Below are 141,746 nucleotides of genomic sequence, written 5' to 3' on the forward strand. Positions count from 1 at the left end.
TCCATTTGAGAACCTTATTAAGAGGTTTATAATTTATGACTAATCTTGGAACACCTCTTTCCTGTTCAGAATGTTTATTAACATAAAAAGCAGTACATGACCAAGGAGATTGAGAATGCTTTATCAATCCTTTTTCTAATAAAGAATGAATTTCATTCTTACATAATTCTAAATATTCAGAATTCATTTGACAAGGACGAGCCTTGGTAGGAATATTCTTTTCATCAAAATTCTCTTCATATGGGAGAGAGATAATATGCTTCTTTCTATTCCAAAAAGCATTTGGAAGATCATTACATATTTCTAATGAGAACTTATTATAAATAAGTTTGATTTTCTCCTGTAATTTAGGATTCTGTAATTTATCATCTATAGTTAATATATTAACTTCTTCTTTTAAAGAATTAATCTGAAAAGTTTTCATATTAATCTTCTCTTGTAATTCATTAAGAATTCTATGAACAGGTTTAGTTATGAACTTAAAGGAAATAAGATTACCTTTAAAAGTACCTATAATACATGTTTCATCAACATAAGTTAAAGGATAAATTTGATAAATAAAAGGAAGACCAAGTATAAGTTGGCTAGAAATATCTTTTGCTAATAAAAAACTGGTTTGAATACAGTTTTTATCTTTGCAAATATAAACCTTTGGTAATTTATAATTTATTTCTAATGGTTCTCCTCCTGCATGAGAGAGAGAATGAGTGGTTTTATGAAAATATTTCGTAGGAATTAATCCTTCCAGTATAACATTTAAGTCTGCACCACTATCAATCATAGCAATGAAATTCTTTTTATAAGAATTTTCAATTAATAATGTTATATTAATGTACCATTTTTGAGATATGATCATGCTCAAAACAGATAAATGTTTTTTATCTGGATCAGGAAAAGAAATATCTTGTAGATTATCAAAACTATCAGAATTATTAACTGAATTATTAATATTAGTTTCAATGATTGAAACACGATAATTTAAACTATTATTATTGTGTTGTAAAATTTTTACTTGTTCTTTAAGATTTTCTATTTCTTTAACTAAATCCTGTATAGTAACTGGATTCTGTTTACTATATTTCTGTTGAAGAAGATTTTTAACTTCTTTCATAGAGTAAGATTGTTCTTGTTTAACAAGAATATTATTATTATTATTGCTAGTTGAAGCAGTATTCTCCATTTGATCAATAATTGTGGATTTTAAAACTGGATCCTTAATCATTTTAAGAAATTCTAAAATATTATTGTTAGTTAACACATTAATATTTAAATTCTGAAATTGAGACATGAGTTTATAAAATTCATCATTTTTATCTTCTATATGATTTAAACAAGATTTTCCTTGTATACAATTATTACATTCATTTAAATCATTAGAAATATCTGATTCACTATCTATTATTTCTTCTGAAATATAATATTCTGAAGAATTCTCAGTTTCACTGTCAGAATTATTATTCGAATCCATTATTATTTTAAATAATGTTTCTTTTAGATTATCATCTATATCTAAATTATTAATTTTGTTTTTAGCCCAACATTGATTAGCATAATGACCTGGCTTTTTACATTTTCTACAAATTATTAATTTGTTTTTGTATTTTTCTTCTTTCCGTAAATCACGGCTTTCTTTTCTTTTTTTCTTTTTATCTCTTTGTCTATCAGACAAGTATCTTTTCTTTCTATAAAGTTTTTCATTTTTTTCTTTAATTTTTTTCTTACCTGTATTAGGTAAGTCCATACCAAATTGATCAATAAATTTACCTAATTGTTTTTTCTCAAGTAAATTCTGTCTTTTAATTTGATTATTTAATTTTAATTCATTACAGAGAGCTAAACCCTCTTTAATGCAAGTATTAATTAAATTTCCATAAGTATAATTATCATATGGAATATTAATCTCATCTTTTCTTAATACTTTTCTAATTCTTTCAGCAAATAGAAAAGGTAAACCATCTATAAATTTAGCTTTCCAGAAACTATTATTACAATCTGGTATCTCATAGATACGAGATAAAAAGGTATCTTTATACCATCTAAAATCAGTAAGTGTTTTACATTTTAGATTAATTAATAAAGTACGAGTCTTTTCACTATCATCTGTGAATTTTCTAGTAAAATGTTCAATCATAGTCATTATTAATGAATAAACAACATTTTCTGATTGAATATTATTCTCTATTTTAATAGAATTAATAATATCTTCCTTTTGGAATTGATTTAAATAGTTATCCCACCAACCTTTAAGTTGACCAGTAAAACCTGATATAATCATCTTAGCAATATTTTTATCAGTATTGCCTGAAGTTTTACACACAGTACTATACATAAGCATTCTGTGAGCAGTATTATAAATTTGTTTATCACTAAAACCATCAATATTCCATTCATAAATACTTTTCCCATTATAACTATTAGCAAATATATATTCTTGTTCTTCAATAAGAACGTCCATGGGAGTAGGTCTATTATAATAATATTTAGTTTGGGTAGGTCTATCTGCCCATTTAATTTTATTAATTTCTTCTTCAGAATGATCATTATCATTATCAAACTCTTCATTAAGAGTATTCAAATTCAGATTTTTAAATTTTTCTTCTAATAATTTTTCTATATCAGAAACAGAAGATTTAAATTTAAAATCATTGATATCTGGAGGGGATTGAATAGAAGCAGTAGCAATAGAAACAATATTAGTTTCTTCTTCTTTAGTTTGAATATGAACATCTGGTTTAATTTGATTAATAGCCAGAATTATTTTATCAATACGGTCCTTAAGAGAAACTATCTCTTCTCCTGTTATCGTAAGATACAAATTTGTATAATTCTGTTTTTCAATTATCTGATTAATATTTTTAACAGTTATCTGTAATATATCATTTTCAAATAATTTTGAAAAAGCAGTAAAATTTAAAATTTTATTATTCTTTTCTATAATAAAAGATTGTTGAGGAGCATAGACAGATTTTTGAATCTGTCCTGTAGAAAGTTTATAATTTCTTTCAAGAATAGAAATATAATCTATAATAAATGTTTTAAAAAACCAAGGAACAAAATGAATCAATTTATTCTGGTTTTCACAATATTTATAAAATTCCACAACAATATAATTAAACTCATCTTCAGAAAAACTTTTAAAGTACCAATTTCTGAAAGATTCCCATTTGGGTAAATAAAATTCTGCATTGATCCTTGCCCTAGCAAGAGATCCTTTAGTAAAATCAATTTTAGTTTTACTATTCATTAAATACTAAAATTCATTTCTGAAACTCTATCAGTTTCTCTAACTTTTTGAAAGTTACTTTTATGCACAATATTATTCTGATTAATAATTAATTCATCTACTGTATCTTGTACAGGAGACTCAACATCTTCTCTTATCTGAGAAGTAGAAGCTCTAGAAGTTTGAGGAATATCCACCAAATAATCTAAAGGCGAAATAAAAGAATAACTAGATCTTGATCTAGTATAGATAGAAGATGGCAATAATCTTCTTTGTTCATTATTAAACTGTATTTGAACAGATCCTTCATTATTCTGAATAACTTGTTGTAAATCCCTATTTATTATAGGATTTCTAGGAACAGCTTGTTCAATTATCCAGTTTTCTGGAAATTCAAAGGTTCCTAACTTATAGATCATTTTAGATTCTATCTTAGGAATAGTTCATTTATTCAATAAATCTAAATTATCAGGTAAATCATATTCTTCATTCAAACTATTTTGAACAGTTTCTTTAAAACCGAAAATATTCATTTGAATAAAAAGTTCTAAATTATTATCCAGACTATTTCCATGGCTCTAGTTATATAGATCAATCAATTACAATTAGAATTTGGTTCAGCATATTTGATAATTCAGTTTTTTTTAATATACAAATTAAAATATCCGTTTATTGGTTGCATTCGATTATTCTTTTTAATATTATTTTACTTTTAAAAATGTATTATTTAACACATATACTAGTTTTATTTTTTTTGTAAAAAAATAATAATAATTGTAGTTGGTTGGAAGCTAAACGTAACGATTGCATCACTAATCACACAAATTAGTCAAACTAACCCGTGTAACCAAATGATTCAGAATGTCGAATATATATATATATATATATATATTTCTATAGTTTTGATATGAAGTCCACATCTGTGGTCACCAATGAGATGTCATGGTCCAAATGAATCAGAATTAGAAGCTTCACTGGTTTCAACTTACATGAACCGTAAGTTGAAAATGGGAATTAGCTTTGTTCATACTGTCTGAGGCAAATTTCCTTTGGGGGCAAGCCACATTAAATTCACGTAATTTCTCCCCACCCGGCATTTTAAGAAAATCAAATTTCAAACTAATTTGACAAGGAACCATCACATCAGACAAGGAATAATATTGCTCAGAGAAAAGGATTTTTTAACTTTTCTCGATTTGGTGGTACCTGTACCCATCTATTTTCAGACATGTTTAACGGTAAATACCATTTAAGGTCTCCTGATTCGGACAAATATCAAGATTTACAAGCACATCTTGATGTAATACTTGCAAGAAAATATAAAAAGCAAATCTTAGCCATATGTTTGTTCTAAGATTCGATTCCCAGAAGTGTTTTTTGGGTTGAGTCTGAATCTATCAATCTACGAGATTCTTCCCACAACTTGGTCTCGATCCCCAGCTTCCTTAGCTCCATCAAACCACGCTCGACTGTGATACAAAAAGAAAGAAATAGGTTATGTTGTTTGTGAGTTATAACGAAATATAAGTCTACAATATTATTTCCCCGGCCAGGGTCCTGGATTGATACATGGCCTCTTTCAGACTTATTCGTTAAAATGACCTGAGTTTTCACACGCCACAACATGCATTTATGTTGATTGATTCATGTCAATCACTTGCAAAGTTGGCAAAAGAATGGGGGAGACGGAGAAAATGTCACAGGGAAAAACCTGGGCTGACACAGTACCCGCGGCCATAGTCACAAAGAAATACAGAAACAGAAGCATTCTCCATAGGCAGATTGAAGTTATTTCATAGGGAAAACAAACGTTGCAAAAGGGAGCATAATACCATCCACTGCATCATGTGAATTAGGTGTCACATTCTCTTGGTTGATCCAGAACTGCAGCCTTTCTTCGGCAATGTCGGGTTCCAATCCATGATTCTTCGCTCTTCTCCAAAAATATGTTATCCAAGCCTGAAAAAATAGAGGGATTTAGTAATACAGTATTAAAATCAATCCGTTGCTTTAAAAATAAACTCTTTTCCCTTGGTAGTGTGACAAAATACCTGCTTCAGAAGAACGTCTTCGGACTCCTCTTCACTTAATACTGAAACAAAGGATACGATTTGTAAATAACAAATACATAATACGAACATTAATATATTATTGAAATTATTTTGTACATAAACTTACCAAATGTTTCTGAAAAATTCTGACCTTCAATTGGCAGATTAATTTCATCTACATTCGGAAAAAGGACATGATCAAATAATTGACTTTAAAAAAGACATAGTTCAACTAGAATAGCTGGTGATAAAGTACAACAGAATGCAATCTAGAAGATGAAAAACACTCCTTTAATTTTTACCAGTTGAATTAGATTTTGCTATGCTGGGGAAACGGTTTTGAGCCATTGATAAGGTTACTGCCTCCTCTACCTTCAAAAAAAATTACACAAACTTCATCCTACTCGAGTGTAAATAAAATGATTAAGATTTCCGTTTTGTTTTCCAAATAAACGTATCAACGTTGAAACAAGGCCAGTATATAATTAACCTTAAGTGCATTAAGTTCCCTGAGACCTTTATCAACTAAAAGCATACTTTCGACGTTGTCTTTTTTCAAGACATCGTCCAGGTGGTGTAGGACTTTCTCCCTTTCTTGGAGATCATTGTTAACTGCAAAACATACAGGAGGTAAATATAATCAAGGAAGATCAGTATAGCAACATCAAGTTAATTTCAACCAAAAGAATGAAGAATTATTAAACAGAAATGGTTTGCAAAATGAAAGCCTGGCACCATATCTAGACTTGATAGTCATTTCACTCATCGTCTGTTGACGTTTTGAGGAAAATCAATGAATATAGTATGATTGTATGAGTCATTATACTTTTACATAGGCCAATCAACCAACTGCGACCCTTGTTTATCTGGCCTGCCAGGGACCAGCAAGGGAGAATAAACTTTCCACAGGCCAAGTTTTGGTATGTGATTTCATTAGCATTATTGAGCACTAAAGTGAATCCGACTACTTAGGGGAACGTACTTGATGCGCTTTCATTTTTTGCCTTCTCGCCGGCACCCAGTATCGTTTCGAATGGACGAGATGTAACAGATGACCAATATCTGTATCTCGCCCCAGCAATCTCAGAATAGATACCTGCAATGTATATAAATACTGAAAAAACTCTGTTTCAATTAATGTAACTATGGTCTGTAACATCTTTAGTCTTCCCTGTATACGATTATCAATTTTAGCCTTGTAACTATTTGCTCTCCAAGAATCAAATTTTGATTTTTTGGAAGGGCAGGGGAAACCGTCAGCTCAGCTCAAAACTGGTTACCCCTACCTGACAATGAAAAGGAAAGTAACAAAGTATTTCTGGTGAGAATGTTTATGGGTAAAAGAAAATTACCATGGCGAAGACATAAACTCCAGTACCGAGCAAGCCAACATCTTTTGAGAACAACCTCTTCCTAAAGTGAGGGACTGTCAATGACACAAGTATGAACAAAGAAAAGGGATCAAGAAAATATAGTAAGAAAAGTTTTTATTTGCTGATACCATTTCTTCTTGAGTTAATATCATTCTTTGTGCCACGATCCGAAGTGATTTAACTTCAGATTCAGCACCATTGAGCTGCTCCAAAGCTGATGTAGCTTCATTCCTAGCAGTCTTGTAAAAAAAATAATAAAAAAGAAATAATCTAATTCACATTCTGAAATACCCCTTCTGCCATTGTCAATCCTAAATTTAAGGCTAAAGAGACGCATGGCATAACCAAGCACAAACTATGGAAGAGGTGAGCATGACAGATCGCCAGATATATATTTGATTAAATTGTGCAACAGCTTAAGTGCATATCTGATTACTGTTATATAGAACGATGAAATCAATTATTGCCCACATAGGCCAAACCCATAGAAACTTGGTATTGGAACAGGAGAAATATAAGATGGAGTTGAATATTCAAACCACCTCAGCTTCCATTCGGAGGGCAGCAATCTCCTCATCACTTCCACCATAGGTTTGTGCTGAAACTTTAAGAGCTGCCTAAAAAAAATTGATTTAAAGTAAATATGAAAACATGAGTCACTAGATGACAATTCTTATTCTACATACCTCTCGTTTCTGAAGATCAGCTTCCTTCCTGCCAGGGAACAAAATTTAGAGCTGACATTCACTGTGTTTTGCAAGAGCGTTCTAAAATAATTTACCTGCTCAGAAGGCGGGCTTCTAAAGATACGCCTCCTCCAAGAGATGCAATCTAGAATAGGACCAAGAGAAATCACTAAACTCAAAGTTCAAATTCTCCTGAATTCAGAAATTAAGGCGATACGAGCATGCGTACATTGGAGATCAAGGGTGAATTAAAAATGATGCAAGGCGCTTACTTGTTATAAAGAAAAAAATGTAACATAAATTGCAGCTTTTACGTCGAGGCATTTGAATACACTTGCAGGATTACCTGTTGCTCGAGCTGCATCGTTCTTGCTTCAGACTCCTCACACCTTTTTTCCGTAATACGCAACTGAATAGAAGAGGTGAATGTGAAATGCTAGCTGATATATGATATTACAAATTCTGATCCAAATGCCAACATGTGAGACGAGACTTGCCACACAAAATAAACAAATCACGAGTTCATAAAGTTATAAGCTAGAAAAAAATCACCTTTTCCAATAAATTGTCGTTTTCTTCTTGCAGCGTGTCAAGCTGCAATTTGATGTGCCAATTAGCAATTGTAAACAGGATAAAAGAGGCTAAACGAAAGATCACAGAAACTGTAAAAATCACTCTCAAGTGCATAAATGTACCTCATCTTTCAAAGCAGCAGACTGGTGGTCGCTAGGCTCTTTGTATTTGAAAGTTCCAAAGTCCAGAGATAACCTGGAATTTGAAGGATCATATATACTAGCTCCAACGCACAAACTAATATGTATAAAGGTGAAAAGAAATAATAAAATCTAATTATGTAACGAGGAATGATTCGGTTTCAAGAAATTAGGCAGAGTGAGCTTTTGAAAACTTGCATTTGCGGTTATTGACTCAGTCGCTCAGATCTATTTTTTTAGGAAAACGATTAAGATAAGTTGAAGAACCAAATTGATATCACAAGACAATGCAAGACTCTCGTTTTTCACTTACTTAAGCGAGGTAGAGTAAGTTCTACCATGTTCATTCATACAAAGTTGAATTCAGTGATATTGAGGTACCGAAAGTTGGGTAAGATAAAAAACAATTTAGAACCTTAAAAAAATAAGACGGTGAATGGAAAGGGGATCCAAATCAAACATTTTTCCAATATGATAAAATATTATTTACAAATTTCTAGTCGATGCAAGGTGAATCAACTCAAAACACCTTTTATCCTTGAATCTATTCAGTTGCATTTCTGCTGGAATTCCTGACACCACTGACTTATGTGATATAGGTATGCTTGGTGGTACCATAGAAGCAGTCTTGACCTCTAAATTTCGACCGCCACCTGACTCAAAACGAGCTGATGGAGGCTGTTCTTCCTGACTAATATAAGAAGGTGATCTTCTAACAGCTATAGAATGAGCAGATGGTGCATTTGATTCTTCAGCATAGTCTTCTTTGGGTTGAGGGAAATGTCTTATTATAGGATCTACCAGCCTAGATTTTGATGGTCGGAGAAGAGAAGCTGAGCGAGCTGATAAAGGCTGCTCTTGCACCGAAGCAACAGTTGCAGATGGTCTGGAACCAAACGCCGAACGAACAGATGGTGGCTGTTCTAATGTGGTACGACCTGTCTAGAAAGCAATATAAAATGGATTTTATACTTGTACAGATAGGAATTATTACTAGGTACACATACTGTAACTAATGCTCAATAACACTGTCCGGAACTAATATGCAAGAGAACCCATGGGAAGTTCCTTTAACAACCCAGTTTGGCACTATCCCTTGACCTCGCCTCAAAAAGCCACCTACTCAACCACTTGAGATAGTTTTTTTACCACATATTGGTGGAGATATGGGACCAAGAGATGCAACATAATCACTCTCTGAAACTATTTCATATCAGACATATGTATGATCAAGCTTCTTACTGTTGGAGAACGATTTCGAGTTTTCTTTCCACCCGCAAGTCCAATGCCAACTGATGGAACAGCCGATTCAAAACCATACAAATCATCCTCATCATCTTCGTCATCTGCAGGTTGGTGAGCCATAACCTGAGCAAGCCTTTGAGCTGCCACTTTGGTGTTCTGTGGTCTCCTCATATTTGCAATTCCGGTCGAACCCGGGCGCGCATGGCGATGCAATGGGGACGTCATACTGCCAAAACACCTTCTTGATGTTCTAGATCTCTTTTGCTACAAATATAATGGCCTCACTGAAACGTTTCTGCAAACATAACAAATGCAAATGACAACACCTTAGTCCAACTCATAACAAGTCAATCATTATTGTTATTTTTTTATTGAAGCATACAAAACAACTTCATAATAAATTAACTTTGATGTATTTAGATATTCCACTCTGCCCAGACTCAAATTAAGCCTCCCGCATAACAATCGAACTCGGAAATGCAGAAATTTAAAACAATCAGATATCAAATTCGACCGTATTTCGGCGAACTTATACGAATCAACAAATGGATCTTGGTGCAAACGTTAAAAAAAAACTTAAATTCCCTTATCAAGAGCCACGAGAATGCCATATTCGCGTATGGTGCAATACGTCGGTGAAGAATTACAACATTCGAAAAAATAATAATTTGCGTGCATTTTAATGCTATATTACATGAAGATTCATCATACCAGATACGAGCATTTCAGCGACCAATTCGCTAGATCGATCGGTAAGGCCAATCTGTTTGAAACGAGAAACCAAAATCGAAATGTTAAAAAGTGAATCAAAATTGCGAATAAATATTCCTAAAAATATATTTGAAAGAAACAAAAAGAATTTTGGTTTTATAATTTTCTGGCAAAATGTTTCAACCAGCCCATATTATATAACCAAGCCTCTTCTATCCATTAGCATGAGGCCTGATATGGTGCAAAGTGGATTGTAGCCCAAGTAAGCCCATTTATTCCCACGAATCCACTTTTCCTGGATTTACAGCCCAATGTTGGCCGATGCACATCATTCTACGGTACTTTTTCTCGAGCAACATGTACCACTGGCTTTTAAATTTCTTGGTATTTTTACCTTTATTTGTTTCATACATTGTGAATCCAAGCCCTAGGAACAAAGCAAGCGTAAAAGCTCGTGAGACGCTATACTTACCGCACGTCTAATGGTCATCGACGGGCTAAATTACGTTCCTGCTCGACTTCACATAAAAAAAAAATATCAACAATGATCATTTAATTGATGAGTAGGTCTTTTGTGAGACGGTTTCACGAATCTTTATCAGTGGAGCAGGTATCTTGTGAGACGGTCTCACGAATCTTTATCTGTGAGACGGGTCAACCATATCGATATTCACAATAAAAAAGTAATACCCTTAGCATAAAAAGTAATAATTTTTCATGGATAACCCAAATAAGAGATATGTCTCACAAAATACGACCCATGAGACTGTCTCACACAAGTTTTTGCCTTATCCGTGAGACGGGTCAACCCTATCGATATTCACAAAAAAAAAAAATAATAATACTCTTAGCATAAAAAGTAATACTTTTTCATAGATGACTCAAATAAGAAATACGCCTCACAAAATACGACCCGTGAGACCGTCTCACACAAGCTTTTGTCTTAATTGATATGCGGTCGTTCAAATCGAACAAAGTCGAACCAAATCATAATCTAAGGTTGATGTTACATTTGTTATTTAGTAAAGCAATATACTAGATTTGGTTGACTTTTAGGTCTATTTTTTTTTTTTCCAAAAAAGAAAGCGGATAATCCGCATTTGCTAATGGGATTGCTTCTAATTTGAACACTATGAGTTTACCGAGCCCTACGGAGGGAAAAAATGTGGTGGTGAGGCGATGATCAAAGTTAGGAAACAATGAACGTGGTCACCAAAAAGACCCACCAAATCAAAATTCTTGCACCTTTTGCAAATTAGTCAATTGGCAGCATGCATGCTTAGGTAAGTGCTTACTCAAACATCGTCCCTTTTTCTTTACGGAATCATTCATTCAACCTTAAAACGAACAAATATTTGCTGAAAATATTCTAAAAAAACGAAGACTAATTCGCCGTCGTCGGTTACGTAAGACTATCGACGTCCAATCGAGGTTTTACAAGTGGGGATCATGTTATTACCGGTGGAATAAAAACTTGAAAAGAGCAACCATATATCGAAACATTAGGGAAGACTATTTTGTTATCGGTATATAGTGTTTTCCAAGTGCCTTGCAGCTTACGTAACGAGGGGAGAGAGACTTATCGATATCCTATGCAAGAATTAGTCACATTTTAACTGTGTACGTTTTGATCTTAATGCTTTTGAAAGTAAACCTTTGAAACAGCAGGAAAAAAATTTCTTAAAAATAATTATATTTGTATACTATAATATAAATTAGTACTTTATATTTTTTTACTTTTGATATATCGTGTCGGTTTTTGTGAGATGGTTTTACGGATCTTGTTTTGTAAAATATATGTCAACCATATTCATGCTTAAGTGAGACGTAATATTTTTTTTCACGAATTCGATTTGGATTAGAGATATCTCTCGAGAATTTTGGTGATTTATTTGTTGTGTTGAAGAGAATCAAACTAATTAAATTCTTACTGCCAACCAAATCAATTCGATCAAGTGGACTACGTGGAAACACTCGACCGAACATTGTAATGCGTCTGTAAGAAACACAAATAATTTAAAACCGGTCTCTTAAAAACCTTTCATGTATGTCTATATTGTGAGACGATTTCACAAATATTTATTTATGAAAATGATCAATTTCACATTTACAATAAAAAATAATATTTCTGACATAAAAAGTAATATTTTTTCATGAATGACTCAAATAAAATACACGTCTCACAAAATTGATCGTACGAGAGTTTTTGTGAAACCTTGAACCATGTTTACACGGGTCTCTTGGTTCGCTTACACCTTTCATCCCAATACTTGGAATAGATCCGAGATTCATAATTTTATCTTCGGATAAAAAAACCAAAAAAAAAAAAAACTTTAATCATTTTTATCTATTTTTATTGCGATCCAACGTCAAATTTATTATTTTTTCAGTAAATATAATTAAAAATATATAATTAAATAATCTCCAAACTAGATCTTAATTTCAAATATTTTTGTACTGGGAGCTTATAAATTTGGGGCCGCAAACCATATCGATCGTCAAAATTTAAGAAAAAAAGAAGGGCTTTAATTCAACCGCGTTAGGTCCAATCGATGTCACTTTGTAAAAGAGAAGGGCGGTGTGTTTTCTTTTGTTCACAATATTTCCGGATAAATGTTTTCCAGAAAATATAATTTCAAAAAATTAATAAAGGAATAAATTGGAGTTTTTTTTTAAAAAAAATAAAATATATAGAGAGTGTTAGCTTTTTTATGCAATAATAATTAATTATTCAATATATGGTATATGGGTATTTAAAATTTTATGCCTCAGCTCCACATTTATCGGAAATTTTATACTAAGAATTTTAATTTTCTTTTTATTAAAAAATTGTCAATTTGTTTTTGGTATTTAAGGTGCATAAAGTCTAGCAGAGCTGTTGAAGTGCATATTCTTTCTTGTTTACTTTTCCCACACACTTCCCAGAATCCCAGTTCCCAACTTCTTGTATTGTTGTACATAATACAAACATGAATAACACAGTACATATCATAGTCTGATCACATACGTATCGATAAATGTATATACATATTAAATATAGTCGGAAAAAACTAGAAATTTCGATAAAATCGATAAGATATTAAATTTTCACTCGTTTTTACCAAAACTCGAATACTTTTGTTCAAATAATTGATAGAAAACAATTTAGATTTCTAGCGAGTAAATAGAGAAGAATGGGCGAAGAAGCAAAGTTAGGCATGAGATCTTTCTTACATCGATCACATGGATAAAAAAAATTGTTGTAATAAATAAAAAAAATGATGGATCTAACATGTCAATAGCCTTTTCTTGTACAATTTGTTAATTAAGTGATGCGTCATCTAATCTATTAATTAGGTATTTAGGTAATTTTGGGATTCTAAACATTATAGGAAGATCTAATTTGGGCCGACATTATCCATTCTTACTTATCTAGAACTACATCATATCTAATATTTAATAATATCACAAGAAACAGTAGATCTTTGTGAGATGATTTCACGAATCTTTATCTGTGAGACGGTCAACCCTATCGAAATTCACAATAAAATGCAATACTTTTAGCATAAAAGTAATGCTTCTTCATGGATGACCCAAATAAGAGATCCGTCTTACAAAATACGACTCGTGATACCGTCTCACCCAAGTTTTTATCCACAAGGAATAATATCACGAGAAATTCGTTTATTTTCGGATATGTTAATTCATTGATTTTTTTTTAAAAAAAAGGAAAATTATGGCGTGTGTGTTTCTAATTCTACGACGATGATTCAAAATGGAAGTGGCTAGTTATCGTAGTCAACATGTTCTACGTGTTGGGAGAAGTCAGCTTGATCCCAATAAACGTGGGTAAAAAAAAGATTGGAAGTAGGCCCCCAGACAAAATAGTGACAAGGACAATACCTTTCGGCCCAACTCATCCCAAATAGAGCTCCGAGGGCGGTGGAATAATTTATATTTTTCATGATCTTTTTAACCTTTCCAGGTGAGTTTTTGACTGTTTGTTCGATATTACTCGTGTAGGTGTTGTTTGTACGGGTTAAGATCATGACATGTGTCATTTTTTCGACATATTTCATAATCTTACTCGGGTACACGAGTAAAAAAATGATATATGCCGTGATCTTGGCTCGTAGAGACGAAGTTTGCATGGATAGAATCAACCAAACGGCTTTTGTCTCCAATTCTTGTATTGTTGGAGTTGAGCTCCATTCTTATTGGAGAACTTACCACATTCACACGTAAAACATTACCATGTCCTGTTATGTAATTATACGGTATCATAGATCGATTTTCGTATATATTTTTTTTAAAAAAAAATATGTTGTGATTTATTTAATTTTTTTATAAAAATCTAACGCAACCAATCATCAATAAAAAAAAAATATGTTGTGATTTATTTAATTTTTTTATAAAAATCTAACGCAACCAATCATCCATAAACGATATGAGTCACCTACAAAAAATCAATGCTTGGACGCATTTAATATAAAAAGTAGCAAGGTAATAAATAAATAATAAATAAATATAAAAAGGGTATGGGTCCAAGCGGCATAGTTTCTAATTGACGGGGTCTACGCCACGACCAGTTTGTCTTGTTGCATTATTTAGCCAATTTTTTGGCTTCCTGACGTTAACTTTGACGACAAACGTGGCATCCATATGGTATATCTCCAATATGTCCAATTCTTTCGTAATTAGGATGCAAAAAACCCTGTTAATTATTTAGATCCAAGATGAAAAAAATTCGTATCTCTAAAAATTATTTAATATTTATGATATATAATATATATGTGTGTGCGCGCACGTATCCATTTATTAAATATTTTTCAAATTTTAAAATTTTATAGATTGGTGAATTTTATATAAATTTTGGAAAAAATACAAAAAAAAATTATGCTTGTGATTTCTTTAAGGCGAAAACTTGTGTGAGACGGTCTCACATGTCGTATTTTGTGAGACTGATAAATTATTTGGGTATTACTTTTTATGGTAAGAGTATTTTACTTTTTATTGTGAATATCGGTAGGATTGATCCGTCTCACAGATAAAAATTCGTTAGACCGTCTCACAAGAGACCTACTCTTTCTTTAAACTACTTCTTATTCGAGTGAGAATAATAAAGACAAAAAAAAGTAATAATCTTTCAAATGTATCACTCAATGGTAATTGAGGAAAACTAACTATAAAATTAATTTATTTCCAAACACATTTTAAAATTATAGAGCATGATTTTAGCTTTTCCCAAAATTACTTTAGACAATAGGATTCCAAAAATCTTTCAAGACTTCTCGACTTATGTCATGTCAAAATATCATTTAATTAGCTTATGGGTCCAAAACAATATACAGCATCTAACATTTAATTTGCCTTGTTATTTTTGTTTTGGACAATATTGTCTCCATTAGAAACGTTACAAAATTGCAATGAAAATTAAAGAATGGATTGAAAACGGTGTCATGGAGGGCGGTTGATCTTCTTAAATAAAAAAAGAGTAGGTTTCTTGTGAGACGGTCTCACGAATTTTTATCTGTGAGACGGATCAACCCTACCAATATTCACAATAAAAAGTAATACTCTTACAATAAAAAGTAATATTTTTTCATGGATGATTCAAATAAGAGATCCGTCTCACAAAATACGACTCATGAGACGGTTTCACACAAGTTTTTGTCTAAATAAAAAATTTTATTTTTTTATGTATCATGAAATTCAAAATCAATGTTCGATTGATTACAAGTCATCAGACATTAAGGTTGTAAATTTGAAATAAGATGTAAGATTCGAGATTAAATTATAACATATTTTTGATCGTTGATGCCATGTTCCCACCTCTTTTTGCCAAATATGAAACTGCCTCACATTTGCACGTGCAATGTTATGCTTCCATGTGCCTTCTTAGATGATAAACCTTTGGGAATGGGGCCATCTTTTGAGTGCAAAGAATATACTACAGCCATATGTTCATAAAGTTTGATTGAAGTCTTGTCATTCTTAGATTGTGGTCATTATTAATGTAGCTAGAATATGTTGTCGTCCGATCGACGATATATATACTCTTAGAACTAAATTCACAAACAAATTGTTCGATTATCATTTGAGTATGTGAGAACGACGTGAGGGCATATGCCTACCCGTAGATTATAAAACAAAAAATAAGAATTGATGAGAAAAGAGGCATATTATATTCCAATTAACCTCTGGAAAAATAATTAGGCAAAGTTGTAGTTTTAATCATGTCACTTTCAGTTTTTGGTAGTTTCAGTCTGTGTTGTTGTGGTATTGCATGTGTAAACACCATGTCGACATCATATCATAATTATATCGTGACAAAAAATACTAAAATGAAATTTGATAACGTAAAAAGATAGATTTAAATGACTAATAATGCAATTTTTTAATTGAGATAATGTTTGGTTCGAAAGATGAAATTATTGAATTATTAGTAAATGAGCGATAAAAATGATAGATAACTCCTGTCTCCTCGGAGGACTTTAGCTGCCTTTTCATCATAATTAAAAATGGAACCTTAATTAATCACCACTGTTATAAATTGATCACGATTCACCGCCGCATTTAGTTCATTTGGACCGGAAGGCAGGTGGAGTTTGGTCCTGTCCTTTTTTCAGTTAACAATGTCGGCTGTTTAATTCATTCTTTACAAAGTTCTATGTCCAATGTTGCTTCTTGTTCAAGGTCATTAATTGGTTAATTAATTAATTTATGAACAGTTTATTTTTTTAAAAAAAATAATGCACAGTTTGACCCCCTTTGTCTTTCAAATTAAATGATTACTTAAATCGTATCATGTGACCTGATATGCAAATTAGTCTCGTTTCAAAATTAATAATGCATCTTAGTGTTGCCAAAAAAGAATGGAATATTTCACGATGCATTGATACTGATATATACATATACATGTGTGGGAGATTTTGATATGTTGGTCACATGCATTGGCGGGAACCTTGTGAGCGTCGTAAGACGTTCGTGCGAACTTTTCGTGGAACACCATGTTGGACGTTGGTACGTAGCGTGTTATTATTTTTATTTAATTATATGTCTTTAAAAAATTCATATTTTATGAAAAAATCGGTTATTAGATAATTATTTAGATAATATATATAAATATGACATAAAATTTTTGGGAAGGTGACAATTGTCTGATCCCGCGATAGATAACAGAGCAAGATCTCTTATTCGATTTTCATGTATTGCAACGAGTGTAATTATTGAGAAAAAACTGTTATAATTATCATTGCTAAGAGAGTGATCCGGATATGGTTTCTGAGTTGTTACATGATTTCAAATATTTAATTTGAATTGCTATCATTATCTATAATGTTATTAAAATATTGACCTATTATGGAGCGTGCACATTTAAAAAAAACATTTATTAATATCTAATTGTTTAGCCCAAATTTTGAAAGGCCATTAACTATAAGAAGTCTGCAGAATGTGGAGAGGTCCAATAGACGAGCCCAAGAAGGTGCCAGTTGAAGACCACGATGGAGGAGTTGATCCGCGACGCATCATGGAGATCGTGGAATATGATTGGAACTACTCCACGGAGTGTAACAAAAACAGAAAGAAGAATCAGAATAGGACTGTAAGGCCTGAGATTTTATCATTTTAATCCGAGATTATTTAATTTATGAATTTTGGAATGTTGAGTCATATTCCATGGTATCACAATTCCATAGGATTGCAATTGAATTAAAAATAGTTGTGAGGACCAAATTGTAAATAGTGAAGATTTCAGGGGCTAAAGTGCAATTAATGAAAGTTGAGTGGGACACTTGTCTTGCCATGCATGGAACCATGTATATAATGTATTTCTTTCAGATTTCCAGCAAGAGAGAAGACCGAGAGTTCATAGCTAAATTCCTCAAGCTTCATTTTGGTTTCAAAATTTGATTGTGCAGTACCCGGTTATCAGAATTTTGATCTGAACATATTTCCGTGCTCCTCTTGTCAAGGGCTACACAAGGATGTATGTTTCATCGATTTCTAACATGATTTGAAATTCATGTATTAGAGGAATTATGATTTGATATATATTATATGTTCTGGGAATACTAGACTTCGTAGAATCGAAGTCAGATCGAAGAACAGATTGATTTTGGAATTGTTATGATTTTCTGATTATATTAATTGGAAATTGAACAGATTTGGATTATTGACTGATTCTGGATTGTAACGGATATTGGTTATGATTTGTAATTGATATCTGTTGATATTGTATTGACGGTGATATCGTGATTGTGCCGTTATGCCGTTGATTTTGAGTTAAATCCAGATTGATCAGATTCGGTATTGATTTGAGCAGTATATTTATATTGTACTTCTTGATATTGTCATTGCCAGATAGAGTATTGACAGACTTTGAATTCCAGACAGGAACGTCGTCAGAACTGCAATAAAAGAAAGGTACAAGTCAATGTGGTACAAGGAGAACGACTCGAGTACGATATACTTGAGTTCCCTAAATCACATACTTATTGTTATTATGTGCATTGATTTGAATTGATATGCTTGTTCTATTGATTTATAGAAAGAAGGTATTAGACGAGTATTAGACGAGTGATCTTGTGACATAAGTGCCGATAGTGATGGAATCGTCACTGGCACATTGCACCTTGTTACAAGACAGGGGTTTGGCGAGAATGCCAAAGTCTGTGACGGATAGATCAAGACACCGGATGTTTGGTTATATCGAAGTGGATAGAATTGGAGTTTCTTCTATTACTGATGTTCGATATAGAATACCAACGTCTGGAAACCGGGATCCCTAGACTAGGAATGAGTCTACTCTGAGATACGAAGTCATGAGTTGATTTACGATTTTATATTGGTTATGTTTCAGATTTTGATACATGTTACTGATATCTGTTATATGCTTTTACATTGTTTATATGATTGTATGTTTCATTGATTTATACTGGGATATATTTCTCACCAGAGTTATCCGGCTGTTGTTGTGTTTGTACGTGTGCATGGCAATAGGTGGGACATGATCGGGGTTGAGGAGATGAAGAGAGGTTGTGATTAGAGTGGAGACTACGGACCTGGTTTAGAGATAGGGTTTGGACACTTGATATTAGTTGTTAAACCTGAGTTGAATGATTGTATATAGTACAAGACTTGTACTTTAATACTGACATGTATATTAGAATGTATTCCATTACGTTCCGCATTTAATACTGTATTAAAAAAAAATTAGACCCAGATTAATTAATTGATCCATTTATCCCAATTATGATTAAGAATATGATTAGCGTTCGGGTCCCCACAACAGGTGGTATCAGAGCGATAGATCCTTTAGATTGAGATAGAAGCTAGTGAGCGGGGTAGATTGAGTTCTTCTTCCTTGCTTTTGATTGCTAGCATGATTTACTTTTTTAATACATGTTTACCTGATTATCTGACTTTGATATGGTAATGTGTATTATTGAGATTGAATCAGAACCAATTCTTGATCAGAGGTAAGATGATCAAAAGGGAACTGATATATATATATATATATATTGTTGTATTTGGTTGCTAACTCTTTTGATAATAAGATACGCCTCCTCGAAGAGTACCGGAACAAGGTAGCACTTCGAATCCTCCAATGGATGTAACAGCAACACCGATAGAGACATTGTTGAAGAGATTTCAGTCATTCCATCCACCGACTCTGAAGGGTACTGAGACTTCAGTTGATTTCCAGAGTTGGTTAGACGACATTGAGATGTTGTTTGAGTCCTTGGATTACACTGATGAGCGGAGAGTGAAACTGATTGGGCACCAGTTGCATGATGTTGCCAAGAACTGGTGGATTACAACAAAGCGGGCCTTGGAGCATCGAGGTACAGTTATCACCTGGAATGTATTTAGAACTGAATTTTATCAGAGATTCTTTCCGGTGTCGTACAGGAAGGATAAGGGAGCAGAATTTGCGAATTTGAGACAGGGTCAGCTGAACATCGAGGAATATGTGGCCAAGTTCTCTACACTGCTACGATTTGCTCCACATGTGGCCGAGAATGACGAAGCTGTTGCTGATCAGTTCATTAATGGCATGAATCCGGAAATCTTTACCCTGGTGAATATCGGGAGACCGAATAATTTTACTGATGCTTTGAAAAGAGATAAGGGAGCCGAAGCCGGTCTGATGAGACAGAGAGGAGCTTCGTTTGTGCCTCCGACACCGAGACCACAGCAACCACCTCCCCGATTTGAGAGTGGCAGCAGAAGTGGAGGAAAGAAAGACTTCCTGAAAGCTAGAGGGAAGCAGTTCAAAAGATCTGGAAGCAGTTCATCCAGTTCTAGTGGCTCGAGACAGACCGGTCAGGGCCAGAGTTATACAGGACCTTATTGCATCACTTGTGGAGGGAAGCATTCCACAGAGCAGTGCCGAGGAGTGTTTGACAGTTGTCGTATTTGTAGGCAGCAGGGACATTTTGCTAGAGTCTGTCCACAGAGAGATTCTCAGAGATCACAGGGTGCCGAATCATCTAGATCAGCGGCACAGACTGATAGACAATCATCTGCTGTTCATTCGTTCCAGTCAGCACCATCTCAGTCACAGCAACGGCCAGGAGGTAGCCAGACAGTGAGCCAGCCTCTAGACAGCAGGCCCGAGTATTTGCTTTGATAGAGGAGCAGGCTCAGGAGGCACCTGACGATGTTGTTGCAGATAACTGTTTTATTTCTGGTTATCCTGCATATGTATTGATAGATACTGGTGCATCGCATACATTCATATCTAAGCGATTTGCTTTGATGCTTTCTTTGCCTATTGAGTCATTATCTGTTGTAGTATCTGTCTCTTCTCCTTTGGAGACAGGTTTGATATCAGTGAAGTCTGTGAAACAATTTATACTACAGTATGATGGGCATGAGATTGAGTTAGACTGTATTGTGCTTGGGTTATCTGATTTTGACTGTATTATCGGTATCGATATGTTAACCAAGTACAGAGCTACTGTTGATTGTTTCCACAAGATTGTGAGATTCAGACCGGATATGGCTGATGAGTGGAAATTCTACGGTAAGGGTTCTCGATCTAGAATTCCTTTGATATCCGTTTTGTCTATGAGTCGATTATTGCAGAAGGGATCGGAAGGATTCCTTGTCTATTCAGTTGATTTACTGAAATCGAGTCCATCATTTGCGGATTTGCCAGTGGTGTGTGAGTTTGCTGATGTCTTCCCAGATGAGATTCCTGGATTGCCTCCGATTCGAGAGATAGACTTCAGTATTGAGTTGATGCCAGGTACAGTTCCGATTTCGAGGGCTCCGTACAGAATGGCACCGATTGAATTGAAAGAGTTGAAAGAACAGTTGGAGGATTTATTGGCCAAGGGGTATATCAGACCGAGTGTGTCTCCTTGAGGTGCTCCAGTACTGTTTGTGAGAAAGAAAGATGGTTCTATGAGACTCTGTATCGACTACTGGCAATTGAACAAAGCAACGGTAAAGAATAAATATCCCTTGCCTCGCATTGATGATTTTTTTGATCAGTTGCAAGGTTCTTCTGTATATTCCAAGATCGATCTGAGATCTGGATATCATCAGCTGAGAGTCAGGGAGTCTGATATCTCGAAGACATCATTCAGAACCAGGTATGGACATTATGAGTTTATTGTCATGCCGTTCGGTTTGACTAATGCTCCAGCTGTGTTTATGGGTCTGATGAACCGCATATTCCAGAGGTATCTTGATGATTTTGTTATTATATTCATTGATGATACCTTAATTTATTCGAAGAATATGATTGATCATGCCGAGCATTTGAGAACTGTATTGAAAATTCTGAGGGCTGAGAAATTATATGCTAAACTGTCGAAATGCGAGTTTTGGTTGAGACAGGTTGTATTTCTGGGTCATAATATATCCGGAGACGGTATATCAGTTGATCCCGGTAAGGTTGAGGCAGTGATTTTTTGGCCGAGACCGACATCAGTACCCGAGATTCGTAGTTTTATGGGTTTGGCAGGATATTATCGTCGATTTATTAAAGATTTCTAGAGTATTGCCAAGCCTATTACTCAGTTGACTCAGAAGAATGCTCCGTTTGTATGGTCTGAAGACTGTGAGTTCAGTTTTCTGAGCTGAAGAAAAGACTGACCAGTGCACCGATATTGACTATTCCATCAGGTACTGGTGATTTTGTAGTTTATTGTGATGCATCTCACCGAGGATTAGGTTGTATTCTGATGCAGCGAGGGTATGTTATTGCTTATGCCTCAAGACAGCTGAAGCCACATGAGACTCGTTACCCAATTCATGATCTTGAATTGGCTGCCATTGTATTTGCTTTGAAGATATGGCGACACTAACTATATGGTGAGAAGTTCGAAATCTATTCTGATTATAAAAGCTTGAAATATCTCTTTTCACAGTCAGAGTTGAATATGAGACAGCGAAGATGGCTTGATTTGCTTAAAGACTTCGATTGTGAAATCAAGTACTATCCGGGGAAATCTAATGCAGCAGCAGATGCACTGAGTCGAAAGGTATGTTTTTTATCCTTATCGACGATTGGTGTTTCGAATTTGATAGAAGATTGTTGTTTGTCTGGATTGGTATTTGAGACAGATTACAGACCGATGAGATTATATGCTGTTCAAGCCGAACCAGAGCTGATTTTGAAAATTAAAGCGGCTCAGAAAGTGGATCAGAATGTACATAATTCGATTGCTATGATCAGAGCTGGACATCAATCGAAATATCAGGTTCATGACAGTGTTTTGTATGTGAATAATCGTATTGTTGTGCCGAATGTTTCAGATGTGAGACATCGGATACTTGCAGAAGCGCACAGCAGTCGTTTTAGCATCCATCCTGGTGGCAGAAAAATGTATAATGATTTGAAGACACAGTATTGGTGGAAACAGATAAAATCTGATGTTACTGAATTTGTAGCCAAGTGTCTGAATTGCCAACAGGTGAAAGCAGAAAGAAAGAAACCAGGAGGATTGTTACAGAGTTTTTCTACTCCTGAATGAAAATGGGATCTTATTTCCATGGATTTCGTGATGCAGTTACCACGTTCCTCCAGAGGTTGTGATGCTATTTGGGTTGTGATTGACAGACTGACCAAATCTGCATGCTTTATTCCATACAAGATGACATACAGACATGACCAGATGGCCAATATTTATGTCAGAGAAGTGGTCAGATTGCACGGAGTGCCGAAGTCGATTGTTTCAGACCGTGATCCTCGGTTTACTTCGCACTTCTGGCAGAGTTTGCAGCAGGCTCTAGGTACGAAGTTACATCTGAGTACCGCATATCATCCACAGATCGACGGACAGTCAGAGCGGACTATCCAAACACTGGAAGATATGCTGAGAGCTGTAGTGCTTGATTTTAGCACTAGTTGGCAACATGCATTGCCACTTTGTGAGTTTTCATACAATAACAGCTATAAGACGAGTATTGAGATGGCTCCGTTTGAAGCATTGTACCGTAAGAAGTGCAGATCCCCTCTGTATTGGGATGATATATCTGAGGTACCTGAGTTTGGACCTGATATGATTAGAGATATGACAGAAAAAGTGAAGCTGATTCAGAAGAGAATGAAGACAGCTCAAGACAGACAAGCCAAATATGCCAATGTTCGATGTAGACCGTTGGTATTTGAGGCAGGAGACCGAGTATTTTAAAGATTTCACCTTTCAGAGAATTTGTCAGATTTGGCAAGAAAGGGAAGCTGTCTCCATGATATATTGGGCCGTACGAGATTCTCGAGAAGATAGGAGATCGTGCCTATCGACTCGCATTACCGCCTTCTCTATCTGGAATACATGATGTCTTTCATGTATCTATGCTGCGGAAGTATCTCCCTGATGATTCTCATATTATTCAGCCAGACGAGGCAGAACTTGATGAATCTCTGAGTTACATTGAGAAACCAATCCAGATTATTGATCGTAAAGAAAAACAACTCAGAACGAAGATTATTCCTCTTGTGAAAGTCCAGTGGACTCGTCATGGCATTGAGGAAGCTACTTGGGAGACTGAATCAGATATGAGACAGGAATTCCCAGAGTTATTTCACTGATGTGAGTCTTTATTTTAGCTTCTGTTATATCTTCTTATCTAATATGATTTGACTGGCTACGATTTCGATGACGAAATCATGTCTCAGAGGTGGAGAATTGTAAGGCCTGAGATTTTATCATTTTAATTCGAGATTATTTAATTTATGAATTTTGGAATGTTGAGTCATATTTCATGGTTTCACAATTACATAGGATTAAAATTGAATTAAAAAGAGTTGTGAGGACCAAATTGCAAATAGTGAAGATTTCAGGGGCTAAAGTGCAATTAATGAAAGTTGAGTGGGACACTTGTCTTGCCATGCATGGAACCATGTATATAATGTATTTCCTTCAGATTTCCAGCAAGAGAGAAGACCGAGAGTTCATAGCTAAATTCCTCAAGCTTCATTTTGGTTTCAAAATTTGATTGTGCAGTACCCGGTTATCGGAATTTTGATTTGAACATATTTCTGTGCTCCTCTTGTCAAGGGCTACACAAGGATGTAAGTTTCATCGATTTCTAACATGATTTGAAATTCATGTATTAGAGGAATTATGATTTGATATATATTATGTGTTCTGGGAATACTAGACTTCGTAGAATCGAAATCAGATCGAAGAACAGATTGATTTTGGAATTGTCATGATTTTCTGATTATATTAATTGGAAATTGAACAGATTTGGATTATTGACTGATTCTGGATTGTAACGGATATTGGTTATGATTTGTAATTGATATCTGTTGATATTGTATTGACGGGGATATCGTGATTGTGCTGTTATGCCGTTGATTTTGAGTTAAATCCAGATTGTTCAGATTCGGTATTGATTTGAGCAGTATATTGATATTGTACTTCTTGATATTGTCATTGCCAGATAGAGTATTGACAAACTTGGAATTCCAGACAGGAACGTCGTCAGAACTGCAATAAAAGAAAGGTATAAGTCAATGTGGTACCGGGAGAACGACTCGAGTACGATATACTTGAGTTCCCTAAATCACATACTTATTGTTATTATGTGCATTGATTTGAATTGATATGCTTGTTCTATTGATTTATAGAAAGAAGGTATTAGACGAGTATTAGACGAGTGATCTTGTGACATAAGTGTCGATAATGATGGAATCGTCACTGGCACATTGCACCTTGTTACAAGACAGGGGTTTGGCGAGAATGCCAAAGTCTGTGACGGATAGGTCAAGACACCGGATGTTTGGTTATATCGAAGTGGATAGAATTGGAGTTTCTTCTATTACTGATGTTCGATATAGAATACCAACGTCTGAAACCGGGATCCCTAGACTAGGAATGAGTCTAGTCTGAGATACGAAGTCATGAGTTGATTTACGATTTTATATTGGTTATGTTTCAGATTTTGATACATGTTACTGATATCTGTTACATGCTTTTACATTGTTTATATGATTGTATGTTTCATTGATTTATACTGAGATATATTTCTCACCGGAGTTATCCGACTATTGTTGTGTTTGTATGTGTGCATGGAAACAGGTGGGACAGGATCGGGGTCGAGGAGATGAAGAGAGGTCGTGATTAGAATGGAGACTACAGACCTGGTTTAGAGATATGGTTTGGACAGTTGATATTAGTTGTTAAACCTGAGTTGAATAATTGTATATAGTACAAGACTTGTACTTTAATACTGACATGTATATTAGAATGTATTTCATTACATTCCGCATTTAATACTGTATTTTAAAAAAAAATTAGACCCAGATTAATTAATTGATCCATTTATCTCAATGATGATTAAGAATATGATTAGCGTCCGGGTTCCCACAAGGACACAACAAACACATCTAACAAAAGCAGGAGCAAACCTTTATAAAATTTCTCTCAATAGTTCATCTGTATTTTTTTTTTCCCAATTTCTAGTATTTTAGTTTCTTCAGATTTCTCATATTCCTCCAACTTTCTTGTGATAATGTTGTTTATGTACATAACAACGTAATTAAATTTGAAGTTATTCACGAATTTTCTCTATAATTTCATCATATTCCCCAGTTTATACTTTTTTGCTTTGAAGCCATACCGAGGAAATTAGTATTAACGATCGAATCGAGACACACAACGCTTGATAAAGAGGTCGGATCATTTCACATTGATAAAGAGGTCGGATCATTTCACATTTGGCACGATCACGTTTTTGGCACGCCTCGCAATTTTCGTGAAAAATACTAACCAGAATATATTTATGGGGAAACACCATTTAAATTAATTTAAAGTTTCCACAATTATGTTTGACCAAAGAATTGGAGATCATGTTTTGGTTAGAATTTATTGATGGTTAGGCATGTGTAACATGCTTAGCATGGAGAACATGGGTGATCTTTAAGGAACTAGTTGGGGGCTTGTCTTTCCCAATCACGAGCAAACAATTTTGTCATCAGATTTCATGTTGGTATATGGCCTTCTCGTTGATTGAATAATAAGTAATAAAAACAGTTTGATGTATTTAATATATATATATATATATATATATATGGAAAAAAAATTATGTCGTTATGGTTCAATAATAACTCATCGTGCTATAACGTCCTTCCCCAACCCATAAATTTTTAAATTAAACGAATAAAATCATCGAATGCACTAAAATTACATTTGGACGGCTGAATTTGGAGTAAAAATATTTCAAATCCATAATAACTAGGGGTGGTATATCGTACCGTACCGAAAATTACGGTATAAGAAAATTCATACCGATACCGTACCGAAAATTTTGGTACATATAACTAGCATACCGATTATACCAGAATTGTACAGCATACCGAAATTTTGGTACAGTATCGGTATATACCGTTTTATACCGAAAAAACTTACATTTTAAAATTTTTATAAATTTTTTGTTTTAAAATATTATATTTTTTTCGGCATTTCGGTATTCCGGTATATATACCGAAATTTTCAAATTGCATACCGTTATCGTACCGAAAAATTCAGTATTATTACCATACCGTACCGAAATCTTCGGTATACCGAAAATTCGGTATTTTTTCCCACCCCTAACAATAACAAGTCAATCGTTTTATTTGCATATATTTACTTGAAAATGAATTTCAAATATCAACTAGTTATTTTTTATTAAATCATTCTGTTGAACTTAATACATCCAAAATGGAATTATTTCAAACTATTCCTTCAAATATTCTCTCAATGCAAATATATGAACCCGAACACAACCTTAATTCGTTGCCAACTAATTAAACATATTATACTAAAGATATATAAACCACACAAATAATTATGGTGATAATCATGTTGAGAACTTTTCCCCACAGTATTCACAGCTCAATTAAACATACGTCAAAATTTGTGGGAATTTAATTGCGTAATCTAATAATAATGAACACATTATCTCCTACGTGCCGTATTGCGTGATACATAAGGTGGAATTAATTTTTTTTAAAAAATTAATTGGTAATTAAATTAATTAAGAAATTAATTGATAAGAATTCGACACGCAAATCCGTTTTCAAAGGGAACACGTAGACATGTAAAGAATGTCTAGGTTTTATGATTTTGAACGTGGGATGTGACACTTTATATATCAAAATTAATCGTATCATTGCTGGATCTTAAATGTCAGGGCTGGAAATTTTTGAAATATTAGGCATGAGTTTGAATATGTAGCCTATTAGCATATGGTTTTTTAAATTATGACAAAAATTAGTGTGAAATGGTCTTACGGGTCGTGTTTTGTGAGACAGATATCTTATTTGGGTCATCCATTAAAAAATATTACTTTTTAGTGCTAAGAGTATTACTTTTTATTGTAAATATCGGTCGGATTGACTCATCTCACAGATAAAGATTCGTAAGACCGTCTCACAAGAGACCTACTCTTAAATTATATTTGATGAGAAAAAAATATGGAATAGTTTTATGCTTATACAAATAATATATAATAATTAGTTTTATTTATTTTTAAAAGCTGTTAACGTAGACAGAGGAAAATCTCTATTTTCAAAAAGTTTTTTTGCTCTATTTTCATGTAATTTTTTAGTTTCTTAAAAAAAAAATTTATTACAATCTAACCAAACATCTTTATAAATGATGATCGTTCAACGTAGCACTATGAAAACAGTCGAGTGGGGTAGGTTCACATGCAGCCCGTTGTTTTGGTGAATGGCAAAATATTTACTAATCCAATTCCAATTTGGGTATTCTAAGTGTTTGGACAAGTCTATCTAATTTTGAGTTGAATTTGAGAGATCGGGATATTGTCGATACAACTCATTTATTTTAAATTGGGGAACAAATTGGCGAATAAGTTTAATTTTTTTTTGACAACTCTGTCGAAATATAAGTGTTTTTTTAGGAATAATAAAATAAAAAACTCATATTTTGACACTCAATCTATACAAATAAACAACATACACAGACAGACACACACATACCTAATTGAAATTACACTATAGACAAAAGTTCACAATAATTTATAATATTAGGTTCAAAAGTTTTTAAAAAAGGTCTTAAATTATTATTATTATTATTATTTCAATCAACTTTTTGTTCAAAATTTAATATACTTTCAATTTATTATCTTCGTTATAATATTATATATTATTTATAGTCTCATTAAAAAAAATCGAGTCTCTCGGTATATATTCAATAAAAAAACACGAAAAACATAAATTTTTTTGAGCAGGTGTCTTGTGAGATGGTATATGTGAAACATGACAACCCTATCAATGTTCACAATAAAAAGTAATATTTTTTCATGGAAGACTCAAATAAGATATTTGTCTCACAAAATACGATTCGTGAAACCGTCTCACACAATTTTTTGTCAAATTTTTTATTAGATTGTATTACGTTTCGACTTCAATTTTATGAAATGAATTTATTATTCGATTTGATTTATATCAATTATTTATTTTATTTTTTTACTTTACAATATGAACAAGGTATATACGGAGAGAGAGGAATATGTATATTGGCGGGGACAAACAAGCGTGTTGGACATTTGACTTGACATAGATTTTAGCTCAAGACTTCAAAACAAACCCGACACGTGTTAAGCAAGTCACTCTCCTTATTTGTAGAGGCTTCCACGCGGGTTTAGACCACCTATGTTATTCAAATTAAACCTTATCTTTATATGTTTTATAACGGTCTCACGAGTCGTATTTTGTGATACGGATATCTTATTTAGGGTCATCCATGAAAAAATATTATTTTTTATGCTAAGAGTATAACTTTTTATTGTGAATATCGGTAGGGTTGACTCGTCTCACAGATAAAGATTCGTGAGACAGTCTCACAAGATACCTACTCTTATATTAACAGCAACAGACTTTTATATATAGAAAACTGTTTTGTGTGATTATACTAAAAATATAATGTAAAAGCTATAAAATTTTGTCGCAAAAGGTCAACAAAAATAAAGGAATAAATAAATGTCTAGGCAAATATGATTCTTGAAATCACATTATTCAAGTATAGCACAGCAAAATCAAGCCCGTTCAATTCACATGCATATAACTTGAATCGAACCAAATCAAATCAAATCGACACGAACATAACTAATGTTACATTAGATATGACTGATGTTTCTTTCTGTACGTTATTTTTTTTTTTTGCACATTTTTTCCTCGAATGGTTCAAGATTCCCTCCCAATCCTCTATCAAATTAACTTCCACACGAAACACCTCCATATATATATATAAAATAAAATGACATTAGACTTGATCTAGATGCAAAAAAAATCCTAAATCCATCACAAATATCAAGAATTATGGGTTGGGGCGAAGAAGACAAAGATAGTCATGTCAAAGTTCGAAGAAGCTATATATGCATATGGTCCACTCCGACAACCTCATTCATTCACAATTAATTGGATATTCAAATCCATTATATTATTATTTCCTGAATCGTAAAATATACACACAATTTGTTTGAGACAGAGTGTACGAACGTTTTAATAAAAGTTATATTTATTGGTAATGGTACAAATTTAATATTTTAAAGTTTACAACAATTAAACATCATGTTTCAATTGCTCTGCCAAGCAGAGAGTGTCAAGCCCAAGGCTCGGGTCCGTGCATGCGCCTGTGTGGCTGCATAATAGACCCCTATAACAACTACTTCATATTCGTTCTTGCTTTACGAAAATGATTAGCTCAAGTTGCTATAGAAGTCATTGTAAACACATTATAAACTCATTTTAAATCTTTAATTTTTAAGATGTGGGACAAGGGTTTCATAATCACCCCTCCTTCAGAACGCGACGTCCTTGTCGCGGCCTGACCCCTCGATCCACCAGTGCCGAGAATCTAGAAGTGGCTCCTATGTAGCACTTTGCCCCGCAGGTTCAAGATGTGGCTCTCATGCACGTAACACTTTGCCTCACATAGCACTTATTTTTCGGTGTTCCTTGCTGGTGACGGCTCTGATACCATTATGTCACGCCCCAGGCCCGCGCATGCGTGACTGCACAATAGGCCCCTATAGCAACTACTTCATATTCGTCATCGCTTTACGAAAATGATTAACCCAAGTTGCTATAGAAGTCCATTGTAAGCCCATTATAAACTCATTTTAAATCTTTAATTTTTAAGATTTGGGACCATGGTATCAATGAGACAATTATTGATCTCCAACAATATTTCTCAATAATTGGATTCGTTGCAATAAATTCGAGAATCGTAATCGTGATCGTAGTTTCGATATCAATTGTAAGATCGAACTTTTGTCCATTGACCAAAAATTATAACCAATGATAACGATATAAATCATATATTTGTAATTGTAAACCTTAAAATAGGTCAAACACACCAAACATCTGTTTTTTTGTTTACAGGACATATTTAAAATAAAGTTTTCTGAATATATATTTCTCAAAAAATAACCAAAATTGTAATATTTACCAACAAAAAAGAGTGAAATCAATTGTATTTCCAAATAACTTACACGTGGGCTCTCTGACATTCATGACTCTTGGCTGTATATATACCCCTCCCTCTCCTACCACTCAACGCACACAAACAGAAATCACTCATTTTCCATTCTATCTTTTGATTAAAACCCGAAAACTTTCACTTAGACCACTTTGAACAGTTGTGAAATAAGGAGCTTTAATGGCTAATCCAAACGCTTACGCTGCCACAAGTTCTTGGATTAAACCTAAATCGCGCGCGCCATTAATACCCGAGTTGGGCTCCTGCAAAAGATCTTTGTCCGTCAGCCAGCACATTCTTTTGCCGCACAGAAAAGGCAAATTCGACATAAAATCCTCCCTCCAAGCTCCGCCGATCCGTCTCCCGAACCAAACCCAAATCCAGACGGCTAGAAAACCAGCTACTATCGAAAAGCGGAAGTCGCCTTCTCCAATGAAGCCACAATGGAGTTTGCTTCAGAAAGCTGCGGCAATAGCTCTGGATGCAGTGGAGAGTGCACTGACTGCTCAAGAGCTGGAGCACCCTTTTCCTAAAACAGCAGACCCTGTCGTCCAAATCGCCGGAAACTTCTCCCCTGTACCGGAACGGCCAGTGAAGCGCAAACTTCCGGTCACTGGGAAAATCCCGGACTCCATTCAAGGTGTGTACGTGAGAAATGGGGCTAATCCGCTCTTCGAGCCGCTCGCAGGACACCACCTCTTCGATGGCGATGGCATGATTCACAGTGTGAAAATTTCTGATGGCTCTGCTAGCTATGCCTGTCGGTTTACGGAGACACAAAGATTTATCCAGGAACGGGATTTGGGCCGCCCTGTTTTTCCAAAAGCTATTGGAGAGCTACACGGCCATTCAGGCATAGCTAGGTTGCTGCTTTTTTATGCTCGCGGGGTGTTTAAGCTGGTTGATCATGACCATGGAACCGGAGTTGCGAACGCTGGATTGGTGTACTTCAACAACCGTTTATTGGCCATGTCCGAAGATGATTTTCCTTATAATGTACGCGTGGATCCGGATGGGGACCTCGAAACAGTGGGAAGGTACAGTTTCAATGGTCAGTTAAAGTCCCCCATGATTGCTCACCCGAAGCTCGACCCAGTCTCTGGCGAGCTCTTTGCTCTGAGCTACGACGTGATTCAGAATCCTTACTTGAAGTACTTTTGGTTTTCAAGAAACGGCGAGAAATCGGAGGACATCGAGATCCCGGTTTCTGAACCGACAATGATGCATGATTTCGCTATTACAGAAAATTTCGTGATCGTGCCGGATCAGCAGGTGGTGTTCAAGTTGTCGGAAATGATCAGAGGCGGCTCTCCGGTTGTGTACGATAAGGAAAAAGTCGCCAGGTTCGGTGTGTTGGACAAGTATGCAAAGAACTCTTCTGGGATCAAGTGGGTGGAGGTGCCTGATTGCTTCTGTTTCCATCTTTGGAATGCATGGGAGGAGCCTGAAACAGATGAAATAGTTGTCATTGGTTCATGTATGACTCCCGCGGACTCCATTTTCAACGAATGCGAAGAAGGATTAAAGAGTGTTCTGTCCGAAATAAGGCTAAATTTGAAGACCGGAAAATCGACACGAAGGCCCATCCTGTCATATGAACATCAGGTAAATTTAGAAGCAGGAATGGTGAACAGAAATAGGCTTGGAAGAAAAACCCAATACGCATATCTGGCCATTGCAGAGCCATGGCCAAAAGTCTCCGGGTTCGCAAAGGTAAACCTTTTCACAGGCGAAATCAAGAAATTCATTTACGGGGATGAGAGATTCGGGGGAGAACCCATGTTCCTTCCTGCAAGCCCGGATTCAAAATCCGAAGACGATGGCTATATCCTGACCTTCGTCCATGATGAAAAGGCTTGGAAATCCGAACTCCAGATTATCAATGCCATGACAATGAAATTGGAGGCCTCAGTTAAGCTCCCATCAAGAGTTCCCTATGGTTTTCACGGTACATTCATCAATGAAAAAGACTTGGCAAACCAGGCCTGAATCCTGATCCCAATTCAACTCATTTTTTACTATTTTCCATGGAGAATTTCCAGTGGGATGGTTAGATATACTTCTCCCCGGAATCTCTCTCCTGGAGTCCTGTATAATATTATTCATTCTTTCTTTCTTTTTTGCAAAAAAAATATACTGAATATGTTTTCACGTGGTAAGTTTCCAGGGCCAGCATGGTAGCTTTCGGATGTAAGGAAGGCTCGGCTGGTTTCTTACGATTCTGTCACGTAGTATGTAAAAATCAGATAGAATAGGCAAATAGTTTCCGTAGAACAGTTTGATAATGTTTGTATATTAAAAAAACAGGCCTTTTTTCTCTGTTTTCTTGTACATGCGTATAAATGACATGAGATTGCTTTTTTTTTTCCTACTATCATATCTATCTTCATGATACTTGGCTTTTTCTTTTCTCTGGTAGAATTTTGGAGTAGCCCAATTCATTAAATCATCTGAGAATATAGTATATGTACGCAAAATAATCATTTGGAATCGAACCGGAAAAAGGTTTTTGTTATATTCGAGCTCAATAAATCAGCTGATCAACATTTTTTGATACAAATTGGAAGAGAATGCAGTTGATGCCAGAACAACTTTACAACTTAAACTCGCATGTTATCAAAACTGAAGAAACTATTTTTCATTTATTGGATAAAATAGTAAAATTCAACTCATGATAAAAAAAAAATTATAATTGAGTTGATCAATTTTTTATAAAAAATATTAATAAATTTTATTAAGAGGCATGCTTCAATCTCTTGTTCTTGGAGTATCCCCTATTCTTGGTGTTGAAAAACAAGTGAGAAGTTCCTTGAATGAAGCACATTTGTCACAATATATCAAATAAAAGTCAATAATAGGCAAATATTCCCTTGACTGATCAACCTCCTTAAATCACTGTCGCATTGTTTGCCCATTTCAGCTAGATTCCTATATTATTTTCTACTTTTAAAATTAGCATGATTGAACTATTTATGATTATACCATGATAATTAATGTCACATATAATTACATAATTCTAAATAAACTATTTAATTAACTAGGTTTATTTATTTATTTTTTTTAAAAAAAAAGTTGAATGATTTGTGCATTGTAGTAATTTGAGTAATAAAACGGCGCATTTAGTAATGTAATATGTAAATGAGTGTATGTTTACGGATGGTATAAAACGATGCAATCCACAAATAGAGAAGGATTTTTTCGCTTTTACGTGCGCATCTCCGTCGAAAGGGAAATGTTCTTGCTGCTGGCACGAACCCTAATTTTCTTGAGAAACTAATTTACGGAATCATGAGGTGCTTTGGATTTGTAAAGTTATACTCGTGATCGTACGTAATTAACGTGAGTTTTTCTTAAAAAATTTATCAAGATTCATGATCTTTTAATTAATGGAAAGTTTGTTTTTGTGATATATATTTTATATAATATTTCAATTTTCGTGGTCATATATGCACCATATATTAAAAAAAATCTTATAGGATTTATTACTAAAGTTAGCATATTAAAACCAAAATTTGAAAACTTACTTGACCAAAACCCAAAATTGAACAGTAAAATTGGACAAAGGAAATTTTGTTACACAAGATCATGTTCAAATTTAAATTGGATTAATTGCCAGTGTTTGTGAAAAGATTGTTCGTAAGGTATGGATAATATAATATTTGAAACGTTAATTAGGATGAAGAACTATATATAATATAAAGACGATAAATTCGAATGGTATGAATAATATATATTTTATAACAATAATCATTTGTAGAGCTTGAGTCAAACGACGCGTTAACTAGGAAATTAGGCGTTGAAAATTGAGAAGAGGGCGTTAATATGGACCGTAAGGTGTGAGTAAATGTGGCACGGGATGGGCAAATCCAGCATGCATATTGGGAAGAAAGGGAAACCTGGTATCATTATTTCCGTAACCAATGGGTTTAATTTCTTTAGCTGCAGGAGGATCGCTTTTCTTACCACTGCTCGCGGCCATGTATAGGTTCTCCGAGCATTGTCCGAACTGGAACCATAGGAGCGTTACGCGGCTCGATCTCCCGATCTTCTCCAAAAGTCTCATTGGATCGCCTACTCCAGATATCTCCACAACACCATTTTGATCCATTTTGAAGCGTGCCCCTATGTTCATGAATTAATAATGTTCAGTTTCAACCACATTTTGTTAGTAAATTATACAAAGGAAAAATAACGTACAAGTTTTTCTATATAAAAAAAAAAAATTTAATAAACAATGTCCGGTTGAGTTTTTATTTTTGAAAAATGTTTAGAATAAAACATGACTTTCAGGGCTTCTTCTTCTTCGTTTTATATTCGAGTGTAAAATTATTATAATTTTATTTTATACATGCTATTAATGATAGTCACAAAAACTCTTGTGCGGGTCAATTTTGTTTGACAGATCACTCATAAAAAAATATTACTTTTATTATCGATATAGTTTACTCGTTTCAAAAATAAGAATCCATGAGACCGTGTCATAATACCTTTGCAATTCTTCAGTGCTACTAATACTCCTTTTTGCCATCCCAGTCTGCTAGAATCCACCTTAATAATAATTGTCTGAAAAGACAACAAGGTATAAATCATAAAATCATTTTGAAAAAAAAAAGAAAAAAAAGAAAGAAGAATATACTCTATATATCTATGTAAATCACCATGAAAGCGCCGAAGTTGAGATTGTGAAGGTCTGTTAAAGGTTTTTGCAGGCAGGTCGCCACGACGACTTGCGACGTCGCTCGGACTATGGGTCTCAACAATCTTTTGAACATGATCTTGCCAACTTTAACCGTACTCATGGCCGTTTTTTTGTATACATTCTCCAAAAAATCCATTGTTGAGGGAGAACTGATGAACTGCTTCTCAAAATATAATAGAGATCAGTATTCTTATCAACTGAGATGCATAAAACATGATTATATATATACTTCACAATCGTTATCACAAAAAACCTAAAAACGATATTACCCGATTAGAAAAGATCCGGTATGGAAGGAAGATCTTGAAGAAATATGAAAGAAACTTTTGAAAGCTTCAAAATTTTTAATAACAGGTGATAAAATATGTGTGTGTGTGTAATTAGTTTATGAAATGATGGTAGTATTTTCACTTGAAAATTAATTTATTTGATTAATGAGATAAAAGTAGTATTCTAATTTAGAAAATAGACACGCCAAGAGACAAAATAAATTCTTTATATAATTAAAAAAATATTTTTATTGTTTTCTAAATATTATGGATTTTATTTCACCGCCGTTTTGAAACAAAAACAATTTAGGAGCTTTACAATTGACTGGAATATAATTTGGATCTTGCCAAGATAGCAATATATTGATCTTTTTTTTCTTTATTGACATGGAATATATATGTTGTTATTAATTAGGTAAGCAAATTAAATTCCAATTAGATTAGGAATTTAACCGATTAATTAATTCATGAATAGAAATTGTGGAGCAATATTCAATCTCTAGCCACCAAAATAAATGTCAAAAACCATATATTTTTTAAAGTTTTTTCTATGAGTACACACAAACAAAAAAATCAATAGAAAAAATTATTTATCAAATATCTTTATATATTGATCAATATAAAATCTTATTATATAATATCAAAATCTCACGATATAATAACAAAATCTCATAATATAAATATTATAAATATCGCTAGTGGATCCAAATGCAATATTTGCATATATACCAAGAATAAATGACAATATAATCCAAATTTACAACAAAATGATCACTAAACATAAAAATTTTCCTTCAAAAACTCTGAAATACGTATTGATGATACCCACGTATATTAATATCTCATCCAATAACAAAATCCATGGAAGTTCAAACTCGAAAAATTATTGAATATAGGAAGAAAATTACCAAGATTCTGATTCAAAGTGAAAAAGCTGAAACTTGTTTTTGAGTTGAACTCACCCCTACTGCTTACTGACAGAGCTGTTCCACTGCAGTTACAATCTGTGCCGGTTGAACCACTGTCCATTCCTCCAAAGTCCCGGCATAAGGAGTAGGCACGTCCTGTGATGAAAGGCAGATGATTGGAGCATCTAAATAATCATGGAAATTCTCATTTATCGCTGCTGTAAGACTTGCTCCGATGCCACCAGTTCTCATGCACTCCTCAACAATAAGCACTCTGTGTGTTTTCTTGACCGAATTTCCAATAGTATAGAGATCAAACGGCTTCAAGGACCGGATATCAATCACCTCGGGATCATAACCTTTGTTGACTAGAGTCTTGGCGGCTTGCATCACATGGTATCTCATCCGAGAGTAGGTCAAGATTGTAACATGCTGGCCAGGCCTCACCATTTCTGCCTCTTCGAGAGACAACACATACTCTTCATCGGGAATTCTCTCCTTGAGGTTGTAAAGAAGCACATGCTCAAAAAGAACTACTGGGTTCTCACTACGGATTGCAGCTTTCATGAGACCTTTGGCATTATATGGAGTCGAACAAGCAACCATCTGTATACCGGGAATTGACTGAAAATAGGATTCGAGCCTCTGTGAATGCTCAGCCCCGAGTTGGCGCCCAACCCCTCCTGGTCCACGAATCACAGTTGGAATTGTGAACTGCCCGCCTGAGGTATAGTGTAGCATGCCACAGTTGTCTGATATTTGGTTGAAGGCCAATAGAAGAAATCCCATATTCATGCCTTCAATTACAGGCCTTAGCCCTGTCATGGCAGCCCCTACAGCCATGCCTGTAAAAGAATTTTCGGCAATGGGTGTATCAAGCACTCGAAGATCTCCAAATTTCTTAGCAAGGTCTTTTGTGACTTTGTATGACCCTCCATAATGGCCCACATCTTCACCCATGACGCAAACTCGAGGATCGCGCTCCATTTCTTCCTCTAATCCTTCTCTAAGAGCTTCAAACAGCAAAAGTTCGTGCCTGAAAGAAGCAAAACATTAATTTGGCACTTCTCAAGTTTCCATAAGTACACATAAAACTATTGGAAAAGAATTATACGATTTAAAACTTAAATGGCATGCCACAACATATTTCTGGGCTGACGAAGTAGGGCAGAGAAGTAAACGTGATTTTTAATGCTTATATGTAGATAAAGATGCACCCATACTCCAATGCACAAGACATGATGTATTTTAAGTTACTATGCATTTTTCATTAAATAAAAACTAAGATCCTCCGAGCCAAGTAATATCAAAAGTCCAATTCGCCTCAAGATTTAAAATGGTTGTTTTCTAATGACAACCTAGACTACCACTTTGGTATACCAAAAACAAGTCACGATGGGATCTCTCTCTTTAGTCGTTCCTTCAAACGTGGTATAAGTGGCTTGTCCTTTATGGACGTCAACTCGCAATTGAAACCTTGAGTTGCACAAAATGTGGACCCTTAGGGATGAAAAGGTTTACCCGCAACTAAGAAAGCTTACGCTCACGTGGTCTCTGATACAAATCTAGACTAGTTTGTAATCAAATTGAGTATGTTTCGTATTGTCCGTCCGAACTCCGTCAGCTCATTATCTAAGACGTAATTTTTTCTCACATTCCAACTGAGACAATCCAAAATTGGAACATTAAGTGGAAGTACATGCATGAGCACAAGAAGATTTTCAGAGTTGGGAAGGGAATTTCAGAACTTCACCCAGTTTTTGAAGCCGCCAAGGTAGGATTTTCAGCCTGCGCCTGAAAATTCAACAAGCGATACAAAAGCCAACTTCAGATAAGAGAATCCATTGGTTAAACTATCAAAATCACAGGAAAACAAAAACAAAACAAAAAAAATCAAAGAGTTCATAATCATCACGCTAACCACAACTGCTTTAGCAATCATTTTTCCCGTCTTGCGAGTTCCGTGAATCCAACCATTAACAAACCTTACATCAAATCGGGTAGCTGATGGAAACAAAGCGGAAAACAAACACAAAATGAACACTAGGCTCTGTCAATTTATTGTACACACTGAAAAAGAGAGGGAAAGCACATAATTATGAAATTCAAAGATCATGAACAAACCCATGATTCTTTAGAAAGCACAAAGCAACTAATTCATTAAACAAGTTCAATAAAACCACGTAGAGTTTCATATTGTTATCAAGCAAAAAGTAAAATAAAATCATTTTTCATTATCTCGACAGTTCTTGGATTGAACCTTCTTCAGGGAAAATCACATTTGGATCCTTTGTAAATACTCCAGTCTTTTGGGATTAAATGAAGCAAAATGCCCAACAAACTAGGATAGTGTAGTTACTATTCGTTTCAAAATCCTTGAGAAAAGCCGAACGAGAATTGACCACGATCTCGGTCCAGACCAAAACGCTTTCAGTAAATTACAAAGATCCCCAACCAGAATGGGGGTTCAGTCTCCCATCTCTGGGTTGAAACCAAAGATTGAATCTTTTGTAATTAACACACGGGTTTTTAGCCAACATTTTCTCTGAGGAGTTCTCAGCTCATTTGATGTCTCACAGGGTTCTAAAATCAAATCCCATCACGACTGAAATTGTGCAAAACAAATCCAATGAAACAGAAACACAAAAGAAAAAGCAAGATACCCGGAAGAGAATAAACAGAGAATCTATTAGAAAGATCCGACATAGTAAATGAAGCTGGAGATGCCATTCCAACAGATTGCAACATTGCAGCCATGATGAATAAGGCACGGCGAGTGAAAGAACAGGGAATGAGAAATGGTGAAATGCAGGAAAAAAAATGCTCATATAAAAGGGATTGCAGAGGGAAGAGGGCGGATGAATCGATGTGAAAATGGGGCAAATTTCAAGGGAAGGAGAAATTGGAATGACGACGGAACCGAAGGATCCATCCCTTTTTTCTTGCTTGATTGTGTTGTGTGCATCAGCATGTGTCGCCAACTTTACCAATTCTCATCAAACCTTATTTTATCCCTCAAGAAATCTATAATTTTGTAACATAATACTTCAATTTATTTGTATTTAAAATAATAAATGTCAATTATATAAAAAAAGTAAAAATTTTAGTTCATATATCTAAAATTATATTTGGATTGTGTTAAAGAAACTAAAATTTGAACTAAAAAAATATTTGGATTCACTAATAATATGAAAATATTATAATTATAAACTAAAAATTTATAACATATTTAATATATAGTAAATACTATATATACATGCATGTGTGTGTATGTATATATAAGTATGTTCACATACATACATGCTTACATAAACACTCATCAACCATAACATTGACATCTCGATTACACTAACTTATTTTTAACTATATATTGATAAAAGATTTTAATTTATTAACCTTTTTCTTGTCACAAGGAAGACTCGACCAAACCCCTTTTTTGCTTGACAATCACTTGTGCTTTCTTCAAAAATTCTCTCTCATAAAACTAACCAAATCTGTCTATTGCGTAAAATAATAAGAAATCATTTCATCTTAAAAACGTTCGCATCTCTAATCTACATATAGACCAAAACAAACTATGAAAATCTTCCTGCTACACTGGCAAACAAAGATGAAACTTCTCCCGAATCTTAGCCATCGTACACAGCATATTTATCTTCCCTGTGTCCACACTAACTCGATGAATGTGTCCGACTTGCCGCTAGACTTTCTTGATGAAAATTTTTTAATGCCTGCATAAAGAGATTGAAAATCATGCGAGTTTCGCTTGATAGCTACAATCATTAGGAAGAGGAGTTAGTAGGGAAGACCATTTACCTGCAAGAATCAAGCAATGGTAAGTTGCTCAGTCCTCTTCCATAGGTACATCCGGAATATCAAACCTATCTTCTTGAATTGGTTTGGTAACTGTGGAAATAGGTGTCAGTGATAGGGAGTCAAGGAATGCGTGTAATCAATAAAGAAACGGAGCAAGGGGCATACAGCACAAAGATAGAGATCATATAACTCTACAAGTTAAAAAGTTTCAACGCTATCCAAATCTAAATTCCAGTATCATATTGAGAAACTAAAAATTCAAGGGTATTTATGGTTAGGAAACTGTAAGCAGGATTAAAAACAGTGATAACCAAGCAAGCATAGTATGGCATAGACGAACAGGATATTGAAAATATTCTTTTATGGGGCGTATATTCATTCGTGCATAAGGACGAAAGTTGCATCGCGATGCAAGCAGCCTAGCACTGATTTTGTTTCCAAAACAGATAAACAAAATATAATGATAAACTCATTTCAATAGAGAAAAAAAGGATATATATTGACATAAGATCATCCTCTTTGTCCCCGCGGTTTCGACTGTTGTTTAATTCCCTTAATATTTCCGGAGTAACCTGTATGTGAAGAGAAAAATGAGTCGATAAATCATTTAAAAACTTCCATCAAATAGTAAGAGCTCTGGTCATCTTACTAATTTATGTCTTTGCCTATCAACTAGAGTGTTGAGATTAGCTTTATCTTCCTTTGTCAACTCATTCTTGTACCTGCATCAACACAGCAATCAAACCCAGTCTTTTTCGTATGGAATGTGCACACAGACGAGCAGTTTTGTGAAGAATTTAGGCTTCACTGTTAGAAGAGAAAATTCGTAAATTCTAACTAATAATTGACAATTAGAGGAATCAACATCGAAATAATATATTTTACTGGCATCGGGGGGAGACATGTATAGATGCTAAGGGCAGAGAAAAAAATAAAAGGAGAAGCAAGAAAAAATAACCAAAAGAACTAACCTCTGAGCAAATGCAAGAAGTGACTGGTGCCAGATCACAGGCATTGCTCTGGAGTCTTCATGGAATTTCATAAAATGAGCAACTAAAGCATCAAGTACACGATATGGCAATGCATATTTCTTCTCAATTAATAACTTTATGAAATAACTGCAACAAACATAAAATCTAAAATCGTCAACATATACTTTCTGATAAGCTCTTGTGAAACATTGTGGCAAGTAAAAAATATCAAGAGCATAATGCAAAACAGAATGAGTCATCAATAATATCAAGATCTATATGAAGTAGTCCATGTGGGATAATGAAACTCAGGAGTCACTGCACAAGTATAAATACCTTGTTGTTCCACAGTACTCCAGCTCTGCTAGTTTCAACAATGCGACACTGTTACATGCAACAAATATTAAACATGATACATCACAATTCGCAAGTAAGCAAAATGATATGAATTAATAACACGATGAAAACAATACCATAAAAACCAAAAATCCCCCTCCCCCTTCCCCACACACCCCCCCAAAAAAAAAAAAAAACAAATGTGTTTTTCAACAATTAACATGTTTGTATGTCAAGCTCCGTCAAATATCTGAGACATTTAAAAGTGGCAATCAAGCATTTCAAACTTTTCAAGTTGTTTGAATCAAATGTAATCAAAGAACACCGAGCAACCATGGTGAAGAGCTCATATTAATAAAACAGAGGCTGACAACCTCAAAATGAAATGTAAAAGGGATTCCGAAAGGTAATATGAATTTAGCATCAAAGTAAGCAGCTCTGCATTCAATAAAACCTCCAATGATGTAGCGAAATTATTCGAGGAATAATGGAAACAAAATGACAGAATTTTCCCGTAAGATTTTTTTCCCATTGTTGACAGATATTTGATTCTTGGTCAGTGTATGATTATATCAGATCAATAAACATTTAAAATTTTGCCTAATCATGTGGAATAGCTATTATAACACTAAGAGCATTGATGCAACTGCTTTTAGTGCGGTATATGTGTGATCTAAAAGTAAAAAGTAGAGCGATTTAGATTAAGGTCACAAGCATACCTAGAATGAAGTGGAGGGATTGAATTTTTCTCAATAATGCTCCCAACAATGACAGCCTCCCTTAAAGAGCATGTATTTGACTGGAAAATAAAAGGTTTCTCTTAAAAATCAACCGATGTTCATATGAAGAAAACTGTGGTATGCATTCATGCGCAAAATATTTCAATAGTAACACCAAGAAATTGCAACACAGAAAAAGGTGAAAAAGTTCTAGAAAATGTAGGCAAATGGCTCACTTCTATCTTCAAAATTCATCCTGAAACAGAAAAATCAGCAACCTATTATCCATGGAAAAGAATGGCAAACGCTTCAATTGAAGCCCTAATTGACACTTGGTAAGTATCCATTATACGAACCTTTGCAACCTGGAGCATGAAATCAGTAAGTCGGCTCACTTACATTGAAATGAACGTCATGACACCAGTGACATTTTATTAAAGGTGCGGTTGTTATCACTGATATATAAAAGGCCATTACTTGCTTTTTTGGCTGACTTAGCCAGATTGTCGAACTAAATGCACAAAGAACATGCTGAACAACCAGAGGTTAAGGTTTTACTTATCTAGTAAAATCATATGCCAGTAAAGAACTTTGCACGTTTAACAGGCACACTGGCACAAGAGGAAACTCAAGTGTGCTTGAGGATAAATTGGGCCGTCAATCCAGTCATCACAATCAAGAACCAATTATAATGAACAATGAATCAAATTGGCGATGTATTAGATACCTCACATAATGGAAGTAAGATTCCTTTATTAAAAGCAGCTGGTTTATAGAGAGCCTTTTTTAAAGATTGATACAAAGCAAAGTGCAGCCTCTTATTCTTTCGAATGTCTTCTCTCACACGTGGCAGCAAGACAAACTTGTAGAACCGTTCCACTTTCTTGACACCCAAATTAGAAGCAAATATTCTAGTGGTTTGATACATTGCATTAGGAGACCATTTCTCTGGTTCAGTCAAGTACAGGACTTCTTCCCAGAGTTGCATAGAAGGTATATGCTTGAAGGCTTTTGGCACCTTACCAGAGGTGTATTTACTGAGTAGCTTGCCCACCCTGCACAGAACACATATTACCGATCACTGTGGCACCAAAAAAGGAAAATAATAATAATAATGGAAAAGAGAAGGACGAGACATCCAACAGTTTAACATTAAAAGAATAAGACAAATGGCATACCCCTTGTATAGTTCCACAATGGAATCATCTAATTTAGGCATTGCCTGCGCTCCTACAACCAAACAAGTGAAACCGAAAATAGTAAAAAGTTGTCACGACTCTTTTCATTATACGATAAGCATCCCAACAATGTAACACCGGTAAAGTGTGTGTCAAGGTCAGTTGAAAGAACATCTTCACCTTCTACATAAAACAAACTGAAAAAAGAAAAAGTCCGTTTGTCTATGTTTTCAATATTTCTGAAAATATTTATTGGAAAATATATTTTCAGATGTTGAACTGAGAATGTGACACACGTTTGACTATGTTTTCTTAATAACATTTTTTGTTGTAAATATCATGTTTATTTAAAATTCACTGGGGTATTTATATCTTAATCAATAATAAGAGGATTATATTGATTCCCTATTTCAGGGAAAATCATTCAGTTACGTTTCGGAATGAGACATTTTTTATTTTAGATTAGATGTCATGTTTTGATGCGTAGAGCGTTTCGTTTTTCCTATAATTATTTCATACTAATAAATATGGAGTATTGATTCAATACAGTACAATAATAGAATTAGTTTTGAGAGATATCAATAGCAATATAAAATATTAATTGTATTTGGGAGAGTGAAAATGTGTTTTTCAGAAAGAACAATAAATTTTTACAAGGATATGTTTATTATTTGTGTTTATAGGAAATGTCAACATTGCCAAAACACTCCCAGAAAAGATAAACAGATATGGCCAAAGGTTCCGAAATTTTACCACAGTATATTAAAAATTAAAAATCAATAAAAAGAGAGGCTAAAAATTACAGTAAGATATACAGGGGTAATTATATAAAGATCAGGAAAGTATTCGTGAGGATACTTGAATCAGACCTGAAGAAACTTGGGCATCTTTTTCTTTGATCTTCTCGACAATGATGTCGGCCAATGTGTGATGAGGACGATCATCTTTAGAAAAGAAGGCCTCGAGCAGCTTTTCATCTTCTTCATCAATCTTATCCTATTTGATCAAACAAATAGGATAATAATAAAAGCAAATGTAACAATTTACTAAAAGTGATTTCAAGGATAAGCAAAAAAGGAATATGACATAAATTTATTCTATAATCGATCAAAGATTCAAAAGACAGCTAAGTTTGATGAACGAATATCCTATGGCAAATAGACTGACTGGCGTCCCTTATCAAAATATGAAGGATTGGGAAATATATCAAATCTGCAATGAAGTGCTGAAACACATATACATACTGTGCAACAGAGATATCCATCGAGTCTTTGAATTTCAAATGAACAAAGGCCTTCAAAAATAATTGGAGGTCAAGAAAAACAATTGTTCATCTCTCAGAAAGAAAATCAAGAAATAAATCGAGCATTGAGTTCAAATTTTAGCTGAAATGAAGCTTCACTCCTAGTTTAAGTATAACCAGACAGAATTAGGAAACGTGCATTTCGGATATTATGAACACCTTCCTCCAACAAGATTCAAATGACAACACTCAATTCAGTGACTAAAAATTATAATGAACCGCATACGAAAGCAAAAAAAGAAACCAAAAAGTAACGACTAAAGACATGATTAATTTGCTCACTGAAATAGATGAAGAACAACAAAGTGACAGATTACAAAATCAAAATTCACGGGTAATTTCAGCAAAAGAATTTTAACCATGGCTCCACTAAATCCGTGCCCCGCGGCTACAGATATGTGAAATAAAACGAAGAGCAAACCTCAAAATCATGTTGCCCAGACTGGATCTCTGACTCGGAAAACCCTTTAAAATAATCCAAATCTTCTTCTTCGTCTCTGATACTGTTTTTAGGGTCGTCCACTTGAGAAAACACAATGCCATTATTCAGGGCATCATTGTTATCTTCTTCCAGTTGAATTTCCTTCTGCTGAATAAGAGCTTCATTGAGAATCTTTGAGCTGACAGCCGACGGCACAAGCCTTTGCTGGAGCTGGTGGTGTTTTGGTGGTTTAGAACGTCGCTTGTAAGAGACGGAATCGGAGGTAAACGGTGAGAAGGGCTCCGGATTCGCGATTCGAGAACGCTTTTTCGACATCGCAGCGGATGGTGGCGGCGGAGCTGAGCAAAAAACCTAGTCTATTGATATTGTTTTGTAACGACGAGTCGAAGAGTGGCTTTTAGCAAAGCCAGTTAATTTGAGTTCGGCCTATTCCTCCAATATTTAAAAACAAAAAAAAAAAAAAAAAAAGGCACGGGTTTACAACAATTTAATCAAGGCGAGACTTTTAATCTGTGAGACGGGTCAACTCTATTTATATTCACGATAAAAAGTAATACTTTTACCATAAAAATTAATATTTTTTCATGGATGACCCAAATAAGAGATCCGTCTCACAAATACGACTCGTGAGACCGTCTCACATAAGTTTTTACCTTTAATCAATCAGATCGATTATATCACACGATCCAACCATAACACTTTTATATTATATATTTTAAAAAATTAATAGGCTTTAATGCTATTATAACGTTATTTTTAACAAATTTCAAAATCTAAATAATATCGTGTATATCTATATATATATATAACTGAAAATAAAATAAAAAAATTGAACTAATCCAACTATTTTTTAATCAGTTCACCGGTTCAATACTTATATGACCGACATATAATGGTTTTTTAAAGTTGTTGGGACATGATCTATAGCCAGCATTCAACTAGTTGGTGTCATCCGATTCTGAAAACACTAGTCAAAATAACTTACAGATTTCGTTGACTATTTAAAAATTTTAAAAAAGTTTAAAACTTTTATCACGTGATTTGATAGTAATTTCATTTAAAAATTATAGAATATTTTTTTACTTAGTAGATTAATTGTTTATTATGATTTTAATTTTTCACTATTCGTTGATTGATCAAATATTTTGGTAATTATTGATGAGAAAGAGTTAATAGATGATATAATTATGTTTGTTTTTTGAGTATGTCTCTTGTAATACAGTCTCATGAATCTTTATCTGTGAGACAGGTCAATCCTATCGATATTCACAATAAAATGTAATACTTTTAACATAAAAAGTAATATTTTTTAATAGATAAACCAAATAAAAGATCTGTCTCACAAAATACGAATCGTAACATCGTTTCACCCAAATTTTTGTCTACTTGTTTAAAACAAAAAATGGTGGGACATTACACGCAGCTGGCAATCCAACCAAAGTTGGTTGGGTCGATATTTGTTCGGACCGTCAAATTGTTGACCAACTTAACGGCAGGTGATATTATAAAATTCACCAACTTATCATTTTTCTTTTTTATTTCTATTTAAAAAATTGATACTATCTCAATTTTTTTTAAAAGATTATACTATATAACGTTATTATGAATTTGTATATCCATGTTATATCAATAAAAAAGTTAATATTTTATTTATTGTGTCATTGTTATAATATCATTACAATTTATTATTAAATAATTTACATTAATTACGTGATTTAATATATACACATGCATATAATATAAATATGCTGATCTCGCTCGGAAAAATTAGGTGAGTTGAGTGGATAATTTTTTGGACGGAGATATGTTTTTTTTTTGCACATGCTTGCGATCGAGCAAGATGAATCCGAGCTGGATAATATGTTTACTTGATAACATGGAATGTTATGTGGCCACACTGACATTCAACTATGCACTTAAGTTAAAGAAAATGTATTTAAGTAAATATGCGAAGATTGCTTCTGAGAATGAAAAGGTGATGCCTTGATTTTACCATAGTTTAAGGTATGTATAGGATAATCGATGACTGCTCCGAGACGCTCGGGTGATAGCTACGATGTACAGATATGGTTCATGTTTCGACTTCTGCACGATTTGTGAACCGGTAAGGGAGAACAAATCTCTTAATTATCGATGGACATAATCTATGATCATTTAACTTGATTCTCTTGTATTTAGGGGTGTTCATCGGTCGGTTCGATTCGGTTTTCGGTTTTTTATTTCGGTTTTTTCGGTTTTCGGTTTTGGAAATATATAATCCGATATCAGAACCATTTTTCTTCGATTCGGTTCGATTTTCTACCAAAACGGTTCGGTTATTTCGGTCGGTTAATTCGGTTTGGGTATAATTATTTAAATTAATAATATAAATATATTATAAAATATAATATGTTAACTTTTCCTTAGTAAAATATTTAAACATAAGATCTAAATTAGTTAAACAAACATCAATCAACTAAAAATTGTTCAAAATGATTTTTCACTCACTAAATATCATAACAAAATATATAATATAAATAAAAATATAAAAAATTATAAATTTAATGAAATTTCGGTTTTTTCGGTTTTGACATATATAATCCGAAATCGAACCAAATAAACTTCGGTTTTAACATTTATATCCGAATTACAAAATTCGGATTTCGGTTCGGTTTGGTGTTCGGATTTTTCGGTTTGGATTTTCGATTTTTTCGGTTTTATCCGAAGTTTGAACACCGTGATTGTATTACCCGACGAATGTTTTCCCGGGATCGGTTCTGGACTGACACCCTGGTCCTTCCTTCATTCGGGTTCCAAAATCCCCGGTACTTTTGACTGGACCCGCTTGATTGTCCTTTCCCCGCCCGGGTTCAAGGACCCAGACCCACACACACATATATATATATACACACTAAACACCCTAAAGCTGAATCTGGAAGCAATTTCTTGTTTGTTTTCTGTTTCTAAAATCCCCTTCAGGTCAAAATCATGTCCGCTGTTCTCCCCTCGAAACTACGATTCTTCTCACACACTTCTCGCTGAATATTTCTGGGTCTGTGGGAGTTTCCGGTGCTGCAATGGCGGATCGGAGTAGAAAATGGGTGAGAGAAGAGTTCGTCACATATGCTTACATTCTCATATACATTGCTCTATCCAGCGGGCAGATCTTCTTCAACAAGGTTATTTCATCTCTACTGTATTTCTCCTTTTTTCACTTCCTACAAGGTACCTTTATGTGAAATAGTCGAATCGATGATCGCGTACTTCTAATTGGCACATTGTCAAACAAGTGATGAGATTTGTGGGTTGTGGATGATGATTTGAATGTGATGGGAAGGATTATATCCGAGGAAATTGTGTTAGGAAGAGCAAAGGGTCGACAATTTAAGCTCCAATTTGGCTAGGATTTCATGGATTTGTTAATTGAATTTGCTTTGAGTTAGAGGAGTAAATGGAAAGCATGTTTCTTGATATGAAATTCGTTTTATAGCTTGGGCATTCAGTTGTCGCAACTTTAAAGCTTGAGTATGGTTGAAGTCAGGAGTAGTTTACTGTGTTAGATCAGCCTTATTTTCACGGGTGATGACAACTCCACAACCGAAAGCCATTGCTATGGTTGATAGAGTTTCTGATAATTTCGTGAGACTTTTTCTCTCAAAATTTGTTTAGGTAAAATATGTTGATGTGTCCTTGTTTTATTGGTTTAGGGAGCTGGTATTGAACCATATAATTATATTTTGGTTGGCGATGTCACATGAAATTATATGAAGTATTTTAAATTCGTCACTAGAGTTTATTGAAATATAGTATATAATAGAGTATTTTTTTTGGAATGATATTTAATCAAAGATATGATTATGTTGGGGACATGTTGATGTGTTGGGAATAAAAGTGTAATGTTTTGGTTTTCATCCAAAAATAAAAAAAGGGGTTTGGAAAATGAATCCCGACATCCAAAATTTCTTTAGGTGATAGAATGATGCCACATAATCACTTGCATAGTAGATTTTAGGTGCAAAATGTTCCCGCCACTTGAGATCGAAACCACAATGGTCCATAATGTGAACACTGATCGCTTTAGTTATTTCCATTTTCTTAGTCTGCATCCATTTTCTTTAAGAACATTAACATTAGGAGATGATCTTTGCAGGAGAGTCCTATATAAATACTAGCGAATTAAGTTGGACAATATCTCGGATAAACTAAACACCGCATTTGTTCCATCAAAGTACAATTAACGTTAAATTAGTGTAAATATCTATGAAAGAAAACTTCTACTGCCTGCTTTTCACCTCACAGATGCAAGATTGATGGAGCTTTAGTTTTTGGCTCTTTTCTGTTAACAAAAGTGAGATCACTGCTAGATATTTAATTCAGTTTTTGAGAACTGTCGCTCGCATAGGTTTGGTTTTGATGGCAAGTGAGATTTTTCTATGAGAATGTTTTATACGTCCATACGCTAAAAGGAGTAAACTTGTTGCCCTATGTGCACTGTAAGATACATCTTTGTGCATCTGTGATGAAAATGGTGCTACATGCGATTGTTTGTAGGAGATCTGTGATGAAAATGGTGCTACGTGCTATTGTTTGGGCTTTCTTTTTCTTTTTCGTGCTACTCTGTGAAGAAAAATATCCTAGATGTCATTTCTATTATCCCATGTAAACACTATATTTTCTGCATTCTGATTTCAATTGAGACAAATGATAATCATTATTATTTTATTGTATAAATTATGAACTTAAATAGGTATGATAGTTATAGACTCCTAATAGTTGATGTATATTTCCATTGAATATATGAGTTCTTGTTTTTTTTTAGCAAAGTTCCATGGAGTTTTTATTTTCTTTTCATGTGCTATTTTGAGGATTTGAGAAATCAATTCTTGCACCTATTTATTGGAGTTCTCGTGGTGAAGTTTCACTACATACATGAATCATATGACTAGAATGAGGCATTGCTAAGTTGCATACTTTTATCAATTGCATAGAGTGCCTACTTATTGGCTATGTAAGTGAAATGTCATATATGCACTTTCTATAAGCATTTGGAAGTACATTTCAGAAGTCACGAAATTGTTCTGCCAAATTTACCTTGTCAAAATATTCTTGAATGCAGTGGGTGTTGTCGTCAAAGGAAATAAACTTCCCATATCCTCTTGGATTGACGATGCTTCATATGATCTTCTCCTCTGTCTTATGTTTCGTTCTTACGAAAGTTCTCAAGGTAATATACGCACAGATAATACCCATGATCAGGATTTGTCGATTATTGTGTTTTAACACAGATTTCCCCCTTTTTGCAGATTATTAAAGTTGAGGAAGGAATGACTTTGGATATGTGAGCTAGCCCTACCTTTATAGTTATTGTCCTCAAATTTTTTCATGTTTCACCCTTTAATTGCATTTATCTTGATCTCACTCGATTTTTTATTCTAGCATCATGGTTTCATTATTGCTAACAACTCTAGTTTTCTCCAGATATATGTCGTCAGTTATACCTATTGGTGCTATGTTTGCAATGACTCTCTGGCTAGGGAATACTGCTTACCTCTACATATCTGTTGCATTTGCTCAAATGTTGAAAGCAATCAGTAGGTGTTTACTAGTTGTTTCATTGGTGGAACTGTTTTTTAGTCAATGCAACTTTAGTGGCTAAAATTGATTATGATTTGGCCCTCGTAACATTGTTTTGATTTCTGCAACATCTACAGTGCCAGTTGCTGTTTTCATTCTTGGTGTATTCGCTGGACTTGAGGTTATGAGTGTCAAAATGCTTCTTATAATGTCGGTGATCAGTTTTGGTGTTTTGGTGGCTTCTTATGGCGAAATAGATATCAACTGGATCGGTGTTGTTTACCAAATGGGAGGTGTAGTTGGGGAAGCTTTAAGGCTAGTATTTATGGAAATTTTTGTGAAGCGGAAGGGGCTGAAACTGAATCCTATATCTATGATGTACTATGTTAGCCCCTGCAGGCATGTACTTTCATTCTTTAGAATTCCGAGATATGTTCCGATATTATTGCTGTCTTTGAATTGAAATTGGGTCCATAATGCAGTGCTCTTTGTCTCTTAATTCCGTGGATCTTCCTAGAGAAGCCAAGGATGGATGAACAAGGGACTTGGAGCTTCAAACCGCTCATTCTTATTCTAAACTCTCTTTGTACTTTCGCCCTCAATCTTTCAGTTTTCCTTGTCATCTCGCATACAAGTGCTTTGACCATTCGTGTAGCTGGGGTCGTGAAGGACTGGGTAGTAGTTCTACTGTCAGCCCTTCTTTTTGCGGACACAAAATTGACACTGATAAATCTATTTGGTTATGCTGTTGGTAAGTATATCGTTTGCATTCATGCTTCCCCGCTTCCAACTGTTGCAAGGGAGCCTGAAAACGTGATAATGAGTCTATTTTCACTTATTATACTTGATTCTGGATCTTCGACTGATTTTGTTAACTTCACCTTCAGAATTGCTTAATAATTCATTTGAACTTCAACAGTAGCCTTGCATTTTGATAAAATGATGAGAGAAACCTGGACGTTTGCAGCTATTGCAGGGGTAGCTGCATACAATAACCACAAGTTGAAAAAGGAAGCTACTCGTGTTAACACAGAGGAGCCCAGTCAATCAGTTCCGCTCGTTTCATCCTTGTCCTCAAACGAATGAACAAGAATGTCTGCTGCGTCTCGACCATGCTGCTTTAGGTTTGTTGGCAATTTCTGGTGCCTCGCTGCCTAAAGATGGAAAGGGATAACACAAGATTTACTTATGCGGAGAAGCTGCAGCTGACTGGTTTGATTCTTGTTCAGTATAGTGATCTTTGTAGTCTGTCTTCATTGTGTCCTATAGTTTCCAAGATTGATAGTCATCGGGTCAGGACCTGTACGTAAAATTGAGATGGATGACCGTTGTTTTTTTCAGTTTTAACACGAAAAAGGTTGTACACATTTACGATATCAGCCTTCATATGTATTGAACAAACTTTTATAAACGAAGTACGTACTCTTTCTTCATTCTGGGTGTTCCAGTTAGCTTGTTAGATAATTTAACAAATCCAACGAAAATAATCATATAAATCTCTCTAACTACTATCTAACAAAACAAAAATTTTGTCAAACAAGGGGGAAAATTAACTAACTCTGTTTTCTGACATGACGTCTACCAAAAGATTGTCGGTCGTGATTTATTTGAGAAAACTAAATATTATAATTTTTTCGTCGAAAAACTAATCTTCTCGTTTTTAGTCATTAGCCTGTTCGTTTCACAGCTTAATTTCATATCAGTTACAGAACCACTTGCTCTCCCCACGTAACTTCTAGTGTCCGTTTGGCTTCGCCTCGTAGTTGCATGCTTCAATCTCCTATAAAGCTCTGCATTACTCCAATCCAGTAATACGACGATTCAAAAACTTCCCAAGAAATTAACAATTTGTTAGTCATGGATTCCAATTCAAATCTCCTCCTTGTAATCTTCGTTTTATATCTCTTGGCATCATCTACAGCCGCCTCTGCTCGTAATCTTAGCTTAAAAACGTCCCTTCCGACCCGTCTAAAGTTAGCTGAAGATGGGTCCTCCCCGTGCTGGGATTCGTTGCTAGAGCTGCATTCTTGCAGCGGCGAAGTGGTGCTGTTCTTTCTCAATGGAGAGACACATCTTGGACCCAGCTGCTGCAATGCCATAAGAATCATTCAGCACCAGTGTTGGCCTTCCATGCTGGGCTCGCTCGGGATCAGTACGGAGGAAAGTGATATATTACGTGGTTATTGCGATGCTACTGCTGCCAAAGGCGATGGTGGTGGCTCCGCCAACCCGCCGCCGCCGAGTTCTGGAAGTGCTGCCACCTCCCACGTTTAGTCTCCTACTGATATCTACATTCTGTAATGTGAACTGCCCGTGTTTAGTGCACTTTCGCTAATGATGGGTAAAAATAATTATTTTGCATGTCTCAAGTTATTATGGTTTTAATCGATAACTTCATACTTTAAACAAACGGAATGAAATAATATTATGAGAAAAAATGAAATATAATATTAAATAATATGATACCAATTAATTTTTACGAAAATACATTATTCATTTAGATAAATAATATTTTCATATAATTTGCTCAAAACTACGATATATCTCAACTCACCTCGAACTCGAGCTACTGATGATCATAATCTTGATTCATATGCATAATAATCATTATTTTACAAATGAATCGTGTGGTGGTTCGTAAGCTAGTTTATATAAATTTCGATCACCCTAAAACACACTTTATCAATATCCTATTATTTTCCTAAAATTTCATTTCTCCGTACAATGTAATCCATGTTTTATTTTCCCAATTTTTAGTAATTATTCAACGGCCCACGTTATATTATTTTTAAAGAAACGTAATCTTTCACTCCTAATTTAAATAAATATAAAATTTAAATCTTTTTAACTATAATTTTGGCAATTAGCAGTTGGATTCTTGGTAGAACAATGCTTTAATATGATCTGAAGAATATATGATAAACTGGCACGAGACAAAAAAAAACTCATGTAGCAACTTGTGGAATCATTTGATTTTATTAAAATTAATTTCATAATATCGATTAAAAATTCTAATATCTAAGTGGTCGGTTGGTGCGGATGAAGTGGTAGATGAGAAGAGAGCTTTCCCTAAAAAGTCTAAATTTTATTTTACATCAGATTTCAATTAATCAATTAAATAAGCTAGTTATAATTTTTTTTTAGAAAAATGACCATATTAATTACAACAAAATGGTAATTCGAAAGGGATATAATTTTGATATATTATATAAAATAGGTGTGCGATATATCAAAACTATATATATATAAAAGATGTTAGACAAAAATTTGTGTGAGACGGTCTCACGTGTCGTATTTTGTGAGACAAATATATTATTTGGGTCATTCATAAAAAAATACTACTTTCTATTGTGAATATCGGTAAGATTGACCCGTCTCACAGATAAAGATTCGTGAGACCATCTCACAAAAGACTTGCTCAAGATGTTATGTCCTCCAAAATTGTATTATTGGGATGATTTACAAAGCATATGATATACTGTATTTGACAAAAAAATAAAACATTTAACTACATTTCTTGATTTTGATGATAGTCTACATGAGAATAATAATTGCAATTAGAATTTAATCTGTATTTAGACGCTTTTATTCTCATCAGACAAGCCACCTTCTTCCAGAAACAGCGCCGCCATCTAGGAGAAGAAACTCCGCCAACGTGGGCCCTGCTCTTACTCCTTTTCACCGCCAGTCCACGAACCTCCGGCGGCCGGTAAGTTCGGATAAGCGGCCACTTAATAACGTTGAAGAATGGATGCCGCTTGACGTCCGTTGCACCCCTGGCACATCCCAATCTCTTCCGAGGGTCCTTCACCAGCAATTTCTCAATCAAATCTCTGGCCTCCGCCATTCCCGGCTCCTCACTCTCCCCTTCCGCCGCCAGAAAGCTCACCCCTCTGCTGGATGCTATATTCCGCAGTGTGGAATCTTTGCTCCCGCCCTTGAACGGCGTCGTGCCGTAGAGTAGTTCGTATATCAAGATGCCGAACGCCCACCAGTCAACTCCGTTTCCATGGCCGATTCCGCTAGCTAACTCTGGCGATAAGTATTCGTGAGTGCCGACGCACGATCTTGAAAACGCTGACGTTGGCTCCGCCACAAATTCTGTCACCCGTTCCACACGCCGCCGTTGGACGAAACAAGAACATGACCCCGCTTTGATTTGTGTCCTATTCTCCAATATCGGCGAAACATCTGACTGAAAACACAGATCAAAATCCGATAACATGATGTGACCATCTTCACGGATCAGTATATTTTCCGGTTTGAGATCCCGGTACACAATGCCACGCGAGTGCAGATACTCTAGAGCCAGGAGAACTTCGGCAGCGAAGAACCTGACAGCCTGAACAGGTAAACGGTTCATGGGTTGCTTTCCGAGCAAGCCATGGAGGTCTCCATGGGGACAGAAGTCCATCAAAAGACAAGTGTAATGAGACACTTCCAAATGAGCGTACAACGTCGGAAGAAAGGGGTGGTCGAGAGAGGAAAGAATTTTTGCTTCCATCTGCACCTGAGAAAGTGTCTTAGAAGTCAAGGAATCCCGGTCGACAACTTTAAGGGCGAAGTTTGCGTGATCATAGTCGCGTAAGCGGCAGAGAAAAACGCGGCCCAGGTTCCCTGTCCCAACCAGTCGGAGGAGCTTGAGGTGGCGTAGATGGAGAGCGCCGTCATGTGACAATGTGGTGGCAGCCTTGATAGCAGCCCAGTTGGGATTGTCATGGCGGCGATGTGGACGGTGATTGGTGTTTGGGACCGCGGTGGAGGAAGAAGTATTATTGGAGGTGCTAGAGAAACGCGACTCGTTGAAGCTGAGGGTTAGGCTGCTGCGAGCTAAGCTGCTCCGGGCACTTACCGTGGTGCCGGTGGTGAAGCTCAGATCAAGCTCGGAATCTGTTAAATTGTAATAGTAAAGGGAGTCGTCTTGCTCCATTTTTTGGTTTGAGTTTACGTGAATTGTAAATGCTGTGTGTGTAGATATATATATATATACAGGCTACGACGGTGGTGGGGAACATAAAATTAATTTTGGTAACGTGTTTGGTTGAAATTATTTAATTTAAATTTAATAAAATTGCTATTAAATTCAAAGAAGTTAATAATTGTTTTTCTTACATTTCGCGTTATCCGAGGATGTTAGAGAAGAGCAGATTAAAATTCTGTTACTATTCGAAACTCTCTGTTAGATTATATGTTAAACAGTATTAATTAAAGTTGAACTTCGTACTAACAAATTTGATATTGGTTTGTTGGTGAAGTTTTTTTAATAATTCAACAGATACATTTTCAATTCCAAAATATTAAATCTATATATTTCACATTTCTATTTTTATTTTATTCATTTTTGTGCCCGCCAATGATACAAGGGAATGAAACAAATATTTGAAGATAAATTACGTGTTTTAGGAGTATATATTATATTTACTTCTTCGGAATTATTCTCTAGCTTGCATTCATACGAATTAATTTTTGAGACAGTCTCATATTAGTTTTTATTCGTATAAAAATAAAAGATGACATTTTCTAGATATAGATATAAATTCACGAATACTTTCAATTTTTATAGGATTATGCTCGGAAGACATACACATGATACAACGTACCTGAACAAAATGTGGGAAACTGGGGTTCATGCATGGCCGATGGCTGATTTTAGAAGAGATGAAATTTAAATCCCTCGTCAATACATTTGACATCATTGTTTCGAGATTCGAGACTCGATTGTAACGAATTCATTTCCCAACTCATAATAATTTGAAATAATGCAATCACATTTTTTTTAAATATGATCTATAAAATATATTTTTCACAAGCTTAATAAATATATAGTTGATGAATTTCTCGCGAATTTATTTGTCAACAAATAATTTAACAACTACAGAATTAGCGAGGCAAATCGAAGCATTTTGTTCCGTTTTATTCAGTTTACTGGATTTGCTTCCAAATCAAGCCAAACGACAATTACGAATCGGTCCAGAAAGTAAAAACTAGTGATCATTTGATCTGCGCTTATTTGTAACACAAAATCGGAAATAGCATGAATAATCATATAATCACAAAAAAATATTGGTGAGACGATCTCACATATCAATTTCGTAGGTCAAATCTTTTATTTGGGTCATCAGTGAAATTTATTTATTTTTTTATACTAATAATATTACTTTTTTATTGTGAATATCGATATTGTTGACACATCTCACATATAAATATTCGTGATACCGTCTCACAAGAGAGCTACTCTAATTTATTTTTTTGAAAAAAAAAAGTGTTCGCCTGAACGACTTTGACTGGGACCCATGTGCAAAGTTATTGCAGCATCTGCCTGCTACGTGGTCGTCGGCCAATTGTTGCTCTCATTTTTTTTAAAAAAAAAGGATTTATTATTACTATATATATATCTCTGTATATGTGTTTATTAAGTATTTCCCCTCAAATAATTGATCAGTAATGTCCATACCAATAGAGTTAATGCGAGATAATTCATGTCCATAATACTTTAACTTAAATAATAGAACGTTCTCTTGTAAGACGGTCTCACGAATCTTTAACTGTGAGATGAGTTAATTCTATCGATATTTACAATAAAAAGTAATACTCTTATCATAAAAAAGTAATAATTTTTCATGGATGATCCCAAATAAGATATCCGTCTAACAAAATACGACTCGTGAGACCGTATCACATAAGTTTTTGCCTAGAAACCAATCATTATGACTGGATAATGGGTCAATATATATATATATATATATATACACACACACGCGCATTATATATATACACACACACATGCATTACATTTAACCAATCCTAACATCAATATTTTGATTTTTTTTTCGACTCTAAGAAAATATCTATGCTTTTCTCGGCCCATTTATGATCAAATACATATGAAAGATATACATATATCGGCATAACTCGATATTCCACGTGTCAATTAATATGTCTTAAAAATTAAAATAAACTTTTGTAACTCAATCAAATCTTGAGTAGATCTCTTGTGAGACGGTCCCACGAATCTTTATTTGTGAGAAGGGTCAACCTTACCGATATTCACAATAAAAAGTAATATTCGTAGCATAAAAAAGTAATATTTTCTCATGAATAATCCAAATAAGATATCCGTGTAACAAAATATGACTCGCAAGATCGTTTCAAACAAAGTTTTGTCTCTAACCTTTGGTCCTTTTTTTCAAGAAATTTATCAAATGTACCGATGCATGCAAATTGATCATGTACGTATATCACTGCCATAGCTGGCAGAGTTAACAGTGTAGCTATATTTTTGCTGCGCAAAAAGAATATATCCATCGATTCGGGTCCATTTTATTTAATTTTATTATTATTATTATTATTATTGAGTAGTTGCCAATGTTTCATTCCCAGATATATCCACTTGAAAAGAATTAATATGAATTGAAGAAACATTACATGTGACCTCATCATGTATACATTATTAACATAATTTGGTTGATTATAGAAAGTGACATGTGATGTTGTTTGTTCCAATGGACTCACATGAGAACGGGCCACAAGAGCCAATTTCACGACCCACACAATTTGATATTTTTCTTGCAATTTTTTTATTTTTACTGATATTTCCATATGATTACATCTCAAACTCTAATTTTTGAGTTCAACCTATATGAGTTAAAATAATACTAGGATGAATGATCTCTTGGGAAATTTTCGTGTCTCAAACTGCTGACGTTGATGCGTCTCTTGATCTGGTTGGCTAGATGGATCGTAAAAAAATGACGCTAGATCTTAACGATTAATATTGTCTCTGATGGTGACATGAATGACAGTAGAGAAATGATAAGACTGATTATTAAGATATTTGAGACAGTATCCACAGATTGATACGCACGTATTCTGAATCATGGGCCTAACAATACGATATATTAGTACCCAAATAATTACTTTGCGGTGCCATAAATATAAAGAAATAATTACTAACACTTGATCCTAACACTAATTACTATATATATAGTGTAAACTCTTGGGGTTTTCACAATGTCTTTAGCTCCAAAAATGTTTTAAAAAAAATGGAAATTAAGATCAGATATTGAAACCTTAATCCCCACATAGAAAGAAGTGATTCCAAATTTTAGAATAAAATAAGATACTATTTGACTTAATAAATTGTCTAACAAGCCAAGAAAATGTACAATGATTTGATTGGATCATTGGGAACATCCACTATTTCTACATTTGTCTGTAGATGCATTGTATGATTCTTAATTTGGCTTCATCAATAAAATCAAATTACAATATAACAAAATTAATTATTGTGGCTATTAATTTTAAGTTACTTAAATCTTGCAAGTTGTCCCTCTATTCTCCACATTGACACATGCATTGTTCCATTACTTATTGCATATATCACATAATATTATTATTCCAGTAATTTATGCATTTTCCCCAAAGATTCTTAAATTTTTTCAAAATTATAATCAAATTTTCTGTGCTATCTAAAAGTATAATTTGAAATTTAACCTCTGGGATTGGATGGATTTAGTCGATGCTACGCACCATTAGCACATCATGCATTTCACAGATATGGCCGTGGAGAAAAACTATGAGCCCCGGTCGTTTTGAGTATAGTATGATTGATTAATTAGAGATATATCACGAGTCATTTTTGTGATACTGATATCTTATTTGGATCATCCAAAAACGCTTTTTATGTCAAAAGTATTACTATTATTGTTAATATGGACATGATCGATAAAGATCCGTGAAACCGTCTCACAAGAGACCTACTGTTGATTAACCTAACAATCTACTAGGAAAAATGGATTATTTGTTAGGGGGTATTTTTTTCGACTCCGGTCAACTAATTTTTTTTTAAAGAAACTGATTACCAGCAAATGCTAATAATCAACATTAGAATAAAACAAAATTTTTTTTTAAAAAAATATTATGTGTATGCACTATGTTGATGAGAACCACCCATGTTGCGAATGTAAAACCAATAATTTGGAGGCAATTTGGTTGCACTTTTCACAGAGCTCAATTAAAAAATTCCGAGAAAATTATTGAAATTGATTTTATTACTATTTAAGAAAAATCAATTTACAAAATCCGAAATTTTCTAAATACATCTCATCACATAGTGAAACTTCGCTACGGCTGATAGCGATTATAGATCTTACTGATCTATAATCGTTAGACGAGTAAATCAGATCCATGCTGAAAGTGAAAATTAATATTTTTAGCATAAAAAAATTAGTTTTATAAAATTAATCTTTGAAACCGTCTAACGAGAGTTTTGTATAAAAAAACTATTCGAAGATAAAACAAGAATCTTTTTATTTTATAAAAAAGATTAAAGACTAATGATGGAGAATTTGAGATAACAAATAGCAATAGAAGCTTAAGGGTTAACGACAAAATAATTATTGTGATTATCATCGGCCTAAAATGCTTTAATAATTATGATTATAAAACAATCAAATTAATATGTTTTTTTTTAATAATGCCAATTGCCATGTTTTAATATAATCAACTGAGGTTAGAAACATGAATAGCTGTCTGATTTCTTGTTATGGCTAAGGAAGAAACATAGAATCATGTAAAATTCTGGTTTTAGAATCTCCAACCGAACTAATTTTTTTACTGTATAATATATATTAATTATTATCGCAGGAATTAATCAATTAAATATGTAGATCGTGAAGGACGACGCCTAGCTGGTTGCTAATTGAAATCCACGTACAAGGCATAAACTAAGTTCTATTTTAGATGCTAATATAAAAAAAATGGAATAAATTTTGAAATGAACTCTTACGAGATAATATAACAAATATATAAAGAAACAATTCACATATAAAGATTCGTGAGATCGTCTCACATCAAACCTATTTTTATATAAATCGTTGCTGATGATGAAAGAAATCTATGAATAAATGACAGGTTCGTGCACTTGCGTCCACACACACCACATGTAGGTGGTCCAAGGACGCTGGCCTTGGAAGCAGACGTTGCAATTTTTGCGGCGTCCGCTCCTATTATTTGCGTTTTGTGATATTTTTGTACTATTTTTTATTTTATTGTATTTTTGAATTTTTTTACAAATATTAATTATAAAAAAACCCGTTAATATATGTGTATGCATTACGTGCATATTCAGTCGATTTTTTTTAATAAGTTCATTTGAAAATAAAAGAAAATTGAAAAATTAAATTAAAATTTAAAAATTTCTGATTTTAGCAAAAATTTAAAATTAATTTTTCATGAAAAATGGAACCTATAAATATATAGCATATATATTATATGTTCTGTTTATTCTTTTGCACAAATCGTTTTTCTATTTATTTATTTTTTTTGTGAATAATTATTACAAGTATACCTCAAATTGAATGCTTTTAAAACTATTTGATCCCACTCTTCATTTTTGCTGTGTGTGTTACATTTGTGAATTGTGATTACCGTTGAATGATGTGACTCAACACAAATGCTATAAACAAAATGGAGCTCGATTACTAATATATATTCAACTATTTACAAAGAAATAGCCTACACCAAGGGCCGAATCTCCCAGGTTTTGATACTCAGCATGGTGACATTTTGTACCGGAATGCGGCCTCGAAAAATATCCGGCAACCCGCAACCATTTCGCCTTCACAGTTGTTCGAGTGCAGCTGACATTGTGGCAGACGCCTCTTCCAGTGTTCTTTTCTTTTGCACGGTGGTAAATGCCTCGACAAGATCACCCTCCTCCCAATCATCGAACTCATCACTTCCAATACCGCATTCAAGTCCAGCATTTACCTAAAGGGAGCATCCCAAGAAAAAAGTGTGTCGCATTAGCATTGATAGAAGAAAACATCGGTAGAAGAACCAGTTAGCACAAACCTCTTTTACTATCTCCTTGACCCGTCTCAAGGAACCTAGGACACCAACATGAACTTCTTTGCCTTTTCTTCGTACACGAATCCCACAATCTTTCACTAGTTTTCCCTCCGTCACCATGCATCCAGCGACACGGCCACTGCCACTACTAAATACTTGCCTTATCTCTGCTGAACCAATCGGTACTTGCTCCTACAGAAATTTTTTTAAAAAAGACATTAGTTACTGCTTCTCAACGACACTGATAACGGGACATATAGGGATTTATTAACAAAATTTTCGTGAAAGATGCATCAGGAGCCACAAACAAGATATTTAAGATTTGAACCATCAAAATCTAGTGTTACATAATGATATTTTAGCATGAACTGAGGATCTTCCTAATGCAGTTTCTAAAAGATCAGGCAAGTTCATACATATGTTACGTTTCGATATTTTTAACGAATTCCAGTTTTGCACGGACATTACTAATCCAGGAAACATGCCAGAAATTGATTAAATAAAAAACAGAAACTCAAAATCCGTGTTTGTCTCTCTCAACTTAAGTGCTATCTGCACCTGAAATCAGATCGACTACCAAACAAGTCCATGAATCCACTAAATAACAAGAGACATATATTTTTACCCGCAGGTTTTAATACTGAACTCTCTAACACGAATCAAAGCATATGCTTACCTCAACAAGATCCAGAAGCCCCTCCATTGCATTGCGCACGTCATCAATAAGTTCATATATAACTTTATAAAGACGGATTTCAACACTTTTGTTATCTGCGTAACTCTTCACTGAACCAGGTGTTTTGACATTGAAGCCAAAAATAATAGCTTTGCTCGCCACCGCCAAATCAACATCACTGGTGCTCACATCCCCAGTAGCTTGCAGCAGGAACTTCAAAGTGATGTTTTCTTGAGGAAGCACTTGCAAAGCTTGCTTTACGGCCTCAATGGATCCCTGGTCAATATTAAAAAAATTATCTTAAAACACATTATCTGTATCACAGGTTTACTCATAAATTATGTGGTCATTTCTCAATCTTGAAGACAAATGATAAAAATAGCATTAGATGATTTAGTACAATTCATATCATTTCATAATTGAAAGCACATATGTCTATCTTGTTGCCTCTGAACAAACATATCTTAGCTCTTATATTTGTCAGTCTGTTGAAAAATTCGTGGATTTGCATCCGCATTTACTTTCTTCACATAGAGATTTCATATCAATTGATGAAACATCTGAGAATGTTATCATACCTAGAATAAATCTCTCAGGTGAGAGCACTCATGTTCAAGGCAATACTAAACACATAAGATTGTGTAGACCAAATTCTTTTCGAGCTAATCACAGAATATTTAGTCCATTTGTGATTTAATATTACCAACAATAGGATAATCATTTTGGCCAGTCCAAAATAATTTGATTTTAGGTATCTGCAGGTATAAAAGAATTGCATTATCTAACTAGTCATGGTTCCAAAGCATATTGATAACCCCACCTGAACATCAACCTTCAATATTATATTGAGTTGGTGCAGATCTAATCCAGCATTCTTCCCTGATGAAAGCAGCTGATGCCAAAGAAGAAAGCGTGACTTTCCCATCTCCAGCTTTTTCTGTCATACGTTCAGTTCGCAAATACTCCGCTCGTAACTCTGCCTTTTCTCGAGCAATATCAAGAGATGCAACGACCTCAAACTCATCACCAGCTAAAGGAACATTGCCCAATCCAAGAACCTGTCAAAGTGTTCATAGCAAATAAATTCAGTGGAAAAAAACAAAGTTAATGCTTCATGGTGTAATAGGAAATGTAAATGTCATCTCATGAAATAATTTATTAGTTTATTGATGACATCATATATATTTTGTTATTTTAATGGTATATAAATATTTTAAAATTTAGAGTAAATAGTAAAAATATAATAATAGAGTATTTTTGGGGAACGAAATTGAATTAAAAGTAATGATTATGCTGGGAGATCTAAAATTGAAAGAAAATAAGAGTTTTGGGAGATTGTATTGGAATATGTCACTTTAATTTATTTCCACAAACCAATTTCTCATTCCCTAAAAAAAATTCCACGTTTTCCTTTTCCCAATCAAAGTTTCACTCATTTTCATACTTCCCAATATAATCATTAGTCCTAACTAAACAATTCCATCCTTTCCCAAAAACCTCGCACTATACAAAATATACTATTTTCACATTTTATTATAATTTATTCAACCATTTTTGACATGATTTAACACCTATAATAATAACTTTATTTTCTCAAATAAAAGCAAATATATATTTTATTTCCCAAAACATTCTCCCAAAAAATTTCTCATAACTATTTTCCCAAAACTCCAAAAATAAAACCAAATATTTTGGCCTTACTTAGGAGAAAGGAACCATTTTCAAAAGGCTTCCTATATATCCAAGCTTCAAAAAAAAAAAAAAAGAGCAACATAAGCAACTGTCATGCGATTGAAGTGATGTAAGCCGGGAGAAGGCAAGGGGTGGATTGAATTGAAGAGTGAGTAAAATTTAGCAAGTGGAACACGAGAGTGAGTTAAATTACAACAGAAATCCTGTCAAACCACCCCATCAGAAAAATGAAGTCACCTCCAGGTAACAACAACAGTCTGTTAAGAAAGATTCGTTTGTAACATAGGTCATGATTGGTATGTTGGAATGAAACAAGCTAGGAATAAGATAACATTGGAATGAAATAAGAATGACTATTTCATTCCAATGATTGGTACCGAAAGAAATGAAAAATGAATAGAATGAAATTATTTTTAATAATCAAATATTTTTTAACTAAAAATCCAAAATAATAGCTACTCAAATAATAATCAATAATAATTATTAATATTCTATTAATTATTATAAAATTAACGTCATCATATACTAATATTACTATTATTTTTAACATTATTATTTTATTTATTAAAAATAAATATTCTTCAATAAAATATTATAGTAATAATTATAGAAAATTATTTTATTTATGTTTTTTATTTTTATTATATATTTATTTTTTTATTATCATGATTATTAACTTATTATTTTATTTATTTTAATTATGGATATTAGCATTAGTATTAAATCATCATTTTATATTATTAAACGACGATGATGTTGATGATGATGATGATAATTAGCATACTATTATTTTAATGATTATATTACGATTATTATTTTAAGTACTTTCTTTTTAAAATAATAAGATAATAATAATTTATTTACTATTTATTATTTCATTATTATTAATATAATTATTATATTATATTTTATTTATTATTATAATAATTATAAAAATAAAAACTATTATTATTATAATAATTATTATTATTACCATGAATATATAAATTTAAATTAGTTAAACTAAACAAGATAGTGATTTTGTAATGTATATAAGAATGAACCGTGAGAATGACTACTATTCTCATTCAAAATAGATAGAATGACTATCCCATAATATTCAAATGTCCTACCAAGTATGGGTACCGGTCCACCTTATTCTCTCTAACCAAACAAGAGGCATTTCCAACATCCGAATTGGTGTGTTTGCAAAGCTTCTAAAATATCAACTTTTCCTATTGAAATGACACCATGTACCAAAGAAAAACACGAAAAAAAATATCATTTCTCACAAAGTGTATCGCAAGTTGCAACAGCCATTCAAGCACATGAAATAACTGACAAAACACTCATGTGTGATTACAGTAAAAGATCATATGCAATTATCCTATTTAATAAATAGACAAAGATATGACATCGAAAATAAACATAACAACATACCTGTACTGGAATAGAAGGACCAGCTTCATCTACCTTTTTCCCCTGATCATCAAATATTGCCCGCACCTGAAATTTTGGAACAAGGAAATCTATCGGACAACAGCGGCAAATTAATACAAGACACTAAAGTTTCATGCACAAACCTTTCCAAACGCTTCACCACAAACTACTGTATCTCCTCTTCTGAGAGTCCCATTTTGCACAATAAAGGTAGCCACAGGTCCCTTGGATTTATCAAGACCTGCTTCAATCACTGTTCCTTTAGCACTCCTATCTGGATTAGCCTTCAGGTCTTGCAACTTAACAGGAACATTACAGCCAAAATTCAGAGCTATTGATATACAAATATAAACAAATAATTCAAAATATACTACAAGTATTTTCCATGTTTAATCATCCACTCTCCAAGAATCAAGCAGTAAAGTGACGGTGAGTTTGAATACAAGGAATTGAATCACAAGTATGTTTGCCATCAACCATAATTTTAAGCATATTAAGAGGTCCTTAGTAGAGAAGCATATGTCAAATCAAATGGGTGGAACAAAAGGGGTCAAGAATATAAACAAATGGAATGGCGACATATACTGAGAAGCTAAGAGCTAATACCATCATAAGCAAAAGAATAGTCTCAAGTACCTCAGCAACAAGCACGACAGTTTCCAGTAAATCATCTACATTCTCTCCCTTAAGAGCACTTATCTGTAATGAATGATTGAGTATTAGCGTCTATGCAAAAAAAAAAATTTAAGCCTCACACAGAATCCCAAGACTGTTTTGTCACCTTGACCATTGGTACGTCGCCACCCCACTCTTCAGGCATCAAACCAATGGAAGAAAGTTCTTGTAGAACTCGATCTGGGTTAGCTCCATCCTTATCTATCTAGAATAAGGGGAACGAAAATCAAAAGTTGTGGGAAAAAAAGAAAGTACCAAGGAAAGTTATATTTATCAATGAGCGTTAGTATTAAGATACCTTGTTTATAGCTACCACAATTGGCACCCCAGCCGCTTTGGCATGGGCAACAGCCTCACTTGTTTGAGGTCGGATTCCATCATCAGCTGCCACTACAATGATGGCAATGTCTGTCACTCTGGCTCCACGAGCTCTCATTGCCCCAAATGCCTATAGAAATATATTTGATGAATAAAATACAAGTTTACACGATTAAGCACTAAACCTCATTAAAGTGATCCAGTGGCACTCTTTTTAGAGCATGTATCGTATATTGAGAGAACAAGAAAGGAAAACTACAATAGTACCAGAATAAGACACAGAAAAGATTACCTCGTGTCCAGGAGTATCAAGAAAAACACATGTTTGTGGCTTGCCATCTATAGGTACTTGAACCTTATAAGCCCCAATTCCTTGTGTTATCCCACCAGCTTCAGATGCTGCCACCTACAATGTACAAGAGTTAGCGCTGATTTTCCTAGCAACTGTACTCATAAAAGTAGAGCATGTTCACAAACATGCATCAAATCCTCAGACTTGACAGTGATACGTCATATTAGCTATTACAAAGCCTTCAAATTGCATGCATACCTTGCTCTTCCGTATGTAATCCAAAAGCGTCGTCTGCATGAGAACAAACCTGTTAGATGGAGCTTGCATGCATCGAGCTATCAATTCAAATACCAAAGAACAAAAATGATGCTGTTCCTAACCTTTCCATGATCAACATGACCCATTATGGTCAAAACAGGAGGTCTATCTTTTAAGTTGTCAATGTCATCTTCATCAAAAATCTCTTTCTTTTTTGCCATGTCTTCCACCCTCACAGGGGTAGCATCAATGACTTCCACCTCATATTCTCTGCATACCATCTTCACCATGTCTTTGCTCAGCTTCTGAACACCATCAGGTTTAATTCCTTTGGAGTAGAAATACCCAAGAATTTCACCTTCACTGACGACCAAGTTGTAGGCCAACTCTTCGACCAACATGCCATCTTCACCAACTTCCATCATTTCTACTTTAACAGGAGCAGCGTCTTGGGCTGCTCGGAGTCTAGCAGCTTTTCGGCTTGCTTTACTCCATTTTCTTCCTTTTCTCAAAGTGGCAGCCCCAGGAATGGAAACATTGAGTTCTGATGCATCCTCGTCAAGAATTTCATTGTCATCATTAACCATGCGTCTTCGAGACCCTTCCCTGCCACTTTTTTTTCGAAATTCATCCTTAAATTTTCCAGGTACAGGGCTCTTCCCTGGCTTTGGAGGGGCTAAAACAGCTTGAGCAATCACAGGATCAACCACAGTTTTCTTAGCCGCAAATTTGTCTATTAAAATTGGTTTGCGCTCTTTCATCTTCATGCCTGCATCAGACTCATCAGAAACAGGAGACTTGGCAGCTGCGTTAACATCCTTCAAGACAACGGGTTTCTTGAGAAAAGGCGGGGGAGCTACAGAGGGTTTTGCCTGTAACTTTGGCTGAACTTTCTGAGGAGGCTGGGGGACCCTAGGTGGAGAAAAAGACTGAGATCCAGTCACCTCTCCTCCACCTATTATTTTAGGTTCCTGTTTCGGAGGTTCCTTCACAACTTTTTGCACATTTGTCACTGGATTACCCTTCCTCCAAACGCTCTTCACAGTCTTATACTTGTCCATCTCATTAACCATTTTGCCGTTTTTTTGCTTGGATATTTCATTCTTTGACTGATTATTCATTGGCGTATCCGCCATCTTGCCAGTCTCTAGCTTTTCTGCCTTCTCCAACACCTCCCCTAGTGACTCGATCATCTTACTTCTCTCATTGTCATTCACATTTTTATTGCCTAAACCTTCTCGAAGTCTGGGCTCATCCCAAGCCACACTCTGGAGGGGTTCAATTCCCGATTTTAGAACCGGCCTGGGGGCTGCCCTAAGAAATGTCTCATTGCCATTGTCTTTACCATCTTCGTACGTGGAATCAAGAGAAACCGAAGTACCTTGTTCTGCAACGTAATTAGTAGTTAAAGAAAATCTACAAACACCAGCATACCTCCATCTCTTACCAATCCAAAACCTTTTACAACTACAAAGGTTCCTGGGAAAAGATAACCTGCTAACTAGACAAACAGAACCATCAAAACTACCAAAAGACTTCACATTCACGCTTCCCAAATTCGTCAGGGAAGCTAAACAAGTCATTGTCAGAGCTTATGCACCATTAACCATCCACGGGAACCTTTTTCAGTATCAATCAGCACTTGAACATAAACCAATGAAATCTTCCAACCCCCAACAAAAACAAAAATATATAAAGATATCCAACCTTTATATCAGGCCTCCACACCCTCCGCTCACCAATATCGTTCAACCCGGCAAAGAAAATCCAGCAATTGAAGAAACCCAGTTCAGAAAGGCGTTAATTACATACGAGGAGTCAAAAATTGACAGTACATACCTACGAGCTTTAGAGTGAGTAGCTACGAATGCTAGATTTGGCAACAGTAGTTTCACGAGATGGGAAAATAGCAAGGGAACAGAGATGGGTTGAGTTGTGCTTGTGTGGCTATTTCTTTTCCTGTCAATTTTTTGACAATTTGCATGATAAGGCTTTGGCTGAGATTTCCGATTTTTGTTTTTCTTCCTCCCAATTTTTCCATTCCTTACACATCGTTTTTTTTCTTTTATCGTTTTTTGCCCTTCATCTATCACTACAACATTTTCCTATTCCACAATTTTCTCAGCCTCACATTATCCACTTTACGTGTCTCGCTCCCTCTCGTGTCAAATGTGATATTCTTCATTTGTTCGTAGTTTTATATATTTTTTCTTCTCTCAAAAATATTACACGAAAATTCCTACGAGACTCTTCAATAGATACGATGAACTCGTACCATAATGTCATAGTTCAATCCCTCCCTTCATAGGTCATATCTGTTTTAAGCTTGTTATACATGATTTGTTTAGTGTGGTTTATCCGGTCAACGTAGTATGTAAGCTACTGCATTTACTCTTTAGGTTTACCCAAAACATACCAAACTTAGCGATCGTGAGTTCTCAATGTTAGAAAAAACTAACATGAGACTATCTCATGATAAATTTTATGGCTTCAATCCGACATAGTTCATAAAAAATATTACTTTTATATTAAAAGTAATTTTTTTTGTAAATATGAATTATAAGATTATAAATTTGTTAGACCGTTTAACAGGATACTTACTCAAAAAATTAAAACCCGAGACGACGTGTTTTTAGGTGGAGTGTGACATTTTTTTTCCGCGGATATATTTGTGAAACTTATTCTCACGGAATTTGCAAAAGCTTTTATAATTCTTAAACCCCAAAAAGCACTTGTCTAAAAACCTCTATTAAAAATTCAAACTTCCTACATCAACTTCACCAATCCGTCAGAGATCCGACTCTGAATATGGGCTGATTTGCCCTGTGCCCGAAAACAAACACCGGCCCAAACGTATTTTGGGCCTGGATTACTACTCCTAATAACTTAGCTGATCACGCTGCCTGCCCATCCCCATCTCCAATCGTGTCTTCTATCTAATTTTACACATTTTAGGAAATTATACCCAACGAGGGGGAAATTGCAAATAATACAGATACACCCTTTGTACCATATTACACAAACGCAAAAATGTTTGAAAAGAAACATATGTATTCCTTGCCAAAACTTAGCCATCAGTTCAATATAATTCTGCACTTTTTTTGATACAATCATCGATTTTTCCTAGCATGTTTATCATCGAGTAAGTCTTTAACAATCGCTTTTAACATAAAAAAAATATCAGATTGAATTAGAGTTTTTGTGTTCACAATTTATAGAATGTCCATATATAAAAAAAAATTGAAATAAAAATCGAGATGTCTCAAACTTGAAACTTTATTTTATATCAAAACATAAAATTATTTGTTATACGTTGTTATTATAAAATAAAAATCAATAAAAAAACATAATGCATATTATAATATGATAATATATAATTTCCAGTGTTTAATTTTAGATGCACATGAATCTCACTACACTCTGCCTCGGTCTCTTTCTCGCGGTACGTAACCGAAGTTGAAAGAGGCCACACACAACCCAACACTCGCCCACATATACGTGTGCACAGGGACATTATGAAGGACGAGGCTATAAGCTCCACCGGTGACCCGCTGTTGCCGCCCAGATCTCCTCCCCCTACTCCGACTCCCGCCGCTAGGTGAATTTACTTAACTGCCCTCGCACGCCCTTTCCGCTCCCAGTGTTTATCACGCTTTGTGGGTTTTTTTTTTCCAGAAAGTAGTGAGTGATCAATTAAGTTTGAGAAGGTGATCGACTATCGAGTTGTCTGTTTAGATGCTTTTTTCCGTTCTATTTTGAAGATTTGTTGTTTTAGAGAATGAGCTTTTTGCTTGTGTGTGGAGTTTCTCGGTAATCGTTGGATTGATTTAGTTTGATATGGGGGTTTTTTGCGTTTTGATACAAATTCAGCTCTTTTGTTTTCGATTATTCTGAACAATTAAAGCTACCATGAATTCCATTTGGTCGATTCTTGAGATAAAACCTTATAGTCTGAGAAGAATTTTTCATTTCTTTTTACCCTTTCCTCAACTTGTGTCCAGGATCTCTTAAATGGGTAACTTTTAATGTCAAATGGAGCTTGAAGTTAATTGAATATGGTGATATTTCAAGTTTCATAATTTCTTAAAACGATCAGGTGTGGCTTTGTTGTCATTTTTCAGTTATGCTTTAACTAAGGCAAACTTTGACACGCATTTGGAATGAGTTTTCAAAGTTTGCTTATAGTTTGTTGAGAAACTTTGCTCCTCAGTTATTTGGTGAAGGAATGGGTTCTTTGCCTAAAGCCCTGATCTGACTGTGTTGGGGAGATTGATGGTGAATTATTGAAAAAGGAGGAGATGAATTTGGCTCTATATTCTCGTTAAGATTGAATTTATTGAATAGTTTATGAGTGCAAGCTACTAGCTCTCTCAAATTGACTATGGTTTTTCTTCATCGTTAATTAATATATGTTTTGCTATTTTCTTTAATCAGTTCCGCTGGGGCATCATCTCCTGCTGTTCCTATCAATGCTGGAAGCACAGACTGGTTTGATCAAGGGCAGAATTCGAAAGGGGGATCCCTTTCTCGTGCAGGTTCACAGCGCATGTACACATCTTTGAGCACGAGTGCTGGTGGTTCTGCTCTTGGTTCTTCGCAGCCTTCCTGCAGGCCCTGGGAAAGGGGTGATCTACTAAGGCGCCTGTCGACATTCAAACCTTCTAATTGGTTTGGAAAGCCTAAGGTTCTCACTTGCTTGCTTCGCTATGTTGTGGTTGGCATATTAAAAGTCCTGGTCTTTTTCTCATACTTCTCATACAGTCAATTGACCGTGTTTTGCCCTTTTCATTTAATATTTCTTATTTGTGTTTGGGAAAATTGCATTTAGAAACGTGCATTTTTTATTTGTAAATGATTAACTAAACTTTGATACAGGCTATAATTGTAATTAATTACAACAAACCTAACATGCTAAAGTTTTCCAACATTTCTGCTTATTTACATAATTATATTGTCAAGATGACGAATTCTTACCTTACAGATGAGTTGAACTCAGCACAATTGTGGCTTCTAAGCATAAGCTACTTACTGTTTTTCCCTTCTCACTTAATATTTATTATTTGTGAAACTTGGAGATTCAGAAATATATATTATTGATTTGTAAATGATAAAAGAGATAAACTTTTACACAGGCTGTGATGCATGACTGTAAACTGAAACAAATCAAATAACAATCCTAACACACGTCATAGTTAATTATAACGATCCTAACGTGATAGAATTTCCAGCATTTCTGCTTATTTACATTACTACATTGTTAAGGTGGTGATTGTTTACCTTTTAGATAAGTTGAACTAGGCACAATTTTGGATACAACCATAGGATCCATGTAATGAGTATAAGAAATCACCAATTATATGCCAGAATGATTTGACAAGTATTGTTTCCTCAGCATATTGTTTCATTTGTGTAAGTTGGAAACTATGTGGTCTCAAAAGAGAGATCGAAGTGGGAATAGATTGGTGGTTTTGGTCCCGAATCTAGTGAGGATATTTGCTAGGGTGTGGAAAATCAAGTGATTTTGTCTTGGTCAATGAGGAAAACATCAGATATGTTTCTAGTTCTGTTAGGCTTGCAGAAAATATTACTTTGGAAGTAGGATGATCTACACGTGTAGTTCAACTTTCCTTGAGTTTGGGGCACACGAAGATACTAATTTCTAGTGAACTTGGCAGATTAAAAATTACAGGGACAGATGGAAAATTAGCACTCCCCCATTGAATTCCATTTTGATGTGGTCTTCTCCACGTATAGTTTTCCTTTATGCTAGCCTGTTTTTCTGTGTTCCATTTTTTATCCCTGAATTTTTTTTTGTATCAACCTTGATTCAGGCTGCCGGTTCTCTGGACTGCGCCCGAAGAGGCTGGGTGAATGCAGGAGTTGATAAAATTGAATGTGAATCTTGTGGTGCAATTTTGAAGTTTGTTTCATCAGCAACCTGGACTCCTTCTCAAGGTGATTCATGCTGTTAGTTTTTTACTATATAGATGCCTCAAATATGCAAGATTTAAGATTGTTATTTAGACTCTGTTGTTGGTAGTAGACCAGGTTCAAGTATATTATGACGTCCGAGGATTCATTTGAGAAAGTTTTTCTACAATTTGATGATCTCAATCTGAATCGTAGAAGTTATATTACTTATTAGATATTGAACATATATCTGCCAAGTCCAATTACTCTATATATATTGAAAATTCATAAGTCCTCCGACAAAAGGAAGGAGGTAAAAGGAGAAGTATTTGATCTATGTGATATTTGATGATTTATTGTGCAAGTTCTTAGCTAAAACTATTCTCACAATTTTGGGAATCAGTTTTCTGTGTGGCCATGGAGCTACTCGGTCATTTTGGCTATTCTCTTAGATGTATAACCGACTCTAAGGGTTTCGAACCAGTCAAACAATCATCATGGAGGAAGTTCATTTGGGCGTAGTTTGTCACTGAATAAGATTGTTAAACATTTATGGGCTCTCCTAGTTCCTATAAACCTCTCAGAGTCTCCAACTCGCAGCTAGTAAGGTTCCCCTGGCTATGTATAACTCGTGTGATGGTTGGTACTGTGCTGCTGTAAATGAATATTGGAGTCCTAGCATGCTGTATCCGATCTAAGTGGAGATGACTTAAGCAACTTATTTTATAGCGAAGCTGCTAAAATTGGCTGAAAAGAGTGAAGCTACACGCAAACTTGACACTCTACTGTGCACTGAAGTACTGCTGACTTGGCCTGTGCTCAAATTGTTTTCCATTTTAACACGATTTTCCTTACTAGATCTCCCAAAGTTGAGCAATCAGGATTTCATAGCTCTATCATATAGTTCTAGTAAGCATTTACTATTTGTTACTTGAATCTTTTTTAAAAAAGTAAGCTAAAGCCTTGGTGATCTGCTTATTTGTCATATACATAGAAAATTCCATGACTTGGAAAGGGTTTTTTTTATTGCAGTAGGTCCATTTATGATGAAGAGGGGATACCGCTCTTATTTGTCTGTTGTCACCAGTTAGTACTATTAATTACCTCCAGATAATAATATATTTAAGCCTAAATTTTCTGGTAATCATTAGCTGTATTTATGTATAATTCCTGAAATGTCAGACATTGTCTGGTGATGGTTGTCTTGAAGATTTTTAGATTTTTTACACCAAATTGGCTTGTCTTTTGGTTTGTAACATCGAATTTCTTTGAGTTTCCCTTGATAACATAGTTTCAAGATTCCAGTGGTCTACAAAAGTACTATGAGGATGAGGGATGGACTTTTATGTTTATATCTTCCACCCAAGTTTGTTATTATATGAATTATATTAATCAAGGATATTCTCGTTCTGTGTTGCTCATTATATTTCTTAGCAATTCATCATCATCTTTACTCTTTAGTAGACATTGGTTGCTTCTTTTAGCAGAAACAAGATTTTTTGGTTGCTGTAATTACTCACTGCTCTACTCTCATGTTTCTGTCTTCTGTGGTAGCTGGTGGTGCTGGGGAAGAATTTGCCAAGAAACTTGATGAAGGGCATAGAGTTACTTGTCCATGGATAGGAAACTGCTGTGCAGATAGTTTAGTGCAATTCCCGCCAACTCCACCATCAGCACTTATTGGTGGTTACAAGGACCGTTGTGATGGATTACTCCAGTTTACCTCACTTCCGGTTGTGGCTGTATCTGCGATTGTGCGAATGCAGGCATCAAGGGGCCCGGAAATTGATCGTTTAATGGCTCACTCCCTGTTTTCAGGCAGTGAATCTGGCATTAAGTTGGAGATTTTATTAGGAGCTGACAACTCCAGAGAAGATTTTTTCACATACACTCGAGTAATTAATGAATGGAGTTTCAGGGTTAATTTTTTTTATAAGCTCTTCCCGGCGAATAGCTTTTGATTGACGTTATGCTAATATTGTAGGCTCAGAAGTTGATAAGCCTGTGTGGATGGGAACCGAGGTGGCTTCCAAATGTTCAGGATTGTGAAGAACATTCTGCTCAGTCAGACAGAAATGGATACTCAATTGGTCCATCAAAATATCGCGGTCCTCCTCGCGATCCTGACCGTGGAAAAAAAGCATTATGTTCTTCCTCTAAAAAGGATAACAAAATAAATGAAATGACTGTTAACAAGTCTAAAGGTGTATCAAGATCCCCTTTGTTGGATTGTAGCTTATGTGGTGCAACAATTAGAATCTGGGACTTCCGCACTGTCTCACGCCCTGCTTGTTATGTTCCCAATAATATTGAGGTTCCTGAAACCACCAAGAAGATGATACTGACGCGTGGAATAAGTGCAGCAAGTGGCATTAGTGGATGGGTTGCTGCAGATGGTACCGGAAAAGAGCATGCAGAGGACCCTGATGAGGCTGAAACTGATGAAGGAAAATCATTGTCAAATATCGGAGTAGATCTGAATCTCACTATATCAGCTGCGGTGTCATCTTCACGGTTGAACGTGGCCGTTATGTCTAATCAATACCAAGATGTGCATATAGGCAGATATTTATTGATCAGTCAGCCCTCTAGCAGTGAGGTTGGAGATCGTGCTGCCTCATATGAATCACATGGTCCCAGTTCTCGCAAGCGGAACTTAGATGAAGGTGGTAGCACAGTTGACATTCCACCATTATTTATGCAACAGGCAGATAGCATCGAAGGGACTGTCATTGACCGTGATGGTGATGAAGTCGATGATGGTAAACAGTACTCTGCTGGCCCTTCAAAGCGTTCTCGTGGCTCCGATATCATTGAGCCCCGCATGTCATCATACACAAAAGTTTCCTATGGTGCTGGTCCTAGCCAGTTGTTTGGTTTTGATTTAGGTGATTATGCTCCTAAAGATGAATTTTTTGACCTTGGACACGATCAGGTAATTGGTAATCCATCCGCTAGAGATTCAACACGTGTCTCCTCTGTTATTGCTATGGACACTATCTATCACAGTGCAGATAATGATTCTATGGAAAGTGTTGAAAACTTTCCAGGAGACTTTGACGACATACATTTGCCTTCTACATCTACGGCCAAGAACACAGATCCCCTTGAGACATCTGAATTGAACTATAGTAATCAAGCACAGCAGAGTACTTGCCCAGCTGTTGTAAGAAGTGCTGGTGAAATGGTTGTTAGCAGCACAAACGAAGAAGAAGTCGTGAATGCAGATACTGTTACTGCACAAGGGAGAGATGGTCCCAGCTTTGGAATTAGTGGAGGAAGTGTTGGAATGGGTGCTAGCCATGAAGCTGAAATTCATGGAACTGAAGCTTCTGTCTATCGAATTGATAGCATTGTTGCTGATGTAGAACCTGTTGCTGAGATAACAGATGCCCAGGGTCAGACAGGGGAATTTGCTCCAGATCCTGGGGTAATGGGTGATTTTGTACCTGAGGAAATGGATCGCGAGGATCCTCATGGTGATAGTCAGGATCTGATGTCTCGATCTATAGGAAGGGCGGATAGTGGCTCCAAAATCATTGGCTCGGCCAAGGCAGAATCTGTTGAGAGTGGTGAAAAGACCAGTAGCATGAGGGCCACTCCCCATCAGAACAGTCCCCATCCTTCTGTTTCTTGCAATGCCATTTTATGCTCTGGGTTTGAATTATCCAAGGAAGAAGTTACCCAGGCTGCCAAAATAACTGATGATGGCGGATATGTTGAATCTGGCTATTTGGTTGCAAGTGGGACGGGTATGTTGTGAAGCTTTTGATGAATGAGCTTAACTGCTGCCTGTGTAATATATTGATCTGATTTTTGTAGGATTCTGTTGATAATAGAATCAATTATCTTCACGTTTTAAGGCAGCCAATTTTTTTTTTTTTTAAAAGTGATTGCTGGTGGTGGGTTCCACTTTCTGGATACTCTGTGCTGTGTTTGGTGTATGATCCCGATCTTCTGCATCATGCTTGTGAATGGTTGCGCTAAAGCCAATTCTTTATATGCTTCAGTTATCATTTGATTACTTTTCATATTATCTTGCTAATTTTAGGAACCTTTATATCTGTAGTAGTTCAACCTTAGTAACGAGGTGTTTTGTTAATTTGGATTGTTGTTAGGGCCTCCCAATGGCGAAAGTAACTATGATGAAGCCATTGAATTCGATCCAATTAAGCATCATAATTACTTCTGTCCTTGGGTGAACGGTAATGTTGCAGCAGCAGGGTGTGGTAGCAGTAGCGGCTCTAGTTCCACTGCTGGTTCTTTAGCGCTTTGTGGTTGGCAGCTGACTTTAGACGCTTTGGATGCTTTCCAAGCACAAGGAAACATTCCTGTCCAAACAGTGGAGTCAGAATCAGCCGCTTCCATGTATAAGGTTTGAAAAATCCTCTTTTTGGTCTGCTTGCTGTTCCCCATCTATTTATAGGACCTGTAAAAATTTCGAAAAAATACAAATCTATTTCTCAAAATGATAGGATGTGAAAATAGAAATTTGCATACACCATACTTATCTGGGGTCTCTCTCTTCATGTTATTTACTCCACGTTCTTCATTTGCCTGCATTAATGATTCGATTTTTTAGCTTTTTAAAACTGGATTCTGAAAATTATATATACTGTCGAGTCTGTCTTAACCAGGCCTTTCTATATGTCATCATCCTCGTATTTGTGGGAAACTACTTGATCACCTGGCACAACTTGCAGGATGACCATCTAACTCCTGGTCGGAAACTCTTGGCTCCCCAGTCTCTCAGCAAGAACCGTGGCAAAAAATGAATTTGGATCAAAGATGCAGAACTTGGTAACATCCTCGTCACTGAATAACTACTCAGTGAAAAAAACTAGATAAAAAAAAAACCGAATTATTTTCTTAAATTATCCACTAACCATCCTTCCTTTTGCCTTAATTTTACATTTTCTTTTGTCTGCCGTTGCATTGCAAATATTTGTTGCATTTAATTTGTGAAGAAGCATAATGAATATAATTTTTACGTGCTTGCAGTTTGTGATTATCAGACATCGATCGGAGCTCGTGAGGTCTAGAAGTTATCTGTTGCTTTCGTGGTTTTTTCTTCAGTCGAAACCAAGATTTGATCAACTGTTATTTGTTTCAGATACAAGGGACCCTTGTCCCCCACCCCATCCCAATTGCTTATTTTCTTTTGATTCTGGAGCTTTGTCAATAAATGTTTGGTGTATTGTTCAACTAGGGAGAGACATGGCACTTGGTTTTGTGAACTGTAATCCAAGACTCCTGGTTTCAATCCCCAAGTATTTGTACGATTTTATTTAAAATATGAAGATATTTTTTTGCTCTAATTTCGCTGTCCGTATTTTTTTATGTGAAAATTATATTTTTATGACAATAGGAGGCTTGATATTGTTTTTATAAATCAACCATTTTTCTGAAACTACCATCTATTAGCTCAAAATTTTCATATCCTCAAATTTGTTGGGGGTGAAAATTAGTTGTTTTATATCTTTGCAAATTCCTGAAGTGTTGTTCCTGTCGAGAAGTGATTCTATGTTGGGCGATTTTACTCTTACTCTAGGAAAATTAGTTGCTTTTTCCGTCCTTGATTTCGGGTTAACAACGTTTGATGAATGGGTTGGTGATGTTTTTCGATCGAGAATATCATGTTTTAGTGTTGTTTCGCTCGGATTTTATATGGTGACAATACATGCAGTTGTCCAATATGAAGCTAGTTTTGTTAATGTGCAACGGTCTCATGTATCTATATGTCTCAACTCGATCTATAACTACAGTGATGACTAATATTTTTGACATAAATGTAATATTTTTAACTCAAATCAACATATACTAAAAGTATACTATGGATATAAAAAATAATATTTTTCACACAAATCAACATATATTATAAAATATTTCTGAGTAACATTATTAATAAAAAATGATATTATTACATACAAAAATAATATTAGACATTAAATGTAATAGTTTTATTGGTCAGGTGAATAGATTCGTTTTACGAATTTGACTCATTAGACATTTTCAGTAAGAAATCACAATTTTGAGGAGATCAAATTAGTTATATTTCGATATTTATTTCTTTGTTCAAATTAGCCTTCTCTCTCTTTTCTATGAAAATTTCCACATGTTTTCCCCACCCTCTCCGATCAGATTTAACCCCGTCAACTTTCTTCAAACACGAAACAGGTAACAAGTTCAAATCTCTTTGTTGTAATCGGGATATTGGCCTGGTTTTGTGTGCTCTTGTAATTAATATCCAATTTTCAAAGAGCAAGAACTTAATTAAAAGTATGATTTCTTCATTTCATTCACACATAATTTAGAAGCAAACTGTTTGTACAACCTGCAAATTCAATTAACTAAGGCACACAAGTTTTATTTCATAGCGTGGCAATCTCAATTCCCTTGGTTAAACTTACAATTACTGTGTATAAGCAAGGGGTGCTTCATATTTGGTGAAGAGCCTGTAGGAGGAAATCAGTGAGACCCCTACATAACAAAGCGTGGCGGAAAATGTGATGGCTACCGATGCGGTGGCCTTCCGGCAGAAACCATCGTACGTGCCACAAGCTTCACTCCATGTTAGGTCTACATCGCCTTTATATGCCAAGTACACCACCTCCGCAGATACGGCTCCGGCTGCTAGTATAATGTACGTGAACAGCTACAACAAGAGTCAAGAAACCCAAAAAAAAGGGGTAAATGAAAATAAAATAATGAGAAAAAAGAAAGCGGTATCTTCAGAAAAGGATCAATAAATGGAAATGGTTGAAAAGTCTTGAGGAATCTGCGTTGGTCTCTCTCTCTGTGTATAAACATGTGTTGGAGCAATATTTTAGGCCCAAAAACAAACAAGCCCAAGTCTAAAGAAAAGAAAAAATGAGCCTATCAACAATTTAAATTAGTTTGAATAAGTCAAAAGACGTGCAAACATAGTGGAGCAGATAGTGGAGATCATGAGGGAGTGGAGAAAGAGGACACATCGTGTAACGCCCCGAAAATTTTAAGGTCCCCGCAAACCACATACAAGCAATTATTAAATTCTCTTGTATTTTAATTAAATGATTTAATTGCATTAATTAATTATGTGGTGCATTTTTACATGTTTAAAATATATTTTTCTACATGGTTGCATTAAAATGTATTTTTAAAGGATATTCGAGTTGCGATCGAGGAACGGAGACCAAGGGCTGAAAAATAGAAAATAATTTTTATTGGTTAATTGTTTTTAAATTATTTAAATTAAGGGTGATGCTTTTTATTATTTTTGAAAATAAGGGGTTTTGAGGTGAATTTATATGCCGGGACGTAAATTTTACCGGTGTTGGATTTTCAACAAAAATACGAACGTTTTGGCAACCCGGCTAATAAATTCACAAAAACTTATTTTAGCAAAACTATTTTAATATTTTAATTAAATCTTAATCAAGCGCTAATGGGCCTAAATTTATGCTTAATGGGCCTAAGCCTTAATTAGTGATTTAATTAGTGTTTAAATATGATAAACCACCCCAAACCCTTCACACAAACTCACGCCTCACTTTTCAGAATTGTTGCACACCAAAATTCTCTCAAATACACGACACACACACCATCACAATTTGGAGAAAAATCGAGAAAAGCTCAAGGAATTCAAGCCAAGGTTCTTGCCCCGTTCATCGCAATCGTCAACGTATTTTCGTGCGTTAAATACGCAAAGGCACGCCATATTTTTCCTTTACTCATCATCACACCATATTATGCATTTATATTTGAAATTTCATGAAAATTAAGGGACACTTTGTTTTATTTACGTTCGTGCATCAAAGGTGATTTTTAAAGCTTGTAATTGCATCCAAAAATCATGTTTAATAGGATCTAAAGGGGCTTCCATGATTAGGTTGTGTTTGAGGAATATTTTTACATGTTTTTAAGAGTCCTAAACACACCAAAAACGTTGCAAATTAAAAAAAAAAGAACAAAGCTGGTACCCAAGGGGAAAGTAAGAACAAGAGCCGTGAGTTTGAGTGCAATTCTCATGCTTGATATTAAGGGGAGGGCTCGGTGGTTTGCATGGGGCCTTGGGCTTGGCCAGGGCTGGCTAGGGGCTCGAAGAGGGTCAGGGGTGAGGGCCTGGTAGAGTCCTAGGGGGCTAGGGCTCGCGCTAGTAGGTTGGAAGAGTCCCTGCGTGGAGGGACTCTTCACGCGCAGGTTCTGAGATGGCTGAGATTAGGGGGCTCGCGGCTGGCTTGGGCGATCCAGGCTGGTCCTTTAGGGTCTAGAGAGGGTGGTCCATGGTTCGGATAGGCCTGGTATGGTTTGGTTCAGGGAGGGCCGAGCAAAAGCTTGAGAACGTGAAGGGGGCCATAGACGCGCGCAGGCTACTGGATTCTTCAGGAGGCTGGTGCGTGGTTCAGGGGCTCGGGCTAGGGGTGGCTCGGGTCTGGGACTGGTCTAGGGTCAGTAAGGGTCATGGGTGCCCAATGGTTAAGGGCTGGTAGTGTCCCAAGGCAGCTAGGAAACCTATTACACTTAGGACACAAACACACAAACACATGCAGAATAGTGGCTCAAGTTTCAGCAGGTTTTGGGAGCGGGCCAGGGCTGGTTTTCGGGCTGGGCTTGCACAGTAGGGTCCCTAGATGGGTTGGCTAGGTTTTGGCTCAAGGTGGCTCGGGCGTGGCTCAAGTAAATTAGGAGATGGCTCGGTGTGTTCGGTTAAAGGTCAAAAACGAGATTTAAGAACTAAAAATTAAATCCATGGGTCAACGGGTGTGGCTCATGACTTGGAAGGGTAGAATAAATCATAAAAAGGTTATGTTAAAAATTTGGGATCAAAATAACGAGTTTTGGAATTTTCCGTGATTTAATCGCTGCATGAAACGCTAATTAACGAATTAATTGAAACGCATATTTTAAGCTTTATAAAATTATGAAAAATTATATTTAAGCTTAAATAATTATTAAAAGTCTAAGTTTGTAATTTGAGAATTTTATATTAAGGTTTGGTTTAATTCGGGATTCAAACGCATTAATACGTTATATTTAAAAATTAATTTAAAAGTTATCGAATTAAGCTAAATAAAGATATGAGAAAATTCTTGTAAGCTTAAATAATTATTTAGGACATGTTAGAGTCAATAAAATTAAGAAAATGTCACAAATGTGAAATTTTACGTCTAGGGGTAAAACGGTCTTTTTACACATAAAAATTAGTAAACGTCATGGCAGTGCCATATTTGCTGTTTTATATGTTAATATGATTATGTAACATGTTTATGAATTTTTATATGTTGAAATATGATTTTTAAATGTCCATGAATTATTAAGGGTTAAATTGGTCATTTAAAAGATATGTTGCATGCTTGGTTTCAAAATAAAAATGATATTATATGCATGATTTTTATAAAGTGATGTGAATGAAAAATGTTGAAGGATGTGAAGGATTGTGACTAAATATGTTGGAAATATCGTGAGGGTTATGGTCTCAGTGGGAGCCCGACGATCGTGTTTCTTTGGATACGGATACGAATACGTGATACGAATACGAATATGTTAATACATAGGCCAAGGCCCAGTTGACCGGTGAGAGTGTTGCTGATGTCCCCGCCGCCCAGTACTGTGGTTTTCTCTAGATGGATCCATCGCCCAATACGTTTAAGAATACGAGTCACAATCACGATCTGAATTCAACAAACACGAACATGAACATGAATACGAATATGAATATGGATATGAATATAAATATGTTTATGTGATATGTTTATGTTTATATGAAAACGTTTTTATGAAAAAAAATTTATGCATCATGAAAATGTTTACGAAAATGTTTATGTTTATACATCTTCATGAAAATGATATTTTAAGTACAAGTATTTTTCACTGTTATATGTTAACTGTATTACGTATTATTCGTTATCAAGAATATGACGTGTTGAGTCTTTAAACTCACTAGGTGTGATTGATGCAGGTGATTATGATAATAATGTTTGTAGAGGTCTTGATGGTTGATCCGACTGGACTGAAGGTGCACATAACCCGAGGACCTACGCTAGTTTTTCGCACTAGTTATGATTTATGATTTTAAGTGATGTTAAAGATATTTTTACGAAAATTTATTTATGAGTGATTTTTGAGAGGTTATAGTATGAGCTATACTTTTCAAACTATTGCTTTTTAGGTTTGGTAAAACATGTGACGATTTCATTTTTATGACTATTTCACTTGATTTTTAAAATGCTAGTTGGATGATGTTTTATTTTAAAGGGTAAAATATTTTATAAAAATATTTTCATGAGGTCTATGTGTATGGCCGAAAATTGAGTGTTTTAAAAAAAAAAATTCTAGCACGTTTTAAGGAAACGAATAAGCAGACGTTTCACATCGGCTAGGAAGAAAAAGGAGATCGGGAATACAGAGAAGGACAACTCAACTCTACAGACAAATCTGCAAAAGCTCTCTGCTAAAATTCCAATATTCAAGCAATAGTTTTTCAACCTTTCCAGCATATTTCTAGCAATTTACGTCTTCTCGTTTTAGATTTCATCAACTCTATTTGTTATATTTTATGTCTTGTAAATTCCTACGGTTTATTGAAAATATAAACAATGTCAGAGGTTTATTCCTCAAATTCCAATAGTTTTCTTCATTTTGGCGTTATAGTTGTTTTAGGAGATTAGAACCGACGGTCAAATTTAGAATTCACTTTCGTTTGTTTTTAGAAGTTAGATTTTTATCATTTTCACACAAATCGGTGCACTTTCGCACCTGGCACGTCCGCAAATCAAATATTGTGCAAACATATTTTTGGCACGCCCAATGGGACCCTCACTATGCCGCCAAGAAGAAAAGAAAACGTCAATCAAGGGGATGGGGAGTCTCAACCAAGCCAGGAAGAGGCTCACGCTCCATTGACAGAGCAGCCGGCCGCTGAAGAGCCGACCAGGGAGTTGGATTTGCATCCAAGTAATGTTCCAGAGATGTATGTTCATATTTCAAACTTCAACCAAACTGCGATGAAAATTGAAGAAATATCACAAGCACTGTCCAAGGCGGTGTCTGATTGCTTGAAGACAGTGTTGGGTAAACCGAACCAGTCAACCAACAAAGAGCAGAACATAAGTGAAAAAAAAGGGAACCAAGGAAGCAATCAAGTCCAGGGAAATAACAACGTCCATGAATTTGACCAGGGAGTTGGAAACCCAAGGGCTGGCGATCCTCGCCGCCCGGAGTTCACTCTCCCAAATCATCCAGAAAGAAGGTATACACCATCTCACAAGAGAGAAGAAACCTTAGGAGGAATATCCCAGACATATCCACGTGCTCATGGAGTGGGGAGCTCGAAACAACCAGTTACTCAAGTGTACAGCGTGACAAATCCTCTATACCAACCAGGAGCTTATGATGACATATCGCACATGGATTATTAAGGAGTGGATGGGAGCTTTCCAGGAGGTAATATTGATTTAAATGCAGGGTTTCAATCTCGGGGGCAAATCACTACCATCACTCACTCTCAGCTCGGAACATTCACGTGGTTGATCCAGAAATGGTGAGAGAGGCTATTCAAGACTATATGGGCCGGCCTTGAGGCAGATAGGCCGCCCAGAATTCCACAAACCATATCCAGATTACATAGACGTGAATAACCCATATCCAAGGGGTTATAGAGTTCATGATTTCAGCATATTCTGTGGGGAGGACGGCCAATCGAGCATGGAACATATAGCCAGATTCACCATCCAGTGCAGGGAATTAGCCAACTTGGAGAACTTCAACAATCTAAAGTTGCGGCTATTCCCGAATTCCTTCACTGGGACTGCATTTGCTTGGTATGCCTCACTCCCAAGAAATTCAGTGATGAGTTGGCAAGAGATGGAAAGACAATTTCACATTCAATTCTATAGAACAGAGCCAGAAGTGTGCATTGCCGACTTATCCAAAGTCACTCAAAAGAAAGGGGAATCTGTGGAATATTTCATAGACAGGTTCAAGAAGATAAAGAATAGGTGCAAGGTATTCCTACCTGAGATCGAGTTCGTGAAGATGGCACAAAAGGGGCTGGATTTTGAATTAAGGAAGAAATTCCAAGGTATGGAGTTCAGGGATTTCTTTGAGCTAGCCGCCAAAGTAGCTGAATACGAAGAACTCTTGCGGGAAGAGTCATACAAGAAGAAAACTGCTATGGGATCTTATTATCAGGAGGTGGAAGACGTGGCATTGGCAGAGATTAGATCAGCTGGGTCTTGCACAATTCCCCTGTTAAAAAAGAAGCCAGCAGAACCTGAAAGGAAGAACAACTCCCAACTCCCCAAAGACATGCAGTATACATTTGATGTGTCAAAGACCGATGAAGTTTTTGATTTCTTGGTAAAAGAAAAATTCATCACTTTTTCACCTTATCACAGGGTGCCACCCACATAAGAGATGAAAGGACGAGAGTATTGTAAGTACCACAACTCCTACAATCATGCTACTAACTCTTGTTGGGCATTCAAGAACATCTTGCAGGACAGAATTAACAAAGGAGTTGTGAAATTCCCTAACAAACAAGAGTCTATGGCGGTGGATGATGATCTTTTTCCCCCAGTAGCTTTGGTTAATGTGAATGTGACAGACTTGAGGGATCTTCTCAATGAGAAAAGAAACCGATCCTTTGCTGTGAAAGACCGAGTAATCAAGAAATATTGGATCCCAAAGGGTCAACTGTTTGAAGCTCATGGAAAGCATAGTGCCGATCGAATACGAACAGTTCAGCAGCGTTTCCCCAGAAATGTTGGTGAATCCGCGGCCTACCGGCGGAGGAACCAACATTTCCTTGAAAGACCAGTATCTGAGAATCAAAAGTTCAGAGGGGAATCATCTCGTGAGCAGGTTCTGAGATACTCGGACAGGAGAAATGCATATGAAGTTGAGTCACGAGGGGTAGAAACCAGGAAAATATCAGCTGATCAAGGCAGAAAGCGGCGTGCATATGAAATCTCAAAAGGAAAAATGCTTGAGAGCATGAGAGCAAAGCCCAGATACGTCCTTCCAGCTAGAGGGGAGTTTAGTGAGTCTTGGAGAGTGGCCCAACACAAAAAGTTCCCTAGGCCACCGACTAGGACTCAAAAGAGACGGCTGTTGAGAGAAAGAGCTATTGCAAGAAGAGAGGAGTCCGCTAAGTTGAAAGATGAACCCACAATTGATGTTCCAGTCTCCAGTGAGCCAGTGGAGAGTAAATCCAAGTTTGGAAGATCGGCTACTGAGGATAAGTTTATGGAGGATGATGATGATTTGTTGAGCGAAAAGGATGATCAAATAAGAAAAACAATTAATTTTCGCGTTGGAGAGTTTCACATCACTGTAGATTGTGCCACATGAGTGGTGATACTACCAGAGAGGTTTAAAATGATAGAAGAAGAGAATGGGGAGTTTATGCCCAAGGAATCAGTGCAAAAAGAAGAACACGCAAATAAACTCCCTGAAGGGAGTTCAAGAGTGTTTATAAAGGAAGATCACCCAAATAAGCCTAAACAAGTGATACTTGAGAAACCTACACCGGCCATGACCAAGCACATAAGGCCATTGTACATCAAGGCCCATGTGAATGGGAAACCTGTGTCTAGGTCCTTAATTGACAATGGCTCAGCCGTGAATGTTCTTCTAGTAAGGATGTTAAAAAATCTGGGCAAAACTGAAGAATATTTGATCCCTACTGAGGTTTCTGTTGCGGCGTTTACCGGGGAAACCACCAAGACCATTGGAGTACTCCCCGCTGATGTTACTGTAGGGAGCATGTCGTCTTTATGTGCATTTTTTGTGGTAAACTCCTCCGCCAAATTCCTAGCGTTGTTAAGCAGAGATTGGATCCATGCAAACCAGTGTATCACATCCTCAATGCACCAACTGTTGTTATTTTGGAAGAGGATGATGTGGAGGTTGTAGAAGCGGATGGACAGCCGTTTCAAACAAGTGCAAGTGCAGTTGAGACTAGATATTACAATGGGGATTTTGGGCCCATCAAAATCCGTAGCAATAGCAAGAAAGAAAATCCACTGTACATGCAAACACCAACTCCAAGCTCGGTGTTGGAAAGAATCCTCAAACCTACTGTTATTGTGCCGTCTAGGCCGATAATCCAGCCGCTGATTGAGGAGATTGATGATTGATTTGAACCAAAAAGAAAAAGAGATAGCTGCAACCTCTATATGGAAGGCACATGTGCAGCAAGTACTGGACAAACTAAAGGAAGAGGAAGCATGGGACACTTATGGAACTGAAATTGTCCAAGAAGAAGAATACGAAGAGGATGAGCTCCAAGTCGATGAGTTGTTGATGGCGCCATCTCAAATGGAAGATGGCCAACACGAAGTTCAAGACCCATTGGAAGAGATTAACTTGGGGGAGCTTGAGAATCCAAAAGTAGTATATGTGAGTGAGCCACTGGAGTGAGCCCTTTTTCCCTTACCTTTGGCCATGATGCAGTGCTCTCATTGGAGATTATGGTGTCATCAATGCGAGTGGCAAGGCAAAATGAACTCTCCCTTGAACATTATAATGAAGCAATGATCATGGAGTTAGAAGAACTGGATGAGCTGAGAATCCAAGCGTACAATGCTCTGCTGCTACAAAAAGAGAAAGTTGCAAGAATCTACAATAAAAGGGTTAACAAGAAAAGCTTCCATGAAGGGGAAATAGTGTGGAAGACTATATTGCCTTTAGGAACAAAGGATAGGGAGCTGGGCAAGTGGTCTCCCAATTGGGAGGGACCATTCAAAGTACACAAGGTGTTAGACGGAAATGCATATTGGCTATCAAGTCTAGATGGACATCCACACAAAAGATGCATAAATGGCAAGTATCTCAAGCTTTATTTTCCAAGTGTGAGGGAAGAAATGGAAAAAGCTAGCGAGTAAAGCAAACACGAAGGCTGATCTTCAGTGGGAAGTTGGCCTTCTTCAGTGGGGAGTTGGCCTCCGGGGCCACTTTTGTATATATTTAATTCCTTATTTCAAGATGTCATGTGAGGTAGGCCTTAGGGCCACTGAAATAAATATATGTTGTTTATTATTTAAAAATAAGATTGATCGGAGAAAGTGGGACAATAAGCCACTTTCATTATTTTGAAGGCCCTTTGTTTCACTAGGGAGTCGGCCTTATGGACACTTATTATATATGAATTCGGTCGATATTTCCAATGCTTTTATGGTACGAGAAATCATGGTGAAGAAGACCGTACCGCCATTGTATAAATTGGTTGTTTGCATGTGTAGTGACAGACCCATGAAGTAGGCCTTGAGGCCACTTAAAATATGGCAAGAAAGAACTACAAAGAGCGGGGAGTGGAGCTCACCAGGCGGAACAAAGAAGAACAGAGGAGAACAAATTCGCTATACTAACCGCAAGAGGACCCAAAAGTGGACTTTGGTATAGAAATAGGCTATCTAGCCATTTTTATACGGTTTTTAGCTGCATGTTGTGAGATTTTATTTGAAGTAGGCCTTGGGGCCACCAATGTAGATATTTGTTGGTTATGATCAAATGAAGTTGGCCAGTAGGCCACTCTTATCATATTGGATTCATTTTGTTTCGCTGGGGAATCAATGGTGAAATAATCACGAGTGGGGAGTTTTAAGCCAACATATGGTTTTGATTGAAGCTATTGAAGCGAGTTGGGTTAAGTGGATTAAGAACGAATAGAAACTCCTTCCCAATATCCAATACACAACATCACATACAAACCCACCTTCATTCCACATCCAGCACCCAACAACCACAACACCAAACCAGCAGTCAACAAATATAAAGCGGAGCCACCGCATGCAAGAACAACAAGTAAACGTGTATGCTGGAAAGAGGTCCAACTAAAGTGCGATGCATGCAAATGGCTGCATGGGTAGGGGGAATGTGACCCAAGTGATGTGCAACACACAAAGAAAATATTAGAGTTACCTCTTGGCTGCCAATTCATGGTCATATGCATGTTCATTGAACAAGGGAGCTAGTGATCTAGCGGGGAGTTATGCCAACACATGGCTTGAATCAGTTGTTTGTCGGTGGGGTGCACAAAACCATCCAACTCCCCGCAGGAACTCGATACTAGCAAAGAAACAAAGGGCAGTGACATGTAAACATCTACAAGGAGCCAACATGGAAATGACATAGAGTAACATGACAGTGATCAACATTGTGGCAAAACAAGTCATCGTTCCCTCAAACTTCTCTAGGCGAGTCAAAGTACCTCAAGGTTAATCATACAAGGCAGGAAGAAGAAACCAAATTGTATTGCATAAGATTCAAGAAAGGGGCAGTACATTTACCAATGGCCATAGAGGTTGGAGTCATGAGTAGGGGCAGACAGTGGTGACTCGTGCTTGAAGCTTGAGCGACGACCTCAGTTGGATAACAGAGCGGAAGAACTATGACGAAGATGTAAGAAGCAGCGGCACATACATGACATATGCGTGATACAAGAAGGCTTCATGATCGGAACAAGTTTGGATCTTGCAAATGTTTCTGTGTTTTCATTTGGGCAAATTTACAAACACCATGAAGGCACAATGGTGATCAAAATAACTAATGGGTTGGCACGACCGGCGTAGTGGAAGAAACAAGGGACGAAGGTGAAGATAAGATGGTGACTTGCGCAAAAAATGCACTCGTGGAGTTCGAACCAGGGAGTGTGCGATGAAGAAGTGCCTGCAGCCGTGATAAGGTCTGGAAAAAAGAAACAGGTGAAGAAGGATGGTTGCCAGATTTTCGAACTTAGAAACTGAATGAAGAAAGTGATGGTGTGAGATAAGCAATGAGCAGTAGATGAAAGTGGTGAAAGGGAGAAAGAAAGAAAGAAAGAAAGAAAGGAACTGGAGAGCTTGAATCCGTAGAGCGTAAAGGAGAGAATTCCAAAAGACAAAAAAAAACTGAAAGTCCAACATGGAATGGACTTGAGTTGTTTGGCCCACCACTGCGAGCCCATTTAACAGGAAGAGCAATTTTGGGCCACACTATTACAAATTAGTGTATTAGAATGGGTTTATATACAAGCGTTTTGGCCCACGGGCCAACGCTTGCGGGGGGCATTTGTTGGAGCAATATTTTAGGCCCAATAACAAACAAGCCCAAATCTAAGGAAAAGAAAGAATGAGCCTATCAACAATTTAAATTAGTTTGAATAAGTCAAAAGTCGTGCAAATATAGTGGAGCAGATAGTGGAGATCATGAGGGAGTGGAGAAAGAGGACACAGCGGCTAGGAAGAAAAACGAGATCGGGAATACAGAGAAGGACAACTCAACTCTACAGACAAATCTGCAAAAGCTCTGTGCTAAAATTCCAATATTCAAGCAATAGTTTTTCAAGCTTTCCAGCATATTTCTAGCAATTGACGTCTTCTCATTTTAGATTTCATCAACTCTATTTGTTATATTTTTATGTCTTGTAAATTCCTACGGTTTATTGAAAATATAAACAATGTCAGGGGTTTATTCCTCAAATTCCAATAGTTTTCTTCATTTTGGCGTTATAGTTGTTTTAGGAGAATAGAACCGACGGTCAAATTTAGAATTCACTTTCGTTTGTTTTTAGAAGTTAGATTTTTATCATTTTCACACAAATCGGTGCACTTTCGCACCTGGCACGCCCGCAAATCAAATATTGTGCAAACAACATGTTTATTATATTTATGTTAATTTGTAGAAGAAACCTGGTCGAGGAGAAAGAAGGTCCAAGCCCAGGACATTGTGGACGGGCGGGGCATCGCCGCCGCGACAGCCGACAGCAAGGAGTAGCCGGCACAAATCCCACTCGCATGCACTAAATATCTACAAAATTGAAAAAATGATTAGTAAATCAGCAACTGTGACATAATTACCTATCAATTGATTAATTATGTATCATGAAATTAATGGTTTCTTTCACTTTATACTAGAGACAGATCGTAGGAACCCAAAGTTATATACATACTTGAAAGATCCAAAATCAGAATAAGACAAGGTGCCATATTCATTAGTATGAGAATTCTTGAGCATTATTACAAGCGACGCTATGCAGAGGGCCATCGGCAGAATCCTCAGCAGCGTCTCCGTCGTGCGCATGGCGGCACTTCCACTTTCATCCGCTGCACCTCGACCCATTTCCACCGCATTCGAGCCCGAGGAAACTGCACTAGCTTTGTTATCCATAATGCTACCTATTGCTATTACCAAAAAAAGTTGGATTAGTACCAGACGAGGGCTAACTGCTTCAACTACATAATTAATACCGGCAACTTAGGTAAGGTTTTCGGTACATTGAATTAATAGGCATTAATGGCGGCCACACTTTCCCATGCAGGCCCCTTTTGTGCATGATACGTTCTGTCATTTTTGTATCTTGTCTCATTCATAATCAGGATTGAAAATTGTTATTCTTTTTATGTTTTAAATTATAAAATTATCATTTTGCAGAATATATTCTATTTCTTTTTACGTCAGCATAGTTAATGGCCACCTTCCATCTTATGTCAGCTATCAAACTTTTTGGATCAAGAAAGTTGAGAAATCAAATAAAATTAAATAAAATTTTCATGCAAAAGATCAGTTTGTTATTCCTCATTTAGAGCATCTGATTTCTAGCCCTTCCCCATCTCATCCACAAAGAGTTGGCCTTGTTCTTCCCTCAAGGTTCAAGTGATCTTTACATGATCACACGCACTTGAAGAAAGTAGGGGCCAATTCATATCATAACTCTTTAATGTTTTCAGCTACCTATCTATTCTTTGATTCAATACCATGTATGAACGATCCATTATCCTACAATATTTTTTGTGTGTGTGTGTGTGTTTGTTTTTGAGGGGTGGGGTGGGGTGTGGTGGGGAAGAGTTCATTTTCATTATATAACCAAGCATGGGGAGAAAAGTGGAGGGGAATAGATTGGTAGACGTGGAACTCAATGTGACCAAAGAAAGGGCAAGTTTTTAGGGGAAACATTTAGTTATTGTATGTTAATGATCGATCGGCTGGCTAACATTATATATAACAGCTAAGCACTGGCGGAGCCAGAATAGCCCACACAGGGCACAAAAATAATATATTTTTATGTGTTTATATATATTATGTTTAATCTTTTAAATTTTTGTATACTGTTATATGCTTAGTTGTCTATACTTTTATAATTTGCAGACCCAAATTTTAAGCTCAAATTTTTTATATGTTATTAGTATTCAAGTATACAATCTATATACTTCTGTATGTGTTTTCTCTTCACGAGTCACAAACGTTTTACACTTTGATTAACAATCATTCCAACTCATTTTATTTAATGCTTCATTTTTCATAATCTCTAAAAAATCCAAATTAAAATGTCACCAAATTTTAGGTTAGTTTTTCGTTTAATGTTTGTAGATCATTCAATTGTTTTATAATTTTGATGCTTTTTCCAATCGATAATGAATTCATGTTTATTTTTCGAACGTATATTTTATATTTTATATCATATTTTATTTTTATTTTGGATTTTGTGCACGCTGTTGTTCGTCGTGTTTTTGATGTTTTTCCATCAATTATCAATGCTATTGGATGTGCATAACTTGTGTTCAAACTTTATGACACTTTATTTCTAGATGTCGATTAATCAATGCTCTTTTCTTGTTTTATTAATTATAATATATTTTTGTCTATACTGAACCAATATTATGGCTCCGTTCCTAAAGCTAAATGTAGTTTTTTAGGGTTTATTAATTTTTCCATCACTTGGAGTCTCTCTTTTTAGAATCATTTTTAAAATTAATATTTTTATGCTTTTCACGATAAATATTTGATCATATATCTTCTCTTGGAATAAAATGTGCGTATCTAAACTATAATTTTGACCTTGGAATCTTATATTTATTATTTTAGTGACAATATCGACACGTAACACGTTAGTTCATATATATATATATATATACACACACACACACACACACGTAAACGTTAGTTCATATATATATATATATATATATATACGTAACTAAAGAAATTAATAGTTAAATAAATTCTGATTTAAAAAAAAATCAATCGAGTGAATACTCGCGCATATTACGTCTATATATATATATATATAAATTAACACATTTGTACAAGAATTATTATAAATGACTCAATTAGTATATTATCAAACTAAATTTTTTTTTTACCCTTAACTAATTTGCTTTTAAGTTCAATTGCTATTAGTAAATTCAATTTGCTACATATTTTTATTTTCAAGATTATTTTATTAATTAAAGCCAAAAATAAATTTATATTTATTTAAAAATTATATTATAATTATAATAAATAAATATAATTCTCTCTGTGAAAAATGATAGATAGATTAATTAATACAAATATATATCAATTGATAAATTATATTGTCAAAATTAATATATTTTTTAAATATACAATATATCTATATTATATTATTATAATTATATATTAAATACAATAAAATTAAAACTCAATAAATAAATCATATACACAAATAAAATATATTTTTGTTTATATTAATTTAAATTATAGTACGCATTCTAAAATCGCAAAACTTATCGAAAAAGCTTTAATCAAGCGCAAAAACTTTTGGCCAACTGAATCATGCAAATGTGGACAATGAGTGAGATTTTTTATACGTCGTAGTATCGGTGTGTTGGTCGCCACACGCTGGATGTTTTTTTATGAGATTTGTATTTTTTGATGATCTACAACATTCATGTTTAAAACTTTTTAGAATTCCCAACAGCTTAGTACTAGATTCCCAACAGCTTTGGTTACATATATTTAGTTAATCATATTTTAATAATACATTAAAATATTTTGTGTTGTATACATGAGTTTATTGAATTGTAACTTTATTAAAAAATATATATAATATTATAATATATATATTGAAAAATAAAATTATTTTTATTATGTATTTATAAATATTTTTATAATATATTATATTTAATTATATAATTTTTTAATGAGGTTAGGTTTGCATTAATTAATAGTTCTAGTTTACTACAAAAATTATGATACTCTTTTATCATAAATATAAGTTTTAAATAAATATATTTTGTTAAAAAAATTAAAATTAATAATCTTGAAAATAAAATGTGTATTTAATTGAATTTGGGTTAAAAAAAATTAGTTTAAAAGCAAAATTAACTTTTTAGTTGAATCATGTATTAATTGAGTCATTTACAATAATTTATTTATTTAATTGATGATGACAAGTGCTTAACGAAATTATCAACACAGCTCTTTTGACACATGGCTGGTGGTTAGTGGGTGATCGTCTCCTTTTGAAACATTAATTAATATTAAAATTGACCTGTTTTTTAATATATAAATAATAATAATAATAATAATAATAATAATAATAATAATTCTTTACAAGTGACGCATATACATGATAAATTATATTAAATATAGATAATAAATAATTTGAGTACCATAAATTTTTAAAATATATTTTATATTCAATTTAATATTTTGCTAAATAAATCAAAATAACTAACTTATTTTCACCTTTGTAAATTTTACATTGTCCATGGGAAGACAATACAATATGCTATTCAGGCCACGGACCCGACACGATGATGGGCAGATTTTTATTTATTTTCTTTTTTTGGGTATACACGTGAGGAGGGCGAATCGAACTAGGGGGCGATAGTTAATCTAAGTAAGAGAGTGAGACCAGATGGGTTACAAGTCCGGTCTCGGGTAGAATGTTTTTTTTTTTGAAGGGACGGGATAATGCTAATTTTTAATAATTTGTGTATATATGCATCGTGTTGAAAAAATTGTAGCGCAATACATACATATATGTGTGTGTATTTAGATAAAGGGACTGAAATTATGGCAATTTAAGAAATTGTTACCCTGTAAATGTTATTAATAAAGGTATGTAACAGAATAGAAAGAGACATGGGAATTGGGATCAAAAGGGACCGAGCAATGGTCGATGAAGATTGAAATAAGAAAGTCGATTTCGCAAAGGTAAATACTTGTGTGAGACGGTCTCACGGGTCGTATTTTGTGAGACGAATCTTTTATTTGAGTCATCCATTAAAAAGTATTATTATTTATACTAAGAATATTACTTTTTATTGTGAATATCGATAGGGTTGACCCGTTTCACAGATAAAGATTCGTGAGACCGTCTCACAAGAGACATACTCTTTGACAAATAGGATTTAACACGGGTAATAAATGTAATTTGCTCTGTGATATAGTTTCATTTTGTAGATCATTTATCTAACAATTAAAATGTATTAATATACAAATTATACGGTAGTAATTCATATGAGTACGAGGAAATCCCAAATTTTCAGTATATTTTTTTTGTTTCAAGTCAAAAAATTTAACATATATGAAGAAATTCAATCACTTTAATTCAGAAAATGAAATAATTGCAAATATGATATAGAAAAATGTTTTTTTTGAGAAAAAAAGATTGTTTGATTTTTCGATTTGAATAGCAAAGGATTTATATGATTTGGTTTAATTTGCAAACTAGAACTTACGAGCTGCAGATCAAATTGAATTTTTCGATTTTTCTTATCATTATGAGGAAATTTGGTTTTGTCCTTTATGTTTCACTATTTACAATTTTAGTTATTTATGTTATCAAAACTGAGTTTTAGTTGTTAAGTTTGTGATTATCAAAGTTCATATATACAATTTTCAAGGATTCAATCCAATCAATGTGAGATATCTAACACACCTTCTCACGCAATGAACAAATGAAGCGTGAAATTTACAAGATATTATTTAGTGGATAATAGGACGATCCAACACATAACTATGAGTGATATCTGATATCATGTTAACTTTGAGATTTGAGCCTAACTCCGCTCAAAAGCTAGCTAAAAAAAGAGAGATGATTGTCCAAATACATATATACAACTCTCAATGACTTAATTCAGTAGATGTGAAACATCTAACAAAGCATCATCACACCCAAAAATGAACAACTTGATCGTGAAATTGACAAAATATTATCGGGTAACACATAGAATAGTCTAACACACAATGATGAGTATGATTTCTTATACCATGTTAAGATTAAGACTTTAATATAACTCTAAACCAAAATCTAGTTCAAAGAGAAAGAATTGTCCATATATACAAATTTCAATTACATAATTTAGCTAGGGGTGTCAATCGGGTGGGTTGGGTCGGGTTTCGGGTCAACCCGCAAAATTTTTTTTATTTTTTTTTCAACCCGAACCCGAAGCAACCCGAAAACCCCCAATCCGAACACGAACCCGTATAACCCGACTCAACCAGTCTAACCCGAATTTTATTTATTTTTTTAAAATTTTTTTAAAAAAATTAATGATAAAATTCAAAAAAATAAAAAATAATATTATTATTTTAATTTAAACACATAATAACAAAATTTTCGATTTAAATTTGAAAGTTTAATCGTAAAAAATTAAAAGTATATTTACTAAATCAAATAAAAAATTGTTAAAAAAAATAAAAATATGCAAAATAAATATTAGATGATGAAAATTTATCATATAAATATACAATAAATTTTGTTCAAACATACAATATATAAAAATATAGATAATATTTTCAAAAAAAAAGTTCGCGGGTCATCCCACGACCCAACCCGACCCAACCCGAAACCCACCTAACATGGCACTAAACCGAACCAACCCAACCCGAACCCGAAAAACCCGAACCCGAACCTGATTTTTTTCGTGTTGGGTCGTGTCGGGTTGACGGGTCGTGTCGCATTTTGACACCCCTAAATTTAGTCGATATAAGACATCTGACACATCCCTTCACGCCCAGGATTAAACAACCGGAGCGTGAAAATTACAATAGATTAACGGGTGGCCCAAATGGCACTTTAATACATGACAGTGATCTTAATATCTGATATCATGTTAAGATTGTGGATTTACGATGTTTTGAGAGCCACCCTATCATGTTGTATGTAATCACTATTTTGATTTCTTGATTGTGCATTATGATATTGAATTGTAAAAAAGATTAATTATGTATCATCTTATAATCATAAGATTAATAATAAACTTATTGAATAATTTTATATTTATCCTTTTTTATATAAGATAAAATTAATATTAATAATAAAAAAAGCTTACTGAATTATTATATGTTTAAACAATATATATCAAATTAACACATAAAAAATATCAATTGTGTGTCATCTTACTAGACTAGTCGGCGATCACTTCATACATTCAGTCTGTGTTTCATGACATCCTTTCGGACCCTTGCGAGTTTAGATGCCGACAAGGCGAAAACATCTTTATTTTTCTTTAGACATTCCTAACAGCCAACTCTTTAAGGATTCTGTCAGGGTTTTGGCGATCCTGACCCCACCAGAAGAGGAAGATATGATAACTTTCTTGCAATCTTCTTCTGTAGTTTTTCTGCTCTACCTGTATTTCTTCAACATAATATTTCTGAGCTATTTTCTGATCACCCTTAACTTTCGCAACCGCTCTTCCAACATGAAACTTAATATTTTGATGAAGGGCTGAAGCTACTGCCATGAAAGTGGTCATGACGAATTTCTCCAATATCACATTGTAGGCAGAAAGAGCTTCCACAATGATGAAACTAACAATCCGCGTCTTCTTAACAACATGTTCCATCTTATACTCATCCAAGTCCATTTGATCCATAGACTCTTTGAATAATAAATTGATCGAGCTCCCATAATCAACAAATACCAGAGCTACTTTGTAGTTAGCTATTATGGTTCGGATAACCAACGCATCATTGTGCGGGGGTGTTCAAGTCCAAATGATATTACTGGCTTAGTTCGAATCCTCCTATCATTGATTTCTGCATTCTCCATCTTTACCAATTATTTGAAAAAAATTCCATGGTTTTAAGCCTTGAATGAAAGTGAAGATCATCAAATCTGGGATTGCAGAAGATATTTACACCAACCTAATATTGAACTTGTGAATATAAGTGCTCAGACCTTCTTGTTCTTATTGTCTCATACCAGAAAAAATTAACGTGGTCAACGGTTGCTTCTTGCTGCTAGCGAATCAATGTAAGATCCTGCTAAAATCTTGGAACGATCGGATATTTCCGGTTCAATTAGATTAAACCGTTATTGAGCTGCCTCTACTAAGGTGTTGAGTAAGACCCGACATTTGATGGGGTCGGCATAGTGGTGTAACAGAGCAGCATTCTCAAATTGGGAGAGGTGCTCCTATGGATATCTTTTTCCGTTATATTCCCCTATATTGGGAAATCTGAAGTACTGGGGAGCTCAGGTGTCGGGATTTTCGTTGAAAAGGAACGGCTCGGGGCGACGAGGAGGAGTGAAGTCCTCCCTACTCTCCCACGAACGCTCCATCTCCTTGCACAATCTTCTCAGCTTTTCAGTGTAAGCATTCTAATTCGGTGGAGTTGGTGGGGATGGATTATTTTCATACCTTCGATCCAACACTTACTCAACCATAGCTTTGATAAGCTTATTAAGTTATGCTACATGGAACCCCTGAGGGGGTGGGGGGGGGGGGGGGGGGTCACGATTTTGTTCCCCACCTTTTTTTGACTTCCTGACTATGGTTTTCTCCGCAGCATGCACGTTTTCGTCTTCCTCTTCCTCTAACCATCTTATCTTTCTTTTCTTCAATTTTTCACATACAATGTAACCAAAAAAAGTACCTTGGATTCAGTCTGGTGAGCCAGGAACTCCTTGCTGATCTGGGGTGCCGAGCAGAGTCGTTGTATGAATCTGCATGGACAAAAAAAAGTTAGAGTACGCCAGATGTGTTTTTTCTGCCGCTTATCTGATGCTTAAGTCGGTACTGAGACAAAACTTAAGTTTGTAATAAGAGTACTGTAGAGTGATAACATTGAGTGGTTGTGTAAAACCATGTGATTACCTGATATTTATACAATTATGAGGAGCTAAATATATTTGTAGTGAGATTGGACTGGTCTAATCCTATCTTTAGCAGATTATAAATTTTGAACGTATCCCGATATCTTCGGAATTCTACCCTTTCCATTAAAGATTTGTTTGGGTTTTCTACATTCGGGAGACTTTATTTGTATCAACTCTAGTATTCATTTGAGCTTGGCTCGGCTCACTATGCCATGAGCTCGGCTAGTCGCGGTCCTTCACTTCTTGGAAGACTCTTCCCTAAGCTGATATCGGTTTGGATTCCATGCAAGGTTTTAAGCTCTTATTCTGGCCTGATTGTATCAAATATGAACCCATCATTTTTGTAAATGGGCTGGGGTCTTGAATAGTTCAGGTCGGATCCGAGTCGGGTCGGTTACACGGGATATTAGATTTGGTGAGCATGCATATAAATGGCAGATACATATATAAACTCTACACACGTAGGTAACCATGATTCTCCAAGAGGTTCTTAGGTTGTACCCATAATCGTTCGAGCACCTGCAAAGATGGCTAAACTGGGAAACATGAATCTACCAGTAAGGGTGCAGTTGACCCTTCTGATTGGATATTGAACAAGGAAAAGTTGTGAAACCAAAATTAAGCTAGGATTCTCCGAATAATGCAGAAATAATGGATTTAAAGGATCATCAATGGTGACATTGCCATTGGAAGAATTAGATGCTTCAAATTGAGCAGGCGCCATGAAGCAAGCAATGAAAATCCAAATCCAAATCCAAAACAAAGTCAGAGAGAAACGCAGTAGCAGAAAACCTCAACAGAAATACATGTTCTATTCGGTAAAACCAGTGTAGTACTACGAAGTAAACAAGTGTGCAACTGAACATATATGCCGTGAAGTCAACGATCCAGGAATGAGAACCAGAAATAACAGGTAATGGAGCCACAGAAAAACAGGTACCTGTATGATAAGAAGAAGAGACTGCATCATGTGGCTCCCTGGACACTGAAGTTGACGCCAAATGATGTGACAAAAATGAAATCAGCTGCTGGCATTGAGAAGGATCAATGTGAGTGAGAAAATCCTTAGCATCCCTGGCTAGAAGGAACAACAGCTTACTGGCGACAGTTACATCTCCTGGAGCCGCGCTATGCTCATCGCGCTATCTGTTAAGAACAAATTGGGATTTATTGATGGTTCTATCTCTAAGCCCTATGCTAATGGTCTTCCTCTTCCGCTCGCCTCAATAATGTTGTAATTTCATGGATCGAAATATCTCTTCTTAGCATCCTTTTTCTGATTCCGCAGCAGCGATTTGGCTTGATTTGAAGGAGCGGTTTCAAGCGCAACAAACACAAAACATTTCTCCTACATATACCATTCAGCTCGGGTACTCGAGTCTGTATATATAGGCCAAAACTTTGCGATGATTGAGGCCAAAAGAGCTATGGCAATGCTATTACAACGCTTCAAATTCGATCTGTCGGGTTCATACAAGCATGCTCCCTTCTCAATTATCACTCTCCAGCCACAGAATGGTGTTCCTCTGATCCATGCATAAGCTCTAACCAGATTTCACATTCTTGGATGATTGTTTTCCAGTTACAAATTATGGTTGCAATAAATATTCTACATTTTTGTGGATATAAAATATAATTATATGCTACAACTCGTTATGTAAGGATCGAAAATGTTTATAACCTCTAAAAAATTGAATTTTTTTAGATTTTTTTTATATATGTTTATAAATTTGTATAAAAAAATCAATAATCAATTTTTTTAGAGTTTACAAACCATCTTGAAAGTGAAAAGACAAGAATATATAATTATCGTGTTTAGTATTTTTTTTAACATTTAAATTTTAATAATTATAGTTTTAAATATGTGATAAATTAAAATAGTGATGCATACTGATCACCAAATAATATTTTTAAATTAAATTAAATTAAAATAAATAGGCAATTTTTATATTATTTTATGTATTTTGGGGAGTTTATTTTATTAAAAAAAGATTTAAAAACTGTGAAAGGCAACATTTAAATGAAAATTGAGAGAGCAGAAAGAGGGGAAGCGGAAGAATGAGCAAGAGAATACTCAAAATTGCTGTCTTCTTGCCAACACCTATCGCCTCCTCATTCCAGTGCTGCTACAGATTTCTAAGCACTGATTATAATCTCCAAGGATTGATAGGCCCTCAAGAAATCGGCGTCTCTGAGGCAACTACGAACTCTCCGGCCCAAAATATTTCTGCTCAAGACTTTTCATTTTTAAGGGATTCCATTTCCGAAGCTAAACTCGAAGACTTTGAGTCGCGTAAGTGTTCAAAGGATGCGTTTTCGATAATATCTGCATTAAAAAATTATAATGATCAGTTGGGAGAGAAATCCCAGAAATTCTTGAGACGGTTTAGAGAGAAACTGGATGAGAACTTAGTGGTTGATGTTTTAACAAATGTTCAAAATTCGGAATTGGGTGTCAAGTTTTTCATGTGGGCCGGCAGGCAAATAGGATATATTCATACTTCAGCTGTTTATGACGCTTTGCTAGAGCTGTTAGGTTGCAATAAGAACGACGACCGAGTTCCGGATAATTTTTTCCTTGAACTGAAGGACGATGACAGGGAAGTGCTTGGGACGTTACTTAATGTGTTGATTCGCAAGTGTTGCCACAATGGGATGTGGAATTTGGCTTTACAGGAGTTGGTGAGGCTCAAGGATTTTGGGTTCAAACCATCAAGATTGACTTACAACGCGTTGATCCGGGTGTTCTTGGATGCAGGCAAGTTGGATTCTGCTTTTCTGCTTTATAGGGAGATGTCTCATTCTGGTTTTAAGATGCACATTGATATTTTAGGCCGTTTTGTGTATCTTTTGTGTAAAATGGGGAAATGGAGGGATGCCCTTAATTTAATCGATGAGGAAGAGGCCGTCCCTGATACCGTGATTTATACAAAAATGATTATGGGGTTGTGCGAGGGTTCTCTTTTCGAAGAGGCTATGGAATTTTTGAATAGGATGCGGGCTGATGCGTGTGTTCCTAATGTTGTAACATACAAAATTTTACTTTGTGGATGCCTAAATAAGGGGAAGTTGGGAAGGTGTAAACGAATTCTTAGCATGATGATTACAGAAGGTTGTTATCCAAGTCCAAAAATTTTTTGTTCTCTTGTCTATGCCTACTGCAAATCTGGGGACCATGCCTATGCCTACAAATTGCTCAAGAAAATGGAGGATTGCAGTTTTAAGCCTGGTTATCTTGTGTACAACATATTCGTTGGAAATATTTGTGGCAGCGAGAAATTGCCGAGTCCAGAAGTGTTCGATTTGGCTGAAAAAGCTTATAGTGAGATGGTTGATTCTGGAATAGTACTTAACAGAGTCAATGTTAGCAATTTTACCCGTTGCCTTTGTGAGGTTGGGAAGCCTGAGAAAGCATATGGTGTAATTTCTGAAATGGTGCGTAATGGATTCATAGTGGAAGCTGGCACATATAACAAAATCATTGGTTTTCTCTGTGATTGCTCAAAAGTAGACAAAGCTTTTTTATTATTTCAGGAAATGAAAGAGAATGGCACTGTCCCAAATGTCCACACTTACTCAATTTTGATCGACAGGTTCTGTAAAGCTGGCCTCATTCAGCAAGCTCATCGCTGGTTTGATGAGATGATGAGGGAGGGATGTAGTCCCAACGTGGTGACATATACTGCAATTATACATGCTTACCTTAAAGCAAGAAAAATATCCAAAGCAAATGAGTTATTTGAGCTGATGTTGTCACAGGGATGTCCCCCAAATATTGTCACTTTTACTGCTTTGATTGACGGGTACTGCAAAGCTGGAGATTTATTGAAGGCTTGCGCAATTTACGAAAAAATGAGGGGTAATGGAGATGTCCATGATTTACATCTTTATTTTGAAATTGCTGATGACAAAAGCAAGGAGCCTAATGTTATAACATACGGAGCTTTGATTGATGGTTTATGCAAAGCGCACAGAGTTGAAGAGGCCCGCAATCTTTTGGATACCATGATAGCCAGTGACTGTGAGCCTAATGAGGTTGTTTATGATGCGCTTATTGATGGATTTTGCAAGGTTGGCAAGCTAGATGAAGCGCAGGAAGTATTTGGCAAGATGTCAGAACATGGATACAGTCCCAATGTTTATACCTACAGCTCCTTAATTGATAGATTGTTTAAAGATAAACGATTGGATCTTGCTTTAAAAGTATTGGCAAAAATGCTTGAATATTCCTGCCCTCCCAATGTTGTTACATACACAGAGATGATTGATGGTCTCTGCAAAGTTGGGAAGACAGATGAGGCATACAAACTGATGTTGATGATGGAGGAGAAGGGTTGTAATCCGAATGTTGTGACTTATACTGCCATGATAGATGGCTTTGGAAAGGCCGGTAAAATTGATAGAAGCCTTGAACTAGTCCGGGAGATGGTCGGCAAGGGATGTGCTCCTAATTACATCACCTATAGGGTTCTAATAAACCATTGTTGTGGTGCTGACCATCTCGATGAGGCTTACCAACTTCTGCAGGAGATGAAACAAATACATTGGCCGAGTTACACGGCAAATTATCATAAGGTCGTGGAAGGCTATTCTAAGGAGTTGATGCTGAGTCTTCAGTTAGTAGATGAAATTGGTAAAGATGATTCAACACCCCTTGCTCCGGCTTACAAAATTTTGATCGATAGCTTTCAGAAGGCTGGAAGACTGGAAATTGCTTTTGAGCTACTTAAAGAGTTTAAATTATCTCCAATCTCTTCATCTGCTGCCATGAATTGGGAGCCTCTGTTCTTCACATAGAGTTGACAAAGCATTTGAGTTATATGCAGATATGATGGAAAGAGGAGAAATTCCTGAATTGGCTGTATTTGTTGATCTTATCAAAGGACTTATGAAAGCTGACAGATGGGCTGATGCACTTCTACTCTCAGAAAGCTTGTGTTACATGGTATGTGTTTTTCGTTCATCTGCTGTCTCTGATTATTTTCTCTTCGAGTTATTACAATTTCTCTGTTGAGCTAACTATCATCACTCTTTCAATATATTTCAGGGTTTGATTCAGTACATTCAAATTTACTAGAAATTAACCACACAGTTTGACCTTGTTTTGTGCATTACAAAATGTTAATTTTGTATTTTGCAACGGAAAATGTATTTTATTTTTGGGATACTGTTTTTTGTTTTGTTTTAAACTTGTGTAAAGGGAAATTAGTGTCTAGTCAAATTACATTTACAAAAGCTTGCACGAATTTACAGAATCACCCTCTGTTCTCATGGTGAAGTGGCGGATACAAAATATTACGAGTTCATGTTGTGAATGGAAACATAGATGATTTTTTTTATCTTAGTTTTGGGCTTGAGTTCTTCAAAGAGAGTAGGACAGATATTCACATTTCATGTGTGATCGTGAACTGTGTGATGAGGGTGAATCGATAGCTAAGCAATGAGAATTCTAAAGCTACGGTTAATCTTCAATCAGAGGCAAAAAGCAAGTAATAGAGTTGAATAATGGAAAACTACCACTATGTCGCCCCCAATCTTGATCGAAGGGGCTTTTAATACCTGTTTTGTGAATGGTTACCTAAATGATAATAGATTCCTGTTTGCTAAGCTAATTGTCTCCTTTTGTTGATTGATTCTCTGATTTTTCTTTTGCATTTTTTTATAAACAGGACGTTCGATGGTTGTCGAAGGAGTATGCATTAGAAGAAAGCTAGGGTGGTAGGCATACTCTTGGTCCTCAAATTGACTATGAAGTCGTGCATCCATGTGAAGATTTAGTCTGCGTGGAAAATCGATGAGAAGGTTGTGAGGTACTGTGCCTCTCGATTTGGTAAGCATAAGTTCAAAGATTCTGGGGCAGTGCCTTATTCGTCCATTCTTATATGGCCCTCGAATTTGGTACGTGTTTCTGAATGTTTAAGATGATCATTGTGCATAATTTTGGAATCATATGGTTGTGATTGATGCCAATGTCTATAAGAGAGTGACGAAGTTGAGGAGGCAGCTTGTCGGCCTTTTTTACCTTAATGATTTTATTATTTGTCCAAGTGCATGAATGATGAAACATATGCCAATTGGAAAAGCTAATTGATATGGTTTGAAATCTTACAGTTAACATGTTCTAATTTGGTTTTCGCTGATGAAAAAACTCATTGACAAGAGGTGTAAAAATTTCCTGTTTGAGCATGATTTTCTCAAACAGCGTGGCGATTGAGCAATTCTGATAGATCACAAATAGCTAAAAAAGGATTTACAACTTTGATTTCTGATACACGTGAATTTTGGCAGTGGTGGAGGGTGAACCATTTGCTCAGTGTCCCTTTCAAATGTTGGCGGGGGATGAACGTCTTTCTGGAATTTGGGTGATGAGATTTATTTACAGTTAACGTTGTTGTGCCACAATTTGTCGGACAGAAACAAAGGAGCACAAGAGGCGAGGGTTTTAGGCACTTGAGATTCCAATTTCTCTGTGATTATTGATTCCAGAATCGGACTGAATATTTCCAAAACCCACATCGTCAGGTATGTTTGCTTACCATATTTGACTCTGTACGCCACCTTTTTGACATATTATTGTTCAACTATTATTCGATCGCGTCAGGTATGTAACGAATAACAAACGAAGATGCAAAAGTAGCAAGTATAATTTGAATGTACTATATTGATTAGTTATATGAGAATATAGAATTATGTGAATCTTTGTTGTTGAGATGATACCTTAATCTATGAGAAATTGATTTCTACACCCGTATTGTATGGGTCATTGATTAATGCCCGAGCATCTAGTTTGAGCCTACATTCCTCTAGTGTTGATTTTAAGCTGAGTGACTCGGGTGAAGATTGGAGGAATATACGGGGGACTGTGATCGAGTAAGTGAAGAGTTTGAGCTAGCACATGGTTCACCATAATTTGGATAATTTAGGCTGTGTCACATCTTATCCTGAAGAGGAATCGGCAACACGTTCGGATGTATATCTCTATGGTTCTGAGTAATGGCTTTTCTTCTTTTAATTAGCAGCAAATTTGGAATTATTACCATTCCTGTTAGTTTTGAATTCTTTTTAGGTTGCGTTTAAATTATATATTTGATTTTGAAAGAAGAAATTACACTTGAAATTCACGATTGTTATTGATAATATTTGACTTGATATATAGATCGAATATGAAATCCAATTGAGTTTTATTCACCAAGAGAGTGATTTTGAAATCGCAAATAAAATGAGTTGTTTTCATGCGTATGATGCCGGTCAAGAGTAGGTCTTTGTGAGACGGTCTCACGAATCTTTATCTGTGAGACAGGTCAACTCTACCGATATTCATAATAAGAAGTAATGCTCTTAGCATAAAAAGTAATATTTTTCATGGATGACCCAAATAATAGATCTGTCTCACAAAATTCAATCCGTGAGATCGTCTCACATAATTTTTTGCCGTCGTTCAATTGCATTTTTGGTTAAACTCGTAAGTTCTTCATGGCTTCGCCTTTTCGTAGTGTCTTGAGCTCAAGATTTCATAGCACGGACTATGTACCAAATATTTTACATTAATCTGCAAAATTCACAATATTTTCTTATAAAACCTACTTATCCAGCCTACTTGATTCTGGGAACAACATAAACTATGAATAGCAAAGACGTTTGGTATTTTTTTTGGGAACCATGCTTTGTTTCCCTGTTGATCAAAGTTTAGTATTCTTCCATTCTTAGTACCATTGTCATAAAATTACATCATTTAAAACGAACCCTTTCTTGAAATTCTAATGGAAGCAAAGATAAAACGTTACTGCACTGTAATTTTGTCAGCAAGACCCATCTGTAATATAGGGCCATTTCAGGTTAGAAACAAAAGAAATGTGTGAAGCCTTGAAAGCTGAAACAAGCCCCATTAAAGTAATAAATCTAGGCTAGGTGAAATTGAGCTCTCTCATTTGCGATCAATTAATGTTTGGATAAAAATATTTTATGGCATCATCTCATTCCGAGGACTCACAGAAGTACCACATATAGTGCCACAATCTGTTCGAAGGAGATAACTCATAGGGTCTTGCCCATCCATGGAGGAAGACATTCTCGATTTCCCGCGTAGAAGAAAAATGTGAGACATTTGTCGGAGCAAAAGAGAGAGATATAGTCGCTTTGCTATCTAAAAAGGCCCCGACCATCGGTTTCTGCCGGCAATGGAGCACGAGCGCCACCGTGAATATCGGCGCCATGTTCTCTCAAAGGCAATGTTGAATCAGCAATCCTAAACCCTTGAGCTTCTATAGCATTTTGCTGGGTATGACCTAACAATTTAGGATTATTGGGTTTTTATTTTATTTTTTTCCTAATTTTTGAATTGGCAGTACGCTCGTATCCAAAACATGTGACTTAATTTTTAAATTTATTTTTAAAAATTACGTTCTTGCTTTCTTTCTTTTTTTTTTTCCCGTTTATTACGGGGGAATTTTTGTGCTTTTAGAATGCATGCTTTGTTCATCGTTTCTTACAAGTATAAGCCTTATAAATTTTACTTCAAAGTCCCTTTCTTTGCATGTAAAAAACCATGCAAATATGCGGTTTTGATATATTCAACAACATTCATTCAATTGGTTAAATTTTCTGGTGAAGTCAATTTAATTATCTTGTGACGACCGTGTAAGTTCAAGAGTATACACATCTATTGTTTTCCGTGATTCACTTTTGTTCAGAATTATCCAAATTATTGCAACTTTGGATGTTGCAAAAAAAATTTCATGGATGTTGCAAATGCTAAAGTTTTTTTTCTTGAAATTGTGATCAATTGGTCACAAACCAGTAGGCAAACAAGAATACACAATATTATATTGATGCGGGATGCCAACCTCATTTTACAAGAAGCTCAGTGTAATAAACAATCCGAGCCCAACACTGTGTTGAAACTCGAAATAACGCAATCTTTAACTTCACCAGGTTCAACTATGCGTAATAGAGAGTGTTAGAACCAATCCTTAACGTTTGTCAGCACTAACTTCAGAAATTGTCCATATATAACCAATCCTTGATCCAATTAGAACCAATCCCAAATTCCATTTGTTTGAAATAATTGGGTGCAGTGAAACGAGAGTGTTACTCTGAATTCCCAACAAAGTACAAAAAAAAGTAAAGAATTTTACACTTCTTGAAATGACCAATTGTATTGTTCAATGAAGGTCATTAATAATATACATAGGTCTCATTGTCTCAACGGTCCAAAGTCTTCAGGTGGCCACACCTGTAATAGAAAAATCAATAGGGTAAATAGACATGGAGTGTGACTACAGAAAAAGTTCGATTTTGTTAGTTGGTATAAGAATAACTATTTTTACCACCATCTAGTGGGTTGACACAATTGGGACAAGAGGCTGATGATGGCCATGTATCATACTCTAATACGAGTATACTAGGCCGCACTCATGCAATATCCACTAAACTTGGTGTCCATCAATGCACATTGATGTTTCTTAACAGTTGTGCTCTCATTGAGAATCTGACACGAGCTTGGAAAAGGATTATCGTTGGTCAGGCTAGTAATGCCGCCCGTGTTTTAGATTCCAGGCTAGATTAAGATAATATAAGTGTATGCACCAAATATTGATAAGTGGGTAAAAGTTGTTCATAGTGCACCGATATCATGTGTGCATCAGCTTCTTAAGGGGTTGACAGTATTGTGACATGTGTCTGTGTAGGAGATCATAAGTTTGAAAGGCTCTCCCACCTAGATGGTTAGTCTGGTATGTTTAAGCTCTTCTCTTAGACTTATGGCCTAACATAATCACTGTTATATTTGACAATTATATTTTGAATTTTTGCTAAAAAATAATCAGCACAAGGAGAACACTCAATTATCTAGGCACATAATTTTGGGAATGGAAAATAACTGCAGAAAAAAACAAATCATTAACAGCTTAAACTCATTAAAAATATTGAATTGGTACCAAACTTTAGATCCTTCTCATGAAAATTATGTGCAAAAAGAAATGGGCAGTGCTCAAGGGGTATCGCCTCAGCTAACAAGGCAGGCAAAAAGCTTACTCTGCAAAAGACTTTTCCAAGAATCAATCCATAAGGAATCGGGCCGAGTTGCCGAGAATCCCTCGAAGCATAGATATTATCTCCTTGAATCCACACATGGCCCTTTGGAACCTATTTTTCCAAAAAAAAAACATTAACATTGATTGATTGAACAAATGTAGAAGACATTGTAAAGGGATCATATGAAATATCACTACTTAAAGAATCACATAAGACCCGTATGCATTGCACACATGCTATTCTATTAGAAGTTGGTAGACAAATAGAAGACTGGACTCTTTTTCTTTTAACTGAATGTGAGTAAATTTGATGTGACAAAAAGAAAATCGTGAACGGAAACCATTTCAGTGGCATACACCTCAGTAATAAAATGTACATAAAAATTACAAGTTTTCCACCCCAAAATATCCTAAATAGCCCCGGCAAAAATATTGTGGCCCTCCTCTGAGTTTAATATTTTGCTTGAAGCAAATTCAGTCAAGAATAATGAAAATAATCAATTCATCGTAAACTTCTTGAGCGATTGTTATGCCAAAAACCATCTTAAAAACAACTTAATCTATATACGGTGAAACCATTTTTTTTTTATCATTTGAAATGTACGTATATCCATGTCTGAAGATCTTCAAGACAAATTTCACCACACACTTGAACATTACACATCGCAAGTTTTCTTTATCCACCACTCTTATCTTATCAGCAATCTGAAGAAAAACATCCCTCTGTCTGAGGAAACAGAATTGAGGCGCTGCCACGAAGATAGAATCATAGAATTGAGGTCCGATGCATGTTAGGTCGAGAAATATATTTCTCATTCCCGTCCTAAAACAATAAATCAGCACCATAGACACTGTAAATTGAAGATTGAACACTAAAGCCGAGCAGCAATCAAATGACCACTCCAGAAAATAGCACACACAGACTAGCAACGAAAAGAACCAAAAACTAACGACACGAATACTCAGTACTTAATACATCACAGTTTTCATATATTCATAAAGTGCATACCACCAGGGAGTGAGAACGATCACTGTTACCAGGATCCACCAAGAAGGACACTGAATCACCCGCCAAGCCCACAATGCGCTTGGTTATGCACTTTCTAGGGTTTTCCGGCGATCGCACCAACACAACGTCGCCGGGGCCCACCTTCCCCAGAAAAGGCGACATTTTCTCAACCAGCAACACGTCACCAGTGAAATTCAGCGTTGGCAGCATGCTAGGTCCGTATACCTTCAAATGAAATTCGGGGAAAAACATCAGTTCGGACCAGAAAAAAAAAACAAATGTTAAAAATCAGAACTAAAAAAGCAAATATAATAATATTTTTATGAAATGAAGAATATTACTAGCGTCGGGGAACAAATGTAATTGTCCGTGATGTGCAATAGCGAAAGGAATTGCGCGAAGAGGATGGAGTGACGAAATGCTTCTTTGGCTGTAGATTTCCATTGGCGAGCAAATTGCAGTAGCTTTGCTCTCATAGCCTCAAGCTCTTTCCATTCACGGGCCAGCGCCGACGCAAGATATCCTCCGCTCGAAACGGCCGACAAAGACGGATCACGGGCGGCGGCTTTGAGGAAACACTTTGGACTTCTACAGAAGCAATTGATTCTGGGCCCAACAAAACCGTGCACTAAATCCAACAAGGAAAAATTAAATTAAAAAAAAAAAATCATTTTCAAATACGGGTGAAGCCTACGTGAAAAAGAAATGGACATTATAATATCCATTTAACACCCTCGTCGAGTTCGCAAGTTCGCTAGAAAGGTGTCGGAAGAAGTAGTCAATTGATATTACAACCAACTATTGAATGATTTTACAATGAATCATATTATTTTTCAAAAAATATAATTTCCCTGTATATGATTTAACTAGAAAATAAGATTAGCGAAAACTAAACTTTTAAAGTATCATATACATCAGATTCAATAATGAAAGTAAAATATGTAGCTTGATGGGCATTACAACATCAAGAAAGTAATAAAATAAAATAAAAAAGACAAAGACACCACCAATTAAATTTCATTGTTTCATTGTCCACAAAGGACCGCAGCAACATGCTCAAGGGTAACCTATGAATGTACAAATGAATAAGTTGCTTTCCATTGATGGAACTTCCACAAGAAAAATGCCATCTCCAGCGTCCATGATCGAATTAATCCGGAACTCAATCAAGAATCGATTAGATGCCACCATGTTATATGATCATTGTATTCGTTCCAAGTTAAACTTCACCATTCGTTCAAGTGCAGATTTAAAGGGACTCGGGGGAAGACATTGAAGATTCCGAACAGCTTGATCAGCTATTTCCCGAGCCAATTCTTGAGCCCTCTCTATCCCACCAGAGTTCTTGACGAAAGATATGGCCTCTTCAAGAGAACCCGTCTCACTGAACTCGGATTCGATTATATCCCTGAGTCTCTTTTCTTTCTCCAACCCAAATATTACGGGAGCAGTCAAGATTCCTGTGGCCAAATCACTGCCAGCAGGTTTGCCAAGTTGCTCGGCTGATTGCGTAAAATCCAGTACATCATCGACTACTTGGAATGATAGACCTAAATTTTTACCGTACTGATACATCTGTTCGATAACATCACTGTCAACTCCACTGAAAATGGCGGCTCCCTTAGTGCTAGCAGCGATCAAGGATGCTGTTTTATAGTAGCTCTTTATCAAGTATTCATCCAGTTGAACATCACAGTCGAACAAACTTGAGGCCTGCTTTATTTCACCGCTTGCAAAGTCTTTAATGACCTAAAAATTTATTCATATAATGAATTTCCACTAATCAGATTTTCATTTTGCTCATGTTTTCCGATCACATTGGGTTTGTCTATTAAGATAATCTACAAAAAAAAAACATCTTTGAACAGTAAAAATGCAAGTGCGGAATCCAGCTCACCTGGCTGATAAGCTTGATGACATCAAGATTTTCAAGATTGGCCAGGTACCATGATGCTTGTGCAAACATAAAATCCCCAGCCAGTACAGCTACTCTCGTACCATATATTTGATGGACGGTTTCTTTTCCTGCAAAACGAATCAATGCCAGCCAAAAATTTCAGTTTAGGTATCAAAGCAAAAGGTGTTTGTAGTACAAAACTCGTAAATAAAACTCACTGAATTTTAAAATGGTAGATATACAATGAAAATATCCAATTTCCAGAGGCCAAAACCCTTATCAAATATCAAATCTGATGCTAAAATATAATCTGAGATTTCTAAGAAAGATAAGCAAATATAATGATTCTAAATTCTCAACTTTCTAATATAAATGCCGTAAAATTTTTATAAAGTCGAGATTAGGAAGCTAACCTCTCCGCAAGTCACTATCATCTAACACATCATCGTGTATCAAACTTGCAGTGTGGATCATTTCAATTATTTCTGCCAACCTTCTATGTTCTTTGCTAAGTTCCCTGAAACCGTTACAGCCACCCATACATGTCAAATGATTTAAGTTCCAACTTTTAATACGAGTACATTAGATAACAGAATAGAGCTTACTTTAAGCCAGTAACCTCTGCAGTTGCTCTCGATACAAGGAAACTTAAAGCCGGTCGCATCCTTTTGCCCCCAGCTCCAAAGATTTGCTCAGCAGCAGACATCAAAACTGGGTTTTCTGCACCAACAATCTAACAATGACTCTTAATAAGTTTTTGAATAAAAATTCACTTTTAAAAAAAAAAATCTCCAAAAAAGCATGGTCAAATGCTGATGTGCATTTAACAAATTTTTATCACTTTTCTTGTGACTCTACATGGTCAAGGACTTCGTACGACCAAACAAGTTAAAACTTGTGGTCTGAAGAATATCAGACACACCAACTGAATCTATAGAAAATCACAATGAAGAAAATAAATCAAAGAAAAGAAACCACAACACTGGTGCACACAACAGCAATTTTGTCACATAGCATGAATATTGAATGCCCTAATAACACAGAAGGAACACACTACCAGGAAGCCTTCTTCTCAACCAATAGTAATAGCCACATTCAACCATTTACAACTTATCATGTTTTCATTTTTACACACTTCCTTCTCAATCATATACACTGGCAGCTATAAAATGTTATTGGGCAGGCCACCTATTAAGTGAGGGGAATAGCACTTTACTTTGAATACTAATTCTAGGGAAAAATTCATGTGAAATTGAATCCAGTCACGCAAGTTTCTGTCCTATGAGCCTATGACAAATGATCGAAAACACTTTACTTTGAATGCAGTAATAGTTTTAGGAAAATTGCTTATGAACTTTAATACGGATCTGCCATATCCTCTCCTGTGACACATGGACTTGACAAATTTTTTATATTACTACCTAAGCATCAATAGTATTAACATAGTTTTTCTTTCTTTTTGCGCATTATGACACAGTTTTTCAATGCATACAAATAAAAAACTTACCGATTGGAGATTTTTGTTAAGTATCTGTAAATCATCTGCGACAACTTCAAATAAATCGGCTATTGAAGAAGGGCTCATTAACTCTTCAGTCAAATCCTGCACAGGTTGGGGGCCAGATGAAATTCCTGCAATGGCACAAAACAGCCCATGATTCAAACTTCAAAATGCAAATCCAGACAGTGGCACGGAGCAAGGAATCCACTTCCAGTAGCGATTTATTACCAGAATTAAGCGTGAAATAGAACTAATAGCATATAAACAAATTCTAGTCCTAGCACATCATAAAAAGATAGAACTTTTTATTACCGTTGAGAAAAGTTTCTGAAGTCTTAGTCGAAAACACGCGACGCCGCCCTATATCACGCCTGTGACACGATAATTTCCGACCTTTGAAGCCTCTTTTGACATTCCTCAGCACTCCCTTGGCATAATTTCTTACATAAAAACGATCAAAAGAGGAATTTGAAGAGCACCCACAAGCCACAAAATCCAACGTTGTTCTTCCGAGCTCAAGACTACGGCATGTCATTGACAGCATCATAAAACTTATATTTAAACTGCAAAAAAGTACCCAATATTCCTCTAAAATCAAGAACCCACTTGAGAACTTTGTTCAGTTTGTCATCTCACAAACACCAGCAAATTGGAAAACTCCAGCATAAATAATAAAAATTGGATCTTTGGATTTAAACCTGTAAAATAACCAAATGTGTCGACGGGTTGAGTCGATAAGCTTCTCTCTTCAAACAGAGAAGAGATGTTGAGGTTCAAATACAATCCAATAGTGCACATATATAGCAATAGCTATATTTGAGTGGAGCAAAAAATCCCACATAAATTTAAATTTTATAATATAATAGCCCTTTTCGTGAATGGAACTTTTATTTTTTTGTTCTCTTTAACAAAATTATATCTTTAATTTTTTGTTAATAATATATTTAAAGAAAATAAACGATTTTTTAATTTGATGATGACGCACAACAATAATTTGTGAAGTGGAATAAATTTTGCTGCAACAATTTAGTCACGACTTAATATATTTTCCTTGTATTATTATTATTTTTTCCAAGTGCTTAGTATTCAGATGAACTCGGATACATTTATGATGCAGCTAAAATAAATGAGTCGAGTAGACTGCACACGCGAGATCCGAGTGATTAGTAATTGGTCCACTTGGCTCGTAAACGAGCTCACCTGGCTAGTAAACGGATCCACGTAGACGATATACAGTTAATTTGCGGGGCGTCACCTGCGTCACGAACACTCGTTAAGTGGGCGTCGGGAGGGTTCCCGACGTAGACACTCCGACGCTCAAGTCAGTAAGCAGTCCAAAGAAAATTCCGAGAACTAAAGAACTTTTATGAAAATGAGAGCCTCTCCCAAATTGTCAAGAGCTTCCTCTATTTATAGATTTTAAGAGCGTCTGATGGGCTTAATGGGCTTGGGCTTCTGCAAGCATAATCAATGATTTGGACATCTAAGCCCAATCGATTCTATTAATCCAACAAATAATTGGTCTTATACCCATCAATTTATATTTATATATGTAATAAAAAAAATTGAGTTGGAATGAAAGGTTTGCTATGATTAAATCTCGAACCCAACGTCGTACGTCAAACTTAAAATTTTAGTGTCGGAGCATTTTTATAATGTTCAAAGATAATATGAGGAAAATATGATTGTTACATCCATCAACTAAAAAATTAGATATTTTAGATGGGGTTATTTCATCATCAACGTGATACAAATTTCACGTTACTTAAAATTTGGTAGCTTTGATGAATCAATTGTTGTTGTATTTTTATTTTTTTAATAATCTGATTTTTTTTGTGTGATGAAATATTTATTTGAAGTAATTTTTTTGGAATCGGCTGTCATATGAAGACATTTTATGATATTTTTTTTGTTACACAAGTAACATGTTTGATATGAATTTTGATGGGCGTTTTTTTTTCACAACGAACAATGTGTCAGAAATGCGATGAGATAAATTGATTCGATTCATATTTATAAATATATAAAAAATAATTTTTATTTTAAAAATATTTTTTCATAAATCAAACAAAACTATATCAATATATATCATAAAATTAATTATTGAGATAATATCATATAAAATTTTTATGTTATTTATAAATCAAATAGTACAATACAAATACATTTGACATTAATTTAATTATTACACAAAATATCATCCACACATCAAATGACCACGTAGGTGATACTTAGGCAGGCGAATCAGTCTTTGATATGCGTGCAATAATCAATGTTGACATCCTTGAGGGATTTTATATGGTTAAACAATTTAGCTTCGAAATTAAATAATCAAACATTATATTTCGATTATAGTTGACATAGAGGACAAGTGCATAATTAAAAACGAATATCACATATCGTATTTTATGAGATGGATCTCTTATTTGAGTTATCCATGAAAAAGTATTACTTTTTATGCTAAAATTATTATTTTTTATTGTGAATATCGATAGGGTTGACCCGTCTCATAAATAAATATTTGTGAGACTGTCTCACAAGAGAACTACTCATTAAAAATAATTAATATTATAAGCTGGTGGTTCATATATTTTGGACCAAACTTACTGTTACAACTTAAAGAACTTATGTTCGATAGATGTGAATAAATATATCAACAGTAGTGTAAAAACGTAAATTTGTGTTTTATCAGAATTAAGTGTTGTGTCAAATATTACAACATTTAAGACAACATGCAGCGGAATATTAAAGTTTGTAACACAAATTCACTTTAAATGAATAGATGGACGAGATTAAATTTGCACAAGTATAAATATTTGTGCGGTGCCTTATGACAAAAATAAATCACTAGAAAACCAAACCGTTTACAAAAACCAATCACTAGTGATTAAGATTAAAATCAATTTCCTCAACAAGTTGAGGAAAATAAAAGCTTTCTAAAAAACAAATAACCAGAATAAAATGTTAACAAGAAAGCAAAAACGTGATGCCAAAAGGGAATCCATGAAACGATCTTCAGCCAACTTCTTTACGGATGTTGTCTGCAAATGTTCCCAACATTCAAGGCAACACGTGATCACCACTCTTAAACAGCAATGACTTCGAGAATTATTTGGCTCTGAAAATCTCCACTTCGTTTGTGTATGTATGATCGATTAGAAGAAGCCGTAACAAAGTCCTTGTTTATCTTATTTATAGATCTTCTCTCACCTAGAGTTTTTCTGCACAAGGAAACCTATTCAAAAAAGAAAAAGATAAGGATTTAATATAAACAAAACTCTTCTCAAATCTTGATATCAAGTAGGTATAAAAATCTAAAATATTTATTTTAATTTTAACGATGATAAAAACCATTTAATGTTTTGTACTTGGTCGCCTTGGAATTTGATTTCTTCCTTGGGTTGTTTAGAGATAAATAGCTAGTGAGAATAGCCAATGCATTCATTGGGGCTGTTATCAAAGTTTAGGTACGTATTTGCCTATCTACTTAACCAGTGGATATCGATGCTAAGAAAAGGAAAAGGTTACGAATAAGCTTACGAGGAGTGTCCGAATTGATGAGATAAATGAACGTTTGACGAATAATCAAAAATTTGATTTCACATGCAATCGACTCTGTGGGAAGTACATGGCCACATCATTCAAAGTGAATGGAAATTGGCTAATGGGCTTTGGCTCATTTAAAAGGAACGCATATGATATAAGACATGTAATGTGTAGCTTAGTCCCACAATGAGAGATAAAGCTAATGTGAGTTGGTTTGTGTAGGATTTTGCTATTGAAAGGTGTACAATATCTTAGTCAAGATGCTCTCGCGTATGTGAGCTTGCGTAGGAGGTGCAAATTAAAGGCCTGGTTTGTACCGGAAAAGCTTGACTCATGTGTGAACTGTGAACACGACCTGCACACATCGAAGGTTGGACCGGTCATTTCGTAATGGGTTTTTGTTGGCTCCTCGACTGGATAGCCTTTCGCGTGGCTGACTTTGGGCCTTTCACATGGCCTCTGTGAGCCTATAAATATGGACGAGATTTATACTCCAGAAACACACCACGTTAAACTTTTCTTTCTTCGATTGTTTCTTAGTTATTCCTTGTATTACCTAATTCGTTTTCCAGATTATCCGTGACAATGTTCGGAAAATTTTTTGACAATGTAGTAACTTTGTGCCAAGTTTTTAAGATTTCACCGTTGTATCTTGTAAACAGATAATAATCGTAATCATCAAAACACCATCAGAGAAACAAATATGTTTTAAGGTCATTGTACTTCTGTTACAGGTCTCACTTTCTAGTTTTATCTCTTTTTAGATTCATCGGGTTGTTTTTGGCTCTGAATTTGCGCTGCTAGATCGGTGTCAATAATTAACTGTCTCCCTTCAACTCATACCAGAAGACAAACCTTTTTTGTTTACTTTTGAGTTTCATTTCTCTACCATAGTCAATTAATTATCCGTTCATTTCTTATTTCTCGAACTTTGCAATTTATATTGCATATTATCTTGGTTAACAATGTCTTCGACGAGCTTGTCACATTAGATTTGTTCAGTGTGATTTATCTAACCAATGTATTTTACAATCTATTACGTTAGTTCATGGTTTACCCATACGCATCAAATAATAAAGGTTACAAGTTATCACTTAAAAAAATGTTATGGATAATCATCACTTGACTAATAGGACGAGATGATAAAATATATAAAAATATATGAATGATAGATCAATGAACTTGAATCAAACAACAAATATAACAAATATGAAATAATTTCTCGTCGTTAACATCAAACATTAAACTCATAATAAATTAATTCGATATTTTTTTTCTTTTAGAAAAAGAGAGAAAGAGAAAGATAAATCAAATAACTCAAATTAAAATTCTTTTAAAAAAATGAAGTTCTCGTCTTATTCTTACATAATGAACAGAAAATGCATGGGGGCACCTAATCTTTCGTCTCACTAAGAAATTGGAAAAATAATATTTGAAGATGCATTTACAAAATATTATATTCTAAAAACATATTCTACAAATTATTCATACAAAAAACTATTTGGATCAAATTTTAATATTTTATTTATAAATTGAACTTAATCAATATATATGCTTACAATCAGTTATTTGGAAATAAAAAAATTAAAATATTCTTAGAGCAAAATGAACCTATTTTTTAATACGTTTATTTATAAATTGCCCTCGAGGCAACGAACAGCTGAAAATTCATTTAATTTCTCATTTTCATGAATTAATATGAAAATTTTAATGAATTATCACGATTATTGTTAAAATAGAGTTAAATTGAAGGAATAAGAATACATATTATTATTATTATTATTATTATTTAAATGTTTTATTATTTTAAATAAATCCATTTTCCAAATTAAAAACAAATTGGATTCGAAACGAATAGTAAGAGGGTGCACCGTACGATTCATGGCAGTGTGTTATCCAATCCATCAAATTCCGTAGAACCAATGGCTTGTAAGAGAGCCATGGAATCATGTTTTTCATTATTAAATACGAAAGGGAATATGATATCTAAAATAATTCTAAACTTATTATTAAATTAAAAAATAGTTTTTTTTAGCCGACGAGTCCTTACTATTAATTTCTATCAGAAAATTAATATTTTTGATATAAAAAATAATATTCGTTCATGAGTCGGGTCAGATCGAAAAACCATCTTACAAAATTGACTTATGAAATGATCCATTGAAGTATGACAAAAACTTGTGTGAGACGCTCTCACGGATCGTATTTGTGATACATGTCTCTTATTTAGGTCATCCATGAAAAAGTATTACTTTTTATGCTAAAAGTATTATTTTTTATTTTGAATATCGGTATGGTTAACCCGTCTCACAGATAAAAATTCGTGAGACCGTCTCACAAAAGACCTATTCTTGAAATATTTGTGATAAATCAATTTGTTCTTAATAGAAAACTTTAAGAATGGATCTTATTCTGTTTTATTGTTACACGTGGATACACTAATATTTATTTACAATGTATTCAACAACATCATTTGTTTTCCTACCTAAATAGACAAATCAAATATTCACCGCCACCCACCAATTAGTTACATTAATGAAAACTGATGTGGAACAATTCGAACCAGAAATAGGAAATGGTGTCGCAAGGGATGAATGAGCCTAGAAACTTCGATTAATTTGTTACTATGATATACTCGCATATAAAAATACTCGAGATTTTATCTTGTAGCGGTAAAAAAGTTGTATAGTTATTTTTTCTGCAAAACTATGTGATTATTGTTATAAAGTACAAATATTTACAATTTCTATAATTTTGTAAGGTTTTGAGTCATTGTCAGTTTTATGTGATGGTATCTTGAGTCACGAATCTTAAAAGTCTCAAAACTTTGATATGTGTTATTGATAACGGCTATTGTATTTAATAAATTTTTTTCAATTTGTAAATTAATTTTTTTATATTAATTGTAAGATCTATAATACATTTATTTGATTTATATTTTAATTATTTATTTAAATGATCATATTTATTAATTTTAATCATTAATTATATAAAATAAATATGTATGTATCACACAGGTGAAATAATATTGGAGTAGGTCTCTTGTGAGACGATCTCACGAATCTTTATCTGTGAGACGGGTCAACCCCACCGATATTCACAATAAAAAATAATACTTTTAGCATAAAAAGTAATATTTTTTCATGGATTACCCAAATAAGAGATCTGTCTTACATAATAAGACCCGTGAGATCGTCTCACAAATTTTTGTCATAATATTAATAATAATAAAAAAAAAAAGCAAAGCCGGTTAAAAAAGGCATTAGTTGGCAATATTGGCCTCAAACGGTCAAGAGATCCAATAAAATAAAAATCAGTAAAAATAAATGTAAATAATTATTTATATAAATAAGTAATAACAACACAAAAGTTCAAACCACAAGCTTTTCTTCTGATAAAAAAAGTTTCGATAACCGCGTGCCGAGTCAAGCCTTTTGCGCTCACCGAATCTCCGATCGATCCTCCTCTCCTTCGGCATCAGATCTCCAAACCCTAACCCCACTTTGTTTTCTCTTACCTCTACTGTCGTCGATCTGCCGTGACGAGAAGAAATTGGAGTAGTAATTGTTGGGAATTTGTTGAAGTCGGTGGAGATTTCGTTGTAGTGACCAATTTATCGATTAATTGTTTGAATTTCTTGCTCTGGTTCTCTGTCGCTTCCCAAGTGATATTGGTGATTTCGAGGAGTTTTTGAGGGGAAGTATGCAGCAACAAGATCAGAAGAAAAAGGTTTGTTTTGTCTTTCAGTATTTTGTGTTTTTAATTCTTTTATATTGTTAATTGTTTTATATATCTTGATTGATTTGGGGAAGATGAATCTTTCTGATTTTTTCTCTTTGTTCTTTTATTAAGTTTAGAGTTTTAATATACGAATCGATTTGATTGGCCATTGGGTTTTTTAGCTCTATGTAAATATCAATTTTACTTTTTTTTAGATTGGAAATTGGAAACACGGAGCTGAAATTTTTTATCTTGTTATATGGAATATAAGATATATTTGTGTTGCCCTTTTGAACCAAAAAGGGGGAAGGAAGAGGTCGTTGCCTCTTTTACGAGTATTACTACTTTTTCCATACTCTGATGTACTTTGTTATTCATTGGTTTACTTTGTTTTGACTGGAGTACAATCTGAAATCTCGATTTAAATGGTTTATGGTTTTCTTATGCATTTCACTCTTATTTTACAGATTTCTAAGGAGATTGAATTCTTTACCGAGTATGGAGAAGCCAACAGATATAAAATTCTAGAAATTGTTGGAAAGGGAAGTTACGGTGTTGTTTGTGCAGCCATTGACACGCACACTGGGGAAAAAGTGGCGATAAAGAAAATAACAAATTTTTTTGAGCATTATTCTGATGCTATTCGGATATTACGTGAAATTAAGTTGCTTCGGCTTTTGCGTCATCCTGATATTGTTGAAATTAAACGGATCATGCTACCACCATCTAGGCGGGACTTTAGAGACATTTTTGTTGTTTTTGAGCTTATGGAGTCCGACCTTCATCAAGTTATTAAAGCTAATGATGACTTGACATATGAGCATCACAGATTTTTTCTTTATCAGATGCTCCGTGCGATGAAATATATGCACACAGGTAATGTGATGTTAGGCATTGCCTATGTAACAGTTGGATAACACAATCATAACCTTGATAATGATATCTCAAAATAAAAAATAAAAACCCTTGTAATGATCCAGATAATCCTTTGTCCAACTATATTATGCACATATCATATTTGGTTGCTTGTCTTTATCATATCTTGATCACTCAAAATCTTTAATTTGAATGTGGTTGGTGAACTGGTTCTCTATTTTTTTTAACGCTGTACGGTTTCAGCTAATGTGTATCATAGGGATCTAAAACCGAAGAATATATTAGCAAATGCCAACTGCAAACTCAAAATTTGTGATTTTGGACTGGCAAGAGTGGCATTCAATGACACGCCGACAACAATTTTTTGGACGGTACATTGTACTTCATACAGCTTGACTTCGGTTATTTCGTTTTGTTGTTTATAGCTGAAATGTATTTTAACATCTGATCATTTTCTTCATGAATTGTACCATGCTGCAGGATTATATTGCTACAAGATGGTATAGAGCTCCCGAGTTATGCGGATCTTTCTTCTCCAAGGTAATGATTTGCTGGCCAATTCCTTCCTTTTGTTCCTTTATCAATTTTGATTTGAGGACATGGTCCCAAATCAATGTTCACTGGTATTCTAGCAATCAGTATGTCTTTATTTCTTTTATGTAACTTTGTCTGATTGTGTAATCATATTGACGTGGCCCTTTAAAATTTTGTACAATTAAAAGAAGCTAATAGCTGCCCTGAATTTATGGGCATCAGATTTTCTTCAATTGCTTTGCATGTACGTGACATTCCTGGCTTCATTATTCTTTCATTATCAGGTGTTCGAAAAGTATATATGCATTTACTTGTTGTCTGCATACCCTTTCATTCTTAGTTTCCTCTCTAGTTGAACAAGCATAATTCTGTGGGACTCTAAGGTGAAGTTGGACTTCTGGTTTCATACCTTGTTTAGGGACTTTTTCTGGCCGTGGTAGCACGTGACTTGTTTATTTTAGTACCAAGTGCATGTATTTAGAGTGCATGAACCCTATAGTAATTGTAGATTAAAATAATTTTGTTCAGGGAGGACTATTGAACTCTCATGGAAGTTGAAATTTCTGTGCTGTGAGGTAATCGGGTCAGGTCGCATCTTTTTCTTGGAAGATTATTGATTTCGTGATTCATACTCATGCATTTTTACACATTTCTTGCAGTATACACCTGCTATTGATATTTGGAGTATTGGATGCATCTTTGCGGAAGTCATGACAGGAAAGCCATTGTTTCCTGGTAAAAGTGTTGTGCATCAGCTGGATTTGATTACTGATTTTCTTGGGACACCATCAGCAGATACAATTTCTGGAGTATGGGATTTCACCCTCTTATAGTGATATTTTATTCTTTGAATTTTTCAAAACAGGAAGCAACTATTTAGTCCTGGATGCAGGTACGCAATGAGAAGGCAAGGAAATATTTGTCAGATGTGAAGAAAAAGTACCCAGTGCCTTTCACCAGTAAATTTCCAAATGCAGATCCTTTGGCCCTCAAATTGTTGAAAAGATTGCTAGCATTTGACCCAAAGGATCGCCCAAGTGCTGAAGAGGTAAATGTGCCTTAATAAATATTTGTTTTCATTCTATAATATTCTCGATGTTAAGAATAAAGATGTTGCTTTAAGCATATGCTGAAGTGAGTTTGGTGTATGTGTTTATTAGGCATTGGCTGATCCATACTTCAGGGGACTTGCCAAAATTGAGAGGGAACCTTCTTGTCAGTCAATCTTAAAGATGGAATTTGAGTTTGAGAGACGAAGAGTAACAAAGGAGGACATCAGGGAATTAATATTTAGGGAGATATTGGAGTACCACCCTCAGTTACTGAAGGACTACATGGCAGGAAATTGTGGCACAAGTTTTCTCTATCCTAGGTATTGAATTCTCATTTGAACCTATTGAGGTGATGGTTTATACTTGTCTGGCTATCCACAAATAGCACTTCTTCATCTGTTCTTTCTGTTATAATAGTGCTATTGGTCATTTCAAGAAGCAATTCTCATATCTCGAGGAAAATTTTGGAAAAAGCGGGCCTGTGATTCCTCCCGAGAGAAAGCACGATTCTCTTCCGAGGTGAGTTTTTTTAATCCACTGCTGCATCTGTTTCAATATTTTCTGACTAAGTTGATGACAAAAATTAAGATATTTTTCTCGTAAGTTGATGAAATAAAACATTGTTGAAAAGAACAGCAAATTCTGATTTATGACCAGAAACTTCACCATATGTAATCATTCGTGTATCTCAAGATGTTATTTAAGGAAGTGGAAAATTGTATTGTACGCATGTTGAGCACCTTTTTATTGCAACACGATGATCAAGTCATCCACCCACTATATTGTCAATTATTCGTGAAATTTATGCGCATCATGGTGTATGCAGCCGCTGCTGAAAATAATCACAGGTCGAAGTTGGTAAAAAGGCCTGTCTTTGAGCAGACAGCGGTTTTTTGATCCTGATTTGTCCTCTTTCTCCGTGTCATTATTCATTCAAATGATTTGTAGCATTTGCTCAATGAATTTTTACCTCAATCTATTTTATCCTGTTGTCTTTACCTGCCATGGTAGGGGTTTTTTCAGTAAGTTTCAAGCTAGAAAATCAGGCCTCTCAAGTCCATTAATGAGGTTTTTTTTTGTCGTGCATGTGTATGTTTGTAACTTAACGGTCTCTTACTTTTTTCATATCATGCAGATCTACTGTCAACACAAGTACAATTCCTCCCAGACCACAGCCAACCATGTCTGCTTTTGACCATCGGAAAACTACAGGGGCTATGTCCGTAGGACTCAGGGTTTCTGATGCCTATTCTGGAAATATATCAAGCATTTTGCGACCACCACCACGAGTACCTAATGGTATTGAATTTTTTTACTTAGCATTCTCATGTTATTATCATATTGGTTTGTGAAATATTTGTATTGAACCTTTTTGAAAGTGATTTCTCATCACACCAGAGGGAATATTTGTACTCTGCAACTGAGCTTGATGATATTATACTATCCGGTATCCACAGAACAGAAATGGGATTTTTTCTATGAAAGTAATAGTAAAAAACCTATTATTTAAAATAATGTACTGGGCTTATGTGGATATGAAATTGTATTTAGTATTTCTAGAACGAAAAAAAGGGCCCCACTACCTATAACTACTCGTATGAATTAGAAATTGATTGTGCTAAAAGATGCTTTTCTTTATTGCCGCGCGGAAGCTTTACCCTCTAATGTACTCATTTCTATCACCTGCTATGTGAAACTATTACTGTATTTGTCTGTTAGCTGTAAAATAATCAATCAAATGGCCTTTTTGTTTTCTTTGTAGCCAACCAAGGAAGAGTTATGGGGCCAGTTTTACCATATGAGAACGTCGGCCACGTGAATGAATACTTTTGTGGAAGGGGTCCTCCTAAATCAATATCTCCTCGTGGCATTTTTAGGACTAGCTCTGGGAGGACTCAAGACAAGCTTACAATTGAAGCTGAGATGGAAGCATCCCCAGTCAAGCAGCAATCTCAGCAATATATGCCAGTTAAATCAGTATATGGCATGAGCACTGGCCTCGATTTTAAAGCACAATCTCAAGAGTACATGCAGGATAAGTTAAAACCCGGGATGAAGTATGAAATTAACAGTAAACCATATCTCCAGCCACAAGCGAAAGCTGGCGGCACCTTGATCAGTCAAATTCCTGTTGCAACGGATTTGTTAAAAGCCCAAACTCAGTTTGTTGTGAATGGAGCTGCTGCTTCTCAACGAAAGATCGGTGCGGCTGTTGAGGTTGGATTAATTTAGTAAATTTTATATCGGATACGATCTTCTAGTGATGAGGGAGCCCTCACGAATGTACAGCATTTTTTTAGTCAAATATCTCTGTTAGATTGTCGGATGGTGGTCGATGGTTAGCTTCATTCATCCATGATTTGTTCGTGAGATGAGCTGGTCTTTTTAATTGCTTCTAATTTTAATCTACTTCCTCGTGTACAAACTATTGTTTTATTGTCGATTTGCTACAAAGTTGGGCCAGACAGCCGAGTATTCCATAAATTGGTCAGCACGAGTGTGTGTGTGAATAGTTTTACTTGATATTCAACTAGCTCATTTTGGTTTTGGACCGAGTTTGGGAGTTGGAGCTTACCGAATATGTTTTGGATCTGAATGTCAAATTCTATATAAAAATAAAAGCTACAAAAAGTGAAATTCAGACATTTTCTTACAATTTAACATACTCTGGCTTATGACTGGAGACGGCAAATGAAATGAACCGGTTCGTCAGCTTCTTACTGCTTATTCAAGTTTGTCGAATTTAAGTGGAAATAGAATATGTTCAAATTTTTTTCGAACTCAAATTATTTTGCTAATAGTTTATGAATTTTAATATTTTATTAATATAATATAATTTTATATTAAATAAATACTTGTTTTTGAGTATATGTCAAATAGTTCGAAAACATATTCACATCTTTCCGACCAAACTCGAGTTTAATTGAATCGGATTCGAACTAAAAATTTTAAAATTTGCGTGTTTTGAATCGAGCTCGAATAAAACTAAGAATCCAAATTCGAATCTTAAATTTTTTTCGTTTATATCCCAAATATGAATTAAATGTGTACATAATAGTTACCTTATGTTTGGAAACAAAGATTTATGGGAATTTGGATATGTAAATCCTGTTTTAACCATTTGGTTAGTTGGATTTTAAAAATGAAATTGGATTTTAAGATATTTGACTGGATTTCATTGTGTATAAACAAATCAGATTTGATGAGATTTAGATGAAATGAATTCTAAATAGAATTTTTTAAATTCAAACCAACATAAGATTGAATTCTAAATCTATAGATTTCCAAATTCAATTCCAAATCCAATTCTATTTCCGAATCCAAATCTATGGATTTCCAAATTCAATTCCAGGATTTTGACATTCAATTCCAAATCCAATTCTATTTCCGAATCCAAATCCAAAATTTTAATCATCCAAACACACTTAAAAAATTTTAGACTCAGTTATGTAATCTGTAATTCCATTCGTTCATCAAAATTTGTTCACGTTCAAGCGGTATCTAAAACAGAGATATAGGAATCAAGCTTTTGATAGAAAGGAATTAAGGATGTAATCTATAATCCATGGAAGATACAGAATGATTATCAACATAGTTGAGTAGATGTTAAATCCTCCACATAAGCGCATGAACTCCGTAACTTGCTTCGCACAACAAAATTCCAAGTAAAATCCACCAATGGAACAATATCTGTCTTTACTCGCATAAGCTCTTCCAATGACCTGAAAATTGAATAAAAAATTATTTGAATAAGGAGCAATGGAGACAATAAAGCGAATCTACCAGACCAATATAACAAACTTCTACCGAGAGACGACGTATTACGTGAGATAAATTGAAATAAGTTGATTTTGCAGCAAATAGAACAACAGCATGGACAGAATAACACTAGCCTGAGCCAAGAGTCAAGACCCTCAGTAGTCTAGTGGCACCTTGACTCTCATTAGGGGAGCATGACTCAGGTTTGAGACCCATCAGAACTACCTACTCCCTTCGTGACAACTATATAAAAAATAGAGTAACATAAAAAATAGAGTAAACACATGGCTTAGCACCTAAAGATTACAACTAAGTCACGGCCTCAAGCAGACTATCTCAAAGATATACAGCAGCAGATATTAAAAAATTCCCTAGCCTAAGTCTGATAAATGATCGTAAAAACAATCTGATTGCCCAACATACCATCAATAGAATATATAGAATCTGATTGCCCAACATACCATCAATAGAATATATAGAAATAAGCAGTCACTATAAATTATTCATTACAATGAAATATGTATTGAGAGATTCGACTGAAACTAAGAGCCCTATGTCCAAAGCAAGATTCCAGGAGCTATGAAACATTGCACACGCATAAATGAATAATATTCGGATATGCACTGAGAATATAAATAATATTCTTTTCCATCAAAGAACTCTGCATGATAACAAATACAAAAACATATACCAACGGCAAGGCCACCCTTGAACTCACAAAATTCCACTAAAAATAGATGATATTTGAAGGAGCATCAACCCGAGACTCCGAGATGAAAAAATGCCCCTAAAGTTTCTATGTAAACAAATATTTTGTGGTCTATAAAACTATATGCATTTAACTTAAGAAAAGCAAGAATCATGACCATCCAAGAAACCTAGGCGATACTGCAGTCATAGAAATTCTTATTAACATGAGCGACCTAAGCGAAACATACATTGTGGCGTAAACTAATTTATCTGGGGCCTTGAGCTCGCTGAGCATCATAGGGAACCCAAGCACCAGGTCCAGTTCCATATTGGGGATAAGCTTCCGTGCCGGTGGGTGCCTGAAACAGGACAGAGAGAAGTTTTTAGTATTTGAGTGAGCATAAAAACAATGGAGCCCCCAAAAAAGTTTGCAAGGCTTTTTGGTGCACATCATCTATCACAAAGCTGGAAACAATTCAAGATTCCAGACTCTTCTTAGCATTGGAAATAAGGGAGAAAGTGAATGGAGCAGGCCACATAATAAGTAAAGAACTTACCTGATGCATTGAATTTGCGGGCATCATGCTATAGCTGCCAGAATAAGGATTTCCTGGATATCCCAATTCCGGATTACCATAATTCGTATGATAACTCACTCCTGCAGAATACAGTTCATAGCACAAAACAACCTTTAGCCATCTTTTTGAATGAAAAATCATTTGAAAAGGTAAATACCAATATATCAACCAAAAGCAAACCCAGCACATTTGTGGACACTTCAAACATAATGGCAAAACTGGTCTTAGGTATTGACAAACCCCGCACAATTAGACTTAGACTCAGACTCTAAGCAATAAGCATACTCCATCCTTCAAGCAGATCTCCAAATGCTAAAAACAACTACTTAACATGTACAGAAATCAAGTACAAGATTTTGAGGCTTGTGAATAAAATATATTAGAATGCCTTTAAACATCACTCACAGAATAATTATCAAACCTTTATGTAGCAGAATTCGTGAGAACCCTGAAATATCAGTAGAGAACACTCCTTAATCATTGCATCATCATTTGAAGTCAAAAGATTCATGAGATGGTAAATCTTTCTGAAGATCACGGACCGCAGACAGAAAAAACTAAATAATATAAAAAAAAATTAATAAGTTGTTTAATCCTGACTTATTTAACTCAAATTGCACATTAACTTTGAGCCCGTGAGACTAAACTTATCTTAAGCATCTTCAAAATTATAGATTTTATACGCTATCTAATTTAAAAGATTTTACATTTTATTTATAATTAAACTTTGGAACATTTGAATAAATAAGTTGTCAGAGATCATAGGATTGTAAGATGACTTTAAACATGTAGTGATTGATAAAATAAGACCATTTCATATAACATTATAGTTTATTTTACATAAAGTTTAAAAGATTTTAAAATAGGTAGGTATGACTTACTTTCTTTAAAAGTAATTTATAAGCTCTCAGCAGCTTATTTCCAAATTTTATACGATCTTTCTTAAAAAAATTAGAGACAGTTAAAGATATCCTATAGTTCCTAACCATCTAAAACATGTTAAAAAGAGCTACTAAACTATAAAAAAAGCCTCTTATTCTTATCAAAGACTTTGCTTCAAACAGTGAACCAAAAATTGCAACTGAACAAGCCAATATAACTGCCAACAAAAATGAGAAATACAAATGTGAAAGAATGTAATTTCTTCGTTGTTATGAAACAAGATTCAAACCACAATTAATTGCATGATCATAGGCAACTAAGGAGATCCTAATATGGAATGAGTTAACCTTCCCTTCGATTTTCATAGCACCCCTGCCATATCCCCCATCCCCACCACCCCGCCGCACAATTTTTTGTTTCATAATAAAGGGCAAAGTGCGATACACACACAAATATAAAGAAATATTCACTGATAGAGCTCTCAAGCAGAAAAAAAAAATCTTTAAGAAAACCAATACCTGGATTCCCAGCAGCAGCAGCAGCAGCAGCAGCATGAGCTCTTTTTTCTGCATTAGCCAACTCAGCTCGAAGTTTTTCCATCTCTCTTGCCATTGATATCAACTTATTCTCCATCACCTTGCCATGCTCAAAGCTTTCTGCAAATGCTTTCTTCTCATGCTCAATTGCAGCCCTGGGGACCACAACTTTACTAGCACGCACACATAATATATAAGTACAAATATGGATACCATTTAAGTGAACTGTACCTAGTTTGCTCCATTTCACGCCTCAAGCCTTCAATTTCGGCCTTGATGGCTGGAATCTTCTGCAAATCTGAGGTAACTCTAGACAAATCCTGAGTCATCATTTGGACCTGAGCGGCAAGATCTTGTCTAACAGCTGTTAACTCCTTTATATCCATATGCACTTGCATAAGCTCAGCCCTCATAGCGTTGACAGCATGAAGTTCATGTTCCATTTTAACAGATTTCTCATAGAATTCCCTCATCTGTAACTCATTCTCTGCATGCAACGACCGAGCAAAATTATCATCACGCTGTAGTTCATACTGGGCAACCTCTAATTCCTGCCTGAGCGCTACATGCGTTGCAGCAAACCTCTGGTTATCAACTAGCAGAGCCTGGATTTCATCATGTTGAGCTGCCAATCGCTCCTTTATGATGGCAGGATGGGTTGGGGGTTGTCTGGGGACCCCACCCAAACTATAATGAGATTCTCTCATTTCTTTGACTAGGGAAGGGTGTGGCCCTCCTCCAAGACCTCTGGCAAAAGGAGATTCTTGTAACGGAGGCTGAGGCGGCCCAACATGTGGACCTCCTTTAGCTGGAAGGGGAGGTCCTCTATTTCTTGCTGACATTCTTGATGTATGCTTCGGTTGAATAACTCAAATACCAAAGTGTCTACAAAAAACCAAGATAATCCACTGATTCCTAATCTCCAATGGCAAGTGGAACTCACAAGCATAGCCATAAATAAGCAACTTATTCCTATATGCTAGAGTAAATGGATGTTTCCTAAAATGTTTGCAATTTAACCAACGACAATCTATGTAACACGGACACTTAAAAAACATTAAAGTATCGGATACGGATGCGAACGGGTACGCTACGCTGATATGCATGTCAGATACGGCAAAAACCGTATCTTTGACTTTCTGTATGTTTGACCGGCCGGAGACGCATTGGACACGATAGGGATACGCTTTTCGATATGCTTTGGTGGAATTGCAAAAAATTAAAAGTTTTAGAGGTCAAATGGGAAAAATTTGAATTTGGAGGACTAATTTAAAAATAGCTGAAAATTAATTGGGCTTGTTAGCCATAAATAGAGATAATTAATTGGTCTTCTTCATCTCGACATCATTGCTCTCCTCTCATCATCTCGAAGCTGCCCTCATCTCTGTCCCCAATAGGAAGCTCGCCAGCCACCGCCACCCAAGGTCCACAAATACTCCAAATAAACTTCAATTTGATTTAGCCAGATCCAAATCACTCTCCTTCTCTACTCAATTCCAAATCACTCCTAATTTGCAATGGAAAATTTTAAAATGAGAGTGTACACGAGGATGTTGATGATGATTGCCCTTTGTGGAAATTTGTTACCAAGATTAATAAGGGGAATGGGGGAGCAAATGTTACTTGGTCATGTAACATCTATACTAGGTGTGCAAGAGATCGTGCTCGTGGGTGAAAGTCCACCTGTATAATATATTTGTATATTTTTTTAAAAATCTTGTATCCTAGCCATATCATTGTCTTTTATTTTCAAAATTTGTCATCTTATCGATGTACGGCCGTATCCATGCAGCATAGACTACAATGCAGTGAAAACTGATCGAGAATCAGAAACGATTGAGAATTAACCCAATTTGATTCATGCCACAAGAACTTAATATCTTTACCCGTAATTACTGTTCAGATCATGAAATTGGATTGAAACAAAAATCCAACACCTCAGAGTGCCTATCTAAATCCCAAATTAGCATAACAAGCATCTATACAGCTCGCGATGCATATTTAATTTACAAAATTAGAGAGAAATCATACGCAAAGAAATTCATATTTAATTTACAAAATTAGAGAGATAGCACACATATTTAGTTTACAAAATTAGAGAGAAAAATCTTTAATCGTCAACGAACAAGAGAGAATCGCTGCTACGGCATTCGAACCGATGAAAAGGTAACAAGCTTACACGTTCTGCAGTGCGGCCGAATACTTCGGAGGGAATTTCCCTTAATTGGAACAAATACAAAAGCCAAGAACCCTAATTTGAGAATCGAAATTATGCTTACCAGTTTCAGGAATTTTGAGGCGACGCCCAGTTGTTCTTCGCAACATAAATTACGCAAACAACTTTAGTCTATGACATATTACGGGAGACTTATTTGTAAATCTAACATAGTTGAATGTGTTCAATTTTTGTCAAATCAAAACTTTTTTCTCTTTATTAATTCAGACCGAAAATGTTTCTCTCTTTTTTTATCCACAATTGTTTTTTTTTTTTATAAAACTCGATATAATACATTAAAAAATTTATACAAAATATAAAATTGAAACAACAACGATAATATTTGTTTATGTGCTTATATATCATATATTAGTAATCCATCTAAAATAATTTATACTGAAATATCATATATTAATACTACATTTTTAATGTTTTGATTCAATTTTGTAAAAAACACATGTCATTCATTCCAAAATCTGTTATACATATTTAACTGTTCAAAAATCATATTACTGTCGAACCTAAAATATTTAATATTCAAATATCATATATTAACATCTTTGTACATAATTTTCATCCAAAAAGACCTAACATAAACATCAAATTTGTTACATATGTTTGGCTACTCACAAATCATATGTTATTGTCCGATCTAAAATATTTATTTTTAAAATATCATATATTTGTTTCAGATTATCAATTTTTTGTATCGGATTTCATCCGGAAAACATATACGATCCCAGGAAGTGTAGAAACATTTTTTTGTGTTAATCAGAAACTGCAAAAAAATAAAATAAAAAAAATCTCTCTAATAGAAATTGAACACACATTTAACTATCGAGACGTTGATTCATTAATCATTTACTAACAATTGGGATTATCTATGTTTTGTCTATTAATTTTCAAGTAGAAATTTATAATAATTTAATTTGTTTTTAAAATAATTTTCAACCAGATTCATAATATATTATATTCATATCTAATATTTAAAATTGATAAATATTAATTTCGAACACAAATATATTATAACTTTTGTTGTGCTTTATGTGCTAGTTTTAAAGAGTATCTTTATTATGAGACGTTCTCACGAATCTTTATCTGTGAGACGTGTCAACCCTCTCTATATTCACAATAAAAATTAATACTCTTAGCATAAAAAGTAATAATTTTTCATGGATAACTCAAATAAGAGATCCGTCTTATAAAATATGACCTGCGAGACCGTCTCACACAAATTTTTTCCTCTTTTTAAATCTTTTAAAATCACATATCTCGTTCCTTATATATATATATATATATATATATATATATATATATATATATATATATATTATATGTATCATTTGATTATACCATATTGTTAATAATTTCTAACATTAATGTAATATATAATAATTATACAAATGCATTCGAGAACAAAAATTAAATAAAATTGAACACAAAACTTAGATAAAAAAAATATATCATACCAATATAATTATAATTTACTTTAAAATTTATTTCATGCACATGGACCAATCCAATAGTGGCCCAAGAAAAACTTGTGAACATTAAACCCAATAACGTGTGTTGGGTCTACTCCGAATTTTTTATACAACTTTTAGTTCACTTTTATAAATATTATATTCGTATTAGAAATAAATGTAGAATTTTATATTTCTCGATTGTAATGCATCCGAGTTTTTCCTTTTAACGTAAACCAAATTAGATAAATCATCATCGGAGTTAATAAACAAAGTTATATATATATATATATATATATTATTAACTAAGTTGCCTTCACTCAAACACATCTTATTTTGTTTAAAATATTTTTATTCTCTTAACGAGTGGCGTGGAGTTTGATAAATCATTAACTTGTGTTTGCAATTAAATATATATTATATGAGTAGATCTTTTGTGAGACGGTCTCACGAATCTTTATCTGTGAGACGGGTCAAATCTGCCGATATTCACAATAAAAAAGTAATTCTCTTAACATTAAAAGTAATTTTTTTCATGGATGACCCAAATTAGAGATCTGTCTCACAAAATACGACTTGTGAGACCGTCTCACACAAGTTTTGCCTTTATTTGCGTAATGTGTGGTATCGTGTATGAGAAAATTATTCCCAATATATTGTGTTGTTTTTAAAAATAGTCAGTTTCTTGGTACAGGATACGATTTAAAATATATAGAGAAAGTACAAAATTTCGAGGTGTTGACATTTAAAATATATAGTGAGTACAGAATTTCGAGGTGTTGACATTGTTGATACACAACATCCAAAGCAATTAATTCCTCGCATTTTTGTTTATATCAAAATTAAATTATATATCCACTTTCATTACATTAAATAAATAAATTCACATACATATTAACTTAATATTAATTTAGATAGTTCAATTTAAAATATTAAATAATTTCATATTTTAAAATTATAGCCAAAATATGATAATAATTCCGACTCCGTCACTGTCTATGATTGCTGACGGTTCACAAGATCACCTATGAGATAAATTATATTCCAAGGTTGAAACAATAAGAGATAATTAATAGCAAAAATCTACTTTATTTATGTAGAAACATGACAATAATATTAATGTTTGACTTTGAACCATCCTAGATGTCACGTATATTATTTTCATATCTCATTTAGCTAATCAATAATTAAGTGTACTCTTAATTTTTTTATTATCAATTTGAGATTTGCGAGGGTGAATAATATGAACCAAATATATTTTATTATATTGGGACAAGGAAAAAAATTATGTGAGACGATCTCACGGGTCGTATTTTATGAGACGAATCTCTTATTTGAGTCATCCATGAAAAAGTATTACTTTTTACGCTAAGAGTATTATTTTTATTGTGAATATCGGTAGGATTGACCCGTCTCACATATAAAAATCCGTGAGATCGTTTCATAAGAGATTTACTCGTGAGACAAAGTCAATAATACATGTGAGCCGTCAAAGAAACAAACTTGTTTATTCGTAATTTGCTCAAATCAAATAAAAAACATATTTTAAAATAATAAATAAATAAAAAGGAAACAAAGCACTTAAATTCAAATTTTAATATAAAAGATAAAATTTAACAACATAAACACCACACACGCGTATATATTTAACATAAAATTTCTCGTGGGATCGTTTCACGAGTTAATTTTATAAGACAAATCTTCAATCCAACGTAAATCATTAAAATATGCTATTTTTTATGTTACAAATATTAATTTTAATAATAATTATAGATCAGATCGACATGTCTCACACATGAAATCTCTGAGACTCAGGTAACTCGTAAAAATTAAGAATGTTGTCAGATGAGCAAGCGTGGTGCGTTTGTGTGGGTAGAGACATTTACCTTCTACTTCTTTTGCTATTTTACACGGAATTTTAGACAGACAACAGCCCGCTTTCATATTACCTGCCAGTCAAAGATGGTTTCGTCAATTCATAAAAATTTGACTTAAAAAAAAAATTCGAATTCTTAGTTATAATAATGCAATTTTTTTTTTTTTTTAATATGATGACAATGTAATAATTACTCCTTGTATACTACTTTCGTATCTTCCAAACAGTAGTAATCAAGGATAGATATAGTGAGATCATCTCTCAATTAATTAAAAATTTAAAAATTTTGCATGTAGTTTTAATTTATTATTCTTGGAAATTATTTATATTTGAAAAATTTCTGAACACTTTTCTTTATTTCTAGCTTTAAATTAAACATAGTTTCACAATAAATATTTATATCTAAAATAAAATTTATATATGTGACGAGTAACAAATTGAACATAATAATATTTATAAAAAATTGTTAAGAGACGGTCTCACCAGTAAATTTTGTGAGACATATTTTTTATTTAGGTCATCATAAATAAAATATTACTTTTTACACAAAAAATTTTGTGAGACGATCTCATGAGTTAATATTGTAAAACAAATATTCTATTTGGGTATTCCATGAAAAAATATTACTTTTTATACAAAAAAATATATTACTTATTATTGTAAATATATACATGGTCAATGATAAATACCCATGAGACCGTCTCACAAGAGACCTACTATAATTATTAGTTATTATTATAAATATATACATGATCGACTAATATCACAATGAAGATTCGTGATACCATCTCACAGAAAACCTACTATACTATTTATTATATTGCTCATATAAACAACTTATTGTCTTTTTCGAATAGTTATTTGTTGCGGGGAAATGAGTTGAATCGATAATTTTTCAAATACAATAATTTAACAATCAGGTTGATTTATTGAAAAACATTTTTAAATAATCAATCAACATATAAAATATACACGTTTGAGCTCAAGATATTCAGCAAAAAATTGTCTCATGTATCATAATGGTGAAGAATTGGCGTTGTAATTTAATGAATAAATTATATATTTTAATTTATAAATCTATATTTTATACCGATTGATGCGAGAATAAAGAAAACGATTTATTATATATCTTTATTTTATCTCACGATTAATTCAAACTCTACGGAAAATTAAAGTTGTATATCATCATCTTATTCTTATTTATCGATTTATTTTAATATTATATATCTTGATCATCTCATTAACGAACAAACCTATTCTATATATATATATATATATATATATATAAATCTACCCATAATATTAACTTTTGGTTACATTCATTTCCCTAACAAATTATACATATATATATTTAATATAATCGCTAAATTATCTGTATAAAAATTCGAAAATTAATGAATATCTAAACAAATTGTAAATATTTTTATAATTATCTCATATTTTTTAAATAACACATTATCCACAAAGTAATCTTACAAATTATAATAAAATAATTACAAATATTTTCAATACAAATTCTTTTTTAATTTAAATTACCTTTAACTCTGCATAGGGCACTAGTATAAATAATAATAATAATAATAATAATAATTGAAATGTGGGCAAAAAAATTTTGAACTCATTTTTTATTATACGAAAATGGAGGATGTGTTTGTGCAGTATAAATAGAAAAAGCACGCTGCATTCTCTGCATTCTCACCTCTTTTGTTTCATCACCTTCCTCTCACAGTTATTCGCCCTCTCGCCGAATTCATTCCTTTTCTTTTTCTTCGTGGGTTGATTATCCAATTATTCTCGATTTTTGTCTACATATTTGGAGCTGCATTGGTGGATCCTGATCTCATAATTGAGAAAAAAAGTGAGTTAATTCGAGGATCTCATTGTATATATGCTAGATCTGTTCGAATGTTTTGGATGTGTGATTAATGGATGGTTTAATGTCATTCCTGCGGTCCATCCAGATCTATACGTGCGCGTGTATAAGTGTGTGAATCTATGTTCCTGTTGCCGCTTGGTTTGTGTAAGCTCGACCCTACGTAGTGTTTGTAAGTCTGGGTTCGTGGAAGCTGAATGATCGATGGCAAAGTTTTGAATGCGTTCGTACCGTGTTAAATGGTTTTCGGCTGGTTAGATTATTTTCTGGACCAATGTCGATCCATAAAAAAGTTTCGAATTTGATGCATGATTTTTTCCCCCTGAAAATCTGTTTCACCCCTAATAATGTGGTTGGGCCTAAGACGAAATTCCTGGCTCGGCCTCGTACTCGAGTATTGCCTTTTTTTCCTAGATGATTTTCTTGCTCGGTGTACATGTTTAATCATCAAGTTTTTTGTTTAATCATTTGATTCTGGACCAAGGTATTAGTTTTATCCTGCAGTTACCTTCGGGTTTGGATTGTTAGGAACTATTACTACAAAATTTGAAGGGAGCGATATTGTTGAAGTAGTGAAGTACTGGTTCTCTCTTAAATTCTTACCGTCCGTATCTAGATGTATTGATTCGCTGGTTAAATCAACCATAAAAAAAGAATAGACTTTTGCTGTATTTCACTGTTTCTTTACTTGTGAAAATAAGCTGAAGTTTTAACTTATGAATTAATAATTCTTGTCCAGCAGTTTGTGATTTTAAACAGAGCATCTGCTTCCTAGCAGATATCAAGCTACAATGTCGACATTCACACCCAAGAATATCCTAATTACTGGGGCCGCTGGATTCATTGCCTCTCATGTTGCCAATAGGCTTATCCGGAACTACCCCGAGTACAAGATCGTTGTCCTTGACAAACTTGATTACTGTTCCAATCTCAAAAATCTTCTTCCCTCCAAATCATCTCCCAACTTCAAGTTTGTCAAAGGTGACATTGGGAGTGCCGACCTTGTCAACTACCTTCTCGTTGCCGAGAACATTGATACTATAATGCACTTTGCAGCCCAGACCCATGTTGATAATTCTTTTGGCAACAGTTTCGAGTTCACCAAAAACAACATTTATGGTACACATGTTCTATTGGAGGCATGCAAGGTTACTAAACAGATCAGGAGGTTTATCCATGTTAGCACAGATGAAGTGTATGGGGAGACTGATGAAGACGCCGTTGTTGGAAATCACGAGGCCTCACAACTCCTGCCTACAAACCCATACTCAGCAACAAAAGCTGGGGCTGAAATGCTTGTTATGGCTTACGGTAGATCCTACGGCTTGCCCGTGATTACCACTCGTGGGAACAATGTTTATGGTCCGAATCAGTTTCCTGAAAAGTTGATTCCCAAGTTTATACTTCTGGCCATGAAAGGTAAAACTCTCCCAATTCATGGTGATGGTTCAAACGTGCGAAGTTATCTCTACTGTGAGGATGTTGCCGAGGCATTTGAAGTCATTCTTCACAAGGGTGAAGTCGGCCATGTTTACAACATAGGAACTAAGAAGGAGAGAAGAGTCATTGATGTTGCCAGAGATGTATGCAACATCTTTAACATGGATCCGGACAAGAGTATTCAGTTTGTGGAAAATAGACCATTTAATGATCAGAGATACTTCCTTGATGACCAGAAGCTGAAGAATTTGGGTTGGTTTGAAAGGACCACTTGGGGGGATGGTTTAAAAAAGACCATGGAGTGGTACAAGAACAATCCTGATTGGTGGGGTGATGTGTCTGGTGCCCTCCTTCCTCATCCTAGAATGCTGATGACGACTGGTGGAATAGAAAGGCACTTCAGCGAAGCTGAAAATTACGAATCTGGAAAATCTGAGTTTGCTGGAAATTCTAACCAGGCGAAAATGTTGGTTCCAGATTCCAAAAGCAGCCCTTCACCACAAAAACCAGCCCTCAAATTTTTAATCTATGGCAGGACAGGGTGGATTGGTGGATTGCTTGGGAAATTGTGTGAAAAACAGGGTATTCCATACGAATATGGGAAGGGACGTCTGCAGGATCGCACCCAACTTTTGGCAGACATCCTTTCTGTGAAGCCAACACACGTTTTTAATGCTGCTGGTGTAACTGGGCGACCCAATGTTGATTGGTGTGAAACTCACAAGACCGAAACTATCCGTACCAATGTTGCTGGTACCCTGAACTTGGCGGATTTATGCAGAGAGCATGGTCTACTGATGATTAATTTTGCCACAGGGTGTATATTCGAATACAATGATTCACACCCTGAAGGTTCTGGCATTGGGTTTAAGGAGGAAGACACACCCAACTTCATTGGTTCCTTCTATTCAAAGACCAAGGCCATGGTACTTTTCTCCCTTCTCCCTTCGAAATTATCTTGATTGAATTATGATGTGCATGTATTTATTAGATAAAAAAAATTGACAAAAAGCAAGCAACATGCATCAGTATGGCTACTAATCTTTTCCTTGCGTATGCTAATCAGGTGGAGGAGCTCTTGAAAGAATACGACAATGTCTGCACACTCAGAGTTCGGATGCCGATATCTTCAGACCTGAATAACCCACGCAATTTCATCACCAAGATTTCCCGTTACAATAAGGTCGTTAACATTCCTAACAGTATGACAATATTGGATGAGCTTCTTCCGATTTCAATCGAGATGGCAAAACGAAATCTTAGAGGCATATGGAACTTCACAAATCCTGGCGTTGTTAGCCACAATGAAATTTTGGAGATGTACAAGAAATACATTGATCCTGAATTTAAGTGGACCAACTTCACACTAGAAGAGCAAGCCAAGGTCATAGTTGCGCCTAGAAGTAACAACGAGATGGATGCCTCGAAGTTGAAAAAAGAGTTTCCTGAGTTGCTGTCGATTAAGGAGTCGCTGATCAAGATCGTTTTTGAGCCCAACAGGAAAACTCCAGCTGAGTGAGTTGATCTGTCAACATGGTCTGATTTCCGCAATTTTGTTTCGTTGAAGGGCTGATTATTTATGTGTTACTGAAGTTTTCAGCTTCAGCTTATTTCTTGGGTCTTTTTTAAACTTCTTAGAATCTGTAATGGTGAGGGAATCTGCCTCATGTGTTAAATTTACTTTCACCAGACGTTAGTTTACAAGGACGCATACCATTTTGTTACTTTCTGTTTCAATGGTATATTGAATTAACTTAAATTTTAATTTAAGGAGATGTATTATTCATCTACATGTATAAATAGGAGTTGAATAATTGAACATCAGTAAGAACTGATTGCGCATAGCTTGTCTTCTACCAGTCCGCTGGCTTGTAACTTTTGAGTATTGCAAAATTAATAAGAATGTTCTTCCATTTATATATCGCGATTTTCGTCAATTTCACAGGTGATGATTTAAATTATTTACTATCTTTTGGGGGCAATTAATCACTTGCTAAATCCTCCCCAAGGACATTCCTAATTCTCGAGGATACATTAAATTTTTAATCCTCATATACGCAAGTAACGCAACGTATTTTTTGATACAAGCAACTGTAGAATGTAAGTCCCAAATTGATCAGGTGTTCTCCACAAATTTCTTCAATGGTTAGAGCGAGTTATACTAGAAGAGTACAAGGCAGGACCTCACTACTTGCATGGGGTAGGAACGACAGAGGTCTCCGATCTACAGCCTGGAAAACAAGGAATTTTCTGATAATCTAAGACATCAAGAAACGATGATACAAGGCAAACTATTTTCATTTTACTTATCTGCAAGTTTTGTCCATTCAATGCGTTGGATTATTTTCAATTTAGAAAATTAAATCCGAATCCACACCGTGACACAAATTCAAAAAGATGAAAACCAATTATATCAGAATTAGACTGTCATTTTTACCAATTTAAACTCTAATTCTTTAGCAAAATTCCACTCAGGTCTTCCCATGTGATAGTAAAAATCTTTATGATGCCCTGATCTCAAAATCATACATAGATTTGATCAAAGCCAAAAATCAGGGAAAGAATATTTGATTTAAAACTTAGAAAAATCAGAAACCATGTACACATTTCTCATTTCAAGGATCAAACCTAGAACTAATATCCAAAACCGAGAGATGCAATTTTGCCTTTTTAGAGCCATGGTTTAGATATTAATATCAAGTTCACATTAACATTTATTCCGATTTTGTAGTCATGGATGCAACTTTAATATACAAAGAAATTAGGAAGAAAAAAAAAACAGTTTTTCCATCTGATTTGTGGGTAAGAACCGGAAGTTTTTTGATTTTCATATATGTTGAATGTGAATATAATTGAGGTTTTATGCTGTGTGATTTGACCTTCAAAATTATTAGAAAAACATATGTAATGCTAGCCTTCATAAAACGTATATTACACATGTGATGTTGGGGCATTTTTTTTACCTCAGTTTCTCAGCCACTTGGTTTAGAAGTTATGCCTGGAGTACAGAATATCAGAGTTTAGCAAGAGTAACCGAACCTCAAAATTCCACGAAAGTCTGCACTTTTACAAAAAAAGAAAAAAGAAGAAGTCTTTTCCCCAAATATTCTATGGTTGTCTATAGGACATTGACACTTCTGGCTTCTCCATGGATGGTGTTGGAAAGGTTAACTTGGAGTTAAAAGATGAGGACATAGGAGTTTGATTCATTTACCATAAAATGTCGTTTTCT

The 141,746-nt window shown here is 34.9% G+C and overlaps 16 protein-coding genes across 28 annotated transcripts; 6 read left to right on the forward strand and 10 right to left on the reverse strand.

The window, feature by feature from the left end:
- Nucleotides 1-4,374: 4,374 nt before the first annotated feature.
- LOC142536699 (uncharacterized) lies at nt 4,375-10,103 on the reverse strand. 3 transcript variants are annotated; one of them, XM_075641972.1, is made up of 18 exons: nt 10,003-10,103; nt 9,289-9,586; nt 8,576-8,988; nt 8,029-8,101; nt 7,886-7,927; nt 7,680-7,742; nt 7,429-7,478; nt 7,334-7,361; nt 7,190-7,264; nt 6,776-6,886; nt 6,627-6,687; nt 6,257-6,370; nt 5,765-5,886; nt 5,577-5,646; nt 5,402-5,449; nt 5,275-5,315; nt 5,056-5,182; nt 4,375-4,692 (listed from the first exon to the last, which is right to left on the reverse strand). In XM_075641972.1, the coding sequence occupies exons 2-18, from the start codon at nt 9,514-9,516 to the stop codon at nt 4,574-4,576; spliced, it is 1,785 nt and encodes a 594-aa protein (XP_075498087.1). In that variant the 5' UTR covers nt 9,517-9,586; nt 10,003-10,103; the 3' UTR covers nt 4,375-4,573. The 3 variants fall into 3 exon arrangements, with proteins under 3 accessions (XP_075498087.1, XP_075498089.1, XP_075498088.1); XM_075641974.1 differs by having other exon boundaries at nt 9,986-10,023; XM_075641973.1 differs by lacking the exon at nt 10,003-10,103 and having other exon boundaries at nt 9,289-9,934.
- Nucleotides 10,104-31,000: 20,897 nt separating this feature from the next.
- LOC142536700 (9-cis-epoxycarotenoid dioxygenase NCED1, chloroplastic-like) lies at nt 31,001-33,299 on the forward strand. Its single transcript, XM_075641975.1, has one exon. It carries the CDS (start codon nt 31,116-31,118, stop codon nt 32,922-32,924), a length of 1,809 nt encoding a protein of 602 aa, XP_075498090.1. The 5' UTR covers nt 31,001-31,115; the 3' UTR covers nt 32,925-33,299.
- A 1,346-nt stretch (nt 33,300-34,645) lies between these two features.
- Nucleotides 34,646-35,791, reverse strand: LOC142538032 (uncharacterized). The gene is made up of 3 exons (XM_075643475.1): nt 35,594-35,791; nt 35,423-35,498; nt 34,646-35,057 (listed from the first exon to the last, which is right to left on the reverse strand). Exons 1-3 carry the CDS (start codon nt 35,768-35,770, stop codon nt 34,753-34,755), a joined length of 558 nt encoding a protein of 185 aa, XP_075499590.1. The 5' UTR covers nt 35,771-35,791; the 3' UTR covers nt 34,646-34,752.
- Nucleotides 35,792-36,602: 811 nt separating this feature from the next.
- LOC142536701 (pyruvate dehydrogenase E1 component subunit beta-like) lies at nt 36,603-39,820 on the reverse strand. Of its 4 annotated transcripts, none has more exons than XM_075641978.1 (4): nt 39,475-39,820; nt 38,733-38,815; nt 38,565-38,599; nt 36,603-37,847 (listed from the first exon to the last, which is right to left on the reverse strand). In XM_075641978.1, the coding sequence occupies exons 1-4, from the start codon at nt 39,566-39,568 to the stop codon at nt 36,875-36,877; spliced, it is 1,185 nt and encodes a 394-aa protein (XP_075498093.1). In that variant the 5' UTR covers nt 39,569-39,820; the 3' UTR covers nt 36,603-36,874. The 4 variants fall into 4 exon arrangements, with proteins under 4 accessions (XP_075498093.1, XP_075498091.1, XP_075498092.1 ...); XM_075641976.1 differs by having other exon boundaries at nt 38,565-38,605; nt 38,733-38,830; nt 39,475-39,819; XM_075641977.1 differs by having other exon boundaries at nt 38,565-38,605; nt 39,475-39,818.
- A 410-nt stretch (nt 39,821-40,230) lies between these two features.
- On the reverse strand, nt 40,231-45,985 carry LOC142536702 (bystin). The gene is made up of 11 exons (XM_075641980.1): nt 45,556-45,985; nt 44,701-44,827; nt 43,832-43,883; nt 43,381-43,708; nt 42,654-42,733; nt 41,935-41,982; nt 41,599-41,745; nt 41,277-41,349; nt 41,124-41,199; nt 40,628-40,735; nt 40,231-40,542 (listed from the first exon to the last, which is right to left on the reverse strand). Exons 1-10 carry the CDS (start codon nt 45,889-45,891, stop codon nt 40,656-40,658), a joined length of 1,347 nt encoding a protein of 448 aa, XP_075498095.1. The 5' UTR covers nt 45,892-45,985; the 3' UTR covers nt 40,231-40,542; nt 40,628-40,655.
- A 2,476-nt stretch (nt 45,986-48,461) lies between these two features.
- Nucleotides 48,462-52,540, forward strand: LOC142536704 (putative sugar phosphate/phosphate translocator At3g14410). 2 transcript variants are annotated; one of them, XM_075641981.1, is made up of 7 exons: nt 48,462-48,734; nt 50,672-50,779; nt 50,859-50,893; nt 51,034-51,146; nt 51,267-51,528; nt 51,612-51,880; nt 52,097-52,540. In XM_075641981.1, exons 1-7 carry the CDS (start codon nt 48,633-48,635, stop codon nt 52,213-52,215), a joined length of 1,008 nt encoding a protein of 335 aa, XP_075498096.1. In that variant the 5' UTR covers nt 48,462-48,632; the 3' UTR covers nt 52,216-52,540. The 2 variants fall into 2 exon arrangements, with proteins under 2 accessions (XP_075498096.1, XP_075498097.1); XM_075641982.1 differs by lacking the exon at nt 48,462-48,734 and adding an exon at nt 50,428-50,563.
- A 2,028-nt stretch (nt 52,541-54,568) lies between these two features.
- Nucleotides 54,569-56,105, reverse strand: LOC142538033 (serine/threonine-protein kinase WAG1-like). Its single transcript, XM_075643476.1, has one exon. It carries the CDS (start codon nt 56,057-56,059, stop codon nt 54,638-54,640), a length of 1,422 nt encoding a protein of 473 aa, XP_075499591.1. The 5' UTR covers nt 56,060-56,105; the 3' UTR covers nt 54,569-54,637.
- A 5,448-nt stretch (nt 56,106-61,553) lies between these two features.
- Nucleotides 61,554-69,372, reverse strand: LOC142536705 (translation initiation factor IF-2, chloroplastic-like). Its single transcript, XM_075641983.1, is given in 13 exon segments — nt 61,554-61,899; nt 61,984-62,172; nt 62,657-62,932; nt 63,477-63,545; nt 63,547-63,714; nt 65,768-65,833; nt 65,911-66,066; nt 66,404-66,466; nt 66,549-66,647; nt 66,741-66,890; nt 67,053-67,166; nt 67,311-67,343; nt 67,433-69,372. Coding segments are annotated over 13 exon segments (2,994 nt in total). The 5' UTR covers nt 68,894-69,372; the 3' UTR covers nt 61,554-61,749.
- A 1,330-nt stretch (nt 69,373-70,702) lies between these two features.
- LOC142536706 (uncharacterized) lies at nt 70,703-78,538 on the forward strand. The gene is made up of 8 exons (XM_075641985.1): nt 70,703-70,908; nt 71,745-71,994; nt 73,142-73,265; nt 74,775-75,115; nt 75,205-76,972; nt 77,339-77,595; nt 77,924-78,020; nt 78,222-78,538. Exons 1-7 carry the CDS (start codon nt 70,826-70,828, stop codon nt 77,993-77,995), a joined length of 2,895 nt encoding a protein of 964 aa, XP_075498100.1. The 5' UTR covers nt 70,703-70,825; the 3' UTR covers nt 77,996-78,020; nt 78,222-78,538.
- Nucleotides 78,539-79,529: 991 nt separating this feature from the next.
- LOC142536707 (CASP-like protein 2A1) lies at nt 79,530-91,449 on the reverse strand. The gene is made up of 3 exons (XM_075641986.1): nt 91,132-91,449; nt 90,872-90,989; nt 79,530-79,875 (listed from the first exon to the last, which is right to left on the reverse strand). Exons 1-3 carry the CDS (start codon nt 91,347-91,349, stop codon nt 79,633-79,635), a joined length of 579 nt encoding a protein of 192 aa, XP_075498101.1. The 5' UTR covers nt 91,350-91,449; the 3' UTR covers nt 79,530-79,632.
- A 9,605-nt stretch (nt 91,450-101,054) lies between these two features.
- LOC142536708 (uncharacterized) lies at nt 101,055-105,781 on the forward strand. The gene is given in 3 exon segments (XM_075641987.1): nt 101,055-103,808; nt 103,810-103,981; nt 104,706-105,781. Coding segments are annotated over 3 exon segments (2,931 nt in total). The 5' UTR covers nt 101,055-101,094; the 3' UTR covers nt 104,751-105,781.
- Nucleotides 105,782-108,064: 2,283 nt separating this feature from the next.
- LOC142536709 (mitochondrial ATP-independent inner membrane protease subunit 1a) lies at nt 108,065-110,697 on the reverse strand. The gene is made up of 4 exons (XM_075641988.1): nt 110,418-110,697; nt 110,077-110,301; nt 109,069-109,179; nt 108,065-108,268 (listed from the first exon to the last, which is right to left on the reverse strand). Exons 1-4 carry the CDS (start codon nt 110,550-110,552, stop codon nt 108,230-108,232), a joined length of 510 nt encoding a protein of 169 aa, XP_075498103.1. The 5' UTR covers nt 110,553-110,697; the 3' UTR covers nt 108,065-108,229.
- Nucleotides 110,698-110,961: 264 nt separating this feature from the next.
- LOC142536710 (solanesyl diphosphate synthase 1, chloroplastic-like) lies at nt 110,962-114,265 on the reverse strand. The gene is made up of 7 exons (XM_075641989.1): nt 114,173-114,265; nt 113,787-114,037; nt 113,481-113,605; nt 112,579-112,706; nt 112,387-112,490; nt 111,974-112,101; nt 110,962-111,825 (listed from the first exon to the last, which is right to left on the reverse strand). Exons 2-7 carry the CDS (start codon nt 114,019-114,021, stop codon nt 111,277-111,279), a joined length of 1,269 nt encoding a protein of 422 aa, XP_075498104.1. The 5' UTR covers nt 114,022-114,037; nt 114,173-114,265; the 3' UTR covers nt 110,962-111,276.
- A 6,140-nt stretch (nt 114,266-120,405) lies between these two features.
- Nucleotides 120,406-125,686, forward strand: LOC142536711 (mitogen-activated protein kinase 15-like). Its single transcript, XM_075641990.1, has 10 exons — nt 120,406-120,749; nt 121,208-121,616; nt 121,860-121,987; nt 122,097-122,156; nt 122,810-122,959; nt 123,043-123,198; nt 123,311-123,522; nt 123,620-123,721; nt 124,338-124,501; nt 124,965-125,686. The coding sequence occupies exons 1-10, from the start codon at nt 120,723-120,725 to the stop codon at nt 125,432-125,434; spliced, it is 1,878 nt and encodes a 625-aa protein (XP_075498105.1). The 5' UTR covers nt 120,406-120,722; the 3' UTR covers nt 125,435-125,686.
- Nucleotides 125,687-126,647: 961 nt separating this feature from the next.
- LOC142536712 (protein FLX-like 1) lies at nt 126,648-132,073 on the reverse strand. 5 transcript variants are annotated; one of them, XR_012818439.1, is made up of 7 exons: nt 131,927-132,073; nt 129,879-130,532; nt 129,630-129,802; nt 128,209-128,309; nt 127,900-128,010; nt 127,096-127,204; nt 126,648-126,924 (listed from the first exon to the last, which is right to left on the reverse strand). XR_012818439.1 is itself a non-coding variant. In XM_075641991.1 (6 exons), exons 2-5 carry the CDS (start codon nt 130,487-130,489, stop codon nt 127,918-127,920), a joined length of 978 nt encoding a protein of 325 aa, XP_075498106.1. In that variant the 5' UTR covers nt 130,490-130,532; nt 131,927-132,073; the 3' UTR covers nt 126,648-126,924; nt 127,900-127,917. The 5 variants fall into 5 exon arrangements, 4 of the variants coding, with proteins under 4 accessions (XP_075498106.1, XP_075498108.1, XP_075498109.1 ...); XM_075641991.1 differs by lacking the exon at nt 127,096-127,204; XM_075641993.1 differs by lacking the exon at nt 127,096-127,204 and having other exon boundaries at nt 131,827-132,057.
- Nucleotides 132,074-136,870: 4,797 nt separating this feature from the next.
- LOC142536715 (trifunctional UDP-glucose 4,6-dehydratase/UDP-4-keto-6-deoxy-D-glucose 3,5-epimerase/UDP-4-keto-L-rhamnose-reductase RHM1-like) lies at nt 136,871-140,284 on the forward strand. 3 transcript variants are annotated; one of them, XM_075641998.1, is made up of 3 exons: nt 136,871-137,059; nt 137,814-139,440; nt 139,581-140,284. In XM_075641998.1, the coding sequence occupies exons 2-3, from the start codon at nt 137,866-137,868 to the stop codon at nt 140,031-140,033; spliced, it is 2,028 nt and encodes a 675-aa protein (XP_075498113.1). In that variant the 5' UTR covers nt 136,871-137,059; nt 137,814-137,865; the 3' UTR covers nt 140,034-140,284. The 3 variants fall into 3 exon arrangements, with proteins under 3 accessions (XP_075498113.1, XP_075498112.1, XP_075498114.1); XM_075641997.1 differs by having other exon boundaries at nt 137,817-139,440; XM_075641999.1 differs by having other exon boundaries at nt 137,853-139,440.
- Nucleotides 140,285-141,746: the final 1,462 nt, after the last annotated feature.

The sequence above is a fragment of the Primulina tabacum genome, chromosome 2 (assembly GCF_025594145.1).
Source record: "Primulina tabacum isolate GXHZ01 chromosome 2, ASM2559414v2, whole genome shotgun sequence".
Lineage (NCBI taxonomy): Eukaryota > Viridiplantae > Streptophyta > Magnoliopsida > Lamiales > Gesneriaceae > Primulina > Primulina tabacum.

Excerpts from the sequence above, each read along its gene's own strand:
- LOC142536699 (XM_075641972.1), bottom strand. The coding sequence starts at position 9,516 with ATGACGTCCCCATTGCATCGCCATGCGCGCCCGGGTTCGACCGGAATT. Across the intron at positions 7,479-7,679 it reads CGATGCAGCTCGAGCAACAG|ATTGCATCTCTTGGAGGAGG; the intron begins GTAATCCTGCAA and ends GTCCTATTCTAG. Across the intron at positions 5,450-5,576 it reads AGCAAAATCTAATTCAACTG|ATGAAATTAATCTGCCAATT; the intron begins GTAAAAATTAAA and ends TTCCGAATGTAG.
- LOC142538032 (XM_075643475.1), bottom strand. The coding sequence starts at position 35,770 with ATGGATTTTTTGGAGAATGTATACAAAAAAACGGCCATGAGTACGGTT. Across the intron at positions 35,499-35,593 it reads TCAACTTCGGCGCTTTCATG|ACAATTATTATTAAGGTGGA; the intron begins GTGATTTACATA and ends TTGTCTTTTCAG. Across the intron at positions 35,058-35,422 it reads AGCACTGAAGAATTGCAAAG|GGGCACGCTTCAAAATGGAT; the intron begins GTATTATGACAC and ends TCATGAACATAG.
- LOC142536706 (XM_075641985.1), top strand. The coding sequence starts at position 70,826 with ATGAAGGACGAGGCTATAAGCTCCACCGGTGACCCGCTGTTGCCGCCC. Across the intron at positions 73,266-74,774 it reads AACCTGGACTCCTTCTCAAG|CTGGTGGTGCTGGGGAAGAA; the intron begins GTGATTCATGCT and ends CTTCTGTGGTAG. Across the intron at positions 75,116-75,204 it reads ATTTTTTCACATACACTCGA|GCTCAGAAGTTGATAAGCCT; the intron begins GTAATTAATGAA and ends CTAATATTGTAG.
- LOC142536711 (XM_075641990.1), top strand. The coding sequence starts at position 120,723 with ATGCAGCAACAAGATCAGAAGAAAAAG. Across the intron at positions 121,988-122,096 it reads CGACAACAATTTTTTGGACG|GATTATATTGCTACAAGATG; the intron begins GTACATTGTACT and ends ACCATGCTGCAG. Across the intron at positions 122,157-122,809 it reads GCGGATCTTTCTTCTCCAAG|TATACACCTGCTATTGATAT; the intron begins GTAATGATTTGC and ends CATTTCTTGCAG.
- LOC142536702 (XM_075641980.1), bottom strand. The coding sequence starts at position 45,891 with ATGTCGAAAAAGCGTTCTCGAATCGCGAATCCGGAGCCCTTCTCACCG. Across the intron at positions 42,734-43,380 it reads TCTTACTTCCATTATGTGAG|TCAAATACATGCTCTTTAAG; the intron begins GTATCTAATACA and ends TTTATTTTCCAG. Across the intron at positions 41,350-41,598 it reads CTTCTTGCATTTGCTCAGAG|GTACAAGAATGAGTTGACAA; the intron begins GTTAGTTCTTTT and ends GTGTTGATGCAG.
- LOC142536701 (XM_075641976.1), bottom strand. The coding sequence starts at position 39,568 with ATGGCTGCAATGTTGCAATCTGTTGGAATGGCATCTCCAGCTTCATTT. Across the intron at positions 38,831-39,474 it reads CTCTGTTTATTCTCTTCCGG|CTTTGTTTCCATCAGCTACC; the intron begins GTATCTTGCTTT and ends GTTTGTTTTCCG. Across the intron at positions 37,848-38,564 it reads TTGGCGGCTTCAAAAACTGG|GCACGAACTTTTGCTGTTTG; the intron begins GTGAAGTTCTGA and ends TGCTTCTTTCAG.
- LOC142536700 (XM_075641975.1), top strand. The coding sequence starts at position 31,116 with ATGGCTAATCCAAACGCTTACGCTGCCACAAGTTCTTGGATTAAACCT.
- LOC142538033 (XM_075643476.1), bottom strand. The coding sequence starts at position 56,059 with ATGGAGCAAGACGACTCCCTTTACTATTACAATTTAACAGATTCCGAG.
- LOC142536707 (XM_075641986.1), bottom strand. The coding sequence starts at position 91,349 with ATGGATAACAAAGCTAGTGCAGTTTCCTCGGGCTCGAATGCGGTGGAA. Across the intron at positions 90,990-91,131 it reads TCTGATTTTGGATCTTTCAA|ATATTTAGTGCATGCGAGTG; the intron begins GTATGTATATAA and ends TCAATTTTGTAG. Across the intron at positions 79,876-90,871 it reads CCTTCTTTCTCCTCGACCAG|CTGTTCACGTACATTATACT; the intron begins GTTTCTTCTACA and ends CTCTTGTTGTAG.
- LOC142536712 (XM_075641991.1), bottom strand. The coding sequence starts at position 130,489 with ATGTCAGCAAGAAATAGAGGACCTCCCCTTCCAGCTAAAGGAGGTCCA. Across the intron at positions 129,803-129,878 it reads CGTGAAATGGAGCAAACTAG|GGCTGCAATTGAGCATGAGA; the intron begins GTACAGTTCACT and ends TGTGGTCCCCAG. Across the intron at positions 128,310-129,629 it reads TGCTGCTGCTGGGAATCCAG|GAGTGAGTTATCATACGAAT; the intron begins GTATTGGTTTTC and ends TGTATTCTGCAG.
- LOC142536710 (XM_075641989.1), bottom strand. The coding sequence starts at position 114,021 with ATGATGCTGTCAATGACATGCCGTAGTCTTGAGCTCGGAAGAACAACG. Across the intron at positions 112,491-112,578 it reads GCAGAGGTTACTGGCTTAAA|GGAACTTAGCAAAGAACATA; the intron begins GTAAGCTCTATT and ends TAACGGTTTCAG. Across the intron at positions 111,826-111,973 it reads TCATCAAGCTTATCAGCCAG|GTCATTAAAGACTTTGCAAG; the intron begins GTGAGCTGGATT and ends ATAAATTTTTAG.
- LOC142536709 (XM_075641988.1), bottom strand. The coding sequence starts at position 110,552 with ATGAGAGCAAAGCTACTGCAATTTGCTCGCCAATGGAAATCTACAGCC. Across the intron at positions 110,302-110,417 it reads ACATTTGTTCCCCGACGCTA|GTATACGGACCTAGCATGCT; the intron begins GTAATATTCTTC and ends TTTCATTTGAAG. Across the intron at positions 108,269-109,068 it reads TTGGAAAAGTCTTTTGCAGA|GTGTGGCCACCTGAAGACTT; the intron begins GTAAGCTTTTTG and ends TTTCTATTACAG.
- LOC142536704 (XM_075641981.1), top strand. The coding sequence starts at position 48,633 with ATGGCGGATCGGAGTAGAAAATGGGTGAGAGAAGAGTTCGTCACATAT. Across the intron at positions 50,780-50,858 it reads TTCTTACGAAAGTTCTCAAG|ATTATTAAAGTTGAGGAAGG; the intron begins GTAATATACGCA and ends CCCTTTTTGCAG. Across the intron at positions 51,881-52,096 it reads TCTATTTGGTTATGCTGTTG|CTATTGCAGGGGTAGCTGCA; the intron begins GTAAGTATATCG and ends GGACGTTTGCAG.
- LOC142536715 (XM_075641998.1), top strand. The coding sequence starts at position 137,866 with ATGTCGACATTCACACCCAAGAATATCCTAATTACTGGGGCCGCTGGA. Across the intron at positions 139,441-139,580 it reads ATTCAAAGACCAAGGCCATG|GTGGAGGAGCTCTTGAAAGA; the intron begins GTACTTTTCTCC and ends TATGCTAATCAG.